The following is a 144,179-nucleotide window of genomic DNA, read 5'->3' as shown; positions in this document are numbered from 1 at the left end:
AGAGCATTTGGAATGCAACAGTCAGATTTAGTTTCAGAAAACATTTTCTACCCAAGGGCAGAGGATAAAGGAAAGTGACCAAATGCTTTAACTGTGAAAGAAGTCCTTTTAGACTATAGGTTCTTTTATGCAAGGACACAAATAGTTATTACAACAGTGGATGAAATCATCCATTTTATCATGTCCCTACATAGTTCATTATATTTTTATTCACTTTCAATAGGGGTTAAGGACTTTCCAAAATTATTTGGGGGTTAGTCCATCAAGATGTCTCAAAATGATTATGGTTCCTATTTTCTCTCATACAACCTAACTAGTCTAGTTTTAACTATCCCCAGATCATATTTTGCACTCTTTGCCCTCTATACATTTACTCAGACTATATCCATTGCCTAGAATATGGTCCATCCTCTTCTCCAACCATTGAAATCCTCCGTTTCTCATCTTCTATCAAGGATCAATTGAAAAAGGTTCATCTATAAAGTTTTCCTTGATCCCTCCAACTAAAAACAATTCTTGAATCTTCCTGGAGTACATTGCATAGATTCATCCTTCATCCTCTCCTACTCCATTTTCCTTACATTATACTTCACATAATTTCCTGGAATATAAAACTTTAAAACAGGGACTGTGTCTTTTTTCCCCCTATAAATAGCCATCACTTATTCTACACCTGCAGTGTCAAACTCAGGGTCATGTTGCCCTCAACACTCTTGAGTTCTTCCAGGAACCAAATTAAAATGTAACTGGGGAATAAATAAAAATACAATTAATATAAATGTAACATTTAAAATCCCAATCATTATGGGATAATCTTTTGACAAATTGGTAACCCCATTTTTATTCTAGTCTGACACTTTCTTATTGGAGAGAGAAAAAGAGAAAGGGGGACTACCATAGAGCCTTGGGTGACGATAGGTGATGATACAGCATAGGTATTAGACCAGTAAGGACTATCCCCAGAACCCAAAGAGAAAAATGTAAAAGGAAGGAGAGGGTTATCAACAAAGTTAAGAGAGGTCAAGAAAGAAGACTGATAAAAAAAAAATCCTTTGATTTGACAATCAGAAAATCATTGATAGCTTTGGAAGAGCAATTTCATTTGATTAGATTGAAGTCAGTTTGTAAGAGACTGAAAACTTAATGAGAAAATTAGAGGCTCAGGCAACAGGTAGACAATTACTATAGACTTCCTTCTGGACTTGAAAAGAAGAAGAGATTCAGGATAAAAGTTTGAAGGGATTAAAGGCAATTTAGCAAATGGTTTGCTAGAACTGGGGTCAGAGAACCCTTTTTCAGAATCATACTTCAGATAAGTTATTAGCTGTGTGGCTTTGACAAGTCATAGACCCAGATCTGAAAATGACCTTACAGGATGTCTAGTCCAAACCCCAGTCACTTTTAGTAGCTATAGTACTGTCCTTAGAGCCAGGAAGATCTGGATCCATCCAGCTACTGCTGAGATGCTTACTAGCATAGTCACACAGGGAAATCATTTAATTGCCCTGTACCTTAGTTTACTCAACTATAAAAGATAAGAGGATTGGATTCAATGACCTCTCAAATTCCCTTCCAAATCTAAATCTGAGATCCAATATTTTTAAAGTTGAGGAAACTGGTACCTAAGGACATTTAAAAACTTTGACCAATATCACACAGCTACTAAGTACTGGTCTTCACTTTTCTCATCTGTAAAATGAGTGTAATAAATATAGTACTTGTTTCCCAGATTTGTCTCTAGAGGATCAGATGAAATAATTATAAAAAGCTCATTGTCCTATATAAATGTGAATTATTTTTATTAGGGTCAAGGGAGGGTTTTTTATGGCTAGTAGATAACAGAGAAGTATGTGGATAGGGAAAGAATGAAGATTAGAGAAAGAATGGATGATTGTGGAGGAAATCTGCTTTTAGAAGAAAGTAGAGAGTAGAGGAAGCTTCACTAGGGATGGCTTCTATTTACCAAAGTCTAGAGGTGAGAGCCTGAGGGTAGGAGGTGGCATAGGAGACTTGAAGAAAAGTTTGAATTAGGCTAGGTGGGAAATGTGATAGTCAATTAGGGAGTAGTAAAAAAGGATTGCCTTCTGTAGTTAGAGCCCAAGGGAGATTAGATAACATAAAACTACAATGAACTCAAGAGAGTTGTGTTCAGAGTCAGCAATACTTATCAAGAACATAGGACACTTACTAGGTCTGTATCCCAAAGAGATCAGGAAAAAGGGCAAAAAAAAAAAAAAAAACCCCACATGTACAAAAATATTCATAGCAGTTCTTTTCATAGTGGCAAAGAATTGGAAATTAAGGAGATGTCCATCAATTGGGGAATGGCTGAAGAAATTCTAGTATATGAGTGTGATAGAACACTATTGTTCTATAAGAAATCATGAGGAACAGAACTTCAGAATAGCTTGGAAAGACTTGCATGAATTAACACTGAATGAAGTGAGTAAAAACCAAAATAACACTGCACATACTTAACAGCAACACTGTGCGATGACCAGTATGAAGGATTTGCTCATTTCACCAGTACAATAATCAAAAACTATTCTAAAAGACTTGTAATAGAAAATATCATCCATATTCAAGAGAAGGCATTATGGAGTTTAAATGCAGACCAAAACTTACTATCTTCAATTTTTAGAAGTTGTCTTATGTATTATCTCGTTTTCTCTCTCCATTTGGATTTGATTCTTCTTTCAAATATGACCAATATGGATCTATGTTTAGCATGGTTATACCTATAGAGCCTATATTAGATTGATTTCTGCCAAGGGGAGGGGGAAGGGAAGGGAGGGAGGGAGAAAAATGTAAAATTCAAAATCTTGCAAAAAAATGATTGTTGAAAAATACAGTTGGAAAAAGAAATAATTAAAATGTTTAAATAAAAAAACAGAACAGAGGACATATATGGCAGGGTTAATCTGGGATTGGAGTTTGACAAAACATGAAAATCAGTAGGGCAGGTGGGCCAGGGATTTGACAGTAGAGGATAATATAATAATATTGAGCTGATTAATTATAGGGTCAAGATTACAAAGAAGAAAAATGAAGTCAGTGCATAGGTAATCTGGAAGAACACTGAGGGTGGAGGGAAAGGAGGTCATCATGGTGATGAAGAATGGATATTACAAGAAAGAAGTCAAGTAGGGAGGGAGGCAGGGATTGAGTAATAGGACTGAAGATAAGAATTTCAGAATTCTTGATCCATGACTGTGTAGATGATGATGAAATCAAGGCTGAGAATAAGCCTCAGTGTGTGCCTGAGATGGAACCAAGGTGGAGGTCCTGATAATTGAGACTAATAAATTTGGAAATTGGAATGTTTGGAGAAAGAAAAACATATGTTAAAGTCCCCTCATATAAGTACAGGGGTTACCTGAAGGAGAATTAATCAAATTTGTTATTAATTTGTTTATTTAATTTTTTTAAAAAAGGAACCTACAACAATAGTACCTCAATCAGTTCTACTCTTCCTCTGCCCAAGCAGTCAGTACTCAAAGCTCCACATTTCTTAGATTTTCCATTCATTTCAATTAAAATGGATTCATTTTCAAACATAATACCTAACATGTCTAAAGTTTAAGTCTAAACTTAAAGTTTATTAAACTTTAAATTTGCCAAGATCTTTCCATATATTATTTCCTTTGAATTTCTGGACTACCCAAGATAAAGATTCTACAGTTATTATTATCCCCATTTTGCAGAGAAGGAAACTGAGGTTAATGGCATACATACGCTTAGTCAATACACCTCTTGATGTAAGAGGTGATATTTTAATTCAGCTCTTTTTGATTACGAGTCTAGGAACTAACTATATCTACTTTCCTAATGCTCCCTCTTTAGTCTCATCCGTTCTTGAATACCTCTCAGCCCCCAACACACACACACACACACACACACACACACACAAATGTTTATTAATGGATTCACTCATTTTGTTTTCCAAAAATGATAGAAATTAGAACTGGAAGTTGAACTGACTCTGTCTCCCCTTAAATCAGGACCTACTTTTTCACAAAAAAGGGGTCCTTTTTTTGACAAGGCAATGGGGTTAAGTGACTGTGCCCAAAGTCACACAGCTAGGTAATTATTAAATGTTTGAGGCTGGATTTGGACTCAGGTCCTCCTGACTCACTGAAAGGGGTCCTTTCAAGCCCATTCTATACCTGTCACTTTACAGAGAGGGAACTGAGGCTCAGGAATAGTATAGGCACACAGCAAGTTACAAGACTAAAACCGGACCCTTTCAAGTCTTCAATCTATTCGATGCCTCTCCACTTTACCGAGAGGAAACTGAGGCTCAGAAAAGTAACCGACTTGCATGATCACACCAAGGCTGAAACTGGAATCTAGGTCTCCCGACACCCAGTCTACCACTGTGCCTATCTCCCAAAGGCAAACTAAGACTCTACAATGATCTGCCTAGCTGGTCCCTGGGGTTCCTTCCCATCAAAGTGACATTCTTTACTTCTAGCTGGGAAGCTGCCTGCTTTTGCCTAATCCATCCTCCCCGGATCTTGGGCAAATCACTCCCCTTTTTATGGCTCTATCTGTAAAACCTGAAGGAGACAATACCCTGCCTTGGGAGGGAGGGGTGCCTATCATGAAGTAATTAGTGTCTGGCAATCACTTTGATCCTTTAAATCTCTAGATAAGTGCTGAGCAGCCTCCCAGCACCCAAGGACGATAAGGGAGAAAGTGGTTTACTTGGGAAGGTGGGAGGGAGGTGGAAGGGCATCCTCAGAGGCAGGGGCCGACGCATGCGCATCCCCCCCACCCTCCTCCAATTTCTCAGGTCGGCCTGAAAGAAGGTCCCACCAGGTATTCTCGGGAATGGTCCAGGATCACTCTCCGGGAAATCGGGGACCCGGGGACAACAAACTGCGGGGAAGCAAAGCTCCAAAGGAGCCCTAGTGCAAAACAATTACCAGCCAACACATGTTTTACATGAGCACGCAAGTGTTAAAACTGATTTAATTTTCTTCTGTAAATAAAGAATCCCATTGGAGCGTGCATGTTTATCTCCCTGGAAAAGATAAAAGTGTTTCATCTGCCAGTAGCCTCTGCCTGGAGAGAGGTGGGGGGTGGGGGAGGAGTGGGGGGGGCAGAAAGAGGGAGGGGAGGGAGGGGGCTATCTGGCCCCATGTGTTCCCTATCTTGCAATCAACAGTGATCTCGACCATGTGGAACTAGTTTGGCCCTATGGGGTCTTTTCTCTAAGCTTTATTTTTAGTTATCTCAAATGGTACTTACTCCCCCCGCCTTTCTTTCTTTTCTTCTTCTTTTTTAACATATTACTGATTCATAAACAGTAAAATTAGTCTGCCAGGGGGCTGGTGGAGGCAGTCATCGTGGTGGCGCCTGCTTTCCTGGACTTGGTGGTTTAAATAAATCGCGGCTGCCACAGTGGAATTTCGGACTCATAATCACCTGTGCGCCTCCCTGCCCCCTCCCGGCTCCGCCCAGGTCTCGGACCCGCTGCCACCCGGATCAAAGCGACCTTCTTTACCCTGACAGAGCTGGGGGAGGGGGCAGGAGGAGGAGGAGGAGGAGGAAGGCTGAAGAGGCGGGATGGGGGTGCGAAGGAGAGAGGAAGAGGGGGAGGAGGAGGGCTGAGCAGGCAGAATGGGGGTGCGGGGGTGGGGGAGCCCTGGAAGTCATAATAAGCCAGGAAATGAACGTCTATGCTATATTGTTTAAGCTGGAAGCCCTGAAGTATGAGAGCAATTTATGATATTAGTATTTCTGCAGAGAAATATGATTAACCACTTCATTATGTAAGTTGTGTTTTCACTTAACCTCTCTATCCTGGCACACATCTTGGGTATTTTTTTAACGGCAAATTTAATAAATTCCAACATCCCCGGACTTCCTGGCCTGCTCTGCCCACCGCTGTCCTTCCCCGCTGGTATGCTGGTATCTTTGGAAACTTCAAGAGTCAGAGATTACTCGCACAGTCTGTTTCCTACTACCTACCTACTTAGGGTCTAATCCGGTATAAAGTAAAAAAAGCTTTCATCTTCAGAGCACTTAAGTTAATTACAGTGAGGCCCAATTGCAATCCGGGGAACCCAGCTCTCCATCCAGGCCTCCTGAAGCCAAGCATCATCGGATCCAGATGCAGGCCCATGGCAACTTAAGCCGGACAAATTTTCTTTGTCATGAAGAACAACAACCAAGGAATGGGACGGAACAGTTATAGGCTACTTAAGTTGGATGGTCTTCCAACTCTCCGTTTGGGAGCTGGGAAGATCCAAGCGGGTCATTAGATGTGGGATCTGGTGAGGTCCAGCGATCTGCTTGATTTTTCTTCAAGGCTGATCTTTCTTTCCAATAAAACATTGATTTATGTGTCTTTTTTTACCTGATCAAAAATCTAGGCTAAATTTAAACAATAACTGGAGAAGCATCATTAACTCAGAGTGGGTTCACTATGAGCAGAGGGAGTTTTGGTCACAGTGGTCAGAATCTTGGACCTTAAGTCAAACCCGGCTCTGCTGATGATCTGTGTGTCTTTGTTCAATGACTTACCGTCTCTGGGTCTTAATCTCCTCATCTGTGAAATGAAGGGTTTGGACTCCATCAATCTTTAAGGTAGTGTGAAATTTTGTGAAAGAGGCATAGACTTGCTAAAAAGAGTACACAAGTTAAAGCCCTTTGTCTCCTGTTCATACTCTGATCCCTGTCAAGTCACTGTACTCTGTCTGAACCTCAGTTTCCTCATGTTTAAAATGAGAATATTGATTTTAAAAATACTTAGCTTATAGTTTTGCTTTGAAGAATGGGTTTTAATAATATATATGTATATATACATATATATAGGTCCCTCATTTTCTTTCTTTCTTTCTTTCTTTCTTTCTTTCTTTCTTTCTTTCTTTCTTTCTTTCTTTCTTTCTTTCTTTCTTTCACATTTCTAAGACAATGAGGTTAAGTGATTTAAGGTCACATAGCTAGGAAATTATTAATTAAGTGTCTGAGGTGGGAACTGAACTCAGATCCTCCTGACTCCAGAGCCGGGGCTCTATCCTGGTCCCTCATTTTCAAATCAGGAAGGTGATGCCATGACAAGACCTTGAACTGAATTTGAGTGAGGGAGGCACTGTGCTAAGTCACCAGCCTCACTTTCTCCTCCAGAACCATCTGGGTCAATTGACCAGATATGAATCAGGACAACTAGAGATGGCCCTGAATTTGAGGCAATCAGGATTAAGTGACTTGTCCAAGGTTACCCGGATATTAAGTGTCTGGGCTCAGATTTGAACTTGGGTCCTCCTGACTTCAGGTTGGACGTTTTTACCCATTGTACCATCTAGCTGCTCTGATAGAATGGTTTTACAAACTTTAAAATGACAGTATTTTCCCTTGCTGCCAAATGTCACTTACTACAAGAAGTCTTCCATAATCTTCCTTAATATTAGTGTCATTCTTATGAAACTCTCTCCCAGTTTATCCAGGTTATATATTATTTGTACACAGTTGTTCACATGTTACTTTGTGTTGTCAGGGGTTGTTATTATATTTTTTGCCTGAGTTTGTATCCCCAGAATTTAGTACAATGCCTTTTATGTTATAGAGCTGTAATAAATAACTCATTGCATAATTTGCCTTGATGAGAGCTATTACTATCCCAAACTTGTCCCAAAGTCTGTATTATCATTGGTCCTCATTTAGGAATAAAATATAAACCAATAAAATTTTAGCATAAAAGAACAACTTCTCCCTGTGTGAGAAAAAGTAATGTGATGTAACCTGGCTATTTATATTGGGCTTTAGATCTTGCAAAGCACCTTATATGGATTATTGAATTCATTATTGAAGCTTCTATTTACTTAAGTCCTTACTATATCCCAAGCACTTGGCTAGAAAATAGTTGAGAAAACCCAGATAAAAATGAAAGTTTCTGCCTTTGAGAAGCTAACATTCTAATATTATTTCATATGACCCTCACAAGAACCCAGTGAAATATAAACTATGGTTATTATTATTCCCATTTTACAATTGGGGAAACTGAGGTATTAAATGACTTACCCACAACTGGTAAATGTGAGAGGTGGGGGTGGGATTAAAACCCAGATCCTTCTGATCATGTCTGACACCCAACCACTGTACCAATTTTTGGATTTCCTTGACTCTGGGTTTTTAAGCTAGAGTCAAGCTAAATGTATGTGTGTTTGTGTGTGTGTGTGTGTGTGTGTGTGTGTGTGTGTGTGTGTGTGTGTGTATAATAAAATGATATTCAGTCTAGCTTAGGACATTTCCTCTCTTTATGGGTTTTTAAGCCCAACTTATCAGCAAGCATTTTAGACTGTTTGCTTTTTCAGGAGTGAATATTGTAGCTGGCAGGAACTGAGATACAATTAATTCCCTAAAGGCAATTAGAGGAGGAGGCCAGAAAGAGAAGTTGCTGGAGAAAGTAATAATATTGGTATTTGAAAAGTAAAGTTTCAAAGGCCCCTTAGCCTTTCATTTCTGGGAAGGGGCTGCCAAGCCCAGATAGAGAATCTCTTTCCAACAATAACCAGCAAAGCTGCTTTTTTCATAGCTTGCCACCTACCTAGATAGAAATAGGGATTCCCAATAGACTGTGTTGCTTTTGGGATAAGAAGCTCAGGGTCAAGGATTTTCTCTCTTCAACTCTGGGAAACTTTGCACTGGGTTGGGTCTGCCCGAGGCATAATAATAATCCCTTATGTTTGTGTTGGACTTAATAGCTTTCAAAATTGTTTCACATCCAATTTGTCGATCATCACCTTGTGAGGCAGGTAGGATTATCTCCATTTTTCAAAGGACAAAATGGAAATTCAGAAAGCTGAAGGAAGGTCAGGCTCAAATAGGGGTCTCCTGGCTCCAAGTTCAATATGTCATACTGTCTTTCTATGAATAGTTTAATCATATACATAGATTAATAACAGGCTCAGCAAAAAAAGATCTCAGCCCCCAAAGTAGTATCTTCATCTTCATTCTGAGCTCTGATACAACTTATTTCAGACTATACTTAATTAGTGTGTAAGTTGTTTTCCCTCTGTGGGATCTAAGCTCTTCCAGGGTAGAGAATGTTTCCTTTAAAAAAAATCCTAATTGTCTAGCAAGATCCCTGGAATACAGTATAAGTTTAATAAGGCCATGTTGAGTTGAACTGAGACAATATGGTACAATGGTATGCTGGGTTTTATCAGAAGACTTTGATTTGAGTCCTGCTTTAGACACTAACTAGTTATGTCACTTTAGGCTAATTCCTATAGCTCAGTTTTTGCAACTGGAAAAGAGGGATAAGTACTTCACAGTATTACTTCACAGGACTGTTGTGCAGAAAGTTCCTTGTAACTCTTAGCAAGCAGCAGAGAAATATTAGTTCTGCTACAAACAATATTGACAATTGCAATGGGAAGAAGATTTGGAGTTCAACAACCTAAATTCCAATCTCTACTAGGCTTATTATTACTTAGGTGATCTTGCTTAAATCCCTTTAACTCTTTCAGTCTTAATTTCCTCATTTCCGATGAGGAAGTTGTACTAAATGATCACTATGTTTCCTTAAAGGTTTAAATCTGATCTGAAAAACTCCTCAAAGCTTTTCCGGTGATACTATATCCAAACCATTCTAGAACCTGAGTTTTTACTGTTTGGGTTGGAATGATCAACCTATTCCATATGGTGCTTGATTATGATGAGGAAGGCTCCTTTTTCTAACTCCTTTCTTTAGCCTGCAATCTTTGTCCCACCCAAGTGGCACTTTATGCTTTAAAAAACAAATAGTAGGGTGAAGTAGAAGGAACACATCTTAGAATTAGAAGGACTTGGAGGCCCAAAGAGATAAAGGAAAAGGACCTATATGCATAAAAATATTTATACAGCTCTTTTTGTGGTAGTAAAGAATTGGAAACTCAGGGAGTATCTATCAACTTGAGAATGGGTGCATAAGGTATTTTAAATCTAATGGTAAACAGTTATACTATATGAAGAAATGAAGGGAATAGTTCGAGAGAACAAGTCTTGGGAAGATTTGTATGAGCAGATTAAGAGTGAAAATCAGCAGAACCCAGAGAACAATTTTACAACAACAATATTGTTGAGACAAATAACTCTGAAAGACTTAGGGACTCTGATCAATATAATAGCCAATAGGGAAGTAATAGACTCACAATGTAAACTGAGACATACTGGGGGGGGTATATGGCCAAAGCAGGAATTTGTTTTGCTTGATATATACATGCACACACATATATGTATATATGTATATATACATATATATATATATTTGTTACAAGGATTTTTGTTTTCCTTTTTCATTGGGGAAATAAAGGGGGTAATCTAAAAAGAAGGCATCATTAATTGGAAAAATAACATTTAATTTTTAAAAAGTCAAAAAAACCTAGGTCTGAATGTTGACTCCAGCACTTCTTTCAGCATTCCTCCCCTTGCTTCCCTTTCCCAGAGCCATGCCATATTTTTAATAATACTTTTAAAGACGTGGGGAAATAAAAAAGGAAAAAAATAAGCAAAAGATATTAATATATTTTTTAAATCTTTGGAAATATGTGCAATGCATCACACTGATAGACCTCTACTTCTGCAAAAGAGTGGGATGGGAGTATCTTCTTATCTCTTCGTCAGAGCCATTTTTGTTCTTTTGTAATTTTACAACATTCACTGCAGATTTTTTTTGGAAGCTGTTCTAGTTACATTGCTGGAGTAATATATATATATATATATATGTATATATATGTATATATACATATATATATTGTTTTCTCAGCTCTGCTTACTTTGTATCCTTTGATATAGATCTTTCTATGCTTCTCAGTATCAAACATAATTCATAGTTTCTTAGAGCATAGTAATATTCCATTACATTCATATACTATTTAAACATTCCCTAATTGATGGGAAATTTTGTTTTAAAATTCTTTGCTGTCACAAAAAAAGTGCTATTAAACATACATTCTGTTTATCAGTGTCTTCCTTGACATATAAGCTCAGTAATGGAATTTCTAGGTCAAAGAGCATGGATATTTTAGTCACTTTATTTGCATAATTCCAAAATGCTTTTTAGAATAGTTATATTAATCCACAACTCCACCAGCAATGCTCTAGTGTGTCTACTTTCCCACAACTCTTTCAACAATGATATTCCCATGTTTTGTCATCTTTGCTAATTTGTTGGTATGAGATAAAATCTTAAATGTGTTCTTTTATCTGTTTTTATAAGGTTGTTAAGAGTTTGCAATTCTTTTTAGAATGTTTGTTGTCTTATCTCTAGGGGAATGACTTTTGAGCTTAACTGTTAATTGCTTACCAATTGGATACCAAACTCTTACCAGGGAAATTTGATGCAAAGATTTTATTTTCTCATTTTACTGTTTCCTTCTAATTCTTATTCCCTTAAGGTTTTCAATTTTTTAATCAAAGTTATATAGATTATCTTTTGTAATTGCTTTCATTCCTTTTTGGTTCAGAATACATCTCCTTTCTCAGCTGTGAAAGAATGTGATCTGCTTCTCTTCTAATTTTTATTGAATGCTCTTTAATATTAGAGGGTGTTCTAAATCTATTTTTTGCCAAGCTTCTTTCCAGTTCCTTGAAGTTTTTATTAAAGAGAGAATTCTTTCCTAAGTATTTTATGTTTTCCAGTTTATCAAACACTGTTGTTGAATTCAATTATTATTATTATTATTATTATTATTATTATTATTATTATTATTATTATTATTATTATTTTAGGTTTTTGCAAGGCATTGGGGTTAAGTGGCTTGCCCAAGGCCACACAGCTAGGTAATTATTAAGTGCCTGAGGCCAGATTTGAACTCAGGTACTCCTGACTCCAGGGCTTGCACCCTAACCACTGTGCCACCTAGCAGCCCAAATTCAGGTTTTTTATGATTCTCTCTTGTCTAATCCATTCTGTTGATCTAACTATTTTTAATGTTTACCAATGATTTTGATAGCTACTACTTCATAATATAATTTGAAGACTTAATGTGCTATTCACTCATCATACTTGCCTCTTTTTTATTATCTCCCTTGAAATTCTAGATCTTTCATTTTTTGCATGTCAATTTTGTTATTATTTTGATGATTTCTGTAAAATATTTCTTTGATAATCTTTTTGGTATATCATTAATATTGTAAATTAATTTTGGAAGTACTGTCATTTATTATTTTGGCATAGCCCAACTATGAGCATTAATTATTCTGCCAACTATTTACATTGTTTTTTATTTCCTTGAGGAGCATGTTAAAAGTGAATATATACAAATGTATTGTGGACTGTGGTACACTGATCCACAAATATTTTATGCATTTTGTAGTTATTTGGAATGAGACTTTCCTTTCTATTAATATCACTTAGACTTTGTTGTCATTGTTTAGCCTCTCAATCTCAATTACCTCATCTGGAAGATGGGGATGGTTATAGTTGTCAGGAAACCTTGACATGTAGGGCCAGAAAAGGAATCAAACTTTATGGTACAACAAAGAAAATGAGAGACAGAGGGAAATAAAGGGGGTAATCTAAAAAGAAGGCATCATTAATTGGAAAAAATAACATTTAATTTTTAAAAAGTCAAAAAAACCTGGGTCTGAATATTGACTCCAGCACTTCTTTCAGCATTCCTCCCCTTGCTTCCCTTTCCCAGAGCCATGCTATATTTTTAACAATACTTTTAAAGACTGGATGGGGAAATAAAAGAGGAACAAAATCAGCAAAAGATATATATATTTTTTAGATTTTTCAAGGCAGTGGGGTTAAGTGGCTTGCCCAAGGCCACACGGCTAGGTAATTATTAAGTGTCTAAAGGCAGATTTGAACCCAGGTCCTCCTGACTCCAAGGCTGGTGCTCTATTCACTGCGCCACCTAGCCGCCCCAGCAAAAGATATTAATACTTTTTTAAATCTTTGAAAATATGTGCAGTGCATCACACTGATAGACTAATAATGAGAAAACTCTAAATGGTACTCTGGTGCTCTTAAAAGAACAGATCTCAGGCTAGATAGGTAGATTCTCTGTGGAGAATAAATGGGAAAACAGGGACAAGAATCAGATAAGATAAGAATCAGACAAGATAAAAAGATAAGGAGATATTGTGGACAGGCTCAAGGGAGAAACTACCCCAATGTCAGAAAAATCACAAATCATTAAAAAATTCAAAGTGAACACCCAATTAAATTCTTAAATAACATAATGTGGCTGAATGATCAAAGAAGGACAATCTAAGCAAATTTCCATGATTCCAGACCTTCAAGAGATCTGCTGGAGACAGTAGAACCCTCACTAGCACACCAAAGAGCTACTGGTAGAAAGAGAGCAAATTATTTTACAAATTATTTGGTCGCTCCTAATTTTAAATTGATATTTTCTTTTTTGTTTGTTTTTGGGTTTTTTTTTTTTGCAAGGCAATGGGGTTAAGTGGCTTGCCCAAGGCCACACAGCTAGGTAATTATTAAGTGTCTGAGGGCAGATTTGAACTCAGGTACTCCTAACTCCAGGGCCAGTGCTCTATCCACTGATATTTTCAATGAACAAAAATCTACGTTCTCTTCCTTCTATATCCCTTCCCCAGTTAAAAGCAACAAGAACTTGTCTAAATGAGGGAGAATGACTTTCTTTTCACTTTCACGATCCCAGTAGAAATACCTTCAAATTAAAAAAAAAAACTTTATACTTATTTCTCATATTTCAAGTACTTTATCTATTCTCAGTCCCTACTTCCTCTCTCCCTTTCTCAAAACTTAATCTGCTTCGTTATTCAATGACTATTATATATTCTCATTACCATCTTATTACCATCCTGCCTAACAATCACCAGTATTAAGAACACATCTGGACCTTCTTTTCTAACCTTAGAGAATAATTAGATTTCCAGTCAGTTAAGAGAAAGTTGTATCTTACCAGTTTAACTCTTCGTCCTCCTAGAATTCTAAATCTGAACACTTAGTATAATTTTGTTAGGGATGCCAAGAGCCTCCTAATAGCAATGGTTTAACCTACATTCTTCTTAATTATCCCCACCATGAAAAGTATAATGTACTTCAAGGACTATTGGGAAAATGTCCCATTCCTCTTAAGGAAGCCTTCATTCTAATGGAGGAAAGGAGAGCTGTAGCAACAGGTACCACCAAAACAGTAAGGAAAAGAGACTGTGAGATTTAGTAGAAAATGGTCTTGCTAGATTTGGAATCAGTATGCAGAGCTTTGAGTTCTGATTCTAATACTTAATAGTTGTGTGATCTTGGGCAATTCACTTGACACAGTAATTCAAGAGTTGTTTTGGGGGTTTTTTTTCTGGTGTAATTCAAGCATTGTTGAACTGAGATGGATTTGGGTTGGGGGTTTCGGAAGGGGGGAATACTGGAGTGGTTTTGCCATTTCCTTCTCCAGCAAATTTGATAGATGAGAAAACTGAGGCAAATAAGATCAAGTGACTTGCCCAGGGTCACACAGATAGTAAGCATCTGAAGCTAAGTTGAACTCACAGCCAGGAAGCATCTGAGGTTGGGTTTGAACTAAGGAGGATGGGTCTTTGTAACTTCAGGCCCAAGCACTCTATCCTCTGCAATGCCTAGCAAGGCCAAACTCCTTGTCAAAGTCTTATACAGCTGTGCTTCTTCTTTCCAACTGAATAAAAGGTAATAATGATGATGTTTTGTCCTTCATTCTCAAAGAAGACCATGACATCAGGGAGGTGATGCCATGATAAGCATGTGAATTGGATTGGGGCGGGGGGGGGGGGGGGGGGGGGGGGGGGGGGCTGTGCTAAGTCACCAGCCTCACTTTCTTCTCCAGAGCCACCTCAGGGGCCAAATATGGATCAGGATGACTGGAACTGTTCCTGGATGCCAGGAAGTCAGGGTTGTGACTTGCCTAAGGTCACACAACTAGTAAGTAATTGGAGCTCCTGCCCTCCTGATCCAAGGCCAGTGCTCTATCCAGTGATCTACCTAGTTGCCTTGATAAGGAAGGGGTGACTATATAAGGTGGCTCTCCTTTGAAAAAAAGATCTGAGGACCTCATGGCCTTCAAAAACAATAGTGTAAAGTGGCAGCCAAAAGGCTAATGCATTCTTGCAATTCATTCTTGGGAGCATAGGGCTCAGAGAATCATTGTCCTCTAGCAAGCTAAACTGGGTCTGAAGCACTGTGCTCAATTCAAATGCAAAATGTCAAATAGACATTTAAATTTTTAAAAAGAAATCTGAGCTCATTCATAGATAAATGACTACAATGGTTAGGGGGCTGGAAATCATGCCAACAAAAAAGATTGGTTAAAGGATCTAGAAACTGTAAAAGAGCAAACATCCAGATCATGATTGCTATTTGCATGATTTAGAAGGGGTATCGTGGCTGAGATGAAGCTTGTTCTGCTCAGTCAGAATTCAGGGTCAAAGTTCCAGAGGAAGAAATTTGGACCCTAAGGGGAAAAGAATTTTGCTAATAATGAGAGCTGTCCACAAAGGGATGGTCTGCCTTTGAATATCATTTGCCATCACTCAAAGCTTTAGGGAAGAGATTGGAGGTATAGCTACTTCTCAGAAATATCTATTCAGGTCCAAGTTGGGCTACATGACTTCTGAAGTCCCTTCCAAAGCTGAGAGTCTATGATTCTGCCTATGTTCATGGTGACCTGAAATCCCTTTCCCTCTCTGTCTTTGTTTCTTTATCTTTAAAAGAAGTTACACCAGATAGCCACTATTTCTTTCTAGTTCTGGAATTCCTTGTTCCCTCCTTACTTTGTTTCTATCCTAAATCTTACTCATCATCCAAGGATTATTGCAAGTCCTATCTTCTCCATGTAGGCATTTCTCACTATATATAGTAGTCCCTCCCTTCTTTGAATACTATCTGCACCCCCAATTTCCCTCATATTTCTGTTTTACAGCTTAAAAAGTACTAACCTGATACTAAAACTACCACTATGGGGTTGGTAGTTCAGGTATTATTATGGCAATGGGGGTGTGTGTCTGTGTCTGTGTGCCTGTATGTCTGTGTGAAGCTTGATTTCATTAATATAAAAACATTATAATGTGGGCACTCCCTCCACCAATGCTTCCAGAACATTCATTTTTACCTTCTAGACTCAGAGAACTGCTAGGCACACTGAAAAGTTAAGTAACTTCCCCTGAGTCATATAGCTAATTTTGTATTAGAGTAAGAATGTGAACCTAATTCCTTCTGACTTAAAGGTCAGCTTTCTATCCACTCAATCACACCCTCTCTCATTTTTATAGATGAGAAAACCAAGACCCAGAGACAGTGACTTTTCTAAGTCTACACCAACAGCAGAGGCAGGATTTGAATTCAGACCATGTGACTCCATGTTTGTTTCTATTTTTCACTATATATCCCATTGTCTCAGGATAGAATGATATTTTTGCATGTTGTTGACAGTTTTCATGAGTGTTTGTCTGGTTTCCCCAATGAGGGGCCTCTCTAAGAAAGAGCCTTCCTTTAGATTCTGAAAGAAACATAAATTTTAGTAATAAATAGTCCCTACTTTTATATACTTATATTCTCATGGAAAGGAAGGGGGTACTAGCAGATAAAACATAAGCACAAATACTGTTTTTTTAATACAACATTCTTTGGGAAATGCATCAGAGGGGTACAAAATAAAATATCATGTGAGGTCCCATAGAAAAAGTCCTTATCCTGGAGGATCAGGGAAGTCTCTATGGAGAAAGTAGAATTCTGAGTTTGGGTGTTACTTGTTATATGACTTTGGACAAGTCAACTCTTTGGGGCATAGTCGTCTCATGTAATAATGCAGCAAAGACAAGCCCAGATAATTCTAAAGTAGGCATAATTAGGGAAGAATGACTGCTAGTTTACTACAGGACACCAACATTTAGAAGGTCTAACAACTTCCATGGAAGTCACAATCCTGGTTTCAGTCCACACCGCCAACTCCCCTTCTTCTGCCCCATCAGAAGCAGCCAGACCTTCAGCAGTACAGGAATCCATCAGAGTCTTGGGGCCCCCATCACACCCCAAAGATTTCAAGTTATACCTCTGCCTCAAAGTTACTTTGAACTCTAACATTCTTCAAGAGTTCATAGCACTGGCCAGATGGTGTATAAAGATTTGAAAGAAATATCAGTTCTTTCTCAATGAACCAATGTGGCATAATTTCAGATAATTATCTACTTCATCCAGTCATGAAACTGACCCTGGTGAATAATAAGAGCAATAATTTGAATTGATATAGCACAAGGGTTCCTAATTTGGCATCCATTGACCCTCAAGGGGCCTATAGGTAGGGGGGCTGTCTGTGAAATTGGATGGGAAACAAATTGTATCTTTATTTTCACTGACTTAACTGAAATTTAGCATTCCCTTCAATTAATTAAAACATTTACTATAATATAATTAATATAATATGATTAATATAATAAATATAACCATTGTTTTCTTTGTTAAAAAAAAATTTGAAAGAGTCTGCCCACAGGTTTCGCTCACCTATCCAAAGGGCCCATGATACACAAAAATATTAAGAATCCCTGGCATAGCAAATTAAAATGAGCAAACTAACTTAAAAGCATTCTTATTTGGCCCTCACAACAATCCTATGAGATAAATACTAGTGTCAGCAATTTAGAAATTAAGAAAATGAGAACTTGCCTAGAATACACAGTGTCTCTTAGGCAAGATTTGAACCTAGGACTTCCTGACTCCAAGACCAGCTTTCTAGGCATTACACCATTATGTTTAAAGAGAAGATAACTAGGAAGAAATTGAAAAGTGTTGTTGCAAGAGACTGGCTTGGAATCAATGAAAGGAAACACTGAAGGGAAGTGGAAAGACCATTTTTTAAAACAACTGATTTGACCTTGAAGAATATAATAAAAAAAGACTATCCTTGCCACCATCTTCCTCTACCCCTCCTATACTTTTTGGGTATTCAGATATCATAGAATTGAAAATCAGCTGCCCATTGTATAATAAGAGAATGAAATTTTGGCCAAGGATCACACATACAACACCATCAGCTAATATTAACTTAGAGTGATTTAACTTAGCACAATACAAAAGAGCACACTCTATTCCCTAACACTGATTTTCCCCTTTAACAATTCTATGCTACAAAAAAAAAGACAAAAAGTAGAAGAAAAAAATCTTCAAAGTCAGTTTTTGGTTCTGTGAAATAATTTTCAAAGCCTCTGGCCTCCAAGACACACCACAAGGCCTATCTGTGATTGCTAAGTAATTGCTTTTCAACTACAAAAAGTAATAAAGAAATGGGACCAATTTCCCTTAATGTTATGTAATTAAATCTGCTGGCTTGGAAAATCATTTGAGAGAAACTTAAAAAGCAGAGACTGGAGAGGGATGCTTTAGGGAAGAATTTGCCATTGGAGCCTGTTTGGCCTTTAGTATTTCTTTTATGTTGGAAGGTCAGACATTTTAGTCTCTGTATCTGCCCAGAGGGGAGGAGGGGAGAGTGCCAAGGTTGAGGATTGAAAAAATCTGAGAAAGGAGAAAGGTGCCAGTTGGTAATTATGGTGTCAGTCACAACCATAGTGAAAGTGAAAACTTTTCAGGGCTTTCCCCCCCACCTCTTTCAATGTAGTTTAAAATATAATTTTCAAGACATAATAGAAGTAACAATGGATTTAGAGGCAAAAGTTCTAGGTCTGAATTCCAACTTTGTGGTATTAGCTGTGTAAATTTTATAAAGACTCTGAACCTGTCTGTACTTCAGGGTCCTCATCTATAAAATAAGGATCTGGACTGAATGATCTTTCAAATCGTTTCTGGTCCTAAAAGATATAATCAGTATCTATGAAATTCCTTAATTTTTGACTATCTCAACTCCCAAGATAGTGTGCTATGCCCTCTTAGACCTCACCTAATACTGTATTTTGTACCCATGTACTATATTTATATAACACTTTATAGTATTGTTAGGCCTAGCATTTATAACATATTTAATTGAATTAGGCTCCTTTTTTTTGGACAGTTATTAGATCTGAATTTTGACAAAGGCTTCAACAAAATCTCTCATGCTATCCTTGTGGATAAGATAGAGAGAGGTGGCCTAGATAAGAGTGAAGCTAGAGACATTAAGTACTGGTTGAATGACCAGTCCCTCTGAATAGTTATTAACAAATGGAAGCCTAAATTGAAAGGAGGGCTATAGAGGAGCCTTCCAGGGACCTCTGCTTCACTCACTTAATGAAGGTAGAGATGGCATGTTTAACAAATTTATAGATGACACAGATCTGGGAGGGACAGTTGAAACAATCAGAAATCTCAAAACTTTTAACAGTTAGAAACAATGGGCCAAATGTAAGTCAGATTAAATTTAATGAGGACAAATATAAAGTCCATCACTCTGCCTCTTTCAATCCTATGACTTTTTGATTCTATAATACAAAAGAACAAATAGAAGGCCCTTCCTTAGACATCAAAAGTAGGATTTGTGGTGATAGAAGTGACTAGCAGTCAAGGTTGTGAAGATTATGATAATAAGGTTATGATAAATAAGGTTCATTTACAATCTAGATATAGATAGGTAGAGTAAGAGAGAGAGAGAAACAGAGACAGAGAGACAGAGACAGAGAGAGTGAGGAGGGGGAGGGAAAGAGAGAGAGAAAGAAAGAAGAAAGGAAGGAAGGGAAGAAGAAGAAGGAATGATAATAGAGAAGACAAGCAAAGAAAGAGAGAAAGAAAGAAAAGGGGAGGGATAAAAGAAGGAGGAGAAGGAGGTAAGAAAAAACAAAGAAGCCAAAAAAGAGAACTAAGAAGAGAAAAAGAGAAGGGAGGAGGGATGAAGAAGGAAGGAAGGAAAATATTCATGGCAATAACTCCAACATTTGGTTTCTCCATATTGTTTAGTCTAGTGAGAGAGGAGGGGAAGAGAGTTCTGCAGTGAATATGTAGAATCTGGGCAGTCTACCGTTGTTCAAGCAGAGACATCTTTTTTTTTTTTTTTAGTTTTTTGCAAGGCAGTGGGGTTAAGTGGCTTGCCCAAGGCCACACAGCTAGGTAATTATTAAGTGTCTGAGGCTGGATTTGAACTCAGGTACTCCTGACTCCTGACTGTGCCACCTAGCCGCCCCTAGCAGAGACATCTTAACCAAAAATCCTTCCAAGGAGGAAACCTTAGATATTATCTAATTCATTCTGCTTTTCAAGAGGAAGGGTATTTTAGAAGAAAACATACGCAGTCAGAAGTTAGAAAATCTGCCTTCAATTTCATTTCTTGTTCTTGTTATTAGGACAAGTCACTTCCCATCTAATCCTCAATTTCCAATCCTTTAACACAAGGAGGTGGGAATAAATTAAACCAAAGCTCCCTTTCAGTTTGAAAGACTATGATCCCAAGTTAACTGTCTCCTAGAATAAAGTGAGGACCTTCCCAAAGAAGAAGTGATCTGCCTAATGTCAGATAACTGGTTGGTGCCATAGTTGAGCTTAAGACCCAACTTTCCTGCCTCTTCTTTAGTACTCTAGTACATGGGGTAAATAGTAAGGAAAAGGCTTGAAGCCAAAAACAGATTTACTTCTTAACTTGTTAATGACCTCAAGGCAGCTCAATCAATGGCTGGCAATCTGGGTTCCATACTCATCACTCTTCTCACTACCATGGGTTATCCTGGATAAATGTCAAAGTTGACTTCAAACCTGATTTCCAGCCTTGGTAAAAATCTTCTTAACTATGGAGGTATACACAAGACCCCATAACTAGTAACCATTTCTCAAGTAAATTTATCTTTTCTACATTGTGACTTTCCCCATCAAGGTTTTCATATATTGCAAGTCAGCATAAGAAATTAAATGGGAATTTTAGGGAGATTTTGCAGAAGCCACAGATGACACATTAGAAATTCAGAAATGTACAAAACATATGTATAGAATTTTATAATATCAACATATTTTATTTTTTAATAATATAACAATCCAAACTTCTCTGATTTGAAGAGAGAGCCAAAACATTTTATGTGAATTTTCTATATTGCAGAGGTACCAAGTCCCTAACCCCAAGGTGAAGTTTCCAAGGGCACATTGCTAGTCACTGCTAGTCAGAGTCTGATCTCTAACACAGCTCTTCTCCCTTCAGAGCTCTTTCTGTTGAGCCCTTCTAGATTCTAAGGTCTTGTGGCCAGATACAAAAGAAATACAAAGCCTATTCAGAACTTTGAAACACCTTTCAGTTTTGTTGGAATTCACAGCTGAGTAGAAGCAACTCCACTGTTTGCAAATGACCCGCTCCAAGGCTATTAAGGCCTGCCATCATTTTCTAGATACCAGTTGCTGTAGAAGACTTTCATTCAATTAGACAAGGCAAGTGAACTTCAGAGAAAGTCATTAACTGGAAGGGACCTTGGATATCATCCAGTCAAGTGAAGAAAATAAGACCCAGAATAGGAATTGACTTGTTTAAAATCACACAGCCGCTTACTGGCAGGGCCAGAATTGGAAAGTAGAATCCTGGATGTCAAGCCATCAAGCTTTCAAATATGCCATGCTACTTTGTCCTTGAAATTCTACTTTTGTAAATCCATCAAACATTTCTTCTTCTCCCTTTCCTGGTTCTAGACTGTTCTACCGAGACCCAGGAGGCTCCAGCCAGCATGTGCTCGACGATGGGGATTCTAGAAGCTGACATAGTTAGAACTTCAGGTTGGTTATAGGAGCTCAGGCCTGGCTGGTGATTCTGTGTCTGCTGGGGTTGGTTTTTAGTCAGAAACTTGTAAGGAAAGGAAGCTATGGTGTCATTTGTTGGTATAAGAAACCAGCTCAGAGAAAAAAACCATACTAAATAATAATAATAATAATAATAATACTAGCTTTTAAATAGCGCCTACTGTGGAGCAGGCACTAAGCTGAGCACTCTACAGATTTATCTTATTTGAGCCTCACAACAATCCTAGGAAGTAGGCATGACCATCACCCCCATTTTACAGATGAGGAAACTGTTACTGAACAGTAAGTTAAGAGGTGAGATAGAGCACCCCAGTGAGCCATAGACAAATGAAAAGATGGTGCTCAGAAGGATGCAGTTCCTTTCCATGTGTGTCTGACTGTTGTATTGGATAGCTGCCCACTTGAGGAAGGAAACCAAGAAAGCAAAGGGAATCTGGGTATCTTATCATCTGTGGCCAAGCTTGTTACCTTACCCAGGATCACAGTCACACACTAGAAAGAAAAATCTAATTAGTCAGTCTCTTATCCCCCTGGAGGACTTAACCTTGCCCTCTCTAGAATTTCCACTCTGGCCCCTACTGTCCTGCTTGGTGTCTAATGTTGTCCATCATATCACCCAGGACAGCTCCAACCATGCTCTGTTTTGTTTCCAGATCTTCTCTGGCGGACCCTTTGGGCTGCCTTTACCCCCTCCCCAGTCTAGTTCTGGAACCACAATTAAAGCAGAGCTGCTATTGCTATTGCAAAGCCCCTATGGCTCTCCATCCTCCTGACTCCAGGTCCAGTGATCTGGTCTATGGGCCAGCTAACATTTATATAATGCTTTAAAGCTTGAAGAATTGCTTTTACTTACATTTGACCTCTGAGATTCTCCTCCGTTTAGGTGAATACCAGATTGGGTCACTCACGTCTCCATCTTTGGGACTGGGTTAGAACTGTCCTGCTCTTCAAGGTTAGAGGATTGGAATATTCCCAGGGTACCTTTGCCACCCTTAGGAAACTATCAGACTCAAATTTTTGTCATTTAACTGTTTTTTTGTTTGTTCTACTCTCCCTCCCCCTTTTTAAAGGGCTATTCACTAGGCTTTTAAAAATGATTGCTGCCATCAATTATGGTTCTTTGAAGTTGGCTGTAATGGTTAGGATATCTTTTGGATTATGTTTCAACTTTCCTTTAAGAGCTCTAGCATGATATTCATTTAATGATATGGCCTGAAAGATCCACAGGACAGAGGGCAAAATACTGTATCTCTTTATACAAACTTCCCAGTCCTCAGAGGAAAGAAAGTGTTTAGTTTGAAAACAGAATAACTTTATCAACGACCAGTGACCTGAATGGAAAACCTTTTCCATTAAAGCTGAACAGACATCTTTCTTGCTATTGTAAGCTATTGGTCTTTGCTCTCTCTAACTCCCTGGCTTATCTAGGGACAGCTTTGATTTCAGCTCTCACCTTCTCAGGAAAACTTTCCCCCACTTGTACTCAGTGATCCTGCCTCCCTTTTTGAATTTTTGTATTATTTTATATCATTAGCTTATTTTTTATGTACATGTTTATTTACATTATGCATATCTAGCTAATCCTTTTTCATTGATGTCATTTCCTCAGTGTAAGGAACTCCAAGTGTGGAAATTCTTTCTACAGATGCAGAATGGCAACTCTTCAGGAACTGACTGTTTTAGACTCCCCTTACCTAGGGTACTGACAAATAAAGTGACTTTCCAGGGTCAGAACTTGGAGCCAGGTCTTCCTGACTCCTTCAGAGGCCAGCTATCTACTCTACTGCCATACTATCCACTGTATGAATGCTAATCATCCAAAGAGATTGTCAATGCCTGTGTCTATTATCCACTACACATAGCAAAAACTCAATCAACCGGTAGTTAATGGAACTGTTTTGCTGCTGCCAAACACAGTATAGGGTGGTGGAAAGAGCAGCAAGTTTTCAATAAGCAGTAATCCCTGACTCTAATACTTCATTTATGCCTCAGTTGTCTTTTCTGTAAAATAGAAATAATACTATAGGAGACAGCACCATGAGGAAATTGTCTTTAAGTCTTTCTAGTGCTAGAGAAATAATTATTCCTATTATTCTTCTACTGAGTATCATTAAGGGTTTTCATTTTAGCTGGCTGTAGGACTCTGACCCCCTGCTATCAATTTAGCCCTGTCTCCTTGCTCCTCTAGACCCCTGTTTCCTGATCTAGATGTAAGCCTGTGTCAGTAGCACCATGGAAATTCAAGACTTCATCCCCAAATCCACCAGCCAATGATGTTAGTCCCATGACCTCAATGGCTAGTGGAACTGAAAAAGTGTCTCCATCTCCATGGTGATTCTGATATGGGCCCAGGGTTGCTCATACAAGGGGAATCTAGGATATGTGACTTCTAAAATCTCCTCCTCCTCTAGCATTTCATAAGCCATGGTCTAAATTCCTGACAAGCTCTAATATGATTAGATATAAAAAGCAATTGGATAATATATTTTTCTGTACATTTTTCATTCATTCATTTATTTATTTATTTTGGTTTTTTGCAAGGCAAATGGGGTTAAGTGGCTTGCCCAAGGCCACACAGCTAGGTAATCATTAAGTGTCTAAGGCCGGATTGAACCCAGGTACTCCTGACTCCAGGGGCTGGTGCCTTATCCACTGCACCACCTAGCCGCCCCTCGTTCATTTATTTAAATGACTGTCATAGACCAAAACAAGACCTTCAGGACTAGACTGACAGGGGAAAACAATATATAGCATCTATTTTCCTCTCACCAGAAATTATTATTATTTTAATGTGGATAGATTAATTAGCTTTGGGGTAAGGAAAACTTTAGCCACTCTATTTCAGCCTGGGGTTCAGGGTCATTAAAATGTCATTTCTAAGCAGATGTCTGTGGAAAAATCTATTTTCTTCTTTTTTCTTTTTTCAGAAGATCAAAGAAGACATTTGGAGCTTTCAGATAACATTCATAGGGATGGAGTTGGCAATATATAAGATTAATGAAAATTAACATAATCCCTCAAAAATGAGAAGAGCTTTTGTGGAATTGTTTGTCCTTGGCTGTTGACTATGCATTAGGTAATGATAAATGTTTGAACTCCAACAATTCCTTGAAAATCACTTAAATGATTGTCACCTAATTAATTTAGTTTCCTGGTATTTAGCTGACTATATTAGGAAACTTTATCCAGGCCCTCTTCCCAGGCCAGATTTGATATTGAAGTAAGGAGCAAAATCAGTGAGACCTAAGTCAGGGCTTTGAACAAACCCTTCCATCCAAACAGAAAACTCTCTTCTTTATCTTTCTTTCTTTTTTTTTTTTGACTGAATGACTTTGCAGAGATCAAAAGGGAATTTATCAGTATCTGTCTCCCTTCAGATTCTGGTCAGGCTATGACAAGCCTGGATCAGCCTTAAAGTTGAGAAGGCACCAATACCAATAAAGAGGCAAAGAGAAAAAACCAAATAAAGCCCAGGTCCAGTGTACTTACTAAATGTGGGGGAGGAGGAATTGCCCCATGACAGCCAAGGCCCTTTGAAGGTAGGGTGGTAGGGTCTGGTGACCACAGGCTCTGTTGATTGTTGGTTTGACCAACTCCAAAGACCTGGGGGTCACAGGCTTTTAAAGACCCCTTTGCATCTCTAGCTCTGAAGTTGAAATCTCATCCACTTGTCTTAAAGAAGATGGTTAAAGGTGAACTGAGATGCTTTAGGGAAAGGGGAAAAAAAACATACCAAGAAACCAGTATCTGAGAATCCTAACTAAATACATGTGTGGACCTGCAAACTTCAGACACTGTAAGGGGGTATTTCAAAACCAAATGATTCCCTCCTCTGGTTACTTTCCAGGATTGGACTCAGAGTTTTCCTTGGGTGAACTATTGGGCAAAAAGACATGCTGAAAAGATATCCCAACTCTTCGTCAGCTCTCAATGTTCTCTCTTTCAAGAAAATAAGAAAATTAAAGATAACTCATTTGAAATGAATTAAATGGCAGCAAAATCCAACTTCTGCAAACTTACTGAGCTGACCTAAGAAACTTCATCTCTCATTTTCTTCCTCTACAAAATTAATTGGATGGGATAATCTTTTGAGATAAGAGGTTGATAGCTCTAAAATTATATGACTTTTCTCTCCTCCATCCTGATCTTTTTAATTCACAAAACCCCAACTCCAGTGTAGGTCTTAAAACTTTTTGAGTAATTATCTCACTAAATCATAACATAAATGGATTTAGTAGAAACTTGGAAGACTAATTTATAAAGGCGGTGTGTTTTTTTTTCCTGATGACAATACTATTACGTATCATTACTACTTTTTTGCAAATGGAAAAAATTGAGTTTCAGGGGGTTAAATGATTTGCTCATGATCATGTATCCAGAGGTGGCACATGAACCCAGGCTTCATGCCTCACAGCACCAATGCATGCTCTAACTGCCCTTCAAATAAGATAAATGTCCAAATAAGTGGATGTTTTTAGATCTCATGTATGATTCAAATAGTGCCCTGATCAAAAAACCTAAGCAGCTTTATCTCTGCACATTTAGTAGGTGATTTAGAAGGTTTTATTCCAGTATTTGCTAGCCAGTATTTGCCAGCGTACTGATTAGGCTCATGGAGCTAGAAGCATCTTAGAAGCCATTTATTCCTCTGTCTCTCCACCACCCCTAGTCATTTTACAGATGAGGAAAATGAATCTTAGAATTGGAGTGATTTGTCCAAGATCTCACAGGAAGTCAGTGGAATTTTGATTCTGGTCTCTGACATCTATCCCAGTCTGCCAGAATAAAAATTCTTTTTTTTTTTTAAAGACTGACTACTCAGCTCCTAGTATATTTAACAACTCTTAGGACAGTGACTCAGTGAATGGGAGTTCTTGAACATTTCAATCTTAGAATTCTAGTTTCTTAAAGGCTCATCTCAAAGTCACCACCTATCTGAAGCTTTTCTTGATCCTCAGATGTACTGGTGTCTTCTGGTAAAAACAAATAAATACATAAAACCCCAACCTTGTTTTATATGTTTATTTGCAAATGGATATTACATGCATGTATTTGTGCATATGGGCAGAGACATAGAAAGAAAAACAAAGAGACAAATGAGAGAAAGAGAGGGAGACAGGGAGAAGGAGGAGAGAGAGAAAGAAAGTCTCTAATAGAATGCAAGCTCCTTGATGGTAGGAACTGTTCCATCTTTGTTTTCATCCCCAATACCTAACACAGGATCAGGTCTATAGCAGGTACTTCATACATACTTGTTATTTAATTGGTTGCTCAGGAAAGATGTGTCATTGATGAATTTTTCAGCCTGGGTTTCTGAAGAGACTAGGGACAATCTTTTCTACCACTGGGGTTCAAAGACTGGGGTTGAAACAAAGGGAATCGATCAAAACCAAAATGAAAAGAAGAAATATTTATTTATGAGTGTGCTAAGGAAGGTGGATCTCCAGTACATCAAAACATGGTGCTTGGTTAGACAGAACCTCTCTATACTATGATATACAGCCAATAAGCCCTTCTACAGCATTTGATCAGACCAATTGGTTATTTTTCTGCCATGCAAGGAAAACAGATTCCCATTATGAAGGCTTAACAGGTTGGTATAATCACCTTATTGTTCAATGAAACTATGGAGTCCTGGTTAATGGTTTTTGCAGAGAGTCTACTGGAGAACCCCTCCTAGAGAAGAGAACAAGGTGGTCATTTTAGTCACACAATATTTCTAAAATGGCATATCTTTTACTCCTCTTTAACAGTGAGGATATCAGAGGTGGAAAGGCCTTAGAGTCCAAACACCTCATTTTGTCCAGAGACATGTGATTTGCCTGCAATCTCATAGCTTAGTATCAGAATATGCTAGCATATTAGTTTATATCTATTTATACTAGCATATGTAGTACCAGAACTCAGTTTCAAACCTAGGCTCTAAATTCAATTGTCCTTCTAGTGGTAGTAACAATAATGAATATCAATTACTTTTAGGCTTTAAAGCTCTTTCTATAGATTATCTCATTTGAGCCTCACAAGCACCTTGGAAGATAAAGTTGTGTTGTTCAGTTATTTTGATCATGTCTGACTCTTTGTGACCCCATTTTAGTTTTTCTTGGCAAAGAAACTAGAGTAGTTTGTCATTTCATTCTCCAGCTCATTTTATAGACGAAAACTGAGGTAAATGACTTGCCCAGGGTCACATAGCTACTAAGTATTGAGGCTAGATTTGAACTCAGAAAGATGAATTATCCTAATTCGAAACCCGGTGCTCTGGAAGGTAAGAACTACAGATATTATTGTCCTTATTTTGCAGATGAGAAAACTAAGCATCAGAGAATTGAAGTAATTTGCCTATGGTCTCATTGATGATAGTATCAGATACAGGCTGTGAGCCCAGGCCTTGTGACTCCAAGGCCATGGTTATTTAAGAAAAATCATGATGACCAGTCCACCAGTATGTTTTTGTCTCTCTCCATCTCCATCTCAAGTTCAAAAATGTTTTTTTTTTAAATTTTTAGGTTTTTTTTTTTTTTGCAAGGCAAATGGGGTTAAGTGGTTTGCCCAAGGTCACACAGCTAGGTAATTATTAAGTGTCTGAGACCACATTTGAACCCAGGTACTCCTGACTCCAGGGCTGGTGCTTTATCCACTACGCCACCTAGCTGTCCCTGTTTTTAAAAATTTTTTTTAAATTTCTTTTGCTTTTTTTTTTTGCTTCATTTTCAAAAAAGAAGTCCAAACCTTTGATGATTTTTTTATTTCATCCAAACCAATTCTTCACTCATTTATAGGGAGGAGGTTCCCAGAATCCCCTAAAGTTGCAATTCTTTGTACATTTTTGGAACATGTCTGTTAATGATTTGTGATCCTAAAGACTTATTTTAAATTAATTCTCTTTCTTTTTTTCAGGGCATTTTGGTTTCCCATTAAGGAAAAACACCACCTCACACAGCAGAGGCCACTTCAATACTAAATGAAGAGTTTAGAGGTTCCATATGGCGACTGGCACCAGACAAAAGGGAGCTGGCCAAGGAGGTTAATGAACTGGGACATGTCCCCACAAAGCTTCACACCATGTGATTACTGTCTCAATATTAGTTGGGAGGTAATCACACATCTCTTGAGGGGCATCTCAGAAATTCCTCTGAGATGGCATCATAAAGGCATGGTTGGCTCCATTTTGAAGTCTGTCATTTTTGATACTTTGGGGTTTTTTGACAAGAAAAATGTGAAAATGTTATTTGTTTAAGAAAAATTCAAAATCGATATGGAGAGAGACAGAGCAGTGGGGATCAAAGACATGAGAAACTACTAAGATCTAGCCTGATGAGTGTTTAAAGTATACTTGAGTTCATGAGATTTTAGAGCTAGGTCTAGAAGGGACCTTAGAGAATGTATCATCCAATGGTCATTTTACAGATGTGAAAACAGGTCCAGTCAAGTGACCTGAATAAGATCATTCAAGTAATAAATAACAGAGCTTGGATTTTAACCTCTAAATCCATGTCTCTCACTGATGCTGGAAAAATAGCCTGGGATGGGGGGAGGGGAGATAGGAGAGAAGGAAGTTAGGGGGCTTAAGGATCAACATGGGTTCTTTTTGGGTGATGAAGTCAATAGGCTCTCTGACTCACAAGGGTAAGAAAAGGCATAATTTTAATTCTTAGCTTGCTGCAAAAGTTCACAGATTACTGCGAAAAACTCACCAGTTACTATAAAAAATTTACAGGTCAAGTTCTTTAACAAGGTAAAAAAAGTGAGTTTAAGCAGAAAAGAGATAACAACAAGCTGAACTAGGGAATATATAGCAAAGACAGCTAAGAAAGGGAAACAGCCAGCAGACAGTGCAACTGAGCTTAGATATCATGGATCCAGCATGGAGAAGGGGGTGGGCCCAACTTTTATAGAGACCCTAGCCTGCCTCTTGTGCAGGGAGGAGTCAGGGGGAGAGGGCTCAAGGATTGACCCACCTGGATGTGACTGGAGTCAGGCATATACCTTGGAAGACTAAGAGTCAGACAGGTGGAGGAGGGGTATGGGGAAGGAACTGAATTTGCTTTCTATTATCTTAATGAATTTACATTTGGGAAGAGAGTTAAACTGAACTATGAGGAGGGAGTCAGAGGTTCACAGAAAATGTCAGATAAATACAGATAATGGTTCTTATTATCAAAGGAAAAATAGATGAATATTTCTCTAAGATTTCTCCATCAACATCATCACTCTGATGCTTTCTTTCCTCAAAATGATAATTTAGAGAAGGAAGGAGACTTTAGAGACCATCTAGTCTGATGCCTTTCTTGAACAAATAAGGATACCCAGGCCCAATAAAATTTAAATGACATGCCCAAGGTTAGACAACCCTGTCTGACAGATGAGGAAACTGAGTTAGATGGCTGAAATGATGAGTTGATCATAGTTACCCTGCTTGTCTGTGGGAGCAAAGATCCAGGTGCAGTGCTCAACAGGTGGCCCCAAAGCTTCCCAAAGCAGAGAATCCATTTATTTTTGTTAAACCTAATAAAAGCACAGCTCCAGATGTTCTCTGTTTGAAAGAAAATCCGAGAACTTTAACAGCTCTTTGGGTGGCTTAGAACATTACATCTCACTTTCATGGGTTTGTGTTTGTGGATTGGGGAAGGGGGTGCAAATCTCCTCCTCCAAATTTTGCTATTCTTGTTGATCATGATGCCAAACTTCCAACTACCCAGTTACCTGACCTCAGAGCCATCCTTGACGTAGCCCTCATAATCAATCATTTGCCAAATCTTGTTTCTACCACCACACAAACTGGGGCCTCTGTCTTCTTTTTACTCACAGAACCATTCAAGCCCTAAGCCTCTCTTTGCTTCCAGGTTCTACTTCAAAGCATCATTTACATAATTGTAAAAAATGAAAACAACCAATCAATAACCAAACATTTACTAAGAGCCCTCTTTTTGCCAGGCAATGTACTGGACACTGAAGATACCATCTTTAAAAGTACTTACAGTCACCTACAAAAAATAATTATCCTGAGGAATAGAATGGGATAAAAACTACGTTTAAAAATATCATCTTCTCTAGAAAGTTTTCTGTCACTTTTTCCCTTAGTAAAAATCTTTATTCCTCAGATCTCCCACAGCACTTTGACTTGTTCCTAAAATAAAGGTCAGGGAAGATTTCTTGGATCAGGGCTTCATGGACACCTGCCTTGGCATTTAAAAGAACAGACCATAATACTTTAAGGGGGTATATTTATCATATTCTAGTCTTGGATATGAGTTTCTAGACTTTCACTCCTTAATCCCACAGGAGAGAACCAGGGGCAGTGGGGTAAAAGTCACAAAGAAGGTTTGAGCCAAAGCAAAAATTTCTAACAATTAGAGATGACAAAAGTAGAAATGGACCTCCTTATGGGATAATGATTTCCAGAATAGCTGGAGTCAGTCCAGTTGGTTGGAGTAGAAGGGAGGAAGAGGAAAACCCTTCAAGACCCCTGGCTGTTGTGCATTACTACAATTACTCCAGATTCCTTCACTGATCTTGAATTGGGGGTGGGGGGCAGCCTGGACCAGAAGGCAGTTCAGGCAGCCCACACAGATATAATGGAGAATTCAAAGCAAGGCAAGAAGCATTTTTTGTTTTCTGAATATTGGGCACTATGATTCTGGGAACATAAATATATACATATAAGCAAAAAGTAAGCCAGTCTCTACCCTCAAGGAGCTTCTATTCTAATGGGGAAAGATAATTCATAAAAATGACTTTTAAATGGTGGAAGAGGGGAGGAGATACCTAGTGGCTAAGTTCAGAGAATCAGAAGTACAGCTGAGAGGGAAATGAAGTATATAATGAAGTCCATGTCCATCCCCCAAATAGAGACCCCTGAAGAATATTCCAAGGTGAAAGGCTGTAGGGCTAAGTGAAGATTGAGAAGTTAGGTCATGATAATAAGACTGATTTCTTCTCTGAGCCAGGGATAAATTCTGGAACCCAGTTGTGAATTCTGAGAATTGCAGTCCCAGAGAGACAGCATTGTCTTCCCACTCTGGAAATGCTGTCTGATACTATAATTCCCCAAGAATTCACAGTGGAGTTTTAGACCTTTTTCATTGAAACAGGTTAAACTGGTCAAAGTTATCCTGGTGTGTGTGTGTGTATGTGTGTGTGTGTGTGTGTGTGTGTGTTTCTGTGTATTTGTGTGTATGTGTGTTTGTCTGTGCATGTAATAAGGCAAGAAAGACCAAGCCCAGAAGGAGTACAATGGGTATATAAAAGGGGGCCAAGGTTGGCAAGAGGGTCACTTCCTCCCCATAGGGCACCAACATGAGGCTTCCTGCATTTCCTCCTCACAAAGGTCTTCCATTTCTCATGGCCTTCTTTTGGCTCTGTTCTCTTTGGCACAAATGCCATGAAGATCAAGCTCCTCTAGTGCCCTCCATGTAGATTCCCTAGGGAGAAGAAAACTTTTTATTAACCAATTTATTAATCAATATTATTAACTACTATTAGATAGGTAAGGTAGTAGGGTTGGAAGTACGTTCTGGATTTCAAGGTAGGCAGGCTCATTTTTCTTATGATCCAGGGAGAAAGTCTGAAATATAATTATGAATTCCAGTGTTCTAATTATCCACTGTTAAAGCTCTGAGAGCAAAGTTCTAGTTGCTTCATGTTTATTAGGGCTCAAATGGCTTCCCTGTCTTGGGGGGTCCTTTGTAAAGAGGATTATTAGTCAATATAGATGTCTGCTAAACTTCCTTCCAAGTCTTAGGTTCTGTGGTTCTGTCTAGGTTCTGCATGACGGATGCTAGAGGACCTGGGTTCAAATTCTATTTCAGATACTTATTAGCTGTGTGACCCTGGATAAGTCACTTAACCCTGTTTTTTAAATTTTTATTTATTTGAAGCAATGGGTTAAGAGTAACTTGCCCAAAGTCACACAGCTAGGCAATTATTATTGTGTCTGAGGTCAAATTTGAACTCAGATCCTCCTGACTCCAGGGCCAGTGCTCTATCCACTGGACCGCCCAGCTGCCGCAACCCCATTTATCTTGTCAGTGTCCAGTTTCTTTACCTGAAAGATAAGAAAAATAAGAGGCCTAGACTTGGTGACCACTAACTAGATCTGCTATCCTATGATAGGTAGGAGTACTAATGAGAGGTAGGAGTACTACTGAAACTAAGAACTTCTTCCTTCTTATCCAATACATTCTGCCATTTACTAGCCATAGATGTATATACACATTTATAAATATATGTATATATATATATATATATATATACCTATATATATATATATGAAATCATAACTTTATAAGTTTTAGACATGAAAAGCATCTTAAAGAAACTTTTGTATGTTTTAAGTCCAGAAGTTCTTAACCTAGAGTACATAAACTTGTTTGTCTGGTTTTGTGGGTTTTTTAATATTTTTGATAATTATATTTCAATATAATTGGTTTCATTTGTAATCTTACATATTTTATGCTATGCATTAAAAATCATATTCTAACAAGGGATCAGAGACTTCACGAGACCTCCAAAGGGTAACTAGGTAATGCAGTATATAGAACTCCAGGTCTATCTAGGGAGGATCTGAGTTCAGATTTGACTTCAGACATGAAACTGTGTGACCCTGAGTTAGTCATCCCCTTTGCCTCAGTTTCCTCATCTATAAAACAAACTAGAGAAGGAAATGCAGACCACTCCAATATATTTGCCAAACAACCCCAAGTAGAGTCATGAAGAATCAGACATGACTGAATCACGAGACTACTAAAAGGATTCATGACATAAAAAAGAATTATAAACCCCTTATTACAGCCCACCTCTCCTCATTTAACAGATGAAAAAACTGAGGTCCAGAGAAGCAAAATGATTAACTTCTGACCACATGGCTATTGAGGGAAGGTTAGGGTTCTGGATTAGCAGCCCCTTGATCTTTCCACTGGTTCTTTAGGTTTGTGATAATCAATTGTAAAATGCTCAGGAGAGAATTAGGGAGGTTGAGCCTACATCCCTCAGATGTTCAAACCAACCTGATAAGAAAAATCAAACTTCTTTTGAGCATCTCTCAATACAGACCAAGGAAAGTCACAGAGGAACAAATTACCTATCAGGAGGTTTCTCTGGATTAACATCAATGTTCTGCTCCTTTGAAGTAGATGAAATTCTGCTTTGCCTACTGCCCATGATGTTTGAGTTCATTGCAAGATCTACTCCAACATAAAGAATGAGAAGTGACATTGTGGATGGTACAGGGCTTCCTGTAGCAGAGCCAAGAGGAAAATCAGATTCTAAATACCAGAACCAATTACATATAGCTTTTCATATCTCACATTTCACTTTCAGAGATCATGTTTTCACTATTGGTCTTATAATAAATGATTTTTTAAATTATCTTATATGTTGAACAAACAGAAGGATTGCAAGGTTGCAAGAAAAAGACGATTTGGCTGCCTCCAATAGATGACATCATGTCTCAGGTTTCCACACCCACCTTCCCAAATCAAAGCAAGATTGATAAATCTAAGCTAAGGTTTGAGCTACTTGACAGCGACAATTTTTAAAAAATTAACTTAGCAATTCCATTCACTTCAATGGGTCTCAGTTTCCTCATCTGTAAAATGAGAGGATTGCATTAGATTAACTCTAAATTCTTTCTATTGTTTAAACACTTTTTCAGTTCCTGAATGAAGCCTTTCACTGCCACCAGTCACAAAGTTCACCATCAGACCTCAGAGAGAACTTTATTTTGCAACTCTCTATAGAGTTATTATCATGTTAATATTGTGTATTATTTGTGTTTGCATCTAATTTCTTATGACCATGGACTCCATAGAGGCAGGAACTAGGTCTTAGTCAATTTTTATATTCCAACCACTAGTCTTATTACTTGTACTCAATGACCACTAGTCACTTCATTGCCCCCCCCCAAAGCTCCAAGGGCTTCCCATTACCTCTAGAATAAAATTCATACTTCTCCTTTGGTATTAAAAGCTTTTCACTATTGAAAGAGTGTTTCTGACCTCCCTTTCTAGACTTATTTCATATCACTCCTCCTCTCATGCTCCATGTTCTAACCAAACTAGCTGATTTCTTGTCCCCTATCTATGCTGAATCTCTCCCCTTTACATGGGTTTATAAGTGTCCTCTTCCCTTAATTTATTGATTTGTATTTGGTTTTTTAAAATCTTATTAGTATTTTATTTTGTGTTTCTAGAAGACATATAAAAACAGTTTTCAACATTCATTTTTAAATAATTTTATTTTATTCTTCCAATTATAGACAAACGGAGTTTTCAATATTCATTCATTTGCATATTTATGAGTTCCACATTTTTCTGCCACCCTCCCTTCCCTACTCTTTCCCCATGGCAGTGAGCAAGCTGATAAAAGTTGTGCAGATACAATCATGTTCAACATATTTCTATATTAATTATGTTGTAAAAGAAGAATTAGAACAAAGGGGAGAAAAACCATGAGAAAAAAAGAAGAAAAAACATAAAAGTAGTTTTTAATATTATCAGCATTCATTTTAAAATTTTTTCTAATTTTATTTATTTAAGGCAATGTGGTTAAGTGACTTGCCCAAGGTCACACAGCTAGGTCACTATTAAGTATCTGAAGCTAGATTTGAACTCAGGTCCATCCTGACTCCAGGGCTGGGGCTTTAACCAGTGTGCCACTTAGCTGCCTCTCAGTATTCATTTTGGTAAAATTTTCTCCCTCTTCTTTTCTCTCCCCCCACTCAAGACAGTAAGAAATCTAATATACATTATATATATACGCAATCATGTTAAACATACTTCCATATTGGTCATACTGTGAAAGAAAAATCAGAATGAAAGAGGAAAATCATAAGTTCTATAAAATAACTTTTGGGTAGTTTGACTGACTTGACACTGAATAAGTAGATTAAATTAGGTAGAATTGTCATTTATTATATCCATGAGCAAATGATATTTTTCCAATTATTTAGACCTGATTTTATTTGTGTGAAAAGCATTTTGCAATTGTGTTCATATAATTTTGGAGTTTGTCTTGGTAGACAAATCTACCTTGGCAGATAGATTCCCAAATATTTTATATTTTCTTCAGTTATTTTGAATGGAATTTGTTTCTATCTTTTGCTGCTGAATATTGTTGACGTGTTTGTTTTTATTTACTTAACTTATTACACATTATTTCCTCTATTCAGGTCCTTAAGAGAACAGGACAGATTCTTTTATTTGGTATCTTTGGTGTCTCCATTTTATAGTAGGTCTTAAATCAACATTTATTAAAAGAATGGATTGAATGAAGTTGATAAATGAATCATCCATGTTATGAGACATATATATGTAAAATTCTTAGCATAGTGACAGGCAGGGTTCCTGTTCTGCTTATTCTCTTCTCTTTCCCTTATATGATATAACAATTTGTCAGTTCTAATATTCTACAAATCAGACACTCCAGGTAGTCAGAATTAGATTGGTTTCTTGCTCCTATGGAACTGGCAATATATCTATAGAAACAAAGGTTAAAGCTATCAGACAATTCTAAGCAGAATTGGAAATGTCTAGAGATCTGTGTAGACAGGTTGCTCAGTGGTTAGAGCACTGGTCTTGAAGCTAGGAGGATGGGACTTAGAATCCTGCCTCAGACAACTAGCCATTTAACTAGCTGTGTGACTTTGAGTAAGTCACTTAATCCTAATTGCCTTGCATCCAGAGTCATTTCCAGTTGTCCTGACTCACTGCTGGACCCAGATGCCTCTGGAGGAGAAAGTGAGGCTGATGACTTAGCATATCACCCTTTCACTCAAATCCAGTTCATTTCCTTGTCATGGCATCACCTCCCTGATGTTGTGGTCTTCTTCAAGAAAGAAGGACAGGCAGTTGCCGCCCAGGAGTTTCTCTTTCTTTCTCTCTCCAATCCCCCATAGCCTCTCAGAATCGCTACCTGGACACTGCCAGGGCCACTGCCAGTGCTGCTGCCATCTCTTGTAAGGAGACCAAGCCTGGGAATTGATGACCCGAATGATGTCAGGAGACAAAGGAATTACTGCCTTCCCAGAGTCAGACAATCTCTTCAAATAGGTTGGGACCATCCATGGAGTGGCTGGGACAATACATGAAGATCTAAGATACAAGCTCTCCCTGGAATTCCCATTGGCTAGCCATATAATGTTCCCACTGTGAAATTTGTCACATCTTGTTGCCATCCATATCTGTTTGGACAAGTGGTCAGTCCTGTATAATGTCAGGACAATCTATCCAGAATCTGCTGGGAGAACCCAATGTTGACAGCCCATTGAACACACATGCCGCTGAACTTTGGACAAACTCCACAGCCTTTAGAAAGCACCTGCTGGAAACCTACGTGAAGCAGGTGGCTAGCCAAGAGTCCTGATCCTGGCTGGTCAGCCTAGCTTCCCTTCATCTTATGTGCATGTCTTTGTGTGTTTGTGTATGTTGGTGTAACTTTTTCACTTCTTCCTAATCTGTCTTCTCCTCCTTCTCTGTATCATAGACTGTTTTCACTTTTTTTCTTAAACTCTAGTTCAGTCCTCAACATTAATGTATAAATAAAGTTTTAGTTTAAAAAAAATGGACAAACATGAAGGATGGAGTTCAGGGACAGAAAAATATTGTCATGGGATGAAGAAAATTAGACTTGAGCTGAACTGGGACTTGAAAGACTGATAGAGTCAAGTGTCCAGTGTTAAAACCCTGAAAGCAAAAGCTCTGGTTGCACCATGCTTACTAGGGTTTTAATGGGCTAAGGCAATTGGGTGGAGTGGTAAATAGAGTAAACAGCCTTAAGTCAGGAAAACTCATCTTCTTGAGTTCAAATCTAGACTCCTCTACTTACTAACTGTGCGATGCCATTTGCCTCAGTTTCCTCATCTGTAAAATGAGCTGGAGAAGGAAATGGAAAAGCACTCCGGTATCTCTACCAAGAAAATTCCAAATGGAGTCAGGAAGAGTCAAATATGACCAAAACAACTGAACAACAACAACAGGGTTAAGACAGATAAGAAAAAGAGAAAAGTCAAGAATTCAGGCAGTGGTTTAGCTGACTGGGTAAACCAATGAAAGAAAAACAGAGATTTGTATTGGGGAAGAGAGGGGAATAGAGGGAAATAGAGGAAATTAAAGTTGGAGTGAAGGTCCAGATTGAGAATACCATAGATGAAGTAATAGGGAATCTCTAGGTACAAGCACTAGTGTATTATGCTTACTGAGCTCCAGTTTTATTAGAAGTTTGGGGGTGGGTAGAAGGGCTGATCAGAGCAGAAAGAACATTGAATTTAAAGGCTTGTAAAGTTAAGAAAGCAAAGGAAATTTAGAGATCATGTAATCCAACCTCCTATGGGAATTTTAAATTGCATAATTATGTATTTTGGGACAAGTATAATCTCAAAGCTAACCAGGTCTGAGACCCCACAAAAGACTGTTAATTTGAGAAAAATCAGTCTAAGAACCCAAAGAATGGAGTCTAATAGAGACAAACAGAAAATAAATTAAGATGATAATAGTTTCAGAAAAGGATACAAAATAAATTCACAGAAATTATAAGTTTTCAATATATTACTAACAAAAACCCAGAAGAAAAAAACAGGATTCTCTAGATTCAAAATACCTACAAAAATGCACAGGATAATCTGGAAGTTAACCTACTAAGGCTCATGAAAGATTTCTATTTTTGCAAAAATAAATTGAGTCTTACATAATTGGAGATGTGTCTGAAGTTAACATTTTTGTGTCATGGATTGATTTCCCTTTGGCAGTCTGGTGAAGCATGTGGACCCATTTTAATTGAATAAAATAAAAGACATAAGAGCAATTGGATAACACCTTAGAGTGCCAAGCCCTGAGTCAGAAAGACTCCACTTGTTGAATTCAAATCGGGTCTCAGACACTTATCAGCTCCATGATGCTAGGCAAGTCAAGCAACCCTTTTTGCCTCAGTTCATCATCTGTAAAATGAACTAAATAAGGAAACAGCAACCCACTCCAGTGTCTTTGCCAAGAAAACCCCAAAACAGGTCATGAAGAGTCAGACAGGACTGAAAAATGATTAAATAAATAATCAAAATAGATATAGAATTACAAAGGAAACCATTTGTACTGAAATATAATTATCAAAATATTCTTTTAAAAAGTAAGTTTAAAAAAATCCTTTGAACATATTCATCATTTCTGGTGGACCATGCCAATATAATGAAAATGATTGTACTACCTAAATTAATTTACAGATTTAGTCTTATAACAAGTCAATTATACAGATGATATTTCCTAGAAGTATACAAAACAATAGCAAAATTCATTTGGAGGGGGGAGAAGTTTTAGAATGTCCAGGAAAATTATGAGGAATAAATATAATTAAAAGGAACAAAGGCTGGCCAAACCTAAAACTATATTATAAATCAATAGTCATCCAATTTTTTTCTGGCTGAAAAACAGTAAAAGTTGATCAGTAGATAATACTAGATAAGCAAAAAACAGAAGCGTAGATGCTGATTAACCTAAGGAGAGGAATGGCTTTACTTTTTTATAAGAACTGCCAAGAAAACTAGAAAGTAGTTTGACAGAACATGACCTTACCTTATATCCCATAACAAGCCCAGAATGGATAAACCTAACTTAAGAATGATGAAAATAAATGAAAAATATGTAAATGAAAAGAATTGTGAATGAATTAAATGAAAAAAATTTCACAAAAAAAAGAAAGAAAGAAGAATGCCAGAGAAGCTTTTTTCACAACTATGGTTAAGGAGAGAATTCTTAAACAACATTATGAATACAGGGAAGCAAAAGGACAGAACAGATCATTCAAATTATATGAAATTTAAGTTTTTACAGTCATTCATTCCTAAGTAGATATGTGATCAAGGATACAAGCAGTTCTCTTCAGAATTTCTCATTACTAACAACTACATAAAGAAATGCTCCAAATCACTACTAGTCACTTATAAAGGAGAAATGCAAATCCAAAGAACCTAGAGGTTTTGCCTAACACCATGCAAACTGGCAAAGAAGTCAAATGAGACTAGTCAACATTGGACAGGTTAAGGAAAAATGATCACACTAATGAATTGTTAATGAAAGTATGAATTGTACCAACTACTCTGGAAAGCAATTTGGAATCATGCAAAGAAAATGACTAAAATGTCCACATTTTTTGACCCAGAGATTTCATTGTAAGTCATATGGGGTGGGAATTGAAAGGAGGAAGTCAATGACTAAAATAAAGATATACCAAAAAGAATGCCAAAATATTTATAGCAAATCTTTTTTTATGATAGCAAAGAAATGAAAACAAAATGGAGACCCACTGATTGGGGAATGACTAAACAATTGTGGTATATGAATGTAATGGTATATTACTGACTGTAAGAAGCAATGAATACAGACAAGCATGGAAAGACTTGGGTGAACTGATGCAAAATGAATTAAGTGGAATCAGGATAACAATATATACAATGACTACAGCAATGTAAATGGAAAAAGAAACAACTGCAATAAAAAAATCAAAACAATTCTGCCAATATACAATGTCCAAGCTTGGTACCAAAGAAGAGAGAGATGAGAAGATACTTCCTCTACCTTCATTTCAGAGATAATATAATCAAACTTTGTTAATATGGAACATTCTTTTACTTTTCTTATTCTTTATCAAAAGGGATTGCTCTCTGAGACAGAGAGGTGGGAAATATAATTGAGAAAAAATTAAAAGATACAATTACAATTTTCTTGAAATCTGGACACAAACAAAAATTAACGAAAAGAGACTAAGAAAAACTGGCAAGTGGCAGTGATAAAATCTGTGGTTGAAGATATGTAGGAAATGCATTCTTTTAGAAATTTCTTTCAAGAACATGTTCAGTTTTCAAAAGAAAAATCACAAATTATAGCTGTCATTTCAAAATATGCTCAAGTTACTCACAGTAAGATAAATGTAAATGGAAACAATTCTGATATTCCACTTCACATCAAAGAAATTGAGAGACAAAAATGAATGATTAATGTTGGATGGGGCCATAGGAGATCAAGAACACTAATATACTGTTATGAAGTTATGAATTGATCCAGTTTGTTGGATTCTGCAAGAAAAGTGTTAAAAACTGTTTATATCCTCTGAACTACTGATTCCACTATTGAGTATCTAGCTTCAAGGCAAAAGACAGACTTGAAATTTATATATATGCCACAATATTCATACCAGTACTTTCTGTGGTAGCAAAGAACTGGAAACAAAGGTACCCATCAATCAGGGAGGAGGTGGGGGGGGGGGAACTGTGGTATAGGAGAGTCCTAAAAATTATGTTGGGAAAAAAACAGACATTTATTAAATATCTTTTTTTGGTGCCAGACACTTTACAAATATTATCTCAATTGATAGTTGATTCAATCCTGTGAGGTAGGTATTCCTGTTTTACATCTGAGGGAACTGAGGCAGTCAATGGTTAAGCAGCTTACTCAGCTATGCATCTAGTAAATGTCTGAGGCTGGATTTGAACTCAGATCTCCCTGACTTCAGGTTATATGCTCAAGAAATGACAAATAAGAAACATGGAATATTTTGTATCAGCTGATAAAGAATGAAATATGAACATCAAAAGAACAATGCATCCTCTTATAGAAAAGGTTGCTAGCAATGGAAAATTGGAAAAATTGAAAAATACTGATGGCCCTGGAAAATATATAATGCAACATATTTCTTTTCCTGTATCAGAAAGGGTAAATCTTGTTTATCTTGTCAGATTCAGTCATTGTATCATATACTTTTGCTTAATTACTCTACTTTCTTATAAAAGAAGATTCAATGAAGGGGAAGGAGGTTTCAGAAATGATTTTTGTGGTAAAAAGACAAAGGGCATCAATAACAGTTATTTTTTAAAAAATAAAACAAGGAGAAACATTCTTTAATCTATAAATTTTTTAGTATATTGCATAACTCTGAAGATGCAGCCTTCTATAGAAAAAAAATCTGTAGAAGTCTACTTGTTTCCTTCTTAATGTTTCCATTAAAAAATAGTGAATGCAGAGACCACTCTCATGAAGATTTTATGAAGATGAGAAAGTAGGCATATGATTCAATAGTTGTTAATGCCTTTTCAATTGTCATTGACAATCTGTGTAACTCTGGACAAGTCAGTTAACTTCTATATGCCTCAGTTTCATCAACTGTAACATGGTGATAATAATAATAATAATGCTTATGTCATAGTGTCAATCAAATGGGGTAATATTTGTCCAGTTTCAGATCTATTTTAGACTCTACATAAATGATAAGATAACCAGATCATTTTTCACATTTCAATGGCTCTGATACTGAGTCTTCTATATTTTGTTAAGTTGGTCTTCAGATAGAAGCCACTATCTGTTGTCATCTCCTAGACTGGCAAACAGAAACATTATTAACTCATAAATGAACTCTCTAATTTCTATAAATTTTTTTTCCCAATAATAGTTATTTGTGATCTTTTCCATTCTTTTGTAATCTTCCCCTTTTTTTGAGCTATCTCAAAAATTGATCCCTTGATCAACTGGTCCCAAGAGAGTCACTTTAAAGTGGCTACCTATAGGGTGGTTTCCATCGAATTTACTTGTTCTCATTTAGCCACTGTTCCTCATTTCTTTTCTTAAGGTCCATAACACATTAGGTTTTAAGATGGGAACCCAAATGTGGTAGTTCCACTATCATCAATGATAAAACTGGATCATTATAGGAGTGCTGGGAAATCTAATCCATTTATCATTCATCTGTTATTTTACGTTTAGCTTCATCTACAGATGCTAGCAAGATGAAGACTATGGCTTAGGACTTTCATAAAGGTTTCCACAGGCTTATTTCCCCTTTCACAATCTTTAATTCTGTTGTGAACTTAAGATTGTTAATCATTTTCTGTCTTAGGACCATGAGTTTGGAGCTGTAAGGGACCTCAAAGGTCATCTAATCAAATTCCACCATTTTTACAGATGAAGAAACTGAGGCTAAAGAAGATTGACTTGTCTATAGTTATACAATGAATAAGCATCACAATTGGGATTCAAACCCAGAGACTCCTAAACTAATGGTCTTTCCACTATATGAACTTGTCTGAATTGACATGTTATATAACTGCCATGGCTTTCTGATGGGCAAAATGATTAAGTATTTTTTCTAGCTGAAGATTTTATGATGACTTTAAAATCAATTTAGCTTCTCTTAGAAATGATTACAGAGTCAATGTCTTTACATTGATTCATATTCCACTTATTTTAGAGTCAGCTGCTTTTTTAAAGTAGGTTCAGTTGGAAGTGTTACAATTCCATCTTTTCATCATTATCCTTTATTCAAATGTGGGATTAATGTTGACGTTTGCTCTAACATGTCAGTGTCAAACCTAAAGGAACTTCTAGCTTATTAATCAGTCTGTTAAGATAAAGTCCATTTCTTGAAACCATCAACAAGCATTATATTCAATGGGGAGAGGCTAGAGGCATTCCCAATAAGATCAGGGGTGAAACAAGGGTGCCCATTATCACTACTACTATTCAATATTGTATTAGAAATGTTAGCTTCAGCAATTAGGGAAGAAAAAGAAATTGAAGGAATTAAAATTGGGATGGAAGAGACAAAACTCTCACTCTTTGCAGATGACATGATGGTCTACCTAGAAAATCCCAAGAAATCATCCAAAAAACTACTGGGAACAATTAGCAATTTTAGCAAAGTTGCAGGTTATAAAATAAACCCTCATAAATCCTCAACTTTTCTACATATGTCTAGCAAGATACAGCAGGAAGAGCTCTTAGAAAGAGAAATCCCATTCAAAGTACCCTCAGACAATATAAAGTACCTGGGGTCTGTTTGCAAAGACAGACTCAGAAACTTTTTGAAAACAATTATAAAACACTTCTCACACAAATTAAATCAGATTTAAATAACTGGGCAAATATCAACTGCTCATGGATAGGTAGAGCTAATATAATAAAAATGACAATTCTACCAAAACTAAGCTACCTGTTTAGTGCCCTACCAATCAAAATTCCAAAAAATTACTTTAATGAGTTAGAAAAAAAAGTAAGTAAATTCATATGGAGAAATAAAAAAGTCAAGAATTTCCGGGAATTTAATGAAAAAAAGTGCAAAAAAAGGGGGTTTAGCCCTAACTGTTCTAAAATTATATTATAAATCATCAGTCATCAAAACTGTTTGGTATTGGTTAAGAAACAGAGTGGTGGACCAGTGAAATAGACTAGGTGCTAAAGCAGGAGACAATTATAGTAATCTGCTGTTTGATAAACCCAGGGTCCAGCTATTGGGATAGAAACTCTCTCTTTGATAAAAACTACTGGGAAAATTGGAAGTTAGTATGGAAGAAACTTAGATTAGACCAACACCTAACACCCTTTACCAAGATAAGATCCAAATGGTTACAGGATTTAGACATAAAAAACAATACTATAAGCAAATTAGAAGATCAAGGATTAGTTTACCTGTCAGATCTATGGAAAGTGGAGCAGTTTATGACCAAGGAAGAGATGGAGAACATCACCAAAAAAAAACTAGATGATTTTGATTACATTAAATTGAAAAGCTTTTGCACAGATAAAACCGCTGTAACCAAGATCAAAAGAAATGTAGTAAATTGGGAAACAATCTTTACAACTAATGATTCTGACAAAGGACTCATTTCTAAAATATACAGAGAACTGAGTCATATTTTAAAAAAAAGCCATTCCCCAACTGACAAATGGTCAAACGATATGCAAAGGCAATTTACAGATGAGATCAAAGCAATCCATAGCCATATGAAAAATTGCTCTAAATCATTAATTATTAGAGAAATGCAAATCAAAGCTTCTCTGAGGTACCACCTCACACCTCTCAGACTGGCCAATATGACCAGTAAGGAAAATGATCAATGTTGGAAGGGATGTGGGAAATCTGAGACACTATTACACTGTTGGTGGAGCTGTGAACTCATCCAACCTTTCTGGAGAGAAATTTGGAACTACATCCAAAGGGCAACAAAAATGAGCATACCCTTTGATCCAGCAATACTACTACTGGGTCTATATATATATCCTGAAGAGATGATGAAAAAGGGTAAAAGCATCACTTGTACAAAAATATTCACAGCAACCCTGTTTGTGGTGGCAAAGAATTGGAAATCAAATAAATGTCCTTCAATTGGGGAATGGCTTAGCAAACTGTGATATATGTATGTCATGGAACACTGTTGTTCTATTAGAAAACAGGAGGGATGGGAATTCAGGGAAGCCTGGAGGGATTTGCATGAACTGATGCTGAGTGAGATGAGCAGAACCAGAAAAACACTCCCTAACAGTAACATAGGGGTGATGTTCAACCTTGATGGACACACTTATTTCTTCAGTGTAACAATCAGGGACAATTTTGGGCTGTCTGCAGTGGAGAATACCATCTGTATCCAGATAAAGAGCTGTGGAGTTTAAACAAATTTCAAGGACTATTCCCTTTAATTTAGAAAAAAAAAAACAGATATCTTATTGTCTGATCTTGCTATCTCTTATACTTTTTTTTAGGTCTTTGCAAGGCAAATGGGGTTAAGGGGTTTGCCCAAGGCCACACAGCTAGGTAATTATTAAGTGTCTAAGGTCACATTTGAACTCAGTACTCCTAACTCCAGGGCCGGTGCTCTATCTTATACTTTTTGTTTCTGCCTTAAGGATATGATTTCTCTCTCATCACACTCAATTTGGATCAATGTACAACATGGAAACAAAATAAAGGCTGACAGATTGCTTTCCATGGGGGAGGGGAGGGAAGTAAGATTGGGAGAAAAATTATAAAATTCAAAACTCAAATAAAATCTTTAAAAAAAAAGATAAAGTCCATTTCCTGTTTTTCTGATGTTCTTCAGCACTACGTTCCCCACCCTCCAACACTAGAAAGTTGAAAATACTTTTTCAACCTGAAGAATAGAATAGTATAAAAACTTGAAATTTTGGCTTTTTTTAATTTGTTGCTTCATAGCCTTATCTTCTAAAAATCTTTGCTTTCTTCCTCTGTGTCCTCTTTGAGTAAGTCATCAAATACTGAGATATATATTGGCACAGTTTGGGAGAATCAACCTAAGAATTGCTCCTACTCATTCTATATAACAGATGTCAGGGTATTAGCTACAATTGTCTTCATGGTGGTCTGCTTGCTTATTGGTAGTCATGAGCAATGCAAGGCTAGATGACCAAGTGTACCATGAAATTTTCTCTTGTTGCCTTTGGGCACACAATGAAACCACCTCCTCCAATTACTTTATTTACTTCTCTGAAAATAACTTGTAAGCTGTCCTATTTAACAACAACTAATTTATGTCTTCTGGTTTCATTTATACTGATAATGTCAATATGGATATGGTTCAGTGAATCCAATACTGTATCATCTTTTTAGCCATTGAACAAATATCCCATATTAAGAGAATAAGGTTTTTATTATTATTTGTAGACCATTTAAGAATTGTATGATTCTTAGCACTCCTGCCCTCTTTTCCCACTACTCTGTTGGTATTACTGTAGAAGTGAATGGGACTACAAAAATAGGGTCATTTTGTTTGGGGTGGGGGAGGGAGAGGTTTCTGTTTCATTCAGTAATCTATGCCAAAATATTTGGCACCCTTTGAAGTTCATTCTAGTGTTGAGATATACTCCAATTTGTTAAATTGTTCCTCCAAACCTTTGTAGATTATTTTTTTAAAAATTCTAGAACTTGTATTCCACTGATAACCTTTAAGAACCCAGGGTCATGTGCATGGCATGAGAAGGAATCAAGATAGGAATGTTTAAAACAATCGTAGACAATAATATTACCAGAAAATGTATCTATTTTCTCAATTCCATAAATAAAGAGAATGGGCATATATATATATATATATATCTTTATATATATATATATATATATATATATATATATATATATATATATGGTAAGGGTATCCTTGATGAAAGTATTAGAAGGAAACTGCCATGTTTTAATAGATGGGTTTCTACAGAATAATACATCTTCAAAGAATCATAGATTTAGAGCAGGAAAGGACCTATCTATCAACTCCAACCCTTTCACTTTGCAGGTGAGGAAACTGAGGTCACACATCTCTGGGATAAGAATTGAATTTTCCTAAAACCATATTCAGCACATCATCTACAATGATGCCTTGCTGCTTTTTCACAGATACACAAATGCCTGAAAGATGTTAAGAATAAGCTATCACAATTTCTATGGCATGTTGATGACAAAAATGCTTTAGAAGAGTAGCTAGGTAGTACGGTGAATAGATCACTGGCCCTGGAGTCAGAAGGACCTGAGTTCAAAACTGACCTCAGACACTTAAGAATTACCTAGCTGTGTGACCTTCAACAAGTCACTTAACCCATTGCCTTGTAAAAAAAACAAAAAATGCATTAGATCCTTGTAACAATAGTAGAGTTCTAACTCCTCCTCCAATATGAACCATTCCATTTTTTAGCCAATAACAAATTTTGATGATTATTGCTTTGTGGTCTGATAGACCTGAGGTACTGATAGACCTCCTTTTTTCTCATTCTTTCTATTATCCCCCTTATAGTTCTATTAAATAGGATATCTTTCATTCATTAATTAACTCCTCCTTAAATCTTATTTTAAACCACTTCTAAACCAATTACCTTTGCTAGGATCTAGAATGTATCTTTCTATTAATCTTGTCTTCAAAGATAGATCAAGTACCCTACTGAAATCACATGTCTATGGCATAGCATGCAAATATATTACCTGTTTCAGATTTTTAACAGAGGACAAATTCTTAAGTGAAAGGAACAAACATTAGTGGTGGAATTTCAGGCATCAGCCAGAAACAGGGGAGGAAAGAGTGGCTTGGACTAGAACCTTCCTAGTACTTTTCAAATCATCCCACAGCTAATTTCCCCAAATTTCCATTTGAATTTAACCACCTTGTTCTTTCTCAATTCCTCTGCTCCTGGAGGAAAATTCAATGACATTTTCCTCTCTATCATTCCAATATCTACTTGGTTGGTTCATAGTTTGTTTCTTGACTTTTTCTACTATTAGTCCAACTGTAGACCCATCTTTCTGTGACCATTATCTATCCCTTCGTCTAATTCAGAATAAACAATGCAGACCTCCACAGTTGAGACTTACTCATTCACCTAAAGCTGATATGGTACCTCTAGTACCATAAAATAATAAAATTTTTAAGGAATAATGAAAGTAGTAATTATAATAAAAGTGCTGATAGGGATAAATTAAAATATAATCCTTCCCAAAGGATCTTTCTCTGAAACCTGATTGTGGCATAGAAAGGCTGGGAAAGTAGAGACCAAGATGTATCTGGTCCCAGAAGGTGGGAAACCTGACCAAACACAAGTCTGGCAATAAACCACAGGTCTGTCTGGGGACTAAACTAGTGAAATTCAGACTAGCTCATTACCAATGTGATTAGCCCTGAGGTAAGGGATGTTTTGACCACAAGAATCCAAGAATACTATCTGAATCACATCACAGAGAGCATGAAACATATAAAAAGATTGGAAAGATCCACAAATTACAGCTAAATCGCTTCTCTTCAAGATGAAGAAAATTCAAAATATTGAAATATATTAATAGCTACCATTTACATTGAGCTGAAGATTTGTAGAATACAAATATTATCTTATTTGATCTCTATTACTTTGTGAGGTTGGTGCTGTTAAATCTATTTTACAAATGATTAAACTGAGGCTGAGAGTTTAAGGGAAATTCCCAAGATCCCACAGATAACAAACTTCCATCCTCCTGACTGCTCACCCTGCCATTCAGCTGACTCCAAATGTGTATTCAGCCCTTGGTGATTGGCATAAATTGGTGAAATTTAAGTAATGGGGTACTGTTGAATGAAAAAATACAGACTCAGAGAGGGCATGTGACCTGCTCCAGGTTACACAGCTAGCAAATGATGGAACTCAGATCTTTGAACACCAAGTCCATTAGCAAATAAACTGAATCATGCCAATCAAGCCAAGGATCCAGGGACTCTTATCTCTCCTTTGTCTCAAGAGAGCACTCTTGATGTGGGAACCTGGGGAGGACGTGGAGGGATGTCTACATTGGTGATGGGAGGAGTCAAAAGTGCCAGATGTGGGACCAGAGGGTAATGAAGGGAGGCTATCCGATCAGTTATTACACCAACATCACTCCATAATAATATCTGATATGTATAGCATGCTGAGTAATTTATCAAGCTCTTTACAAACACATGATCTCACTAGGTAATCAGAACTAGGTAAGGTATTATTATTCCTATCTTCCAGATGTTGAAAATGAGAGGGAAAAGAGTGAAGCAATTTATTCAAGGTCTCACTGCTAATAAATAGCAAAAACCATATTAGAACCAAAGTCTCCCAAAGGTCCACATCTAAGGATCTTTCTACCCTTCTCCAACTTGGCTGTGTTACTAAGACCCAACTTGACTAAGGGAACTTGCCTCATTCATGACTTTTCAAAGGACCTTCTCTTTGGACATACCCAATAAAGACTTTTCTATCACTATTCTGCCAAGCTGGAGCCCTTACCAATATATCTGGTACACATACACCCCCCCTCCTGCCTCTTGCTTATTCCCTGGGACTCTGCAAAGGATTCTAGACTTCTAAAGCTCAGCCACTTGTCACCTTCAATCAGACAGTTCACCATTAAAACTATTCCCTCAATCAAAGTGGATCCTAATAACCCCATGAGTCATGTTGCCCTTCATTCCTAAACCTTGACTATACTAGGGGCTTTAATTCCGGAAACCACCCCCAGGCTGTGTGCAGCTCTTCCAAATGTTTAGGCAGGAAGTAAAATTCAAATTAGATACAATCACAATGCAAATGTAGAATTATTTAATTCAAGCCGACTGGTGCTCTAAGGTCATAATTCCTGCCATAACTAGTTCTTACAATTGCCTTCTGTTAAGTGAATCAGAGGAGAAAAAAAATACCCCTAACTTGTTCATGCAGAACAAATTTGTCTCCTAAACAAATACCAATCAGCAGAAAAGCCCTAAGTTAAGCATACTGACCTCTATATAAACTTAAATAAATTGTTTTGTTTCATTCTATTTTATTTTGTTTAGATGGATGGTGCCACCCTCCCCCACAAACTCCATAGACACTCACATTCTCTCTCCCTTTTCACTCAGATTTGGACAAAGGATAAAGAAAGGCCATTAAGAAATCTCTGACTGGATCCCAGAGTGACCTGCCAATGGGCTGTTTTTCCAGAATAAAGCCAGTATTAATAGCAGCAGATTTTTCTCTAGCCCTTTACAAATCACTTACTTTCATAGAGGTCTTTTGAGGGAGGGAGTTAATGTTATTATCGTCTTCATGCTAAGGAGGGGGGAAAAAACAACTAAGGCTTAAATTGATTAAATCACATCATCAACTTAATAGGTAGAGGAGCCAGAACTCAGAGGTTATGGTAAGACAAGAGACTTCAGAGAACATCTAGTATAGTTTGCTCCTCATTTCATGAAAGGAGAAACTGAGGCTTAGAGAGGCAAGATGGTCTCAATGTCTCAAGGTCACGATGGTATTAACTAGCAAATCTTCTATTCCAGATTTCTCTCTCTGAGTTTGGTCATTTTTCCACTGAACAATTCTGACTTCTAAAATCCCCCAAAGCATCTCTTGTTGGCTACTGAGCAAGTCCTCACATCACAAAGATGTTGAGAGGCACTTAATTCTCTCCAGGTGACATGCAGGAATAAAAGAACCAAGGGATACCTGGAACTCTTCCCAGATAAGACTCAAGGTGGTCTAGCCTAGAGTCAAACCCAATAGACCAATTCTGATGAGACAAATTTTTCCAATGATCTGAGTTCCATTGCTAGCTAGCTGTGTAACCTGGAACAGATCACTTGCTTTTTCTGAGTCTGTGTTTTTTCTTTCAACAATATGTTAATACCTAACCTTACCAGTTTGTGCCAACTACCAAGGGCTGCATACATATTAGGAGTCAGCTGAATGGCATTGTGGACAGAGTTAGGAGGATGGAAGGTTGGATTTCGTAGAACCAAAATCTCCAAACTGGATGAGGGCTCAACCCATATGATCTTGCTAGCATTGTTGCTATGAAACATGTAATCTTTCTCTCACTAAAAACCTCTTCCCTGGCTCAGAGACAAGTGACCAAACTAGATCATGAGCATCAGTAAAGGTCTTCATAGAGTAGGAGATGTATTAGCTGAGGGGGTGCCAAGATGGCAAAAAAATGGGCAAATGTAATGCTACTTCTCCACCTCCATCCCAAATCTACATAGCTGTCTAAAATGCATACACCAACACCATCCTCTCCTTTGTGCTATTTGCCTTTAAAGTATTGGGTTTGTGTTTATTATCTGTCTAATAAATCCCCAGGCATCTGCCCCAAGGAAGAAAACAGCTATGAATTTGCTTGTATTGGGGAGGCAGGTTAGTTGACCTGGTACAAAAAGGCAGCTTTCCTTGAATCCTGTACTTTGTCTGTACTTTCGATTGCTTCTGGACATACCCCTTCTTTCTCATCACACTCTTCTTCCAGGGTTGGAAGACAAGGAGAGGCAGGTTTTTTCCTGAACTCCTCAGTCTTTGTAGTCTATATTATTGCACACTTAACTGCAATCTTATATTGTTTGTTATCTAACTATGGGCAAATAATTTCTACTCTTTTAGGGACTGGGTTTCTTCATCTGTAAACTGGGGATCCAGTGAATAGAGTACTGGTCCTGGAGTCAAGAGAAACTGAGTTCAAATCCAGCCTCAAACACTTGATACTTACTAGCTATGTGACCTTGGACAAGTCCCTTAACCTCATTGTCCCACAACCCCCCTCCCAAAAGAATATAGTTATAAAGAAAGTATGTCATAAATACAAAGTATTATAATTCTTGATTCTTTGAAAACTGAAGTCTATCAGTCAGTACCAGTTTCAGTCACTTTAAAAATCAAGTTTAGGGAAACACAAATGTGAAAAACATCTGTTCGTAGTTTTTGTTTCTGTGGACACAGCTACAGAAAAAACAGAGGAAATTCAGGGAAAAGTTATAAAATATAAGTGGTAGGTCCCTCAAAAGCATTTCTTTTTAGTGCCTTTATGTTCTTTAAGCTCCCCATACATATTATTGCCATCACAGATTTAGAGAATAACAGAGATTAAAGAGACTTAAGAGAACATCTTATCCATCTAGTATGTGAAGCCTGAGTCCTCATTACAACATCCCTGTTAAGTCATCATTCAATTCAATAAGCATTTTTTATTATTATATGGGCAAGACACTATATTCTGAATATGCAAAGACAAAATGAAATTGTTTCAGTACTTAAGGGAGCTTATATATTCTTGAGAAAGATAAAACACGTAGAAAAAAACAACTAAATAAAAAGTATGTGCAAAGTAAAATAAGGTCATTTCAAGGAGGAAGTCCTAAGAACCAGTGGTATAGGAAAGTAGAGGGGGTGGCACCTGAATTATGCTTCAAAAGAAAAGAGGGATAATAAAAATAATGATAACTAGCTTTTGTATGGGTCTTACTATGTTTCAGACACTATGTTAAGCACTTTATAGTTATTATCTCATTTAATCTTCACAAAAATCCTGGGGGGTAGATATTATCATCTCCATTTTGCAGAAGGGGAAACTGAGGCAAGCAGAAGTTTAAGTGACATACCAGTGCCACCTAGCCTGTAAGTGTCTGAGGCTAGAGTTTATTCAGAAGTGATGAAGATAGAGTGTGTTTTAGAACAAGGGAACCATTCGCACATCCAACTTCAGTCTAGAGGAAGAGCTCCAGTGATGAAGAATTCAATCTTTTATCAAAGAGCCCTTCTCAATTTTGTTCATCTTTAGGTGTTGAGAAGTGCAGCATGTTGTGATGGAAAGAGCACCAAATTTTCCTATGGAATTGGGCTTGAATGCCAGCTCCAAAATAAACTTGTGACCTTAGGCAAATCATTTTACTAAGCTTCAGTTCTTTATCTAAAAAAATGGAGATAATGATATTTACACAGACCACCTTACACAGTTGTTTTAAGGAAAGCACTTTTCCAATCTAAAAACTGCTAAATTTTTGTAATTTGTTATCGTTATTCCTTAATATTTGAACAAAGTAGATGATTTAGCATTTACATTTTGACCAAAATTAATTACCATATTTATATTAACTTTGCTAAGACTTTTTTTTTTTTTTGGCAAGGCGATGGGGTTAAATAATTTACCCAAGATCACACAGCTGCGTAATTATTAAGTGTCTGAGGTAGAATTTGAACTCAGGTCCTCCTGACACCAGGGCCAGTGCTCAACTCCTTGCCTTTTTAAGACTTTTATCTGTAATTCAGACATAAAAGTTTTTGTTTCCCATGGAAGGCATTTTAAGAATCATTATCGGGGTGGAAGTGGGAAGAAAAGCTAGGTGGCACAGTCGATAGAGCATTGACCCTCTTGACACTAGACTCTTGAAACTTGACAGTCTCAGACACTTGACATTAGCTGTGTGACCTTGGGCAAGATACTTAACCCTAATGGCCTCGCATCCAGGTCATCTCTAGTCATCCTGATTCCTATCTGACCACTGGATCCAATAAATCACTTCTCTGTTAAAAGGTATCTTTCATCATGGGTACTCTGGTATCTTGGTTGTTCAATGTGTTGATCACAGTTATTAAGTCTTTATGGTTGTTAATTTAATCTGTGATCCAGAAATCCAAACTCTCTTTTTTTTACACCATCATCTTAATCAACCACTGAATTTACAAATATATCTTTCATTTATGATGCTCTTATCTTTAATCAGCAGCAGGGATAAAGAAATAACCATGTTTCTAAAGTCTTCAGTTGCACACTCAAAACTTCATAATATCCAGTAATACTTTCTAGTTTTCTTCAGGTAGTGTCACTTGTTGCTTCATTGGACCTTTTTCATATCCTTTCAGATTGACAATGTTGACATAATGGGAAATAACAAATGTGGAAGAGGCTGTGGAAAAACATTTACTCTTGGTGGAGTTATGAAATGGTACACATATTCTGAAAGGTAATTTGGAACTATGCCAAAAATTTAATAAACAGATCATATCTTTTGATACAGTGATACTAGGCCTATATACCAAAGAAAGAAAAAATCATATATGTACAAAAATATTTATAATATCTCTTTTTCTTTTAGTGGCAAGGAACTGTATACTAAGGAGGTTCCCATCAATTGGGGAGAGGCTGAACAAATTATGCTCTCTGAATATTAAGAAACACTATTTTATTATAAGAAGCATGGAGTGGGGTGACTGGTGGCACAGTGGATAGAGCACCAGCCCTGGAGTCAGGAGGACCTGAGTTCAAAATTCTACCTCAGATACTTAATAATTACCTAGCTGTGTGGCCTTGGGCAAGCCACTTAACCCCATTGCCTTGCAAAAACCTACAAAAAACCCAACAAAACAAAACAAAACAACAAAAGAAATATAGAGACAGTTTCAGAGAGAGCTAGGAAGAATTCTGATGTTATGGTATACATTGTTTTTTCCATTTACTTATTTCATTATGAATTGATTCATATAAGCCTTCCCTTTTTTGTTCAGTAGGGGAAGTAAGGGAAGAAGGAGAAGAAAAAATGCCTGGTAATTGAAAAAAATTTTAAGATGAGATCAGTCTTAGGGCACTCTCTATGACATCCTAGCTTCCTAGCTAAGGAGATATCAGGCCTTTCTTTCATCTCATTATTCTTCAATATGGAATAATGAACCACAACTCCTTATTCCCTTTTTCCTTTAATTTTTATGATATTCATTCTTTCTTGATGCAATTTGTGGATCAATATTCCTTAAAAAACAAGGAGCTTTTCCTTCCAGAGAAGTACCCTCTTCATCTTCTAATAGAATGATACAAATTTAGAGATAATCATTCTATACATACTTTCATTTTATTAATCATTTTTCTGGATGTAGATAGCATCTTTCTTTAACTGATAAACAGGAGTATGCATAGAATGATTATAGCTTTACCCCTATCAATCTATCAACCTAACTCTCTCTCTCTCTCTCTCTCTCTCTCTATATATATATATATATATATATATATATATATATGTATATATATATGTGTATATATGTGTATATATATATATATTCATATACGCATCCATCCATCCATTCATACATACATATTTTTGTTTGTATCTAATGGTAGCCATTTCTAGGAGGAGAAGAAAAGAAAAAAAGAGAAAAAGGCACATGATAACTTTATTTTATATTTAAAACAAATAGCAAGTTGTACATAATAGATTTGCAGTTATCTGTAAAATCATCTTTTTTCATTCTACTATGTAATGGAAATGCTTGTGTTATTTCATAAAATAAAATTTTAAAAATGAAGACAAAATGGTTTTCAATCCACAGGATATCAGATCCAAGTTGGATATGATTTAGAGGAACAGGGTTCAAATATCACAAGGTCAAAACAATTTGGGGCTTGAGAGTATTTACAAACATCATTCACATCATAAGCCTTTCAGATCCACTTTATATGGTATATGCAAGCGGGTCCCCTTGAAATGGGAGTCTTGTCTAATTTGATGTGCCTTTAAGTGAAGGCTGTTTGAAATGTGCTGCTCATTTGGATTTTCATGTTTTGAGGGAAAAATGTGCTTAAAGCTTAATCCAATTTTCTAACACCCTGAAACAGACAGAACAGAATGAGGAAACAGACAATGATGACATAACAAGGAAAGAGATTTCCTTGCAATAACCCCTACTCTGTAGAGAGGTATTTCTTTTGAGAGACATCTATTGATCTGTTCCAGACTAATGCAAAATTTTCCTTTCGTGCTTGAAGGACAGTAGTATTTTTAGAGAGGTTTCTTCATTTTTATTTTCTAAGCTAAGAAATTATCAGAAAAAATTAAAAGAACAAAGGTTTTTCAAGTATGTTGAAATTACAGTTCACATATTCATCATGTGGAGAATTGAGAAAATCTCCCCTGAAATGCAGTCTCCCTAAAATCTCTACCTCTCTTTAATTGAAGCAGAATTATAAGACTGTATGATCAGACCACATCCAGAGCAGAAGGAAACCTGGTTGTTCTCCTTGTGTCTACTCTCTCATCATTCCAATCATCATCCTCTCAGCTGAGAACGATTTTTCTAAAGCTTAGGTCTTGCTTTGTCACATAGTTCTACCACTAACACCACCCTAATCTATGAATGCAATGAACTCCAATGAATCCCAATTTATTCAGAATGAAATATATGAAAACTTCTTAGTTTTCTATTTAAAGCTTTTAACATCCTGGCTCCTTCCTACCCTTCCAGTCTTCTTACATTCTTCTCCCCTCCTCCTCCTCCTCCTCCTCTTCTTCCTCCCAATCCTTCCAGTTGGAAGAGAACCACATCTACCAAACAAATGTTTGGAGGAGTGAGTTGCACAATTACATTTATTTTGTAAGGGATATGCTGTGCAAAGCATCCTTCTTATTTACCTTTACCAGAATCGTTCCACCCCATGATAAGATTGAAAGGAAACAGGATAATTGGACATGGTCTGGCTGATGCTTTCTGTTCCTAGAACACAGCACTTAGGTCCATTTTCCATGACTCTTCAATGACTATTCTATATACCCAAAACATCTTCCTCCCTCTAGCTGCTAATGTCATTCCCTTTATGGTTAGTTATTATCAAATGTGTTTTATCTTATATATTCTCATTTATATAGTTGCAATGTCACAAAGACTGTTTTGTGATCTTTCTTTTATATGCTCAATACTTAGTATAATCCTTGATTTGTAAGAGTTTAATAAATGCATGTTGATTGATGGATTAAAAGTAACATAATACCAAAAAGAGTCAATAAAATATTTTTTAAAATTTTAAATAGAATCAAACAATCATCCACACTCACTTTCTCACCTCTCACTCACTTCTCAAACCCTTGAAATTCATGCATCACTCTGATTAAACCGTTCTCTCAAAGATCACACACATAATTTTGTTATGGAAGCATGGATCATTGGCTCAAGAGTCGGAAGAATTGGGTTCCAATCTTGCCTCTGATGTTCATGCACTACCAGTGTCACTTTGGACCATGATTTAATCTCCTTGGGCCTCAGCTTCTTCACCTGTCACATGAGGGAGTGGTAGTAGATAGTCTGTAAGATCTGTTGAATCTTACAGATGTAAGTTCCAGATCTAAGAAACTATGATCTCTCAACTGCTAAATCTGATGACCTTTCCTCTTTTTTCTCATGGCAGAATTTGACACTATTCACCATCCCTCCTCTGCTACTATTGTCTCTCCTGGTTTTCTCCTCCCTGCTTGACTACTTCTCAGCTTCCTTTATCACTGCCTAAGTGCAGGCATTCCCTAAATCTTTCTTCTTAGTCTTCTTCTGACTCTGTACTCTCTCTGATGATGCTCTTAACCAAATCCATGATTTCAGTTCTCTCTGGGAAGGTGACTCCTGAATCTAAATATTTTTCCTATTTCTCTCCTGAACTCTAGTACCAGATTATAAGGTCAGGATACCCTTGACAAAAATAAGGAAGTTAGGAAAATGAATGGATTTGGAAATTGAGATAATGAAGTCAGTTCTGTACCTATTGAGTTTGAAACTGTTATTATTGAGACATCCGATGGGCAGTTGGTGATGTGAAACTAGAATTTAGAAGAAAATAAGATTAGAATGAGAGAAGACCTATGTTAGAATCTTGGTTCTTTCTCTTATCATCTGTCAGAGCAGGGATAAGTCACTTTATCCCTCTATGCCTACATTTTCTCATCCATAAAATGGGATAAGATAAGTAATGATACAAGTGACCTATTACGATTACTGTGGAACAAGTGTTCTCCCTTCACAGCAGTCCTTTAGGAGGCAAAATATCTATTCTTTTAAGGTTTCTATAAAAGCACATCTGTCATAGGTCAATGAGAAGATTGGAGATTTTTAAAACATGCCCAGTCTCCTTTTGGAGCTATGTCACATTCATGGTGCCAAAAGTTGTCTTTGAATACTTCACTCTACCAGAAATCTATGAGTTTTAAACATGGGTATAGCTTCTACATTCAGAACCAACAAATGGTTACCCTTCACACCATGGTGAATGGGCTGTCTGTACTGCTAAAGCAAAAAAAAAAAAAAACTATCATTTTGAAGACAATCTCCTAATGATGATAAGTTCCCCTGGGTGTAGCAAGGTCATCTGACGACTAATACACTGTCTGTCCCTGGCATAAAGCCTTTTCAACTTTTCAACAATCTGGTAGGTAGGAACCACCAGAACCTGTACTTCACTGGTAAAGTTGGTGAAATGGCATCATCACCTCTGCCCCCAAAGTGGGGCATAAGTGCAATGGTATAACCCAGAGGAAAGGGTTCTTCTCTTGTTCTTACTACCCCTATGACCTTGAAGAAGTCACTTCAACTCCTAGGCCCTTAGTTTTTTCATCTGGAAAATGAAGGGGTTGATTACATGACCTATGTGATCCCTTGAAGCTCTAAATCAATGGTATTTTTGTGTCCTTATCAATAATTAGGCATCATTTCATTTGTATAGCTCTTTTTGAACTACAAAGCTCTTTGACTACAATAATTCTAGGATGTAAGCAGAACACACATTATTATCCCTGGTGACCTGTTGGAGACAATTCATACCTGTATCTGCTTCTGAAAGCAAATTTATGGATTATTAAATTATTAGATTTATTCTATTTATTAGATCTGTAAATTATTAGAATTATCCAGGCTTATTAAATTTTCAAGGTGACCATTTACACTTCAGAAATTCACTTGATTTATTGCAGTGTTGATTTCTAGACTTTAAAAAGTGATAAATTGTTGAGATCGATTCAACTTAAAAATATACTAAAGTGTCTTAAGTCCGTTGTTAAACTTTTAGCAGCATATTCTTGAACTGCCCCACCCCACCCCCCCTTTTTAAAAACTACTTTTATGGAAACTAAGCCTCTGAAAGATTAAAATAATTTATCCAGGATCACCCAGGTAGTAAATGAAAGTAGATTTGAATTTCAAAAACCTCAAAAGTCAGTCAGAATCTGATTCATGATGAATTATCACACATTTAGTTTAAAAAAAAAGAAAAAAAGAATGATATTTAAAAGTCACCAGATCAATTTTCTTCAAACTTGCTTAAATATAATTTATCTTTTGTTGATTCTTTTTAAAACTATGGCAATCTTATAACTTTTTAGCCAAGGTTGCCAGGACACCCGTATTGTCCTATTGCTTGTGTTTATTCAGAAGTTACAATGCCTTGCTCTCCCCTGGGTGTCTGTGGGTGTGCAGAGTCTTCTAAGTAATTATGTTCAGGGCTGGGAAAAGAGCTACCTGAGGTTTGGAGAAACAGGAGCTAGAGAAGGAAAGGAGAGAGGTGCAGGGCAGGCTGTTCCCACTGGCTGGCTGCTTTGTCCAGGGGACAATGGGCAGCCCGAGGGGGCAGGGGCCTTCTAGCTGCTCTAGAGTTCAAAGAAGGGGTTGTTTTAGGGGCTGCCCTTTTGATTAGTGGGGCCTCTAATTCCGGCCTGGAAGAAAGGGGAGGGAACCATGAAAGTATTTGAAAAAAGAAGAAATTTCAGTTGAGATACAATGGTTAGGGCTGTTAAAGAAGAAACCTCTGAGAGAGCTCTGCACTCAAAAACAAAGGATCAGATCAGATTTTATATATATATATATATATATATATATATATATATATATACACATATATATATAAATGGATATATGTATTTATGAATATATTAATGTATATATGTAACATATACACACAGGTAAAATATTCTGCTAGTCTTAAAGTATTATATAAATGCTGTTATCCACTTGGCAATGGGGAGACAGCCAAACTTTTGACAAACTCTAATAATAATAGAAATAATAATTCATATTTCTGTATTCCTTTAAACCTTATATGGCACTTTTTCTGCAAGACCCAGGAAGAGGAAAACTCTTTAAAATTTGTTCAGGCTTGCCAGATTCCAATCCACACATCCCATTTGAGTCTCACAAACTTGGGTGGTTGAAAGAGGGAGGTAATTCAATTCAATTCCTCAAACATTTCTCTAACTCCTACTATGTACAAAGCACTGGAATAGATGCAAAGTTTGGGTAAGAACTAGCTAGCAGTCTAATGGGGAATATGACACAGGCATAGATAAATATATGGAACTGAGATCCTCTTATCTTCAGATTATTATTCATCTCAGGGTCCAAGGAGATAATAAATTTGGGGATTAGAGGAGTCACCAGTGGTCTTTTCCCTTTCAGTGAGTTGGGGGTAACAGACTTACGCTGATCAAGATTTCATTCAAGAAGATAGGGGGTTCCTTCTCCAAAAGGAAACTGCATAATAGGAAGAAGAGGAGGAGCAGAAAGAGAAGGAGGAGAAGGAGGAGGAGATCTCTCTCTGTTTCCTTTGCCCTAGAGAAAGATTTCCAATTAGGAGATTAAGTGTAAAAAGCTTAGTTAGTCTAAAACCAGAATGGGGCTTCCTGTCCACCATGCTGGCAAAAGGAAGCAGGTAGCCAGGCATTCTTGAAAGAGATTGTCATTCAACTGTTCTATTGTTCCCTTCACCATCCTTGGGACACCATCAGGCAAAACACCCTCTCCCTTGGTTTTGTTGCCTCTCCCTATTATAGTGTTAGTTCCTTGAAGACAAGAACCATCTCACATTTTTATTTGTATAACACAGTGGGGACAATCTTATTATTCAGGATTACAGATTACCAGGGTTCTAAAGTCTGTTCTGTCATAGACAAGCAACCATGGACAAATGAGGTTGCCTTTCTGGCCCCATTTTTCTCATCTGTAAGAAGTGAGGTATGACTATCATTTGCTTGCCCGAGATAACCTCTGAGATCCCTTTTGACTCTAAATCTAGGTCCCCACAATCTAGTCATGGACTCTTTAGTCCCATCCCCCTTCAAGTAATTCTTTGGGAGGGTTACAGATCCAACCCCCAAATGACTTGGGCTCCAAAATCTATCTCCTTGCAAAGATAATACCCAAGTCTGGTCAAAGATTATAGGTTATTCTAGGCAATGCTTATCTATGATTGCCCCAAGAGTCAATCTTTGTTTGTTATTCTTATCTTGTTCTTAGATTGTTTCACTGTTAAGGAGGCAAACAAGACTTCAATGAAAGCAGTTGTTTGGAAAGTAATTTGTTTTGTTGGGTTTTATTTGTTTTTCTTTCTTTTCTTTTTCTAGGGGCTGGGGGGTGGGGATACAGAGGAGGACTCAGTGAAATTGCCAAAAAACCGAAAATGAACACTAGTTAATGTGGGTGATATTAAAAGTAATATTCAACTCTATGTTCAATGGAAGTCATATATACTAGCAGTGGTCCTAGTTTGGAGAAATAGAATTATTTCCTTCTCTTCAACACCAACCAATAATGGAAGAGACCTCAGGACAGAAAATTTCAGAACTGAGTAGGTCCTTCAAAAATCTACTAGTTAATTGCTATCATTTTACAGATGAGGAACTAAACAGGAAAAAATGACTTATCCAAAGTTTTATGGATATTGTTAGCAGCTAGTGGCATAGTGGATAGAACACTGTGCTTGTGAACAGTAAATTCATCTCTATGAATTCAAATCTCACCTCAGACACTTATTAGCTGTGTGATGCCGAGCAAGTAGTTTAACCTTCTTTGCCTCAGTTTTCTCATTTGTAAAATGAGCTGGAGAAGGAAAAGAAAAACCACACCAGTACCTTGCTAAGGAAAACCCCAAATGGGGATCACAAAGAGTTGGACACAACTGAAAAAAAAAATGACTAAACCATAAGTTCAGAAATAGGAATTTCTCTTTCTTAGTTGTAAATACATTGAAGATAGGGGCCAGGGTTTATTATAAATTTTGTGCCTCTCCAAAAAAGCAATAACAATAATAGCAAAGAGAAGAAAAACTAAGTTCTCAAAGTCCAATGAATAATTTGATAAGATGTCAGGGGATACATAGAATTTTGAACTAAAAGTTACCTTAGAAGAAATTGGTTCAGTTTGCAAGAAACGTGAGATCCAGAACTACCCAGCAAGAAAAGGGAGATCAGACTCATCACTGGTGATCATGGTCGCAATTTCAGTGAGCATGAAAGCACTTCATGTGGATATAAAAGAGAAATATGTTCAAGAATGCATCTGAAATCTGCTCCAACCAATTCATTATCATTAGGAAATGGATACATAATGAATCTCTCCTGCTATTAAACTTGATTTACAACAGCAGTAATAGCCCGAAGGCAAACAAGCTTCACCAATTTAATGACTAATCTGTTCACTACAGGACTCTTCTATGTCCCTATACACATGAAATCTAAAAAACTGGATGTAAACCAGCCCAAACTCCTCTAGTCTTCTTTCTATCTCTAACAAATGGTGATTTTTTTAATGGAGAGAATCAAAGGAAACCCAAGTTTCTTTCATGTAAATGCAAAGAGGAAATCTCATTCAATCTTTTTCAACTCTCAAATTGTGAGAATTTTATTTTTTGTTTTGTTTTAGGTTTTTGCAAGACAAATGGGGTTGAGTGGCTTGCCCAAGGCCACACAGCTAGGTAATTATTAAGTGTCTGAGACCAGATTTGAACCCAGGTACTCCTGACTCCAAGGCGGGTGTTTTATCCACTACACCACCTAACCGCCCCCTAAATTGTGAGAATTTTAAATGATAATTTACCTATCTTGGTCTGGCCTAGGAATTCAGTTATCTACCAAGCTAAAAGATAGAGGAAAAGAAGGATATTGAAACAGTGGGAGTTAAGTGTAAATTAAATAGAAATAAAAAGGAAACAATCTGAACTAAAAATTTGAGTGAATACAATTTCATTTCCTTTTCTTTAGACTGATATTTAACAACCAGCTTTCTAAAACAAAGTATACACATGATACACTTTTCAGTTTCATCTGCCTTAATAACATTTTCTCCATCATTTTAAGTTGAAACAATCAGCAAAATACTAAAGTAAACTCTGATTCCATTCACTTCCCCTGTCTGTCAACCCCCAAGCAAGTGGGAATTGCTGATAGAGTAACAGATGCAACAGATTTGAAGTCAGCTTTTGGTCAGATTCTGACACTATTACTTAGGCAAGTTATTTCCTACCTTTCAGTTTCAGCTTCTTCTTCTGTAAAAAGATCATCATATTTGAACCATCCATGCATTATCCATCATGTTTTGATCTACATTCAGATTCCGCTGGTTCTTTCTCTGGAGGTGAATAGCATTTTTCATCATGAATCTTTTGGAATTGCCTTGGCTCATCGTCTTGCTAGGATTAACTGAGTCCTTCACAGTTGATCATCATACAATATTCCTGTGGACAATGTTCTCCTAATTCTTTTCACTTCACTTTGCATCAGCTCAGGTAAATCACCTTGTGCTCTTCAGACCTCCATTTTTGTTCAATCCTTTCACCTATCCAAATTTCATCTCTCAAAAACTAAGATCAAATTCCCTCCCCACCTTTTCCTTTAAGCCTCCTCTAAATAAAGATAGTATTTCCCCCCACTAATCCATGTTTCACTGGGACACTAATGCTTGTTGGTAGAGTTGTGAACTGGTCCAACCATTCTGGAGAGCAACTTGGAACTGTGCCCAAAGGGCTATAAAACTATGCATATCCTTTGAGCAATACCATCACTAGGGCTGTCTCTCAAAGAGATAATAAAAAAAGGAAAAGGACATATAATCAAAAATATTTATAGTGGCTCTTTCTGAAGTGGCAAAGAAATGGAAACTGAAGGCATGCCCATTAGTTGGGGGGAATGGTTGAACAAGATATACTATATGAATATAATGGAATACTATTGTTCTAGAAGAAATGTTGAGCAAGCAGATTTCAAAGGACCCTAGAAAGACTTCTATGAACTGATGCTGAGTGAAGTGAGCAGAACCAGAAGAACATTGTATACAGTAACAGCAACACTGTATGATGATCAACTATGATACTCTTTTTAGCAATATAGTGAACAAATACAATTCCAAAGAACTTGTCATGGAAACTGTCTTTTACATCCAGAGAAAGAACTGAGGAGTCTGAATGCAAATCAAAGTATATCATTTTCACTTTTTAAATTTATTTTTTGTTTTTTCTTTCTCCTAGTTTTTCCTAATATGACTAATATGGAAATATATTTAACAAGATTGTAAATATATAACCTATATCAGACTGCTTTGCTATGTTGGGAAGGAGGGGAGGGAAGGAGAGGAAAGGAGAGAGAAAAATGTGGAACTTAAAATCTTACAAAAATAAATGTTGAAAACTTTACATGTAATTGGGAAAAATAAAATACTATTAAATAAAAAGAAGTAAGCCATGCTTCTTCCCCACATTAGTGCTTCTCTGGCAGATACATACATAAATACATAGATACATATTTATGTGTGGATATATAAATATAAATATATATATATATATCCTCCAATTATAGATCTCATTCTGATTGAGAATTTATTCATAGGCTGCCTCTTAAGGTCACATTTTATTTTTAGACAATATAAGTCCTCTTTAATTAAACTGAAAACATCCTATTTCTATCAACCCTGACTTCTTTGGCCAAGATAAAATAGGTCTAATTCCTGTTCCACAATGCAGTCCTTTTGATATTTGATCATTCTTGCTTCTTCTCAACCCCAACTCTCTCTGATACCAGAGAAAGAAGGAACTAACTCTTTTGGATAGCCTGGGAGTTCAGATAAATATGATTTTACTAAGAAAACATAAAAATAAGAAAAGCTTTCCTCCATTTTACACAAAAATATATGTGATGACCTCCAACATATGTTACTTTAAAGCTTTATAACTTGGTCCTTCCTATCTTTGTTGACTTCTTCTACTGGACTCCCCTTCTCATACTCTTAAGGTTGAGCTATTGTGGCCAATTTGTAGTTCTAAAACACATTCCATCTCTCATTTCTATGTCTTTGTATGGTTTGCCATTCTTGAAATGATCTGCCTTCTCTTAGTCTCCCTGGTTTCTTGGAAGACTGTGCTCAAACCTTACTTTCTAGAGGAAGTCTTTGGTGCCCACTTCTAATGTCCTCCCCTTTAACATTACTATCATATACTTAGAATCAGGAAGACTCCTCTTCCTGTGTTCAAATCTGGCCTCAGACACTTACTAGCTGTGTGGGCAAGTCATATAATCTTGTTTGCCCCAGTTTTCTCATCTGTAAAATGAATTGGAGAAGGAAATAGCAAACCACTCTAGTATCTTTGCCAAGAAAATCCCAAATGGGGAGCACAAAAAAAGGACAGGAGAGAACAACTGAACACTACTTTGTATATAACCTGTATGTATATAGCATGTAATCTTCCCCATCAGAATATGTTCCTAACATTGTAGAATCATTCTTTGCATTCCCAGAGTTTAGTACAGGACCTAGAATTTAGCAAGCTCTTGATAAATTCTTGTTGACTGACTAGCTACATATAATTTTGCATACTCAACTAAAATGTAAGCTTCTTTTTAAATTTTTGCTTGTGGTTAGAAAAATAACTAAATTTCAATATTTATTTTTGTAAGATTTTGAGTTCCGTAAAATGTAAGCTTCTTAAAAGCAGAGATAGTGTTATATAGTTCATTATATTGCCTTATATCTAGCTTAAAGTTCTGAATATATATGGAATTCCAAAAATCTTAGGGCAGTTTTAAGATATTAAAGGTTTAATATTTAATTCCAATATATCCCCATGTATAAGACACACCTTAATTCTGAGGCCCAAAATTTGAAAAAAAAATGTATTACATAAAGTTATTGAACTCAAGTTTTATTCATCGTGAAATTCAAGGACCTTCTACTCATGGCTTTCAGGCACCTTTTGGGCAAGTCTGGTGCAATGGATGCATGTTTGGTTCGTTCTAGTTCATGAACCTGAAGCACCAGTTGTGTCCTCCTTTGAAATCAGTCACTTCTTTTTCATCAGCAATTCTTCTTGCCTCCTGCTGGACCATCTTTGTGGACACAGGAATCCCAGTGGCCCTTTGCTCTTCAATCCATCTCTTCAATTCTCTCTCTAACTCAGGCCATTTGGCTGACTTGCCTCTCATGACCTTCTTCTGCCAGGGTGTCTTCAGTCAGGTTTCTTCTTCCCGTAGACAGTTGTATTATTTTTTTCAGTTGGAGGACCAAAATGGTCAGTTCAGCCACACAATTTCCATCCACTTTTGCAAACTGGATCACTTTGAACTTAAATTCAGCACTGTACAAAAATCTTTTTTGAGCCATTCCTGGGCAGAATGTAGCAAAATGTAACCTAATACACCAATAACAAACACAAAACAATAAACTCAAAGATAAGCATGAATAATCGAGAAATGCAAGTAAAAAAAAAATCTACAGCCATTGTATAAGATGCTCCTAATTTTTAGACCCCAAATTTTCCCCCAAAAGTGTGTCTGTCTTATACATGGGGAAATATGGTAATAAAATAAATTGAAGTAAAAATTAATTAATATTAAATATTAAAATTAAATTAAAATTAAATATTAAATAAATATTAAATAAAATTAAATATTAAAAAAGGTTTAATAGCTTTAAACTGCACTAAGAATTTAGGGACACCCTGAAAAAGTAGAAAGAGCACTGGAATTGGAATCAAGAACCCTGAGTTCAAATCCAAATTCTGACACAAGTTGTATGACTTTGGATTAGTATAACTTTACCATTTTGTTTTATATTCTGTAAAGTGGGGATGATTTCATATGGTATATGATATTATATACATATTATACATTATAATGCTGTGGTATGAAAAAATTACACATGAGACATACTTTCTTAAGTCTAGTTAACTAAAAAAACACTATCAAACCATGGTTTAGAAGTCTTTTCCAATTCCAGGGTGTAAATAAATGTTCACACTAAACATTTAACAATTAGCTCTCTCAAATAGTTGTGAGGAAAGCATGTTGTAACAAACAATCAAAGAAGAATAAACATTTCAGAAAGATAACTTACTTTATACCTGTCAACTTAGCAATGATCATCACTGGTCATCCTGTTCTCAGAGAATTGGCGACATTAGTCCTTGCTGTGTGACCATGGTTCTTACTAAGTCTCTGTCTCTTCTTTGATGATACTTTTACCTCTGAGCCCTATATCACAGGCTTGTTGTGAGACTTAAGTGAGATGATATGCATATATACATATATATATAGAGATATATACATGTGTATACACACACATGTATAATTTTCAAGGCTATGTAAAGACTAGCAATTGTTACTCATTTGGGGGGGGTTCAAGATGATATGAATTTTTTAAAAAAGGAAAAAGAAAGAACAAAAAATACATGAAGATCCTTCAGTTGAAATTTACCACAGAATAGAAGTGGGGCATTGCCTGGCATTCAGTGAGACTTGCTCCAGTCCCATTATGCTTTGCTTTTAAGAATGAATATCCCTTTCCAAATGCTGAACATTCTTTATTATAATGGTGGCAATACCATTAATTAGGAAGTAGCACTGTTTCATTAGAAATCTTTATTTTCAGAGTTTTATAACTAAGCCACAAAAATTCACTCCAGGCAAAAAACTCACTTTTGTGTGGAAAAAAGTGGCTCTCTCATACATTTTTAATATATTTTCCACACATACACAAATATCTAGATGAACTATTCTATTCTAAGACTTGCAAAGGAAAGAAAGGAGGAAAATTTAACATTCTTGAAAGAGGGGGCAGAAAGAAAACAAAAAGAAAATGTCAGTTTGTAAGGGTGCAAGGATTCACGAACCATAGGGGAAAGAACACTAACTTTGCATTAGTTTTTGAATTTGGGTTCAAATTCTACTTTTATATCCATTAACTGTGTATCCCTTGAGGCTTTGTTCTGGGTCCTTTTCCCCTTTCCCTCTGTGCTTTCTCCTTTGGTGACCTCATCATCTCTCATGGTGTCAATTATCATCTCCATGGACTTGACTCCAAGATCTGTATATCCAGCCCCAATTTCTCTTTAAACTTTCAATCCCACATCAACCAGCCCTTCCTGTTACCCTCCAGTTGCACTCCTGGTGTTTCATATTCAACCATTCACTCAAATTCATTCCATATATTCATTCATCTTGCACTACTTAAAGCACCCAAGCTGCTAAGTGGTAGAGTGGTTCCACTGCTTTGCTCAGAATCTGACACATATAGTAGGTGGTTTGACTGACTGGCTAACAATAGATAGATGGGTATCTGGAGTTAGGAAGATGAGTTCAAATCCAGCCTCAGACATTTACTAACTGTCAATTTTTCTCTGCCTCTGTTTCTTCTTCTGTAAAACTGGAGATAATAACACCTGCTTTCCACTACTGTTATGAGAATAAATGATAAAATATTTGCAAAACTCTTTGCAAACCTTAAAGTTTCATATAAATTCTATTTATGATTTTTATCTGTCTCCAGAATATCTCTCATTTGTTGCCTTCTCTGGACTCACAAAACCATCACTCTAATTCAAATCCTTATTATTTCTCATTTAGACTATTGAATAAACTCCTAGTTTTACTGCCTCAAATCTTTTTCCACTACATTTTATCCTCCCACTGTTACCAAAGTGATTTTCCTAAGATAGAGCCCTGACCATGTCACCATCCTACTCATTAAATTTCAGCAGCTCTCTATTTCTTCTAGAATAAAATATCTTTAAATGAACTTTAAATACTTCACAATCTGACACCTTTCCACCTCTCCAGTCTTATACGTCACTCTCTTCCATGTACTCTAAGGTCCACACATACCAGCCTATTTGATATTTCTCTTTCATAATGCTCCATTACCCTTGCCTTTTTAGTAGCCATCTCCCACATCTGAAATGTTTTCTTTCCTGAGCTTTACTTTGAAAAATCTTTGGTTTCCTTCAAGCTCAAGTGTGGAACTTTCTGCATTAGACTTTTCCTGCTCATCCACGATTATCTTGTGTCTACTTTCTTCATTTGTATCTACACATACATGTAGATGTTATGTAACCTATTAGAAAGTAAACTCCTCTAGGACAGGGACTATTTTTCTTTTATCTTTGTATCCCTAGAGCTCATGACAATTATTAGTACATAATAATATGCCTAGTAATGTTTTAATAAATACTTGTTAATTAAAGACAACTTCTGTGATCTTGAGTAGCTCACCAACCACTATGGGCTTCAATTTTCTCATTGGTAATGGGGAATTTGAACTAGATGGCCTCTGAGTTTCTGGTTCCATGATTCTATGATCCTACAATCTTATTATAATTAGTACTTGGGGTGATCATTCACACTGTAATACCTCATACCTCTCACTGAGAAAGTGTCAACACAATTCATTGTCTGGTTCACTCCAACTTTCTCTAGATTGATGGGTCTAGCTTCTCTGAGAAGGACTGCCATGATACATTTATATGGAAACTCTTTTAGGGGGAAAAGGAGCAACTTTGTTGTGGGAGAATATACTTCCCATACTCACCACTTTAACTCTTGAGTCACTGTTAATGTGATTTCACTTATAAAAAACAACCACTCATAATGATGACACTTTAAGGTCTTAAATATAACCATTTTATTTAGCAATAAAACAAAATAATAATATTATAGGTACTCATACATTAAAGCAAATGCATGAATAATAGCTATATCATAATAAAAAATAAGTTATATTCTCCCATCATTTCACTCAATATTTTTGGGAGAGAATGCCTCTAGAAAACCCCAAACTCATGAGCTCAATGAAATTCAATCTGCATTATGAGTTCATTACTTTGCAGTTTAGAGGTGGATTGATTGTTTGCTCATGAATGCCCTGGAATTGTGGTTGGTCATTGTGCTGACCAGATATACTAAGATTTTCAAAGTTGATTATATTTTCAATATTGTTGTTGTATAAATTATATTGTTATTATATAAATTGGAAAATTTTTTAAAATTAAAAACATAAAAACTATCAAGACAGATTCTCTCTGTGTCTCTCTCCATATATACATATATGTAAATATAATATACATATATATATATATATACACATTGGGCAGAAACTGTAATAAACTAGGTCCAGAATTGAGTTGGAGATGGAGATGCATTTTTTTTAGGTTTTTGCAAGGCAAATGGGGTTAAGTGGCTTGCCCAAGGCCACACAGATAGGGAATTATTAAGTATCTGAGACCAGATTTGAACCCAGGTACTCCTGACTCCAAAGCTGGTGTTTTATCCACTAGGCCAAAGATAGAGCCCTGACCATGTTACCATCCTACTAATTAAATTTCAGCAGCTCTCTGGAGATGCATTTCTAATGCAGGAGGCTATACTCTGGCAATCAACATTAAAAATAATCCAAAGGGGGGCAGCTAGGTGGTGCAGTGAATGGAGCACCGGCCCTGGAGTCAGAAGTACCTGAGTTCAAATCCAGCCTCAGACACTTAATAATTACGTAGCTGTGTGGTCTTGGGTAAGCCACTTAACCCCCATTGCCTTGCAAAAAAATGCCTAAAAAATAATAATCCAAAGGACAATAAAAAGAGTTGATGAGAAAAGATTAAAGAATGTTACCAGGATAATTTATGGGAAAAGAAAAAACTGAACATTTAGTAGATACCTAATATGTGCCAGTCACTGTGCTATTTTTTAAAATGCTATTTCATTTGATCCTCACAACCCTAAGGGGTAAATGTTATTATTCTTATTTTATAGTTGAGAAAACTAAGGCAGGCAGAAATTAAGTGACTTGCCTAAAATTACATAGCTGGTAAATATCTGAAGTCAAATTTGAACTTAGGCCTTTCTGACTTCAGGCTCAGAGCTTTGTCCACCAAGCTACCATTACCTTTATGCTCAAGATGTGAAACTTTGAGAAGGATATGAAGTCTGGAGAAAGGACCCATGTGAATGAGAAACATGAACTAACAATATATGTATGAGACATCACATTGTAACACAGTGTTACACTGTACAATCAAAATATTAAAAGAATGAAAAGCCTCTAGTATAGTGGGATGTTCCTTTATAGAAGATTTATCAAAAGACATAGAACTGCAGAGGAAGAGGATTAATGGGTCATAAGCCCCCGATGAAGTTGATTCAAGGATAAATCATCAAAATTTACAAAGAGAAGGCACTAATATTTTGGCATCAAGTTTAGGGGTTTTGGTAGGCCCAGATCTATGATATCCTTAAAACAAGTATTTCCAGTGGGTAAATTCCCTATTAAACATCCTCAATTGCTGCATAAATTAAAGTCTTGGAGAATTATTGAGGAACTGGATCATTTAAGGTCCTATAGCTAATAAATCTGAGAGAAAAAAGGCCAACTTGAATCCAAGTCTTCTTCAAAGGATGTCTCTCTGTTCTCTATCTTTTTTGGCATATAATAAAAAGAGATATGAATATATATATATATATATATTTATGTCTACATATGGATTTTGCTCTCTAATGTTATCTGAGAAATAAGATAAAATATTGTACTCTGATATTATGATAAATTGAAATATAATGAAAGAATAATGATCAATTTCTATCTAGATTATTTTGAAATTTCCAGAATTCTTTTCTTATAACAACCTTTGAGGTAGATGATACAAGTATCATTATAATTCTCATTATATAAAGGAAGAAACAAATTCTCTTCAATATAGTGACTAGCTCAAATTACATAGCTAGTAAGTGTCAGACCCAGAACTCAAACACAGGTCATCAGAATCTTAAATCTAAAACTCTTCTATTATATTATGTCAGCAAATATTCTTAAATTTCAGGAAAGTTGCATTCCAGAGAAATTTAATTGGATGATTTAAAAAAGGAACTGGTTAAGACACATCCTGTATTTTATTTCTGCTTATTTTATAACAAACTGGATCAAATGTCACAAGAAACAATCCTTTCTGTAATATTGTGTACTTTTTCTCTCTAACTTCGAATATTCTACTCTATAACTCCATCTTCCGCAATTGCTCAATTCCAACCCTTCACTCCAACTAAAATGGTCTGTTCCCTGTCTTTCAAATACATCTTTCTCATTTCTACCTTTCTGCCGTTAATTATGCTATACCTTGTACTTTAGGGTAACTGGGGAGGGTACAAAGTATCTCAAACCAATCCTAGAGTCAAGAGGATCTGAGTTCAAATGTGGCTGACCACAGTACTTACTAGTTGTATGATTTGCCTCAGTTTCCTTATCTATCAATGAGAAGAAAATGGCAAACCACTCCAGTATCTTTGCCAAGAAAATCCCCCCAAAATGTCAGACATGACTGAAACAACTCAACAATATTTTGTATATAATAGCCACAAAATAAATGTATATAGAATGAATGAATATGCTAAATGAAATATTGTCTACAGGACAAAAGAGAAGTGTGGAGGATTATTACCAAATTGAGCATAGAGTGAAATCTATTTTGGACACAACTATTTTCAAAGACTAATATTTCCAAAAAAATTAATATGCATTGCATACTGTATTTATCATCTCAACACAACATAGATGCTTAAACTATACATGCATGTATATGTAAATTACATATATTTTAAAATATTACATTAAATGCACTTAAATATATGTAAATAATTGAATATATGTATGATACAGAGATTTTATAGCTATCTCTTTTTTAGTTTTAAAATTTTTATATTTTATTTTTAATTCTTTTAAATTTTATTAAGTTTATACAAGTTAATGCAATATAATAAAAAGATAAAACAATAATAAGATCATTTATTTTTACATAATGATAATAACTGATGACACTAAACTAGCTAACATGTTGGAGTCAGGAGCCAGAAAGAACTTGACAAACTAAATGCAATCATTGAGTTGAGTCTAATAAGATGGAACAATAGGGATAAATGTCTTACATGTATTCAAAAAAATCAACTTCAGAAGCACAAAATGGGGGAGGCTTGGTTAGATAGCAATTCATCTGGAAAAGATCAGGAGAGTTTAGTAGACTGCAAACACAATAAAAGTTAACGGTGTGATGTGACAATCAAAAATCTCTCAAAATCTTCAGCTGTGGGAGGGAGAAAAGTAGACCAACAGAATTTTTAGAACCCTAAAATTTCTGTCAAGGACAGAACAAGATTTCTATTAAGGAAAAACTGAACAAGATCAATCTCAATGATACTTTCCAGCATCAGCATCCCATAATTCTGTTGTTTATTGTCATGAACAGCTGCTATTCATGGATCTCCCAAACTCTAGAATGGGGGCTCTTTAACTTGGTCCATGAATGGGAGTCTATGCATAGATTCAAGGGATATGTGTATTTGAATGGGGAAAAAATGTTTATTTTTATTAATCTCTGATTGAAATTTATATTTCTTTCGATTACTAAAGCACATTATTCTAGAAAGAGGTTCATAGTTTCCTCAAACTACCAAAGGGATCCATAATACAGAAAGGGTCAAAAACTCCTTCCCTATTAACTTACTACTTCAATATTTCTAATGCAAATCATAATCCATTCTTGCTTTCTTGATCTCTATGATTCTTGTTCATATTTTGCTATAAATTCTCCTTAAATGACTGGCTCAATGCATCAGAAGCCATCTTGTGGTTCTTTTAATAGAACAAAGCTATCAGTGTCCTGAGAAATCCAGGTTGTTCCTCTGTTATCTGTAACTCTCATGATATGAAGGTCCTATTTTTTCATTTTCTCATTAGACATGTCCATGATACTATCTCCCATCATTCCCCCTCACCTTTTTTCATGCATTTTAACTTTTATTGATGTGTTATATTTTTACATTAAGGATACTTTTACAGATTGAATAGTTTCTTGTCATAAAGTAAAGCAACTGAGTAATAATAATATAGCAAACTCATCTGAAAATACATGAAATATTTTTACATCTGCATCATATCTCCACCTCTCTATTTTTTAATTGAACAGAAATCTATTTTCTGTCCTTTCCACCCCAAACCCATTAAAACAAATAAAAATAAAAATATCAAATTTCTTTTTCTTTTTTTGATTTTTGCAAGCAATGAGGTTAAGTGACTTGCCCAAGGTCACACAGCTAAGTAATTATTAGTGTCTGAGGCCACATTTGACCTCAAGTTCTCCTGACTCCAGGGCTGGTGCTCTATCTACTGCATCATCTAATTGCCTCAAATTGCAAATTTCTTGTGACGAATATGCAGAGTTGAACAAAACAATTTTTCTCATGACTGCCTATAAATGTGTGTTGACATATATAGATATATGTTCATCTATCTATCTATCTATCTGTCTGTCTGTCTGTCTGTCTGTCTGTCTGTCTATCTATCTGTCTATCATCTATCTATCTTCTAAATCTATTACCTCTCTAATGAGTAACAGTAACATGTTTCAAGGGGAGCATTGGGAGAAAGGAAAGTCTGGGAAGTGTACTAGGGAGTCAGTAAACTATGGGAGATTTTCTTTGGAGATATAACTATAAAAATGATTTGTTTGCTCAGTAGTTAAAATATATTCTCTAGAAATAATTTGATTGCTGGCAGGCTCTCTTTAAAAGGTAAAAGATCAATTAAACAAGCATATTAAGCAAACCCTATGCCAAGCCTAGTCCCCTAGGTTTGGGGGATAATATAAAGTTTAGAAAAGACACAATTCCTGCTCTCGGAGAACTTGAAAGTCTTAAGGAGGAATACAACCCAGATGACTATTATAAACAATATTACATAAGTGCTTCACAGAGATACCAAACAAAATGAATATGAGTTCTGATGAAGAACAGTATAGAAGTGTTTCTAATGAAAGATGGGGAGGTCACTTTCCCTTTCTGTGCCTCAGTTTCCTCCTTTGAAAAATTAATGAGTTGCACTAAATCAGCAGTTCTTATTTTGTGTGTCATGAACCCTTTTGGCAGTCTGGTGAAGCCTATGAGCCCCTTCTCAGAATACTATTTTTATATGCATAAAATAGAATCCATGGGATTAGGAAGGCAACAAAGGAATTATATTAAAATGATTTTTTAAAATACTAAAATATTAAATGCTGAAAAACCAAATCACAGACTGGAGCTCTAAAATCCCATGACGCCAGAGTTTTTACAGAAATTTCAATAAATGCTATATATACTGAACTATAAAAAATGATTAACCCATTTACCCCCTCACTGGAAAATCAGCCTTACACAAACAAATATTTAGGTAATTATTATTCTTTCTGTTTGTAACGATTCTCATTGTTCTGGTGAAGAATTCCTTTGGCCTCATAAAAACCCAAGGGAGCCTGTTTTTTTGTGTGTGTTTTTTAAACTGTCAGATAATTACACAGTTGGCTTTGGAGTTTAAATTGTCAAAAGGGTTCCATTCCTTTGTTCCTTTGGGGGCAGCTTCCCCTATTGTACTCGGGAAACACTAAACAGAACCTATATTAACTGTCAGTTAATTACACACCGTTTTTCTTCAGTATTTACCAGTCAAAGGGGGCAGGTAGGCCGCAATCCTATCATCTCAATCACCCTCCCGCCTCACAAAAGAATCAATAAAGATGAGTCACTTAGTGTCACCCAGAGTCTGCTGCTCAAAGCCGCCCATTCCTAATTGCCTTTAGAGATGGATGAGAATACAAACTTTGAAGTGAAAATCACCCTAATGAGTGGCTTGCTGAGAGGAGAGCTCAAGTGTCAGCCCAGTCCGCAGATGCTGAGAGGCAAACAAAGCGGCCTTTCCTCTTACGGCGGGGAGGACCCCGCTGAGTCTGGTACCCAGAGCCCCGGACAATGGCCGAGACTGACGCGCAGCGGGATGCTGCAGCCTGCCGGGCCGCGCTGACTCACTCCATCCATCTCGCTGGCTCCCGGCTGGCCTTTAATGAGCCCCGGCAGAGCCAGAGCCAGGCTGCCATGGGTCTCCCCCCACCCCCCCAGCTTTTTCCCTTCCCCCCTTCCCACTCTCTCCTGGTTCCTCGGCCCGTTCTCGCCTCACATCCATCCATAAAGCGGTCCCAGGGGCACCAGGATTCTGCCCTGGTATGGCACTATTAGAAAGCGCCCATATCAGTGGGGTTGGTGTCAGAGACCCGGCAGAGCCAGAGCCAGGCTGCCATGGGTCTCCCCCCACCCCCCCCAGCTTTTTCCCCTCCCCCCCTTCCCACCCTCTCCTGGTTCCTCGGCCCGTTCTCGCCTCACATCCATCCATAAAGTGGTCTCAGGGGCACCAGACCTCTGGCCTGGGATGGCACTATCAGAAAGCGCCCATATCAGTGGGGTTGGTGTCAGATCCAGAGAGGAGCCAGAGCCAGGCTACCATGGTTCCCCCCCCCCGCCCCCCAGCTTTTTGCCCTCCTCCCTTCCCCCTCTCTCCTGGTTCAGTGGCCGGTTCTAACCTCACTTACATACATACATACTTGTATACATACAGTGTTCCTAGGGGCACCAGGCTTTGGCCTGGGATGGCACTAACCAGGAAGCGCCCATATCAGTTTAGGTTGGTGTCAGAGCCCCGGCAAAGCCTGAGTCAGGCTGCCATGGGTCTCCCCGCTCCCGCTTTTTCCCCTCCCTCCTTGCCCACCCTCTCCTGGTTCCTTGGCCTGTTCTAGCCTCACATCCATCCATAAAGTGGTCCCAGTGGCCCCACATCCATCCATCCATCTATCCATCCATCCATCCATCCATCCATCCATCCATCCATCCATCCAGGGGTCTTAAGAGAACCAGGCTCTGGCTTGGGGTGGCACTAACCAGGAAGCGCCCATATCAGTTGGGTTGGGGTAAGTAAAAGCAATCTGCAGTCGCCATCTACGGGAGGCCAGGGGACCATAAAAAGGTCATTGGGATAGAAATAAAAACAATCCCCGCTGGCAACCCAAACAAAAACAAATGTTTGGTTTGCTAACAAGGGACGCTTTTGAAAAGCTCCGCCAGAGGCGGAGAATGAAATGACCGCAGCTTTCCGAAGACTTTTCCTGGGACTCTGGGGGAAGAGATGCAGGTTCACTGAAGGCTTGTTTCCTGGCAAGTTTGGCTAAAGAGAGGATCTGACGGGTGGGAGTGGAGAAGGGAGCGGGGAAGTCGGGGAATGGGTAGTGAACTGAGGGAGAGAGAGACCTGGGATTTGACTTGCACGGTCAACAAATTTGTAGTGTGTACAAATTTCGTGATCTCTGGGTTCCTTCTAGCTCCAAACCAAATGGGTGATGGGTAGTTATCTGAAGAAAGTGTGGGAAAAATAGGCAAAGAAATGGAATGGGTTTATATTTGAAATGACAAAAGTTTATGCAAAAGCAATTTTGGATTTAATCTTCAGCTCCTTTCAATCCTAAATCCTATGATTCTAGGAGTTTGGATAGATTTTTTTTCACCTCCGAGGCCTCAGTTTCCTCATCTGTAGAGAATTAATTCTTGCTCTACCTATTTCACAAGGACTCTTGTAAGTAAAACCAGTCATAATAATTTAAATATTCATAAAAATCACAAAAGTTATTATTGTCCAAACTTCCTAAGATTTATAATATCTTCTCTCAGATGCTCTTCCTAGGTCTGCTTGGTATAAAGTCAATGCTTTAAAAAGGTGGTTGTTCGTCCTTCATTCTGGAAGAGAACCAATGACATCACAAGGCTGATGTCTTGAATTGAAAGTAATTTTAAATGAGGCCAAATCAATCTGACTTAATAAATGCTGATTAATCTGTCTCAAACAGTTTCCATGTTGTAAACTCCTGGATTGATGAAATAACAAGTCTTCAGAACCAAAAAGCTAACCATTTATTGCATTCATGGACTGTTTTAAACTTTTCGTACTTTTATATTGTTTTCTGCTTTCATGGCGTACCTGTCTTTTAGATCATCGTGACTTAAACCAAACAACCCACATCTCATTGTAATACTATTATTTGTCAGAAAGGAAAGGTTTTGTATACCATGATTATGACCAGTTATTGTTATTGCTGTTGTTTGTGTATCTGTTTTAGAAAGGCAGTGGAAAGACCTCTGAACTCAGAGACTGAAATAGTACTTTGAATATTGGTTCTTCCATGTTTTCATTGATGTCATCTTGGATAATCAATTGACTTTGCTGAGGGTCAATTTTTCTCATCAATAAAATAATGAAACCAGACTAGAGGGCCCTTCTAGTTCTCGATCTTATGAAGTCAGCTAAATGCTCCTCATTTCTGACCAACTTCTTTACTAGGTCCTAAGAAATTCATTACTGTCATAATCTTATCATCCAAGGTACTCCACTCTGTTCTTCTGGTTGGGGTCCATGAACTCCAGATTCCATTTAAAGAGGGTTCCAATTTACATTTCTCACCGATTATCTTGTTTTAGGATTTCTCAGATTTCTCCCCCTCCTCCAACTTCCTCTTGTGTATTGTCATTCTCCATTAGATTACAAATTTCTTAGGGAAGGCATCATCTTCATTTTTATTTGCACTCTACATAGTATGTACCAAATGTTTATTGACTGATCAATTGAACTACATAGGTAGGTCCTGGATGACTACAATACCACTTCATGCTTTCTCACAGTAGCTTCTACATGTTAATATTAGCTTAAAATTGTATAACACCATGCAAGAATTTTCAACTACATTATTTCATTTGAGGGTGGCTAGGGTAGGCATTATTATCCTCTTTTCATAAGGTAAGGAAACTAAGGAATTAAAAATTATTTGTCCATGTTCAGACAAGTTTAGTAATTGATATGGTTGGAACTCACACCTAGATATCTTGCCTTCAATTTTGCTGCCCCTTTCACTATATCAGATTGCCTTTCACTTTGTAATCATGCTACATTTTCATACTGTGGGTGTTTAGTATTTGTCAGAGGAATCAATATTCTTATAAAGATGCACTGTTAATATATCCATATTGTAGATGAGAAATAAGGGGCACAGAAAAATTGTATGATGAGAATATAGAAAACTACTAGCTATATTTATATTGTGTGTGTGTGTGCATGTATTCACATGGAGAAAGAAGAATATCCAGTAGCTTAAATATATCAGGGAATCAGATGCATTTTAGTTTTTGTAATTTTAGCTGCAATGCATCACCATTTCACATCAGATAAGTCTTCAGGAAATAAGGTAGACAACATCTACTCTTGTTTGAGATATATAAAAAGAAAGTCTAGTAGACTTCGGAAAAAGGATATTGGTCAATAAACCCAGGCCTTAAGAACCTATACAGGGTTCATCATTATATTTACCTAATGTAATGCCCACCTAGAAGAAGTTGGGAAGCTTGTTTCTAGGAAAATCATGATGATATGTAGTAGTAGTAGTAGTAGTAGTAGTAGTAGTAGTACCTGCTTGAGACTTCAGAACATATATAGAAACAGCCATAACATTCTATAATTGGTTTGGGGCTAATGATCATAGGGTGAATTGGAAGCCTCTTTGATTAACTGCAGGCATGCAGCCAGAACTGGAGGCTTCTCCATAATACTTTCATTGGTCTTGATGTCTCTCTTGGTTGGACCTCTTCTCTGGTTTTGAATCTGCTGATGAAATCTGGTGAGAGATAGTGTTGTAAGGAAAGAGGCTGAGAGATCTCTCCCCTCCAAAGGCTCTTTCCTTTGTGGCTCTGGGAAAACCTGCCTCTATCCTTTGTCTCAGTTTATGCTCTTTCATTTTAAGTAAGGGAAATTTCTGGGTTGAAGGTCATACATGTCAAAATGGTAGGAAGAAAGTGACAGGTAATGTGTAGATAGAACACTGAGTCCAGAATCAAGAAGACCTGAATTCAAATCGTTTAATGTACTAGTTGTGTGACCCTGGGTAAGTCATTTAACCTCTTTTTAATCTTCAACTGTAAAATGAAAATCACAATTACACCTACTTCACAAATTTGTTGTGAGGATCAAATGAGATATTTATATAAACTATTTGACACAATAGTAGTAGATACTACACAAAAACTTATTCCCTTCCTTTCTCTACCTGGGAGTCCATTTCATGTCAAGTTTTTCAGGGAAGTCAGTATAAATGCCCTGAAAAGTGACTTCAGGACTCATCCTTTGTATAGTTAAGAGGAGTGCCATCCAGCAGCAATGCTATGATTGTTTTTGGATGATACAATGGGTAGAGTATCAACCCTGAATTCAGGACAACCTGAATTTAAATATGGCCTCAGACACTTACTAGCTGTATGACCTTGGGTAAGTCACTTAACCTAGATTGCCTCAAATCCAGAGTCATTTCTGGTGGTCCTGATTCATATCTGGTCATTTGACCCAGATAACTCCAGAGGAGAGAGAGGCTGGTGACTTAGTACAGTGCCCCCCCTCACTCAAATCCAATTCACATACATGTTATGGCACCACTTCCCTGATGTCAAGGTCTTCTTCAAGAATGAAGAACAAACATCATTATCATCATCACATTCGGATATGAACTTGGATTAATGCTGTGTAGAAATTGAAAGCTCTCCCCAGAGACAGAATGTACACCTGAGGTGTTGGAGGAGAAATGTATATACTTCTCTTCTTATAATATGATCAAAATAAATATCCCTTTATGAAAGCTAATTGATGTTAAGTGGTCATATGGAGCAGGGGGGGCTAGTCACTTAGCTGCCAGTGGAGAGAACTTTTACAACCATATTTAAACTATACCAAATCATGACTAATTAATTCACTGCTACTAATCCTACTTCAGTAGTTTTATTTATGACACATGCCTCCTAATGAATTCAAAGAGAGAAAGAAATTTCCATATATGATAACAGCCAGCACTATACTATCCATATGTAGAACCAAGAGTTACAGCAAATGTTGAAGTTCTGAATATTGTGGATAAGTTTACCTACCTTGATAGAGTACTTTCCAGGGAAGTACACATTGATAATGAGGTTAACACACACACATTGAAGGTCTCTTACATAGTGATGTTGTCTTCTTTGATAACAAAGATCAAGAACCAACTAATTTAAGGATAGATTTAAAAAATGAGGCAAGAATGGCCACTTTTACTTAATCCAAAAACAAAACAAAACAAACAAAAACCAAAACCTAATCTGGGAGGAGAAGATCCTTAGACCTTCTGGTCAAAACAGAAACAATTGCTATTTATATAGTTTGATCCCTATACTAAAGGAATCCCCATTATTCCAAATCTGACTATTGGGACTGGATGTCCAACAGTGGATACTCTGTTTTTTCTTGTCACACTTTCAGGTAGAGACTGGACTATATATAATTTCTGAGACCCCCTTCAAATTCTAGAACTTCTGTGATTTTGAAATGACATCTCCATGATTTCAATTTCAGTATCATAGATACCAAGAAATAGAAGGTACATAGGGCAGCTAGCTAGTTAGTGCAATTGCTGGGCTTGGAATCAGGAAGACCTGTTACTAGGCTGAATTACTCTGGGCAAGTCATTTAACCCTTTTGTCTCAGTTTCCTCATCTGTAAAATGAACTGGAGAAGAAATGGCAAACCACTCCAGTATCTTTGCCAAGAAAATCACAAATAGGGTCATCAAGAGTCACCCATGACTGAAAACAACTAAACAAGAGAGCTATGTTACAGTCAGAATAGGGATTCTGAGGCCTCTTCTTGAACCCTGGGTGTTCTTTGTGGAGGAACTATCTGATTGGAGAAAGCATTTGAACCTTAAACTCAGACCTCCCTATATTCACAATAGGTCTCCCAAGTTATTGTTCAGAAGCAGCTCTTTGATCTTTTTGTAGCTCCTATGAAGCTTCTTTGGCAGTCTCAGACCTCTCCCCACCTCCACTTCTTAACCTAGAGTCAGAGGATGAACAAACCCTCCACCCCCATATTTCCCATAGTTGGCTTCCTTCTCTGCAAGTCAGACATAGCCGGTGAGACAGAATGGGTTGGCATCATAATTCTAGCTACTCTAGATCCTGAGAGCCATTGCCCTAATCAAAGTGAGAAAGTTATCCTGCAGTCAAGGCTGGGGTAAGAGGAGTGTTGGGTAGAAAAAATTATCCTAGGTAGGAGGAAAAGATTCAGAGCTTTCAGTCATTAGTATTCCTATTACCTTGAAAGAAAGCATTAAATTGAGTGCTAGCTTAATTTATTTTTTCAAATTAATTTTATTGATACCTTTTGTTTTAAATCACTTAAGATTTTCTCAGTATCTCCTCTCTTTCCATCCTCAAAGACCTTTTCACATAACAAATTATATATTTAAAGAAAAAAGGAAGAATAAATCAAAAAGGTCTTAAAATATTTGTAGTGTTTGGTACTTGTGGACCTCTCATTTATGCAAAAGAGCAGAAAGAAGTATATTGTCATTGACTTCTTTGGGACCTTGCTTTTCTGTAGTACCTAATTTATCTTCATACAAATGAAGCCCAACTTGAATTTTTCTTGAATGTAGTAAAATAAAAAAAGGGATCTGAAGAAAATTTGGTCTGAGGCCAGACTAAGCTAGAGAATATCTGTCAATAAAACTGGAAGGAAGACCACAAATAGATATTCAATGGAATCATTCTACTGGGGTTCCCACGACCACCTATTTTCATTTGCCATGAGAGTATAACCATTTGCCATGATAGTATAACCACCACATTTGTACTATACAGATTGGGATATAGTATGTGAAAAGAATGCCAATGGGTTTTAGATACTTTAGTTACTTTATTTGCATAATTCCAAATTGCTTTCCAAAATTGTGCTGATTTAGAGCTCCATCAACAGTTCATTAGTACTGTAGTCAGGGAAGGAGACATGAGGGAATATATTGAGCAAGACAACCTAATAGTCCCCAGCAGGTTCCTAAAAATATCAAGACTAGGTAAGAGGCTTCAACTTGGCCCAAGGGGCTAGTACAAAACTCTAGGAAGTAGATAATACAGTTCAAAATGATTCCCTACTGGGATCAAGTGAATGTGTCCTTTTCCTATTATAAGGAAGGGGGTAGATTCAATGAAAAGACTTAGATTATAACCTCCCTGGAGTCAATAAAAAGATTTGCCCCAATAGTATAAGGGGGGGAAGGAATGACTTAATACTTAAGAGGGTCAGAAAAGATGTCCTTTAAAGCTTTCCAGTTCTAAATCTGTGATACTATTGATTCCTTTCATTTTTGTACTGCTTTCATATTTTAATTAATAATAGCTAATGTTACTATGTGTCATCCACTGTGATTAACACATTGTCTCATTTGACACTCATAACCATATAAAATCAGTACCTTTATTTACCCATTTTACAGATGAGGAAGCTGAGGCAGAGGTTAAATGACTTGCCCAGTGTCACACAATGAGGAAATTTCTGAGATCAATTTTGGAGTCAGAGCCCCAACACTTTATTAACTACATCTGAATGCTAATTAGATGGCTTTGCTTCTGCATTAGTGATGGGTCTTCTGCATTGGCAATGGGTGATTCTGCATCAGAGATGGAGGTACAAGACTTAATTTGTATAAATTAGTATCTTAAATGATTATACTGCCCCTAAAAAAAGTAGAAAGGGGCTGCAGATTTGTAGTTCTCAGAGATTCCAGGAGTCCCATGTTACAGTGAGTACTTATAAAGGGCGTTTATAAATTGATTAAAATGTCTTATGGAATATTGAATGAAGTTGTTCTACCTTCTCTTACATTGCAGGGATCCATTGCAGTGGAGAGGGTGGGCCCTACCTTGATATTTCAAAATATAAACTGCTTACATCAGCAGCCTCACCTGCTGGCAAAATTGTTTAAATGAATAGTATATGCTCTAAAGTTTGGGGTTTTTTTCTTTTTTGGATTTTTTAAGTCTAGGCTATAATTTGACAGCAGGTTTGGGTCCCTCCCTCCCCCTGTACAATTGAAAGCTTATTGCAGGCCACACAAATTCATTCAAGTAACCATTTGTTAAATGTCTTGCTTTTTTTCTTCATCATTGAAGTGCTGCAGAATGATATCCTGAAGCACCTCACAGCTGTGTAAAATGGCTCTAGATAGTCATGAGTATCAAGATGGCATTATTTGTAGAAAGATCATCTCTTGCCTGCTATTATAATGGACTGAATCATCAACAATTTGGTGATAAGAAAATTAGTATACTGTAGCAGAACTTGACCCTAATTAAGGATTGTTTGTTTTGGTGGTCCCCATTAATTGATAGTGATGATCTGTAATACTATGAACATTTTGGGGAAATGCCTAGGGACCACCAAAGAATGCCAGAAAGAAGAGGAAGCAATAATTGTAATATGTGAACTATAGGAAAGTCATGCAAAACGAGAGGTTTGTACTAGACCAGAGACATATCAGTTTAAAATGTAGCTGGGAAATGTTTAACAAAATAAAAATACAGCACAACATAGACAATGTGAATTTGTGGTTTTCTAAATCAATATGTTGCCCACAGGGACCTGTTTCTATCTTTGATGCCACAGGACTAGATAGTTTCTAGTTTGCCAAGAAAATCACAAATAGGGTCACCAAGAGTCTCCCATGACTGAAAACAACTAAACAAGAGAGCTGTGTACAGTGTAGGAAGCCCTTTATAATCTAACCCTTCCTATCTTTCCAGCCTCTTTCTGGCTTATTCCCCTTCTGAGTGTTGGTCAGTCTAGAACAGCCCAACTCCCTGGTAGTTCAACAAATACACTCAATCTCTCAACTCCAAGAATTTTCACTAGTTGAACTAGGTCTGAACTCTTTCATCTCTCCTCTACCTCTTGGCTTTCTTTATGTCTCAGCTAAAGCCTCCCCTTCTGCTGCTTTGCCTCTGAGATTACATTCAGTATATTCTGCTTATACCTTGTTTATCCATAGTTATTTTCATGTTGTCTTTCCTTTTAATTCTAATTCCACCAGAGAACAGAGAGACTGGTCCCCCCATATTTCTTATATCCCCAATGATTTGCCAGGACCTAGTACATAGTAACTGCTTTTAAAAATGCTTTTTGATTTCTGTTTCTAAAAATCTATAATTTATGATAAATTATAATCTGTAGTACAAGAAAAAAGTTTACTGAGTAGCACCCTATGATCCAAAATAGGATTTCAAATGAGAGTTTAGAGTGGAGAAGCAAGTAGAAGAGAAAGAAAAGGTTGGATTTTATTTCTTTTTTCAAAGCTTTCTGTTTATCACTGTTCTATATTAATAAAGCATAAACCTCTGGCTTTTAAGATGCTCTATAATCTCATTCTAGTCTACCTTTCCTGCCTTCTCATACTGTTCCTTGGCTTCACTTGTCCTCCCTATCATTTAGACTACTCTTCCATCCCATTGTCATCCTTTTTTGTCTCTGACTTTGCTCAAGAGATTGGATTGCCTCCAATCTTTATATATTGAAGTGAGATTTTCTCCTTTCAATTCAGTAGACACCTGAACCACCAAAGCTTTCTCTAGTCACTCTTCCCTGACCAGTGACTCTTCATCTTTTCATTTCTCAGTAATATTTTGCCAGGTGGCTCCCGAGGCACTTAAAATCATTCTCCTCCCAGTACCATTCTTTAAGTTCACATCTTAGAGTGCAGATGCCTCTAGGGTAGAGCCTGTATAGGGTTATAACTAGTCTGTATGACGATCATCTAGTCCCCTTCTCATAAAGGGAACTTGTTAAATGTTGGTTGAATTGACACTTCAAACCCCTTCCCCCTCCCAAAGCAGCAGAACCCGATTTAGAGGAGCTTGGATAAAAAGCTCCTAGAGGTAGTGTTCATTACATATACAGTTCAAAGGAATTTTTAATTAGTACAGTGCCAATTTATACTTCAATTAATAGCCCTAAAGAACAAAAATAGCATGTGGGGAGAAGGTCCTTTTGAAAATCCCTCGAAGTGAACCCGCCCGCCTCCAAGCAGCACCATAGGCTGGGCCCTATTCACTGGACTCTCCAGGCCTTTCAAGATGCACTTTGCTGCCCCTTTCTCTTTTCACCAAAGGGAAGGCAGGACTAAGTGGATGAAGGCAGTGAGACAGCCCGTCATTTCCTCTTGCAGGATATTTGTATTTAAAACTGTATGAAGCTAAAGGAAGAAATCAAAGCCATGTGTGGCGTGTGCTAATAACATTTTAAAACAGTTGGATTTGGGAGTGAAAACTAGAATTGCCAGGCAGAACAAGACAAGGGCAGGTCTGATGTGTTTGGCATGCCCATCCCCCATCCTGGCCCTTTTTTCTTTCTTAAGAAAAAGTGATAAAACTGGAAGGAGCCTCTTTAGCTACTGCTAACTCACAGCTCCAGATCTCAACAAGGGAAAACATCTTTCATATGCCCTTTTTTTAATTAAAGGAAACCATTCTATCCAGTAGAAAGGATGAGGAGGTTGGAGAGAGAGAGAAACAGACAGAGATGAAGAGAGAAGAACAGAGGCACAGAGACAGAATGGGGAGAGACAGACAAAGACAGACATACAGAGAACAGAGAGAGACAGAGACAGAGAGACAGGGACACAGAGAGAAAGACAGAGAGAGATAAAGAGACAGAGAGACAGAGTGGGGGGAGACAGAGACAGAGACTTAGACAAAAATAGAAATCGAGACAGAGACAGGGAGAGAAGAGACTTTACTTCTCTGATCATTTTAATTACTGCACTGAACTCATTTAAGATCCTCCAGCAGCTCCCAATTTATTACTTTTTAAAGTTCAAGCATCTCAACTCTGTCCTCTGGAACATTGCCTGTCCTCTAACACCTCTGCCTTGACTCGGACTGTTCTCTCTGCCTATCATACTTTCTCTCCTCCTTACTATCAAATTCCTACCTATCCTTTGGAGTCCAGTTCACCTGCAGTGCTCTCCAAGGAGCCTGCCCCGGCTCACCCTCCTGGTGAGCTAAAATCTTCTTCTCAGATCTCAACAATCACTTTATTTTAGGCCTCTTTAATCCACTTGATATATAATATGTATTATAGTTATATGTGTTTATGTCACTGGCCACTAGCCTGTGAGCTCCTTGAGGTCAGGGATTGTGTTTTATCTGAATTTTATAACTTCCCCAGAATCTAGCTCAGGGCTTTCCACACACCTGCTCTGTTCAGGATACCTTTCTAGGATGAATGACCTACAGGAGAATAAAGATCTATCTCTTGTCTTATGCCTCTAGCACAGTACCTAGTAAATATAGCAAGCACTTAATAAACGCTTGTGGATGGTACACTGGAAAGAACCCTGGAGTCAGAGGACAAGGTTTCAAATTCTGATTCTCTCACTGTCTGTGTGACATTAGGTAAGACACAGAACCTCTCCGAGCTTCAGTTTCCTCATCTGTAAAAGGAGGTCATTGGACTTGAAGACTTCTAAGATCTCTTTCTCTCTAAATCTGATTCCTGCCTTGTACTTCCTGGCAAACAAGACTTTTCTCCACTGTCCCTTTTCAGTTTTCCTTTTTCTCATTCTGCTTTTGCCCAGTTATCTCCCAGATCTGAAAATGGAGATTACTGTTATTCTTTTGCTGTTGAAGTTCCTTCAAAATACAGTCACTTTCTCCATTAAACCTTTTTCCTTTCCTCTCACTACCAGCGATTTTACTCAAATTGATTCTCTCAGAATATTTTGCTTAGAGCTCTCTTTGCACATTGCATATTTTGTTTTGTATGAGGCAGTTAGGTGATGCAATAAATAGAGTTCTAGGCCTGGAGTCAGAAAGATCTGAGTTCAAATTCAGCCTCACTTACCTTGATCTTGAGCTAGTTATTTAAGCTCTGTCTGACTCAATTTCCTCAAATGTGAAATCAGGATACTAATAGTTTCTACCTCTTGATGTTGTAATATCAAATCAGACCATATTTATAAAGGGTGTAGAAGAGTATCTGGCATCTATTAAACACTTGTTTCCTTCCTTCCCTGTTGTTGTTTGTCCTTCATTCTCAAAGCGAACCGTGACATCAAGGGCAGTGATTCCATGACAAGCACATGAATTGGATTTGAGTGAGGGGGGCTGTGCAAAGTCCCCAGCCTCACTTTCTCCTCCATAGCCATCTGGATCTAAGTGGCCAGATATAGTTCAGGACAACTGGAGATGGCCCTGGTTGCAGTGAAAGATCTTTGCCTTTTAAAACTAAGGTCTTTAAAAGGTTGAAGTTTGATGGAGACAATGCCCATTCAGCAACTTCATGAAGCCTTTAATTACTGAGATGATATATTGTCTCCTTCCTTATAGGACTGAAGTGTGGTGGCACCCAAGGTAAAAATACAAAGTGTCCTGACTCTAGAGTCTGAACTCAGGTTCAAATCCCACTTCTGATTCTTGACTTTTCTGGGCCTCAGTTTCCCCATCTGGAGAGTGAAAGACTGCACTAGTTGGCCTCTGAATACCCTTCCAGTTCTGTATCTATGGTCCAGGACAGGGGCCAACAAACTATGGCCCAGGTTCAAAGTCTGCCCCTTCCTGTCTTTTTTTTTATGGGGGGTTCTTGAGCTGAGAAGCATTTTTCATAAAGTGGTCTTTACATATATAGTTTGCCACCACAATGAATCAGGAAGACCCAGCAATCATGGTCCACTTCTAATTGTGGGATCCTGGGCAAATCAAACAAATTCTCTGTTCTGGTCCTATTGTGCACAAACAGATCTAAGTTTCAGACTAAAAAAGGAAAAAAAAACAAATTTTTTGTCTTTGTATGCCCAACACCTTGGACAAAATCTGCTACTTATTAATTTCTTAGTAAATGTTAAATGAATTATTATCTCATTGCACCTAATATCTATTTAAAGTACCTCTAGTGTCTGTGCTTCAAGTTTCAGTCTTTTAAATAACAGATGTTTAATAAATGCTTACTGAATATAATTGAATTAACTCTGAAACCTTTGAAAAGAAAACAAATTTTAATAACAGTTGATTAGACAAGAATTCAACAATTTAATTCTACAAAAATTGTGATAAAGTAGTAGAAAGTAGGGCAGCTAGGTGGTGGCCCTGCCAGATCTAGAGTCAGGAAGACTCCTTTGTCTGAGTTCAAATGTGACCTCAGAGAGCACCAGCCCTAGAGTCAGGAGTACCTGAGTTCAAATCTAGCTTCAGATACTTAACAATTACCTAACTGTGTGGCCTTGGGCAAGCCACTTAACCCCATTGCCTTTCAAAAACCTTAAAAATAAAGTGACCTCAGATACTGACTGTGTGACTTTGGGTAAGTCACTTAATCCTGTTTGCCTCAGTTTCCTCATTTATAAAATGAACTGAAGGAGATGCCAAACTATTCTAGTATCTTTGCCAAGAAAACCCCAATGGGAGCATAAAGAGTCAGATGTCACTGAAACAAATGAGTAACAACAAAAATAGAAAATAACTGTCTTGGAAGTTAAGAGACCTGATCTTCTCTGCCTCCAACTAACTGGGTGACTTTGGGCAAATCACTTCCCAATTTGAACCTCAGTTTCCTTCTCAGGAAATTGAGGACATTGGCCTAGGTCCTCTCTGGAGTAATATGATTCTGTGAGTTTATGAATTTATGTGTTTACCTCCTGAAGCTATTGATGTTTTTGCCCCTGGCTAGTAGGAAATTCCCGACTCACTCCTCCTGTCAGGAGATCGGTGTTAGTTAGGCTGATGGGATTAATCATCTCAAGTTAACATGCTGATGATCATGAAATCAAGAAGAATATTTCAGTCTGTGAAAGCAAAGTAAAATCATTCAGACTTTTACACAGGTCATGGTTGAATTATCACAGAACTCCCTTTACTCAAAGCAGATGTTTATTAAGATTAATTTAGTGTGAAAAGTGAACCAGAATTAATATAAAAGACATTGTCTCCTCCACAGTGTAACAGGACACCTCCTCATTGTATTTTGTTCACTGAAGATGATTGGTTTTTTCCTAGGGGATGGTTCACTCCAGTTTGCCAAAGTCTTCCCCACAACTCCTCCTCTCTGTACTTGCAATGAAATATCAGACTATAGAATAAGACCCAATGAGGGAAAAAAACAGAAATCAAGGAACCATCAATTTGCAGGGAGGGGAAAAAAGCCAAGGGAGGAAAAGAATCTTTTTACTTAATAAAAAAATATACACATTGTGCTATTTCCAAAAAGAGATCATATAGCCATGAGTTCTCAGAGATCAAGTCCAACTGCAGATAGGATGTGCCTGAGCAAAGAGGAGAGAGGGAAAAAAATTAACATTTTTAACTTTGATCTTTGTTTAAATTCCACAGTTCTTTCTCAGGATACAGATGATATTCTCCATCACAGATCCCCTAAAATTGTCCCTGTTTATTGAACTAATGTAGTGAGCAAGTCCATCAAGGTTAATCATCACCCCATGTTGTTGTTAGCATGAACAATGTTCTTCTGGTTCTGCTCAACTCACTCAGCATCAATTCATGCCATTCTTTCCAGATTTTTCTGAAATCCCATCCCTCTTGATTCCTTATAGAACAACAGTGTTCCATCACATTCATATACTAGAATTTGTTCAGCCATTCCCCAATTGATGGGCATTCCCTCAATTTCCATTTCTTTGTCTTGCAAAAAGAGTTGTTATAAATATTTTTGCACTTGTGCACCTTTCCCCCTTTTATGATCTCTTTGGGATAGAGTAGTGGAATTGCTGAATCAAAGGGTATGCACAGTTTTATTGCCCTTTGGGAATAAATCCAAATTACTCCCCAAAATATTTGGATCAGTTCACAACAATGCGTCAGTGTCCTAGTTTTCCTATGTCATCTCCAACATTGAGCATTTTCCTGGGTGTGTGAGATGGTGCCTCAAAGTTGTTTTAATTTGTATTTCTCTAGTCAATATTGATTTGGACCATTTTTTCCTATGACTATATGTAACTTTAATTTCTTAATCTGAAAACTTCATTATTATCCTTTGACCATTTATCAGTTGAAGAATGATTTTTATACTTATAGATTTGACCCAGTTCTCTATATATTTTATAAATGAGTTATCAGAAACATTAGCTGTTTAATTTAATGTAGTCAAAATTAAACATTTTGCAGTTTATAATGTTCTATATATCTTGCTTGTTCATCCCCTCTCCATAGGTCTGACAGATAAACTATTCATTGTTCTCCTAATTGCCTTATGGTTTCATCCTTTATGTCTACACCCTGTACCCATTTTGACCTTATCTTGGAACAGGGTGTAAGATCTATGCTCAGTTGTTGCCATACCATTTTCCAGTTTTCCCAGAAGTTTTTGTCAAATAGTTCTTCTCCCAGAAGCTGTCAAATAGTAGCTTACTAATCTTTTGCTACTATTTCTTTTTTTACTTAATCTAATCCACTGAAGCATTTCTCTATTTCTTAGCCATTACCAGACAATTATGTTGACTGCCACTTTATAATATAGTTTTGGATACAGTATGGCTAGGCTACTTTCCTTTGCATTGTTTTCATTAATTCCCTTGATATTCTTGACCTTTTGTTGCTCCAGATGAATTTTGTTTCTATTTTTTTCTAGCTCTTTAAAATAGCTTTTTTTTGGTAGTTCGATTGGTATGGCACTGAATAAGTAATTTAATTTAGACAGAGTTGTCATTTTTATTATATTAGTTCAGCCTATCCATGAACAATTGAAATTTTTCCACCTATTTAAAGCTGACTTTATATGTGTGAAAAATGTTTTGTAATTGTATCCATATAGTTTCCGGGTTTGGGGAAAGTTAGAAGGTATTTTAAAAAACAATTTTATATTGACTATTGTCCCAAGGGAGTACAACGTCCTCAGATTGTTAGTTCAACTCATCCTGGCCCAAAATCTCATATAAGCATGGATGACACTAGATGGCTCTTGATTTCCATCCAGTTCTAAAGTTCTGTGTACTCTATCATAATTGGCTAAATACGCAAAATAAAATTTCATAAGAACTGTTTAAGACTTATGGGAGTTATATAGAGAGGAGAGGTGATGCAGAATAATAATTAGCATGTAGACTATGGAATCTGGGGACTTCAGTCAGACTTGTGCCTCTGACATTAACTAGTTATACGATCTTGGACAATTCACTTAATTTCTCCAAGTCTCAGTTTCCTCATTTGTAAAATTATAAAATTTGTAAAGCAATTTTAAAATCTTAATAGCTATAGTACCTAGCTACCTCATTTAATATGTACTTAATCTAAAGGCTGTTACTAGGTGCCTAGAACTGAGAGCAAAAAATGTTATTCTAGGTGCTTGAAGATGAATGGGAGGGTAAAATGAAGAAGCATACAAAAATTATAAGTGTTTTCAGAACAGTCCAGCTTCCAATTTCATTAGATAATAACTACTTATATTACCAATATCTTTTCATTATTAAAGCAGATGGCCTTTTCATAGCTTTCATCCTTCTTAACTATTCTATACCATTTAATCTTCTTAATTCATTCTCCAGATATTCCCTCCTCCCTGAATTTTTGGTGAAACTGTTCTCTCCTTGTACATTTCTGTCTTCCTTCTCAGTCTTCTTTGCTAGGTCATCATTCCCATCCCAGCCCCTGATCACAGATACCACTTAATGACTGTTCTTTATACTTTTTTTCTGATAGATTCAACTTTTATCTCTATGCAGATAACTCCTAGATTCAGGTAGTGCTTACAAACTAAAATTTTCAGTATGAGCATTTATGACTTAGACATGAGAAAATTCTATAAATCAGGACTTGATTTGTTGTTTTGCTGACTCAAGAAGTGATGGGAAAAAAAATGTCAGTGATACTAATTAAACCTCTATGGGACTTTCCTTTTGGAGGACTAGTTGGTTAGCACAACCCTACTCAGACTTTTACCTACAATCCTCTCTAAGTTCTAGTACCGCATCACCAGATGCCTTATAGATGAACTGTACACATCTCACACTCAACATTTCCAAAACGAATTCATTATCTTCCCTCTCCCCAACAACCTAATTCTTCCTTAATAATATCTTCTCTCTCTGACTTTCCATCACACACACCCTGCTCCCAATATCAACAGTTTTCAAATCTTGTTGATTCAGGATGTTGTCAAGGATGTTGACTCTGCAACATCCTTGCATTCATCCTATTCTCATCTTTCACAAGACCATTACTGTCCTTTAGGCTTCCATCCCTTCTCAAATGCCCATTTACAAAAGCCTCCTAATTTTTCTTCAGGTTACGAGTCTCTTTTCTCTCCAATCTAGTCTCTACACAGCTGCCTAATCTTCCTAAAGCCAAATTCCAACTGTTATTCTCCTACCCAAGAGCCTTCAAAGGCTCCCTATTGCCTCTAGGATAAAATACAAACTTCATCTTACTTCATTACTTCTCTTCATACTCTCTAGTTCCTCAAACTCAGAATTTCAACTCTGTCTTTAGTTTATAATCTGGTATACAGTAGGTGTTTAATAAATGTTTGTTGACTTGCTTTTTCCTCTGAATCATTGCTTAGAATGTTCTCCCTTCTTACTGATATCTCTTAGAAACCTAACTTCCTTCATGGTTCAGATCATGTGTGTGTTATCTCCTATGTAAAGTTATTCCTGATCCTCCCAGATTTTTATGCTTTCTTTGTTCTCAAATGATCATGAGTAAACATGTATGTCTACATGTAGCATTCTCCTCCAAATAGAATGGAAGTTCCTTGAGGGCTAGAAATTTTCAGATTTTTATCAAATCCTGAATCCCAGTAACTTACAGAGTAGTCATTTAAAAATATTTCTTGGATTGTTCTAAATCTATTTAGGAAAACATCATACATGATTATAGAAAAATGGAAGTTGATTTCAGGTGTTATGTAATTTAATCCTTCTGGACAATGTCTTATAGATGCTGTGGTTCTCAGATGATTACTGAAGTCTTTAAGTTGTAATACACTGTGATTCTGTGAATTCAGAAGTTTCATGGAACAAGATGAATTTGAACTGGATGTTCAAGGATGGGGCAGAATTTCTATAAGTGGAGATGAGGAAGAGTATTTTAGGAGAAGTAAAAGGTGTGACTAAAGAATGGAGAATATCCAAGAGTTTAGGAGTAAATAAGTAAATTAGGTTGAGGCAAGAGGAGTGAGTTGTTCTTAGGAGCACAATGGGAGACAGAGGATAAAAGACCAGGTAAGAAGACTGAAGTCTGAAGTTCAGTGTCCTCTGGTATGAAAGTAACCTGGCTTCTAGTGCCTAGAAGCCTATTATATATTTAACTGCCTCATCTTTCTAGACCATTCATCAGGATTTAAGCAATTGGTTTTTTAAGACATATTATTACTGCATACTAAATAGACTATAATATAGCATGAACATAATTTTTATAGGCACTAGGAATCCAAAAAATTTGTGTGACTTTCTTTGTTACAATATTTGCTGTATTATAATGGTCTGGAACTGAACCCACAATCTCTGAAGCGTGCCTATGTAAGTGCCCTCTCGTGAAGGCTGGTCCTGAGGTGTGGAAAAGCTCATCTCTTTCTCCCCTCTAATCTGTTAAATCCATTTCCTAAGGAACTTGACTCCTTCCCACCTTTGCCAACTCCCACTGGGGAATCTTCTACAAGGAAAATTCTCAGGTATACACAACTCCATCCACATGTATTCTTTTTTTTTTAAGGTTTTTGCTAGGCAATGGGGTTAAGTGGCTTGCCCAAGGCCACACAGCTAGGTCATTATTAAGTGTTTGAGACCGGATTTGAACCCAGGTACTCCTGACTCCAGGGCTGGTGCTTAATCCACTGCACCACCTAGCTGCCCCCACCACATGTATTCTTCCATATGTATCCTTTATCCCATATTCTCTGTCTCTGTCTCTGTCTCTCTCTCTCTCCTCTTTCTCTCTACTTGTTCCTTCCATGACACCTACAAAAGTGTTCAAATCTCCTTCATCCTAAAAAAGCCCCACTAAAATCATACCATCCCAATTAGCTATTGTTCCCTGTTTTGATTTACCTTTTCAGGTAAATCTCTTCTAAACCTTCCTCAGTATGTGTTCTGATCTCATCATTCAACTCAAACTGCTCTCTCCAAAGTTACCAATGATTTCTTAACTGTCAAATCTAATGGCCTTTACTCAGTTTTCATCCTTCTTGACCTCTGCAACTTTTGACACAATAAATCACCCCTGGATGCTCTCTCCTCTCTAGATTTTTGTGGCACTGTTCTCTTAAGATTCTCCTACCTGTCGAAATGCTCTTTCTCAGTTTTCTTTCTTGGATCTTCATACAATTCATATACACTGTGGGTGTCCTCCAAATCACTTTCCAAGGACCATTTCTTTTTTCCCTCCATATTTGTTCACTTAGTGACTTCATCAGGTTCTGTGGATTCAATTATCATATTCCAGATCTATATTTCTAGACTCATTCTACCTCTGCCTTTTGGACATCCTAAACTGAATGTCCAATAACCATCTCAAACTCAACAAGTTCAAAATAGAATTCATTGGTCTTCCTCCAAAATAATCTTCTCTTCCTCATTTTCTTCTCTCAACTTCCAATTTTCAGGACTTTACCACATGCCTCACCTGCAGCTCTACCCCGGAACATCTATTTACCATGCCAGCTCCCTTTTCTCACTGGTGAATTCCTTTCAGGGTGTTCATTTTGAAGGGAGACTCACTCTGGCAAACCTTTATTCCCTTCCTAGCTGTTTTTTTCAGCTATTTCAATATTGTGCTATATCCTCCACATCACTTTTTGTGTGTCATCTTCTTCCATTAGAAAGTTAGCTCCTGGGGCGGCTAGGTGGCGCAGTGGATAGAGCACTGACTCTGGAGTCATGAGTACCTGAGTTCAAATCCAGCCTCAGACACTAAATAATTACCTAGCTGTGTGGCCTTGGGCAAGCCACTTAATCCCATTGCCTAGCAAAAACTAAAAAACTAAACAAAAAAAAAAGTTAGCTCCTTGAGGGCACAAATTGCTTCCTTTTTACTTGTCATTGTACCCCCATTGGGGGTCCACAGCATTTAATAAATACTTATTGTCTCTCACCTGTCCACTATCATTGAGAGCACAGATATCATTCCAGTGACCCAGGCTTGCTATCTCAGCATCATTCTCAACCCTTTACTCTCCCTTATGGGATGTCCAATCTCATTTCTATCTTTACTTTATCTCTCAAATACTCCCCGACTTCTTGACATACAACCACAACCCTGGCTCAGCATTTCTCACCTAACATTTTTTTAATTGAAATTTTGTATTATTTTTCCAATTACAAGCAAAGGTAGTTTTCAGCATTCATACATTTGCAAATTTATGAGTTACATATTTTTCTACCACCCTCCCTCCCCTCCCCCTTTCCCAAGGCAACAATCTGGTAAAAGTTGTACATGAATAATCATGTTTAACATATTTCTGTATTAATTATTGTAAAAAGATGAATTAGAACTAAGGGGAAAGAAGAAAATGAGAAAGGAAAAATATAAAAGAAGTTGTTTGGGTTTTTTTGGCAAGGCAAATGGGGTTAAGTGACTTGCCCAAAGCCACACAGCTAAGTAATTATTAAGTGTCTGAGGCTGGATTTGAACTCAGGTACTCCTGACTCCAAGGCCAGTGCTCTATCTACTGTGCAACCTAGCCACCCCTAAAAGAAGTTTTTTTAAAAAAAAAGTTTCCTTTATTAAAGATTATTAAAGATTTATTAAAGATTTTATTTATTTTGAGTTTTACAATTTTTCCCCTAATCTTACTTCCCTCCCCCAGTCCCCCACAGAGGCAATTTTTTGTTCTTTACATTGTTTCCATGGTATACATTGATCCAAATTGAGTGTGATGAGAGAGAAATCATATCCTTAAGGAAGAAACATAAAGTATAAGAGATAGCAGGATCAGATAATAAGATATCTTTTTTTTTCTAAATTTAAGGTAATAGTCCTTGGTCTTTGTCCAAATTCCACAGTTGTTTCTCTGGATACAGATGGTATTTTCCATTGCAGGGAACCCCAAATTGTCCCTGACTGTTGTACTGATGGAATGAGTAAGTCCATCAAGGTTGATGATCACTACCATGTTGCTGTTAGGGTATACAGTGTTTTTCTGATTCTGTTCATCTCACTCAGCATCAGTTCATGCAAATCCCTCCAGGATTCCCTGAATTCCCATCCCTCCTGGTTTCTAATAGAACAATAGTGTTCCATGACATACATATACCACGGTTTGCTAAGCCATTCCCTAACTGAAGGACATTTACTTGATTTCCAATTCTTTGCCACCACAAACAGGGCTGCTATGAATATTTTTGTACAAGTGATGTTTTTACTCTTTTTTCATCATCTCTTCAGGGTATAGACCCAGTTAATGGTATTGCTGAATCAAAGGGTATGTACATTTTTGTTGCTCTTTGGGCGTAGTTCCAAATTTCTTTCCAGAAAGGTTGGATGAGTTCACAGCTCCACCAACAGTGTAATAGTGTCCTAGATTTCCCACAACCCTTCCAACAATGATCATTATCCTTTCTGGTCATATTGGCCAGTCTGAGAGATGTGAGGTGGTACTTCAGAGAAGCTTTAATTTGCATTTCTCTAATAACTAATGATTTAGAGCAATTTTTTCATATGACCATGGATTGCTTTGATCTCCTCATCTGTAAATTGTCTTTGCATATCCTTTGACCATTTGCCAATCAGGAATGGCTTTTTGACTAAAAGAAGTTTTTAAAAAATGAACTTAGGACGTTTTGCTCTGAATTCAGATTCCATAGTTTTTTCTCTGGATGTGGATGGCATTGTCCACAGTAGTTCTCTCAGGATTGTCCTTGATCTCTGAACTGCTGAGAGGAGCTACATTCATTATATACATTAATCATACATAGCTTTCTAATTAGTCAACTTGTCTGGGAATGCCTCCCATATCCAATCTGTCCTGTATGTAGCTCCCTCAGTGATTTTCCTAATGTATAGATCTGACAGTATCAAACCCTTACTCAATAAACTACAGTGATTCCTTGAAACCTAATATAAAATTCCCTTTACTACTGGTCCTTTACTATTTTTTTTTAGTCTCCTTACATGTTACTACTCTTTATACAATCTATAAACAATTCATTCTGGTCTTTTTGATAATCCTCCCACTTAAATATTCTAATTCCCAATGCCAGAATGATCTACATCCTCACTTCTGACTCCTGGCTTTCTTTGAAGCCTCAGATCAAATTCTACCATCTATAGCAAAATTTTTGGCAGGTGATGTAGTGGGCCTGGAGTCAAGAACACATACCTTCTAGTTATGTGACCCTGGGCAAGTCATTTAACCCTGTTTGTCTCAATTTCCTCAACTGTAAAATTAACTGGAGAAGGAAATGGCAAACCATTCCAGTATCTTTGCCATGAAACTCCAAAATGGCATTAAAAAAAAAAGCAGACATGACTGAACAGCAGCAATAGATAGTTTTTGTGGTCCCAGGCTTTGCTTCTTTTCCCACTCTACTTCTCTAGTGCCTTTCCTCTGAGATTATTTTCTATTTGTTCTGTATATATCTTGTACATAAAAGGTTTTTAGCACATTTCACCACTATAATATTAAATCCTTTAATTTAGAACTATGCACAAAGGGCAATCAAACTGCATTTTATTTGATCCAGCAATACCATTAGTAGGTCTGTATCACAAAAAGATTTAAAAAAAAAGGAAAATGGATTCACATGTACAAAAATATTTATAGTAGTTCTTTTTTGGGGTAGCAAAGAATTGGAAATTAAGGGGATGCCTATCAACTGGGGAATGACTGAACTAGTTGTATAAATATAATGGAATACTGTTGTTCGGTAAGAAATGATGAGCAGGTGAATTTCAGAAAAACCTGGAAAGACTTACACAAACTGATGCAAAGTGAATGTGAATTGAGCAGAATCAGGAGAACATTGTACACAGTAACAGCAACATTACATGATGATCAAACATGAATGAGTAATCCAAGACAATTCCAAAGGAATCATATTGGAAAATGCTATCCATATTCAGAGGAAGAACTAATGGAGTCTGAATGCAAATTGAAGCATACTATTTACGTTTTATTTTTTCATAGTTTTCCCCCTTTGGGGCTGTTTCTTCTTTCACAAAATGACAAATATAAAAAGATATTGTTACATGATTGTACATATATAACCTATATCACCTATATCAATTTGCTTACCATGTGAGGAGAGGGGAAAATGATTACAGGAAAGAGGGAGAAAATTTGGAAGTCAAGTTTTTTTAAATGTTAAAAAAAATCTCTTTATATGTAATTGGAAGAATTAAATAGTATTTTTAAAAAGAATGATTAGGGGTGGCTAGATGGCACAGTGGATAGAGCACTGGTCCTGGAGTCAGGAGTACCTGAGTTCAAATCCAGCCTCAGATACTTAATAATTACCTAGCTATGTGATCTTGGGCAAGCCACTTAACCCCATTTGCCTTGCAAAAAAAAAAAAAAAAAAAAGAATGATTACTTCCTTGAAAATAAGTACCATGTTCTTGCCTTTCTTTGTACCTCCAATATTAAGCACAGTGACTAGAACATAAGTGTTTGTTAACTGGCTGACAGAGAACTGTCTTCATCTGGGATTTCTAACTGATTTAACTGGCTCTATAAAAATAAGTCTTCCTGAAAATGCTTTCCACATCCAGAGAAAGAACTATCGAGTCTGAATGCAGATCAAAACTTACACTTTCATTTTTTTCCTTCTCATGATTTTTTCCCTTTTGTTCTGTAACTTCCTTCATAACATGACTAATATAGACATGTGTTTAACGTGATTTTGCATGTATAAAATATTTCAGATTGTTTGCTATCTTGGGGAGGGGAAGATAAGGAAAGGAGGGAGAAAATTTTACAAAGATGAATGTTGAAAACTATCTTTCCATGTAACTGGGAAAAGAAAATATAATTTGCTAAAAATAAAAAAGTCTATAAACTATTAGAACTCTGCTGCACAGAGATTCTCTGAATTGGTTCCAATGGATTGTGCCCCTCCCAGCAGTAATGGTTCTTTTCAGATCTCTGTTTAAATTTTTCTCATAACCTCTCTTTCCTTGGTAAAAGCCATCCATCCTCTGCTCCCTCTGTGAAATAAATGACACTGGGAAGGCAGGACAGGGAGAGGGAAGGCAGTAATAGAATTTCCAAAACTCATTCTTCTCATTCCTGTTTTTATTTCTTGATCTCATTCGATGCTGTATAGATGTGTATGTGTGTGTGTATTTATTTATACACATAAATATGTATATATATATATATAAAACTTGTTATTAATAAGCTTTCTCTTTTGTGTGAATAAGAATTGTTCTTGAAGAATGATCAATTAAATGTTAGTATATTTGGCGTAATGTAATATAATAATGCTATTAAGATCAAGTATGAGCAACATGAAAATATAGAAAGAACATTGTGAAATATTGCAAGGCAATAAAAAAGTAGAATTTGAAGAATGGAATACATGCACACTAACTATGAACATGTGAGGAAATGAGAATAATGAACAAGAATCCTGAGAGGGCTTACAAGGAGTAACTAAAAATACATTATGATATTTTATGTATTAAAATTTTTTGTAATTATACTTTAAGCACTAAGCAAGACTTGTTACATTGATGTTCACTGTTAAATTTTCAGTGTCTTTTTAAATTAGTAAAGATTTATAAAAAAAATAACTCCTGTATCTTGATATTATATGCCTCCAACTCATTTCTAGAATTCAACACTTGAACAATTCCGTTATTTCTTTTGCTAAATATTAATTAAATAATGGCAGATTTCCCTAGTGTCATTGTACAAACATGAATTCCCATTGGGGCATTCCTTAAAGTTATCAACAAATTCATTTAAAAGTCTTGTGCTATTTTGCTGATTCATCCGGTTTGAACCTATGCAAAAAACCCACATTGGAACCCAAGTCCCTGGGTCTTCAAGGTGGACAGCAATTCAACACCTGTGTCTAGCAACCTTCTATATGATGAATGTTCCTATGGCTTCTCTTCTGCCACCTTTGCCAAAATTCAGGAATCCTAAGATCCAGAAGTCATCATGTGGTAGATGTTACACCTTCTATCAAATAAACAGCTTGATCCAATAGACTTGTGTTGAATTTGTTCCTCTTGGCTCCAGCTTCAGTAATGAAATAGGTTGTCTAAATGGCCACAGTATGGTACTGCTGTAAGAAGAATTTGAGCAAAAAAAATTCTGCAGGAAGAAATATGGCAAAAATGTTAAAACAGTCTGTTAGGAGCAGGGGTTTGAGGAAGGAATGGCTTTTCCATTCCATGGTACAGAAATAACTACTGCCAGATTCAGAGATTCCCATCATGACTCTGTAAGATTGAGAGAATTGTTTCACGATGAGAAAGGGGAAGTTTAAGCAGTGGACACAAAAAGCAGTTTGGAGGATAGTCAGAGTTAAAGGACAGCGAGGTAGTCCATTAGCTAGGCTAGCCAAAGAAAAGACAAAAGGTAGAGACAGAAGCTGAGCAGGCTAAGGGGGAAAAAATGAGATTGCTAAGGCAGTTTTAAGGATGTTGTTGAGAAGTAGCTCTAGTGCTTGGAATAGAATGTAAACATAGAGATTATTCAAAGTCCTATCAATAAATCAATCAACAAACCTTTATTAAATAGCTACAGTGTCTAGCATTGTTCTAGGTTCTGGGGATGATTCAAGTTCATGTTCTCATAAGGAAGGAAAGGTACTCCAACCCATGGAATAGAATTTTCTGCATAGATGGTTAACAGCACCAGATTCTTTCAAGCCTTCTCCTATGGAAACTCCCTTCATTGTCCACCTCCCTCACATTAACTGTGTCAAACTCACTCAATAGTTAGGAATAGATTATGTCAACAACTCTGGAGAGACCTAGGGCAAATAAGGGACAAGGAAAACTAGATTCAAAATGATTCGGCTAAATGATTTTTTTATGAACAGGCAAAATATTGAGGTTTGGTTCCTCAGTGGTATAGAGAGCTTCTTTAACTTGATTAGGCTGAAATAATCATTTCAGGAACTTTCCCTGGAGATATTGCCTTCAATATCATTCTTTTTTCCCCATTATATTGATCACTTTTTCAGTTATCAGACATGTATTTTTTTTTCTCCCCCCACTCATTCCCAACTGGAAAATCAAACTAAACCAAACCCTTGTAACAAATAGGAATAATCAAGCAAAACAAATTCCCCATATCTTTGATGCCATCCTGAGTTCTGAGCCTGAGTGTTGACTGAATACTATTTTTTTCAGGGAAGCTAGCATACCAAGGACCTTGATAGATAATGGAAACTTAATGGAATCCTAGCTACCTCTCTTTTAGCAAAGAGGAATGTCCTGAGAACAGTCAATATGGGGGTTAAATAAAATGCTGCTCACCACCTCTGTCAATTATAAAATTGCCTCCAGGCTTCCAGTGCTGACCCACAGTAGACAATAAATGTTGTTGTTTTTTTCCATTCTAGTCTATATATTTAGGAAAGTGGAAAAATGTGTTTGAGCAGAGAGATATATGTAAAAGTTCTTGTCTGTTAGAATGGGAGTGGAGGATGCACTGGAATGTACAGAAGAGACTTCTTTGACTATTGAACCATGGCATGTTAAAGGAAACATAGATGGTTATCTTTAGGGACTTCTATTTGTATTTCTGTATGGACTTCTATCTGTATTTCTAATCATTTCTAACACTTTAAAACTTGAGCATTGTAAACAAGTCTTTAACTTTTAATGATACTAAAATCAATGAAAACCAGAGAATCATTTCCCAATTGTTCTAAGTTGTTCATCATTCTTAATGCAGCTTTAAAAAAAAGAACATTTGCCAATAAATGTTTGAGATGTACGTCAAACAAGGCTTCAAAGGCCACTGCAGTAGGTTCTTTGGGTATAATAGTTCTTCACTGTGAAACGCGGAGATCTATAAGAACTCATTTTATTTGTAATGTGGCTAAGAGCATAACACATTTCCTGTAATACTCTTATGTACAATGTTGTTGATTTCTCCCTCGGTATCTATCTGCATAGCTAGATTCACTTTATATTTGAAAAAAAGTTGATTTTCAAATCAATTTCTCTGGCAAAGAGAAAACTTAAGCATTCTTAAATACAAATGTAATTTTTAGAAAGACTTTAATATTATTCAACTATTCTCAAAAATGTTCATCAAAGAAATATTCCTATTAAAATATATAACATGTGCTTCTACAATGACATCTAACTACTGTAGGGAACAGATGAGGATCTCTCAAAGTCCTCACAGGAGAAATAGATCATTGAGATACCAATGGAGAATAACTCTGTATGGGAGTATATACTCCAAAGTTTCTCTTTGCTATTTTGCTGCCCTTGGGAGAACTTCCAATCCACTATTTGATACAGGCACCAAAGAAGGGAAGGAGGAAAGTAGAGAGAGCACAGAAGCAAAGCCTTATGAAGATACCCTATAATTTGGAGAGGTATTTCATTTTATATCCTTAGATCACTGTGGGCAGCTAGATGGAACAGTGAATAGCATTAGACCTTGAGTCAGGAAGACAGAAGTCAAATCTGGTTTCAGATACCCATTAACTGTGTGATCCTAGGTAAGTCATGTCTACTTATCTCAGTTTTCTCAACTGTAATATGGAGATAGTAATAGTCTTCTATAAGTGTTGGGAGGATCAAATGACATCTTTATAAAGCACTTTAGAATACTTAACTGCTATATCAATATTAGTTACTAGCTATGATGATGATGATGATGATGATGATGATGATGATAGTGGAGGTGATGGTGGTGGTGATGATGATGATGATGATGATGTTGAATTTGAAGCCAGTGCCACCATGTCATGAGTGACCCATGAAGTTCAGACTGTGGGAGGCAAGTAGTTTTAAGAGTTTTCAGGTTGAGCATGCTGGTGAATAGTGAAGATACTTCACCCTTTAGACTAGATGTCCAGTACAGAAGGCATCATGCGCCATTGGTGAAGTCATTTGGCTGGGGCTTGAGTATAGTGCCACCCAGTGGAAGAATTATATATTATTATTCCCTTGCTGGTTAATTATTTAGTGACAACCTATTTTCATTAGAATTGTGGAAGGTAAGACAGGAACTGTACATAACACTGTCATACTTCAACTATAGCCTGGGAAACACAACAAATAGACATATATGCTGCACTACTGGAATATAAAAAATATAATTGTTTCTCAAATCATGAAAAAAGAAAGTTGAAAAATTATCATTTATTTTCATTATATACAGCAGAATTACTTCCCCTAGATCAACAGCTGGCATAAAAGAATAATATTTGTAGATTGTCATTTTAGTCCTTTATATATTGATTGTGTGAGGATGATCATTATGTACATATTAACCTATTCTTGTGATAAAAAATGAAGCATTTTTATCACACATTCCTATCAATGAAAAAAATGGCACATGAATGCTTCTATGTAAATTTACTTATTTACAAATTATAAGTATGTGCAGTAGAAATGTTAAAAGGAGAAACCAATTTAAAGGTTATGTCAGTAATTCAAGCAAAGTGTAATGAGTATCTTCAGTCTTAATTGACTTGCTCATTCCAATGGGGCAACAATCAGGGACAATTTTGGGGTATCTGTGATGGAGAATACCATCTGTATCCAAAGAAAGAATTCTGGAGTTTGAACAATGACCAAAGACCTTAAATTTAAAAAACAAACTGTTAGATCTTATTATGTAATTTTGTATCTCTTATATTTTATTTTTTTCCTTAAGGATATGATTTCTCTTTCAACACATTCAACTTAGATCAATGTATAGCATGGAAACAATTGAAAGACTAACAGACTGCCTTCTGTGGGGGGGTGGGAGGTGGGGAGTGAGATTAGGGGGAAAATTATACAATTCAAAAATAAATTAATTAATTAAAGATGAAAAATGTAATGAGGATCTAGCCTGTGGTGCCTGTGTGAGTAGAGGAAATATGGAGATAGAAACAAGATGACTAGTAACTAGATTTGTGGGATAAGAGAAAATGAGAAGTGAAGGATAATATCAAGTTCGCAAACTTGTATGACCAAAAGGATAGTGGTACTCTTAGCACATATAGGTATATTCATAAGAAGATGAGTTTCAAGGGAAAAGGTATTGAGTTCTGTATTAAACATATTGAGTTTGACTTGCCTTTAAGGCATCAGGTTCAAAATATGTAATTGATAATGTAGAACTAGATAGAGGTAATAGACTGGGGGAGACAATGAATTCACCATGTAAAAGGACAGAGAGAGAGAAAAGAATGCCTATGACAGAATCTTGAGGAATATTCACTAGAGATGAGATATGGATGATAATCCATCAAAGGAAGCTAAGAAGGAATGTTCAGAGGGAATTTTTTTCCCCCACTTAAAACACATTATTTATTAGTCACAGAGCTGAAATTCTAGTTTCCCCTAAATTCACACAAAGGAAATCTTCAATTCCATTAAAGGAAGCCAAGAAGGAATAAGAAGGAGAACCAAGTGGGAACAAATCAACCATGAAAGAAGAGAGTAAATATCCAAGAAGATAGAGTGGTAAATAATGTCAAATACCATCAAAAACTCAAAAAGAAAGAAGATAAAGAAAAGGTCATCAGTTTTGGTTATTAAGATATCTCTGGAAACTTTGGAGGGAGCAGTCTAGTGAATAGCCAAAGATAACAAGGAGGATGGGAATCTAAGACACTGGATGAAAGAAGGAACATCAGGAGAAGAATGGATTGGTGGTGGGTGGGAAAGATAATGAATTCTCTGCTTATCTACTATTGTTTGCTCTTTCCTACTGAAAAATGCAATATCTGTTGTTATTCACCAGGTACTTCCTCAAGCAAGGATTCTGCTCACTGGGAGGAACCTATGGCAGGCACAAGGTGATAAGGAGCTGGGGGTACCTAGGTTGGATTAGGTTCTATTGTTTTTTAAATTTTTATATTATATAAATATTTTATTTTTCCAATTATATACAATAATAGTTTCTACCTATTATTTTTTGGTAATTTTACACTTTTTTCCCCTGCTGGTCCCTCTCCCCCCCAGAAGGCAATCTGAAATCTATTGGTTTTTTTAGGGCCCATGCTCAGGGTAGTCACATGGGAAGCCAGGGCAAGGTAGGAACAATGAAGGGGAACAATAAAGGAGGTACAGTATTTATGTGAGAGATAAACCCATAGATGACTGCAGGAAGTACTCCAATTCTTAATTGAAGTTTGAGATATAATTCACTTTTCTACCTTCTAATTCCTTAATCATGCAAATGATGGGCCCCTTGGAGTCATTCCTTGACCTTTAATGGGGCTGAAGTCTCTACTTTGGAACCCACCTAACACCAATGGCATCCAGGATACATTCACTAGATGTATACTGATGAGAGGGATCCTATTGCTTGATGGAAGTGATCTATACAAATCTGATGGTAATTACATCCTGGCATAGTCCGGATACTGGATGAACTGAACAGAATGCTGATGGTCATTCCTATACAGCATTTTTAATTACTCTCATTCTTCAGTTTTGGGTGCTGCAAAAATAGGCCAGGACTTCAGTTTGTTAATTTACATGAAGCTAGGAACAAAGGATTTACACAGAAACATGTATAGAGTAAAATTACTCTTAGTTGTTTATGAAAGTTGAAAGTGGTAGGCTTAAAGACCTCCAGTATCATACAAAGCAGCAGTCTAAATGATTTTCCCAAAGTGATGCAGGAAGTAAGTGACAGAGTTGAGATTTGAATCCAACACCAGTGACTCCAAATTTAGCATTCTGTTTATTGCATCAAGCTTTCTCTCTCAAAAAAACAGCTCATGGTAAGAATAACAAAAATAAAATCTTTTTTAGCAGCATTATTTGTAATTGAGAAAACTAGTAGCAACCCAAGAAGCTAACAATATAGGTTAGATAAATTTTGGTATATTAAGGTATTCAGATGTAATAATTTAATTAAAATTGATAAGAATTTAATTGTATAGTACTGGTTATATAGGGAAGCATCATAAAATAAGGATGATTTCATTATAGCCTCTTTTATCTGCTGAAAACTTTATCAATTATCAGTTTCCACGTGGGACCTTAAGCATATGTAATTGGTTCAACTAAGTTCATTTTTGAATCAACGTCATAAACTGTGAATAAAGATGTTAGATGCTGTGAAGGAGACAACTTGCAAAATATAAGAGCAAATGGAACTTATTGAAAGGAAAAAAGCAATGGTCTTAGAATACAGAAACCGGTACAATAATTTCTCAGTCAAAGAGTTTGAAAGGATCATGATAAAGTTGGAAAAAGTCTTGGCTTCATTTCTGATCCAACTCTGCCACTAAATTACTGTACAACCTTGAGCAAGATACTTAATCTCTATAAACTTCATTTGAAACAAACTCTGTTAACAACAGAAAGGACAGTTGATGGGCTCTGTATGAAATTATCTCAATTTCATGCTGGAAGCTGGCCTAAATTATCATAGAGGTGGTACTGTGCAGTGGAAAACAGACTAGATTTAGAGATGGAAAACTTGGTTTCAAAACCTAGATTTGTCACTTACTACTTGGCCAACCTTGAAAAAGTCACTTAACCCCAATGGGCCTCAATTTCCTAATTTGCAAAATGAGGAGATTGGGTTAGACGATCTCTAAAGGCCCCTTTCAACTCTCAATTCATGATCCTATGGTCTCAAAAATGCTTTTCTCCTCTAAAATTCTGGTACTAGGCTTAATTTAAGTTCTTTGAATGGAAATAAAGTCAAACTGACAAACATTTATTAAATTCTTTCTTATATGCCAATCACTGTGCTAATCACTGAGGGGAAAAAAGAAAGATAAAAACAAGTCTCTTCCCTCAAAGAGTATACATATGATCAAAGAAGGAGGGAGAATATGCAAAGAACTATGACAAACAAGACAACTTGGGGTACATCTCAGAGGATAAACACCAATATGAAGGGGGAAACAGAAAAGATTTCTGGCAGAAGGAGAATTTCAATTGAGACTTGAAGGAAGCCACAAAGCAGAGATGAGGAGGGAGAGCATTCATTGCAGGATAGGAAAATTCATTGAACTGAGAGATGGTAAGACTGAATCACAGAGGACATGGAGGAGAGAGGTGTAAGAAGACTAGAAAAGTGGGAAGGGGTCAGATTTTAAAGTTTTGAAATCCAAATAGAGGAGTTTATTTTGGATCCTAAAAATAATAGAGATCCACTAGAATTTGTTGAATAGGGGAAGGTAGTGGCATGATCAGACCTCCACTTCAGGAAAATCACTTTGATAATTGAGTGGAAGATGAACTGGAGTGAGGGGAAACTTGAAGAGAGGTAAGCAAAAAGTTATTGGAAGGGTAGTTGGTGGTGCAATGAATAGAGTACTGGCCCTGCAGTTAGAAGGACCTGAGTTCAAATATGACCTTGGACTGACTTACTAGCTGTTTGACCTTGGACAAGTCACTTAACTCCATTGCCACACACCCCCAAAATAGTTTTTTTTTACAGGACTACTGGAGATGAGTCAGAAAGGTTAATGCCTAGTCTAGACATGAAGTCAGGGGGATCTGCACCAGGTGGTGACTGTGTCAGAGGAGAGAAGGGGAGGAAGTATATGAGAGGTATCTCAGGAATAATATCAACAGACTTCAGACACTGATTACATATAGTGGCTGAGAGTAAAGAGTTCAGAATGACACCTGGGTTGAGAGTCATCTGATTGGAAGAATGGTGATTGTAGCAACGGTTAGGAAGCAAGGAGGCAGAAAATGTTGAGTTCAATGTTGAATAAGTTAATAAGAGACAACATTCCTTATGTCTAATAGGCAACAGGAGATGAAGTGAGAAAAAAAGGTTAAGAATATTGAAAAGGAAAGAAGATGAGAAAAAGGAAATAAGCAATGATTAAGCACCTACTAAGTTCTACACAAATATGATCTCATTTGATCTAGATGAATACCCTGTGAAGTAAGTCCTGCTGTGATTTTCATTTCAGAAAAGAGGAATCTGAGGCAGACAAGTTAAGAAATCATTAAGGCTGGATTTAAACTTCGATCTCCCCGGGCGCTCTAACTACACCTAGCTTTCTCACTGCAAAATGATGAGAATTGAATCCATGGAGATGATTAGATCACCAAAGTGAGTGTGCAAGGGAGAATAATCCCTCAGTTTGTGGGGAAATGTTTTGTACCAACTGTTCTAAGCATAACTTTAAGCAAGTATGGATAACTCGTTGTTAATAAGGAGCATACTCAAGGCAAGCCTAGGCAAGAAGCATTAATTATGTGTCAGTCATTGTGGGGATAAAATACAGGCAAAGATAAAGTCTGTCCCTGACCTCTAGGTGTTTACAATTCAACTGGAGAAAACAGAAAAAGGGATCTGGAAAGCTGCATTAGGGTTAGGAGGTGAAAGAACCCTCACCTTTCTTTTTCTAAAGGGTCCCCTGGAAATTTTCTGTAGGTATGGTACTAATGACTGATGAATCACTGAACTAGCCCAGCTCCAGGGCATAGTGTTGAAGTCCAAAAAGTTGAAGCATAGCCTGGAAGAGAATGAAAGCTGGCATGCCTGGGTCCCTCCTCAAAGTATATACCCCGTGAGGAACTCACAAATGGGAGAAGGGAAAAAGAGGGCAGCATTACAGAGGGATGCTCTGGAGGATGCATAATATTGAAGTTCTGAAAGTCAGAAAAGCAGTCTGGAGTGGCCCATAGTGTCAGATCAGGAACAACAGTACTTGGAATCCCAGTGCCTCAGCATTAGCTCCTAGAAAACAAAGGGGGAGAAATTATCAAAGTATCTTTTGTAGAGAGTGAATCTCACTCAAATTGGCACAAATTGGTTGGGTTCTATCTATGGGATGTGTACAAGAGAGATTATCATATCATATTGTATTATATTATAGTGTATAAAATGTGTTGCACCTTCTCTGGGACATATTTGTGTAAGTGATGGGTTTTGCCCTTTATTCTTTTTAAATATTAATTTAATTTAATTCACTTTTTCCAATTACACGCAATTGGGTAATTTTTGGATACAATTACATACAAAGGTAGTTTTCAATATTCATCCATTGCAAGTTTATGACTTCCACAATTTTCTGCCATCTTCCTTTCCTTCTACCTCCCCATAATGATAAACAATCTAAAAGTTGTATACATAGAATCTTTTTTTGTTTTTATTTTTGTTTTTGCAAGATAAATGGGGTTAAGTGGCTTGCCCAAGGCCACACAGCTAGGTAATTATTAAGTGTCTGAAACAGGATTTGAACTCAGGTACTCCTGACTCTAGGGCGGATGCTTTGTCCACTACGCCACCACTACATATTAGTCATGTAGTGAAGGAGGAATTAGATCTAAAGGGGAAAAACCAAGAGAAAGAAAGAAAAAACATAAAAGAAGTGTTAAAAAGTGAACATAGTATGCTGTACTCTGCATTCAGACTCCATAGTTTTCCCTCTGGACTTTGCCCTTCCTTCTTGAAGAAGACCATGACTTCAGAGAGGTGAGGCCATCACAAGCAAGTGAACTGGATTTGAGGGGGTGCTGTGTTAAGTTGCCAGCCTTACTTTCTCCTCTGGGTCCAGTGGTCAAATATGAATCAGAATGACTGGAATTGCCCCTTGATGTTAGGTAATACAGTGAGTGTCAAACATCTGAGGTCAAATTTGAACTCAGGGCTTCCTAACTCCAGGACAGATACTCTATCCATGACATCATACATAAATATTCTATTCTTTAAGATAGGTTCAAAACTTGAACATTTCAATTACACATAAAGAGATCTTCTAAGACAATTAACTGACCTCTATGGAACAGATCACAATTGTCTTTATTTTAGCCATCCATCTGCTTAAGATCCCAATAAGAATCTAGGGAATAAAACTGTCTAAATTGGGATTTTATTACTATAAGCTAAGGGGAAGTCCATGACTGAAGGAACAGGTCCTGATTCAGGAAGGATTGTTGAATAGAAGAACAGAATCTTCTAATCTTTCGTTCAGGGAAGTGAGAGTCCTAAGAGTAAGGTTTCTTTGACTTCAAAGAAACAAAGAGGAGAGTCTTAAGCTAAGGACTTTGGTTAATTGAAAGAGCATAGTGGTATTATAGCTAAAAAGAGCATAGTAACTCCAATTGAAGGAAAGAGCCCCTCACAGTCAAGATTGCAGATAAATTTGGAGCTTCCCAAAGAAGAGTGAGCCCACAGAGAACAGCAGATGGGCCCTTCTGGCAGATTCACTAGACCTTGAGAATAGTCCAGAGACTAAGTAACTTGCATGGTCCAGCCTGACAGCATCCAGGTCTATTAAGAAGCCAACTCAACAGCTGAACAAACTGCTTGCCTCAGCACAGCGATGGATTGACTGGTTCAGCCAAGCTTCAATGTCCTTCAAAGAGCAAACCCATTTGAGCTAACTCTGCCACAAGAAAAACTGTGCTCTGCCAATAGTGACTCACCAGTAACCGATGCCATGCCCTACAGCAAACTTCCAAGAGGACCCTTGGTAAATGAAAGGACATTGAGGTTGGGTGGTCCAAAGTTAGTTGTTGCTTGGGCAACTTGCATTCACTACTGAAGTGTCTCATAATTATTGTACTTTAAATTTGTGCCCACTCTCCATCCCTCATCTTCAATGGATTCTGTATATATCAAGGGGAGAATATACTCCTAAATGAGGGGGAAATGCTTTGAAATGGCTATTCCTGTTCTGCCATTTGGATAAATGCCTTTGCCAAAGAACCAAGTCTATTGGCTTGATTATAAAGGAAAAGGGAAATCTTAGGGACTGGAGTGGTTTTAGGAGCCTAGCCACTAATGGGATTATCTCTAGAACGAGAACTGTGTTGGAACGAGATTGCTCTGGCTTGGTAAAACTGACCTTTAAATTTTCAATGTGAGTATTTATACCTCAGAAATTGGCACATACTAAAAGATCAGAGATAGTTTATTGTTTTGTTGATCGTCTAGACTTAAGAAAATGATGGAGGAAATGTAAAATAATACAAATTAAACTTTAAAGTATGTTTTGCTTTTCAGAGAACCAGCTGTTAGACTTTTACCAGTACAACCCTGCCTAGAACCCTAAGAGTAGCAGCAACTAACATGTAGGGACTCCATCTACTAGCACTAGAGCTAGGTCAGAGAATGAAAGCAATAAAAATATAGTAAAACATTGATAAAGCAAAAAACAGATTCAGATAATGTACTTAAAAATTAGGGAGAGAGATATAATTGTCATAATAATAATAATAAATAATGTTTGTCCATCATTTTTGAAGAAGCCCACAATATCAGAGAGGTGATGCCATGACAAGCATGTGAATTGGATTTGAGTGAGGCTATATTAAACCACCAGTCTCACTTTCTCCTCCAGAGTCATCTGGGTCCATTGGCCAGGTATAAATCAGGATGACTGGAGATGACCTTGGTTAAGTGATTTACCCAAGGTCACACAGCTAGGAAATGGCAAGTTTCTGAGGTTGGATTCAAACTCCCATTCTCCTGAATCCAAGGCCAGTGTTCTATTCATTGCTCCTACTTTGATAAATGACTAATGCCTCTGATTTTCAAAGAGGAACCAGCATAATTATGGTATATATATACATATATATTATAATTATGGTATAAGATCACTGTGCTAAGAAACAAGAAACAAATTCATTACAGATGAATAGAATACATCATTCTATTCATCTGCAAAATGGGGCACTAATATTTTACCTGTAGAAAGGAAAGGGTATGGATCAATCCCAGTTCTGGTCAACTCTGAAATTTCCAATCCTATGATTAGAGAGGCATCTGCTCTGATGTTCACTGCATGGTCATAAATTGGTTGTTGGATCTCTCAGAATCTTAGTTTTCTTATCTGTATATTGGAGAAAACATCACCTCTGACTCACAAGAGTGGGGAAAGTACTTTATAAACCTTAAAACACTCCAGTAACGTAAATTATCATTATTATTTTGGGCAGAATTGTTGTGTAGTAGCAGTAAGCAAAGATCTGATTGTATTTCCTGGTTGGTTTTAATTGCAGGACTAGCAGGCAGCAAGGCTCTAGATGTTAAAAATCAATCCCATGCTACAAAGGAAAGAAGTCATGACATCGTCGGGGAGACCTGATTTGTGGTTCTCCATTGTCCAGGGCTAACTGCATTCAGCACAGTCCTCTTATCACAGAATAGTTGACATTAATGATACTCCCTTGGTGGCTGTAGTCTAGAGCCCCATGTGGCAAGGTTCCCAGGAAACCTTGTGCCTCTCCTTTGGAATGGTGACATATGTGAGGCAGGAAGCCGATCAATCAGAGCCCCGGGGATGCCCACTTATCTTTACCCTAAGATGAAAAAGAATAAGGAAAAAAATAAAAAAAAACACTCCAGTTCATTCCACTTTCCAATTTAAAAGGTCGAACTGAAATAAGGAGGAATATTTCTTCATTCAGAAGAAATTTTTCTTTTATTTAGGCAACTAGAAGAAATAAGAAATTAAGTGGAGAGAAGCTTCAGAAAGTCTCTGCAAAATGATTTTTATCTAGAAGTAGGTAATAATAATAATAATAATACCTGTCAAGATGCTTAAAATCAAAGCCCAACCTAATGGCTTGTTTTGAAAGTCCCTTTGACGGCCAATCCTAGGGTTTTGTGACTCCCCCCAAATAATTGACAGATATTTTCATTAAATCTGCCTTCAACTCTACTCTATGATCCTCAGATTGGAACACATTCCATTCAGACGACCTTCAGAGCTGTTAGCGTTCTCCCCATCTTCCAGGCGCCACCACCCAGCAGCTGTTTGACGTTCTTCAGCATTGGTCTCCCAGCTCATTAAAAGATCTTTGAGGCTGAGCCGGAGGGAGAAACAGGGACAGGTTCCAAGAAGGCAAAGAGGCGAGTCTAGCCTGCTGCTTGTGTACCAGGGCTGCCCCCAACAAACAGCTGGTTGGGATGCCACAGCTCTGCTCCACTTCCTTTAGGATCCTCTGTGTCAGGGTCCCATGGCCTCTGACCACAAGGGTCCTGTGACCTTTGACACAAGCACATTGGAGAGAGTAGGGGAAAGTTTAGAAAAGGCTGTCAAGGTTGCAGCTGTCATGGACCTGACAACATGAGTTTAAAAATGGTCCAAAGCTTTTTAAATATATTTTTCCTCACTCAGGAAAGTTAGCCTAACCAGTGCCAGGCTCCAAATTCTACTCTCCTTTTTTTGCACTTAATAGTACAGTAATTACAAGTAAAGATAGTTTTTAACATTCATTTTTGTAAGATTTTTGAGTTCCAATTTTTTTCTCCCTCCCTCCTTCTCCTCTCTCTTCCCCAATGTAGCAAGCAACCTAATATAGATTATACATGTGTAATCATATTCAACCTATTTCTATATTAATTATGTCACAAAGAAGAATCAGAACAAATGGGGAAAACCCTGAGAAAGAAAAAAAGTGAAAATAGTATGCTTTGATCTGCATTTATTCGAACTTCACTCTTCTTTCTCTAGAGGTAGATAGTATTTTCCATCATGAGTCTTTTAATACTGATTGAATCATTGTAGTTCTGAGAAAAGCAATGTCATTCATAATTGATCATATACAATTTTGTTTCTATGTTTGATGTTCCCCTTCTTCTGTTCACTTTGGATCAGTTTATGTAAATCTTTCCAGGTTTTTCTGTAATCTGCCTGCTCATCATTTCTTATAGTATAATAGCATCCATCAATTTCATAAACCACAATTTGTTCAGCTATTCCCCAACTAATGGACATCCTCTCAATTTACAGTTCTTTGACACCACAAAAAAGAGCTACTATTTTTGTACATATGGATCCTTTTCACTTTTCTTTTATCTTTTTTGGGATATAGATCTAAAGTGGTATTTCTAGATCAAAGGGTATGTGCAGTTGTATTACCCTTTGGATACAGTTCCAAATTGCCTTCCAGAATGGTTGGATCAGTTTACAATTTCACCAACAGTGCATTAATGTTCCAATTTTCCCACATCTTCTCCAACATTTACCTTTTCATTTTCTCTGACTCCTTGTGCCTTTATGGGCTCCATGAATGCAGCTTCAAAGTCAGGAAGAAACTGGTAAGGTCCTCAGGGCTCTGCTGCCTTCCTAAACCCCATCAATCCAACACTTGGGCTCACTCAGTGTGGTAACACTCTCAGTGTCCTGATTATCTGATTAAGAAACATTTCATCAAAAACTGCAGTATAAAAATATCTGCTTATAAGCTGAATGCTAATATGGTTTGTGACTTATTAGTCATGAGCTTTGCAGTTAAATCACTGAACTTTTTGTGAAGTGCAGCTAGATGGTCTAATAGAGAACCAAACTAGATTCAGTAAGATCTGAGTTCAAATCCTTCCTCAGACACTTATTAGCTGTCTGATTTTGGATAACTCACTGAATCACCATCTGCTTCAGTTTCCTCATTTGTAAAATGAGTGGCACAGTGGATAGAGTGCCAGGGCAGGGGTCAGTAAGACATAAGTTCAAATCTGGCCTCAAACACTATCTGTGTGACCTGTTTGCCTCAGTTTCCTTACTTGTAAAATGACCTCGAGAAGGAAATGGCAAATTACTCCATAGTTTGTCAAGAAAATTCCAAATGGGTTCGTGAAGAGTCATACATAACTGAAATGTCAAAACAACAACAAAATGGGGTGTATTGTAGGAAAGCATATCATTTGAGATAACTTTTATAAAATACTTTTAAAATCTTAAAACACTAAACAAATATTAGCTATTATTGTTGTTTCTTAAAGCCTTTCATGAAGTTCTCTGTATTCCTCCTACTACACTACTAATAATAGTTTTTATATAGAACTTTAAGACTTGCAAAACACTTCCCTTAATTTATTCAATCTTCATAGTAACCCTGTAAGGTAGATGCTATTATCCCCCACTTTATAAATGAAGAAACTGAGGCACAAAAGTTAAGGGACTTACCTGCTTAGGCTCATGCAATAAGTAGGATTCAAACTCAGGTCTTTCTGAACCCAAGGCTTGCATTCTGTTCACTAAATACTCTACTGTGTATCATCCTTTCTGGTGTTTGCATCTAAGAGTATTTTCAAATCCTAATGAAGAGCAAATTCCAGCAGATTCTACTGCACTGCAAAGTCTTTGAGTAGGGGCTCAGTGTATTGTGTGTCCATCATCTGAAGACCAGACAAGGTAGTTTAGAGAGGTTAACCCTGCATATTGGGTCACCACAATATGATTTTTTTTAGCATAGCAATCCATTAAAATATTTGCTAAGGTGTAGAGGGGTTGTACTCCATACTGATAGGAGTGCTAAAGTGCCCACGCAGATGAATAATAAGAAAAGAAACTTTTCAGATGTGTGTAACCCTTCTCCCCAAAGATCTCAGCAATGAGGGAAGGGACTATATAAGTCTTCATATTAAAAAACTATCCTTTCAAAGACATATGAACTGATGTTGAATGAAGTGAGCAGAAGCAGAAGATTGTTCACGGCAACAGCAACACTGTGAAATGAGCAACTATGGTGGACTCAACACCTCTCAACAGTTCGGTGATGGAGGACAGTTCTGAGAAACCTGTTATGGAAAATGTCATTCACATTCAAAGAAAAATCTATGAATTCTGAATGCAGAGCAAAGCATTCTCAGTTCACATTGCAAAAACTTTTTATGTTTTTTTCTGTACTCTTTTTTTTAGGTGTTTTTTTTTGTATTCTAAACACAATTTTACATATACAACCTATATCAGATTGTTTGCTGCCATGGGGAGGGGGTGTAAATAGAGGGGGATGGAATTTAAAAACTTGCAGAAAGATAAATGTTGATAGCTATATTTGCATGTAATTGGAAAATAAACAAACAAAATAACTATCCCTTCACTATACCTAGTAAAGTGTTCTGTATGTGGTAGGAATTTCATTCAATGAACCAATTCACTTAATAAGCATTTATTATATATTTATTATTTACATGCATTTTGTTAGGTGCTGATTATGGTCTAATAAAAGGGGTGTAAAATAAATATTTTCTGTATATTTATTACATATATATATATGTACACCCATATATGTAAAGTAAATATAAAAGTAATATAGAGGGCAGAGCAGGCAATATCTGGAGACACAATATGGAAAGTCCTCCAAATGAGCTTTAGAGGAAGCCAGCCATTCAAAGAGGTCAAAAGGAGGGGGTATATTTCAAGGACTGGAGACAACCTTAGAAAAGGGATGAAGGTGAACTGTTTAATATATATATGAGAAGGAGTGTATGAAGTCAGTCAGTTAGCTAGCATTTATCAAGCATCTAATATGTGTCTGGCACCACATGTTGTTCTGGGGATACTGAAAAAAGGCAAAAAACTAAGTTCCTGCTCTGATTGAGTTCACAGTCTAAAGGGGAAGGAAATTCAAACAATTATATACAAATGAGAGAGAGACAGAAAAATAGACAAAGAGAGATATAGAGACACAGACAGAGACTGAGACAGATACAGAGAGACAAAGAGAAACGTATATACATATGTATATATATATATATAGAGAGAGAGAGCGAGAGAGACAGAGACAGAGACAGAGACAGAGACAGAGACAGAGACAGAGACAGAGACAGAAAGACAAAGACAGAGACAGAGTCTTTGAGTAGGGGCAGTAGAGACAGAGAAAGCTTTTTTACATAGCTATATAGGGAGATATGATTAATTGAAGGTAATCTCAAAGTTAAGGAACTAAAACTAAGTAGTTCTGAAACTAGTTGGAGAAGGCAAAGCTTTATCTGAGACTTGGAAGAAAATCAGGGCCAAGGGAAGTCAGGAGGTGGAAATGAGGAGGAATATTTCAGACATGGACAACAGCCAGAAGAAAAGTCTTGTGCAAAGACTTGCAAAAATATCAGTGTAACTGGATTATGGAGTAGGGAGAAGACAATAAGGTGGAAGAAGAGTGGAAAGGAAGGAACTTGTTTATGAAAGGCTTTCAAAGTCTAACAGAGGATTTTATATAGGATCCTAGAGGTAATAGGGAGCCACTGGAGTTTAGTGAGTAGAATGGTTGATATGGTCAGACTTTAGGAAAAGGAAAGGTAAGCTAGTCAAATTGTGAAGGGCTTTAATTGTCAGAGAAATATGCATTTGTTCTTAAAGACAATACAGAGCTAGAGTTCCATGAGGCAAAATGATCTATACTTTAGCAATATTAATTTGGCAGCTGTGTGGGGAATAGTTTGGAAAAGGGAGAAATTGAAAGCAAGAATGATTGGGAGCCTAGTGCAACAAGTTCTGATGAATTCTTGAACTAGAGTGCTAGAGATGCCAGTGGAAGGAGTGGAAGGGAATGCATGAGAGAAATGATATCACAGTAGAATCAAGAATTTGTTCCCTAAAAAGGGAGAGACTAAAATGATTCTGAGCTTATGAAGCTGGTTGACTGGGAGGATGATGGTATTCGCAGCAGAAATAGGGAATATATGCAGAAAGATGAGTTCTGTTTTGGACATGTTAAATTAGAAATATCTGAGGGCTGTCTAATTTGAAATAGCTAATAAGAAAATAGGAATGTACTGGATCTCAAAAGAAATCTAATATAATAAAAATGAAAGCACACAGTGCTTTAGGATTCATAAACTGTATTCTCATTTGCTAAAGTATTATTTCACTCAATCCTTAGGACAACCCTGTGATTATGCCTATTTTATGAAAAAGGAAATTGAGACTAAAGTGACTTGCTCAGTCACACAACCAGAACATATATGAGATGGGATACAAACCAAGGGATTCGTGAATCCAAATCCAGTTCTTCATTCATTCTATGGCACTATCCTGCTCCTTTGGGAAATAACTGTTCCTTGAATAAATCATTGTGTATGTATCCTGAATACTTCAATTCTCCAATGTATCTCATCGGCATGGGTACTCCCTCCACTGGTGCAGATGCCTAAAACAGTTTGTTAAATTGTTTTCCCAAACTCAGGCACCAGATGTCACACAACATGAAAGATTAAAAAAAGAAAGAAAACATCATCTCAGTTGGAAGATTTTTTTTTCCGAAGAGGGGGGAATGGTGGTCTAGATTCAAAGAGAAAAATAGAACCTTGATGTTCCTGCCAATCACGTGGGTTGTTTGCGATCTCAATTTTCCCCACAACACCCTCACAGCTATGCTAATGGAGTATTGTCCTTTCCAGCCACAAAACTGTATATATTGAGCATACCTTCCCATAAATGTTTCCTTCACATTGCTCTTACTTCTCTAGTTCAAATGTGGAGAAGAAAACCCAACTTCTACAACACAAAGTTACTGATTTCACTTTGAATAGGGGCCAATCAACTTGCACGCTGTTGGCTCAACGTCTTGAAAGGCAAAACAATCTTTACAGAGGACTTTTTCCAGTTCTGATTTTGGTTGTTTACAAATGTATATATTGTAAGCAAAATATAATCTTTTTTTGTTTTTTTCTTCCTTTTACATTTGATTAGCTCTAGAACATTAACATCAACACAAGGAAGAAACTGCTTTTCTAAAGCCAGAAAGCAATTGAAAACATTGGATGTCCTTTTAGCTATCAAAAAGTGAGCCTTTACAAAATAATTACCTGTCAAGCCTTATGACAGAATGTAGCTCTTTGTGGCAGCTTGCAAAACTTAATTCCACTTGAAGATCATAGATGAAACAGATACTTAAAAAAAAAACACCGAATCAATTATAGGAAACAACAGTGGGATGATGAACTTTATGTCTGGAAAACAAAATTTGTAATTTAGAAAACATTGTGGCCTACAGGAGAGACAGTGATGATTTTATCAATATAACTAGTATAGGTAACAAGGAAAGCGAAAGTGGTATTGTGGAAATAATGAAGTCTTTGAAGTCAGGAGACATGCTTTCAAATGCATGGTCCCATATGTATTAGATGTGTGATCTTGGCAAGGTCAGTTTAGCCCTTTGAGTCCAGTTTCTTTCTCTATGAAATGGGGATAATAACATTAGTATTGCCTCCCTTGTAGGTTTGCTAGGAGGAAGGCACTTCAGAAATCTCAAATCAATATAGAAATGGGAGGTAGGGGGAGTGAGGTTCAATTTTAAAGAAAATAACTGGGAATCAGATCCCAATGTTGTTGTTGTTCAGTCATGATTGACTCTCCATCCCCAGCAGTCTCAAGAGTTGTAAATGCTGGAAATTAAAGGACATGATGAAGTCTAGCTTCCTCACATGTCTGCAGCTCTGAGCATTCCCGTTAATACACTCCAAACCTTTACGCTAGTCTCTAAGCATATTTCCTCAAGTGTTTTTCTTTGGTATCCTCCAACAGTCTTCTTTATGCATGTATACAGTTTTGTGCTTAACCGTCTCAGTAATCAGTAATCATATCTCCCTTACATATTCAGCACAAGAATGCACCCCCCTCTGAAAAACTGGCTAAATGCTTTCTTCTTAAGATTGGTCTACTATGGCATTGTGGGAACAGCTCTGTTTATAGCAAAATATAATTTATGGATGGAAATATATTTTATAGATGGATTGTGATGCTTGCTTAGGTTTCAAATCTTTATTACATGCTACTCTTTATTCTAGGGAAAGGGGGCTCCCAAGCTGGTTTTTATCTACTATCAGTCATTTAGTCAGTCAATAAACATTAAACAGTATTACTGGAATTGTGCTAATTCCTAGAATCATCATCATTATTATTATCTTCTTCTCCTTCTTCACTACCACTCTTCATTATTTTTGCTTTGGAATACTGTAAATGAGAACTGAGGTAGTATATAATCCTGTATATAATTTGATCTTCTCAAGGGAAAGTCTCCTTAAGTCCTGTATAGGTTTAGAACTTATTCATAACATTTAGAAGGTGAAAAAGGTTATTTCTTAGTATGACACTTTCCTTAAATACTGTACAATATGTTCTCTAGATAATATATGTAGACTATATCTAATCACTCATCTTGGAAAGTTGACTTATGATTTGTAAGAGGATTTTGGGAGAAAAAAAGAGGACAATCATCTTTGGCTAGGTACAGGTTGGACAAGTGGACCTTGCAGAGTCCTTTCAAACCCTTTGATTCTGGGACTTTGTGACAACTTTTAACTGCTTAGTTTCAAAATGGTGGTATCTCCTTTAAAAATACAAGGGAGGACATGATCAAGCCTCAGCTCTCTGTTTATGGAAGCTGGGAGGGAGAGCTGGCTCCTTGTGATACCACAATCTGTCTCCATCATCAAACTACTGAAGCTTGTGTTAGTCTCCTTTATGGTAGAATGGTTTTGACAATAACAAAGCTAATTAAGGTCTTCTACTGATGAACCCCTTAATCATTCTTGTGTACCCTTCTAAGTAGACATAAATAATAAATGAATTGGTAAGACCTAAAGACAAACTTGATATAGTAGTGGACCTGCTTCCAAGCAACAAATTCTTGGGGCTTCGAGGAAAGGTTAGACTTAAAGTTGTCATTATTGTGGAAGGATACTCTCCAAACATAACCTGAGGTCAGGCTCTCACCATACAATAAACTGATGAAGCAAGGACTTGAGTCAAAGTCAACTGAGGAATTACAGCTCAACCCTTAAGACAAGAAGGAATAGGGCTCCAAGTTATTCTTGAGGAGGAAGCAGAAGGACCATTAGCATTGAGATGGGGAAAGTTCCAAGTCCTTTTAAAACTCTAGATATTTAAACTGATAGAAGATAGGTATAAAACCTTTCTGTTTCTCTAGCAAGGGGCATACACAGTTTGGGGGGGGGGGGGTTGTCCCAAGACCTCCATCCTATAGATCTGCTACAACCTTTCCTTATAATAGATGTTAGAAATTACAATAGGGCAGACATTGGGCAAACACCCTTCTACTTTAAATGTTACTTTCTAATTCATTGACACCCTCCTCCCCCAAAATCAATTTGGAATATTCAATTATTTGACTTTTTCAGTAATAGGAACCAGAGGCATTCACAGCTGATACAATTCAGATAGATAATATTAACCTGGATCTGATGTTTCAGTATTCCCTGCACTGATATATTTTGTATATATTGTGCAGAAAGGAATGTTGGACTAGATCCGATTGGTACGAACATTACAAAATCCACATTTGCTTCAACCATTCAAGGGAAGGCGATGCAGCCCTTGTCTTCTGATCTCTCTCCAACAAATAACTATTCTCTCCATCTTCACCCATTTTCTTCTTGTTATTTTTAATTCATTCTTGCTCTAATGTCCTGTAAGTAGTGATCCTGAACCATCAAGAATCATCAGGGAAATCACTGAGAAATCAATGTGTCTAGTGAACGTGAATCCTGGGGGACTGAGATCTTTGACTGACCCCTAGTGGTTAGTTCCTTGCTCTTCCAGGTAGCTAGGTGGCAACAGTGGACCATTATTACACTTCCAATCGGGAAGTCCCGAGTTCAAATTCTGATTCAATTATTAGCTTTTAGTCACTGGGTGAGTCACTCAATTTCTATCTGCCTCAGTTTCTTCCTTAGTTATAAAATGGAGATATAGTGCTTACCTCATGGAAAATAAAGATATGACCCTATAAGCAGGCCTCCTCAGAGGTCTGTACAGATTCAGTCAAGTAAATAAATAAATAAATAAAGCTTCCAACAGGCTTTGCTTCTAATGTAGCTCCTAAGAACATCTTCTACTGGGGCTCCCATAGTTGACACTTTAAAAAAAAATATATTTTTTATAGTTCTTATTTTTTTAATTTATTTTTAATTTATAGAACAAAACAAACATTTCCATAATATAGCATAAATTTTAAAAGATTGTTGTACATGAAACTGCAAATCTATTATGTACAACTCACTATTTCTTTTAAATATATAATAGTTAGGCAAATTTTTAGTTACACATAGTTACACAAATTTTTTCTTTTTCTCTTCTTCCCCTACCCCTACCCCCTCCATTCTCCTCTGTAGCACTTCAGAACATCTAGATGGTGCAACTGATCTGCAGTTCCTGTCGTGTTCAGAAAATGGTGGGTCATCACTTGTCATTTCTGCTTTCCAACACAGTTTTCTCACTGACCTGTGCAATATTATTCAGTCTGTAGTCATCCAACAGGTAGTATCATTCCTCTTTGGCCACCTTCAATAGGAAGTCATTTGGAGGCCAATCTCACAGAAATGGATAATAATGTTAGATCTCCCTCTTCTTGGAGTAGAAGCTTGACTTTTCCTATATCTACTTCTCAATAAACTGTTCTGTATTTCTCCCTTGTACTGCATTTCTGTTTACCTCCTGTCTGATAGGACCACACCCAATGTTCAGGAATACACTTCTCTTGGAAGTTTCCAAATGGGACTCCATCCCAAATATTAGTTTCTCTGAATGACTCCATAGTCTGATAAAATTTCCTCTTAACAGCCAGATGGCATATTCTCATCCAAAGCAGCACTTCCTACAATAGTAGTAGCTCAAACAGAGGTCTTGTTTCACTCTCCCTCAAGATTCCCTTCGATCCCTGTGAATCTCTTTAAAGGTTAATTGACTGGATTATTCAAATTAGCCTGAGCTGCTTCCCAAACCATTCAAGGTAGAGGAATGGGATCAGACTCTTCCCCAGAGTTATTATAAAGAAAACACTTTGTAAATCTTAAAAAAACATGAAAGTGAGCTATAATCATTATTATTATTATTATTAGTAGTAGTAGTATTAGTATTATTAATATTATTAGTATTATTATTATTACTTTGGGTTTGAATCCTAACATGTAATACCTGTGATCACGCTTAACTTAATCTTTAGTGTCCAATTGGTTGTGTGCTAACAAACATGAATCTTTGCTCATTACTAATAGGTGTTCAAGCTAACCTATGTGTATAGTACTGTAAATTCTTCTACTTGTAACTGCTTCATCCATGACCACCAGGATTCCCTTAACCTTTTCCCCTCAGTCCATCTGGGGAGCTGATGATTCCCTTGTTTCCTTTTCTTTCATGACAGTGCAGCTTTGAAGCCCACCTGGATTCTCCTTATTACTCATTTACACACTGCTGTGTTTAGCTCATCTTCCTTCCTCTTGTCTCTGGTAGTTCCCAGGTGTCTACCACCTTTCTAATGCAGCTGCCTCTGATTCAGGAAGCAGCAAAGGTGAATCCACAGCTGTAGCTCATCTGGAGAACAAAAAAAAATTGAGTATGCCTCAGTTAAAAACCAAAACTGCCAGAGTGCTCAGCTCACTAAGAGTGACAGATTTGATCAGATACTGACTCTTTTATTTGCTCTGTCTGCTGTCCAGCTTTTATTGACCCTTGCCTGGCTGTGGAGCCTATCTTTGGGATTAAACTGACTAGTTGTGGCTGATTATTGCAGTATTATACACAAGTACAAACACAGCTCTTTTATAGAAAAGGCTAATTCAAAAAGTGCTGAGGTCCCATAATAGGCAGCTTAAATTGTCTATTTCAATCATGCCAACATTCTGATCCAATCTGTCTTACCCAACCCTGCTGCACCCTACTCCCTCCATTTCCCCAGTAGTAGGATTTCTCTGGTATCTCAACTAGGGAGGGGACAGCGTTCTTGCTTATTCACACACTGGATATACACAAGCTGGAAACCATTTATTTTGACTTCCTTTACTATCAATGAGTCCTCTGTTCCTGAACTAAATCTTTTATTATATCTTTGAGAGGGACTTTTGGTCATCTGTCAATTCTCCTCTTGTCAACTGAAAATATACTATTCTGATACCTCTATGATACAGACTAGATTGACAGCTACTTTGCCCGCCTATGTAGTCAGCACTGAATAGAAAGCATATAGGACTTGAGTTAAGATTATAAAACTTCATGCCTTATCTGTTATGTTTCACTCAAATTCTAAGCCTTTTTATGAGCTAAAGGGACATCCTCCCCACTCCATTCATGTTATAGAACCATTGTCCAATCAATCCTGCCCTTATTCATCTAAAGTGTAACATTGATTAATTTTTCATTCATTCATTCACTTAACTTTTACAAGTCTGTTTCTTCAAACATAAAAAGGTATAACAATATGTATACTTCTTACCACAAAAGATTGTTGTAACAAAACTGCATAAATGAGTTATTATTTACTTTGCAAGGAAGGCTTAAAGATATTGATTATCTTCTCCTAAGAGTCATAAATTCCTAAATTATACAGACATGCTCTTTGCTTCTGGTCATTTTCCCTGTTTTGGTAATCTGGGTACCTATCTCTTCAAGCTCATTCAATCTATTCTCCTTTCTGGTTCTTCATAGACTAGACTACTATGCCCATTGCATCCAAGTCGACCCTTAGATGCTATGGTGCTGAGCCTAACCAGATCTCAGATGGCACCATGAAAGACTTTTTTTTTGTCATTCAATAAAACTTTTATTTTTTTTAATTACATACAAAAATAGTTTTCAACATTTATCCTTTTGAGTTTCATCCTCCCTTTTCTACCATCCTCCCTTTCTTCCCCCTCCCCATAGAAACAAGTGATCCAATATAGGTTGTATATATACAATCAAGTTGAACATATTTCCATATTATTCATGTTATGAAAAAAGAATTAGGGAGATCATGAGAAAGAAAGAAACACCATAAAAGAAGTTTTAAAAGTGAACATAGTATGTTTTACTCTGCATTAAGACTTAGTTTTTTTTTCCCTCTGGATGTGGATGGCATTATACCATGAAAGACTCTTAACCAAACCACATCCTGGTATCAGTCCATCGGCTGGGAAATATACTCCAATTGATTGCCCAAGCAATTATGCTCAATACTGGAACCTGAAGAACCTGAAGTTTACTTCAACACTAAGTATTACCATGACAAATTTTAATTGGGAAATAAAATGGCTGCATGAGTTTAATATCTCTCTACTTTTAAAAACAAGGATAATGTTTTCTATTTGAGCTATCTGCATGAAAAGGCATTTTAAGGGGTATTTAAAGTATTACCAATCTATCATGATGTTTGTTAATTAATTAATTTGTCATGATACTCTTTACTCTCAATTTGAGTTTATCGCCTTTGCTCTTTTCCTTCAGGTTTTGTTAGTTATCCCTAATATGTGGAGCAGATGTTTTCTTCACAGGCCTATATCACCTCACCACAATATTCAAGTCCATTGTGTATATATTATCCCATGGGGAAGAAAATGAAGGAGTGAGAAGCAAAATGAGACTGGTTAGGAGAGTAAAACAACCCATTTATGGGTTTCCAAAAATGTCTGTAATGCTATGCCTGAAGCTGCAACATTAACACAGTATTTTTTTTAACATAAGCAATAATTTTTTTTCTGAAAAACTCTTTTTTGATTAATTTATTCTCCATGTGTATCTCATGTATTGTTGGGAACATATGAGAAACAACATGGTGTGATGAATAGAAAACTGGAATTCAAATCATAAATGCCTGGATTCAAATCCTACTTTTGATACATATGAACTAAAGTTTGACCACGGACAAATCTCTTAATCTCTTTCTATCTCAGGCAATTCTCTATGTTATGAGGTGGTGATTTGCATTAGTGGGAAGGACATTCTGGAGAGGGAGAACCCTCTGATTCAATCACAGGTCTGGACCAAAAAAAAATGTATAACCACTTGTCTTTGAAGTCTACATCTTTACACCAGATCCTCTTTATAATCAAATCCTCCAACAAGCTCCAAATTTGGTAAAATGTGGTTTCATCTTAAATCCCATCCAAAAGTCTTAGATCACTATAAGGATTTCATTATAAAATAAAATTTCAATTAACTTTAAGCCAGGCAGTCAGAACCCTCAATTAGCCAAAATTTTTCTGAATCCTATTTTTAGAAGAGGAAAATCACAGAGGGTGGGAGTAGCTCATATCAAAGAGTTACTTAAAAAGCAAACAAACAATTTTGAGGTTAAGTCTAGAGCCTGCAGACACAATATTCTAATTTCCTACATATTCCACATCTACATCTCCATACTCTATAGTAAGAGTTGATGGCCAATACAATCCAATTTAATTTAAGCCCAAACAATTAAATTCAATTCAACAAGCATTTATTAAATAGCTACTATATGAATAGCACTATGAAGGTACTAGGGATGCCAAACAAATACCCAGTATCCCCTGCTATCAAAAGTGCTCACAAATATTAGGCAGATACAGAACATTCAGAGACAAATAAAAACTATATTAAAAGTAAATTAGGGACAGGGACTTGGCCTATGCTTTCGTTGGTATATTGACCTTCCGGATGAGGAAATTCCCTTTACCAAGGCAGGTCAGGATCTTCTTTTCTAGAGCATGAGAAGATTGAATTGTCCAAGGTCATATTGATGTATATTTGGTAGGTAGAATTTACATTCAAATTTCCCTGGTTCTAAGGCCAGACTATACAATACTGCCTTTCACAAAAAAAAAAAAAAATTCTTTGTGATTTTTTTTTTTGAGGAAGGTGATCATAAATAACTGGGCACATTAGGAAAGTCTTCCACTGTGATATGGTTAGAACCTTCAAGAAATCTAGGGATATTAAGAAATGGCAGTAGAGAAATTGAATATTCCAGTAATTAGGAATCTCCCAAGCAAAAAATTGGAGGCAGGAGATGGAATATCATGTATGGACTAGTTGACTGAATTATAGTGTGTGCAAGAGTGAAATAATGTGATATTTGGCTTTAAAGGTGTGCATTGTTTTATAATTGAGGCAATAGAAAGCCCTTGAGGATTCTTGAACAGAGATTCTGTCAGACCTTGTGATTTTAGGAAGATTATTTTGATAGCTCTGTGGAGGTGAGGATGAAGAGTCCAGGATCAGGTGCAATAACTATGAGGCTGTTATAATAGCCTCGAGAGAAGATATGAAGATCTAAATTAGGATGATGGCTATATGAATGGAAAGGGGGATGAATGCAAAGAGATACTGTGGCATTAGTCAGCAAGACTTGGTGATGGCTTGATTATGGTAATCAAGAGGGGGTAGAGAGTCAAGTTTGACTCTGAAGTGGCAAAACTGAATAACTGGGTGACCAGTGTTCTTGAAATAGGGATGTTGAGAGGAGAAATGGACTTAAGTGGGAATATGATGAATTACGTTTTGGACATATCCACATCCATCCAATTTTCTCAATTCTTGGTTCAACAGTTCCTTCTAGCTGAGTAACTCATTTCTCATGTATGGTCTTATCTATTATGCCAAAAGCAACTTTTGGGGGAATTATCTGATACGCTTCATAATTAAATGTCAGAATGTCAGGGTATTTCCATATTTGTTTCCAGGAAGTTACTTCTTCTGTCAGCACCTAAGAGAGCTCCCTATGTTGGAATTAGCATTTATCTCTTTTCCTTGTTTCTCCATCTTAGTAGTGAGCCACCAACACTACCAAACTCACCCAGCTGTTTAGAACAAAAGAAACTATTGCAAAATGGTGAAAGGAATTTCAGGGTACAAACTTTCACTGTGTGACCTTGAGCAGGTCACTTAAAACTCTCAGTGCCCCAGGTAACTCTTTAAGGCTATAATGGCAGGCAAGTTGCTGATTTGCATTGAAAAGGAAAGTTTCCTCTCCCTGAGTTCCCAGGACTAATGAAATCTATAATTGGAAACAAAGATAGATTACCTAGAGAGAGAAACAGAAGAGACAGAGATGGGGGGGGGGGGGGAGAGAGACAGAAGAGACAGACAGAGACAGAGATAGAGAGATAGACAGAGAGTCAGAGATAGACAGAAAAAGAGAGAGACAGAGGAAGAGAGGGAAGGAAAGAGAGAAATAGAGTAGAGAGGGAGACATGTATGTATGTATATGTATATACACACATATCTGTTTTGACTCTTCTTCACTCAGCTTAATTTATTGTCTCATATTTCTCAGAATTTTTCATATTTGTCATTCCTCACAAAATAGTATATTATTCCATTATATCATATAACTCTTTCTCCAAACACAGGATACAAATTTTGTTTCCATTTTTTTGAAGACCACAAATAAGGCTCTTAGAAATATTTTTGTACATTATTGCTGCCAATAGTCTCCTTCTGTTATACTTCCAGTATTAGAACTTTTGGGTCAAAAAGTATAAACCACCCTATAGTAATGTACACAATTTCAAATTGTTTTACAAAATGGCTGAAGCAATTGACAGCTCCAATATTAGTAAATTAGCATTCTAGTCTTCACATTGCCCCCTTCAGTAATGAATTTCACAATCATTTAGCTAGCTGTAGGTAACATCATCTCCTGGTGATGGATTCAGGTTATTGTAATGTACATTTTTCTGATTATTAGTGATTTAAATATTTTCATATTATTGTACATTTGGTTTTCTTTTGAAAATTATATATGTATATGTCTATTGACCATTTGCCTATTGTAGAATTACTTCTAATTTTAGAGACTCACATATATTTCTTACAGATTTTGGATGTCAAATTTTTATCAGAGATATTTGATATAAAGATTTTTCTCAATCTGTATCTTTTTTTACTGATTCTAACTGCATTGATTTTACTTTTGAAATTCTCTTAAATTTTATATAATTGAGACTGTTGTTTAATTATTCTATCCCATGTTCTATTGTGAATTTTCTCCATCCATAATTTTAGAAGAGAAATTCTTTCACCTTTTCTGTTCAGTTAACAAATATGTTTGGAATTTATTGTCCTAGAAGATATAATATGCTTTTTAAAATCAGATTGCTATTCAATTTTTTAAAATTTCTATCCAAATTTTAAAAATTTCTAAATTTTAGATTAAGAATATTTTCCCTATGTTTATATCTCTGATTCATTGTGAAATTGTTTCTCCTCTACTTTAGGAAGTCTTTGTATCTTCTTGTCACTCACTTCACACGTTCTTTGGACCCTATCTGCTTAAACTATTGCACATCTGATCTTTTCTGGCTCAGCCTCTAACCTGCCTATACCTATGGTTACTTCTTGACCTTTTCTGTCTTGGTTGTTTCTTCTGAAAGCTAACTTGTGGACTGTGTAATTTATAGGACCTCTAATCCACATCCACCCCACTTCCCCAACTCCCCAGGTCACCTAGATGAATTCCTAGACCTAGCCCCTTCTGTTCATCTTTCCCCATGTCTTGGTGTGACAGGATGCCCTGAAGCTTTGAAGCTGGATACTTATTCAGGCTACAATTTTTTCCAAACCTCATTCATATAGGAAGATGATACTTCAGTCCATGACTAGGCCATGATATTGAAAGAATGCCGGAACTCCTTAATTGTGGGTTTCCTTTTACCCTCTTTCCTTAATGAATTTGGCAAATATTTCATGTAAATCATATGCCTTGAATGACATGATCACGTTCTTCCTGATCCATGAGCTGGAGCAATGATACTGTGGTGAAAACTTCCCTTCTCAATTATATGTGTATTGTAACTGTACCCCACTTTTTGGCTGTGGAGAAAAGTTATCTTATGGAAGTTCTATGTAACTGTGGGCTTTAGGGATGGTAATGTTATAATGAGCCAGATGTTGGCCCATGAGCAATGGAACAATAGTGAGGCAGACAGCTCGGCACCGGAGATAGCTCCAGGACAGGAAATGTGAACCAATCATGGAAGCTGGAGGGGGAGGGGAAGGTGGCTGGAGGTGAGGAAACAGAACAGAGTAAGAAGATTGGATTGACAAAAATAGATAGAACAGAGAAAATGAGTAGAGAAAAGGATATTGATTCAGACAGGGAAGTAAAGAACAACAGTTGAACTTGACCTAGGCAGGTAGAGTCAAGTAGCAATTTAAGAGATTAGACCATGGGTCCAGGGAGGAATAATCATCCAGCTTGTCTATCCGGTAGCTGACTGATGCCATCTAGTCATACTGTTTCTTCTCCTTCAAAGGGAGGAAGGGACAGGTAGACAGAAATAGATAAAATGATTGATCAAGGTCTGGTGGTGGGAAAAGAAGGACTTTGTAATTCTAAAAGATCTCTACCCACTCCTGTGTGCATGCTTACTTATTTAACTTGCTCATAACTTACATACTCAAAATGTGCCTGACTTTTCTTGGTCCATTTGAAAACAGTTTTGATTTCCTTTGCCCAACTAAATGTAGTAAGACAGTATTATTCCCAGGGCCTGATGTCTCTTCAACCTAGTCTGAAATTCTAAATAGGACTCAAATCAAATCAATAAGAAATTATTAAGAACCTACTCTGAGCCAAATACTATTATGTGTTGGAGATATCCCCCCCCCAAAAAAAAGGGGGAAAACAGTCTTCCTCTCAAGGAGCTCAGTCAAACAGGGGAGATAAGATGTAAACAACTATGTGCATATTATATGTAAACATATGGGTATTAATTTGGACATAATCCCAGAGGAAAGGCACTAGTATTAAAAGCCTAATATTGTCTAATATAATGACTGGCACTCCTTTATTTTTTAGGAATAACCATAGACAGGTGAGAAATTGGGTGGCAAGTTGACACCTGTTTTTTTTTTGTATTAAAAAAAGGTTTATGGGGCGGCTAGGTGGTGCAGTGGATAAAGCACTGGCCCTGGAGTCAGGAGTACCTGAGTTCAAATCCGGCCTCAGACACTTAATAATTACCTAGCTGTGTGACCTTGGGCAAGCCACTTAACCCCATTGCCTTGCAAAAACCTAAAAAAAAAAAGGTTTATATAGATTGTATATTAAGCAATAAACCCTATAGATAGATTTAAGAACTGTGGGGCTGTATTTCTATTTTTTATTTTGAAGTTTAGCCCTGGGCTAATTTAATAGCTAGAAATCTAGAATTTAATTCAGATTTTTATCTATCCATCAATAAATTAAGAAGCATTTATTAAGGATTCATTATGTTCCTGATCCTATGCTAGGTAGACTCTGGGAATACACAAATGAAAGTGAAATCTTTCTCTGCAATCCCCTGCCAATATCTCCTGCCTGATCCTTGAATATTCCTACCTATATCCCCAGGCCTCTATCCTAGACCCTCTTCTCTTATCCTTTTATACTGTTTTGCTTGATTACCTCATAAACCCCAATGGATTGTGATCTTCTCTTTGCAGATGATTTTCAAATATATTTATCCAGTCCTAACTTTATCCAATTCCTAAACAATCTTGCAACCCCAACTGTCTATTGGATATATAGACATCTTAAACTCAATCTGTCTTTCTCTTCAAACCATCCTCTCTTCCTAACTTCTCAATTACTTCTGAAGTCATCACCATCCTCCCAGTCACCCAGCCTCACAATCTACGGATTATCTTTGACATTTCATTCTCTCTCATATTCCATCTCCAGTTAGTTGCCAGAACTTGTCAAATCTAATTTTATAACACCTCTCATATTTATCCCTTATCTCATGACACTGCTACTGCCCTAATAGCTCATTATCTCATGCCTGGACTATTGTCATTGCTTTCTGGGTGGTCATGTCACCCTTATTAAAAAAAAAAAAGACAATAACCTCCATGTACTCTGTGATCCAGTGAAAATAGCTTCCTTATCATTTCTCACACAAGACTCTCTCTCATGACTCTGTATTTTCATTGGCTATCCACTATGCCTGAAATCTCTTCCTTCCCACCTCCATTTCCTAGAGTTTCTGGCTTCCTTAAGGAACTAAAATTAGCTAGAGCAAAAATCTATTATGCTTCAAAAAACAAGTAAAACAATCATCTCAGAAAAAACAATAGTAAGAACTGACTTGATTTAAAAAGATAAATATTATTTACATTATGCTTAGAAACCACATTATGCTTGAAGAAACTGTGGGCTACCAATTAATATCAATGTTTAATTTATATGTTCAAAATGGCACATCATTTAATTACTGAAAGGAAATATTAATCAATTTGTATTAAGAATTTAAAAAACAAAACTATTAAGAGTTGGGAACATCAATGTGTTCCTTTTTGGTTGGAGACAAATCTAAAAGAAACATAATAAGAAAGAAGTTAAGAACATGAGTAGAATTTTAGAAAGTTAGATATGATGTATCACTGATGAGTATGAAATGAAAATAGAAATCAGCATACATATTTCTAAGGTGTGATGGCATCTTCAACAAAAAGTTTGGTGTAAAAAACAGATAAAAATAAAGAAAAGCAGAAACACAACAAACTTTTCCTGACTAAAATTTAATAAAAATTATGTTTAATAAAATGGTGCTAAAGAAAAGATAAAAATTGGAGACAAAATAATTTGATATTAAAGAATTAGTGAAACAAAGAAAACATCTTATAAATATTAGATCATTTAGTTGAAGATAATGCAATAAGACAACATACCAGAATTTATGAGATGCAGGCAAAATATTTCTTGGGGTAAAATGTATATCTCTAAATAATTTCATCACCACTCATTACACTAAATAGGTAGAAAAGCAATAAAATTAAAATTCCAAATTATGTACCAAAATAAAAATTCTGAAAATCAAATTACAGATTAACTGAATTGAAATCAGAAATCTCAATGAATTGATAATAGACTTAGGAGTTAGTTTAAAAAACAGTAAAATTGATTAGCCAATCTTATTTTAAAAGAGAGAAAAAACATCAAATTGCCATATTAAAAACAAAAAGAAGGGAGAATTCACAACAGAGGAAAGAGAAATAAAAGAAATTAGTAGAAATTGTTTTGTCTAGTTATATGCCAATAAAACAAACAGTTTAAATGAAATGGATGGAAAATTGCAAAAATGTAAAATACTCAGATTGACAAAACGAAAGAGAATTTAAATAACTTAGTCTCAGAAAAATAAATTAAACAAATCAAAATATACTCACAAAGGAAAAAAACCCAGGACCAGATAAATTTATAAGTGAATTAGATAAAATATTCAAATAATAATTCCAACACATGTGCAAATATAGGATTTGATGCAATTCCTTTTTTGATTCAAATATGTCCATGATTCCTAACCCGAAGAGAGATAAAACAGAAAAAGAAAAAAGTATAAACAAAATCTATAGTGACTATTAATAAAAATTTTAAATAAAATATTAGTAAGGAAGCTATAAAACATAACAAAAAGATTGTAAACTATTAGATTTAAGACAGTGATATAAGAATGATTTAGGAAAATCATATAGAAAATAGTTCTTATTAATAACAAAAATAATCAAGATCACATAATTATATTAATGCTTAAAAATTTTTGACAAAATTTTTAAAAATTTATTTAAAAAAGCCATAGGACTTAAATGGTTATTTCCCTAATTTGATAATTACTATCTATCTAAAACTAGGATCTAGCATTATATATAATCAAGGATAAACTAGGAATCTTTCCTATAGGAAAAGGGATAAAACAAGTATACTTATGTTTATGTTCTAGTTTTAGTAATAAGAAATTTAGTGTATAAGCATGGGCAAAGAAAACATTCAATTACTACTTTTTTGTGGGTGATATGATTCTCTATCTAGAGAAACCTAGTGTGTCAGCTAAAAAATTAAATGAAACAATAACCATAGTAAAGTAGCAGGATATAAAATGAACCCACATAAATTTCCAATCCTTCTATATATTACCAACAAATTCTAACATAGGATTAAGAGATAGAAAGACTGCATTCAAAATAATAAATATTTAGAAGTTCACCTACCAAGGCACACATATGAAAGTTATAAAAGCAACTTAAAGCAAATTTTACAGAAATAAAGATCCACATAGTTGGAGATATTAATTGCCTATATTTGCCAGTATAATAAAAAAAAGACAGTACTACATAAATCTAAACTTATGCATCACTGTGCCATCTCCATTACTTTAAAGATTTAGGAAAAAATAATGATAAAATTTATCTAGTAGAATTTCAGAATATCAAGAATCTCATAGGATACAATGAAAATAAGTGGCAAGGAGTGGGATCTACCAGTATAAGATTTCAAATTTTACTAGGAAGTAGTAATCCTCAAAACTATTTGATACTTTTTTTTTACTTCAAGTAAAATTGATTAGTAGAACACATTGGATATACATATAGAAGCATATGAACATAGAGGCATGTTGTTTAATAAATCGATAGATTTCACAAGAAATGATGGAAAAACTGGAAAAGTTTTACAGAAATCAGTTTTAGATCAACACTTCACAATATTAAGTTCCAAATAGATACATGACTGTCATAAAGGGTCACATAGACAAAATAGGGAAGTAAGAAAGTTAATATTCTTCATAATCATAGGAGAAGGATAAATGTTCAGATAGGAAGATAAATTATTAGACAAGTGATAGCCTCATAGAAGATAAAATGGACAATTTGAATTTCATAAAATTAAAATGTTTTTATATAAATGAAACCAATCCAATTAAAATGAAAATGAAAATAGTTCATTGGGAAAAATTTCTCTGGCAAAGAATTAATATCCAAGAAATTTAAGAAAGTGATTCAAATACATAAAAACAAGAATTATTCCTCCAATTAATAAATGGACATGATAGGCAATTCTCCAAGGAAGAAATCCAAATGGACAACATATTTTTTAAAATGCTCTAAATCACTGGTAATTGAAGAAATGCTAATTTAAACACTTCTAGGGTTTTACCTATTATTACCCACATCAGACTGGGAAAGATGACAAATAGGAAATTGAAAATTGATGGAGGGAATATGGGAAGATAGGCACATTAATGCACTATTGGTAGAATTACTCTGGGAAATAGTTTAGAACTTTCTTCCAAAAGTTCCTGAATTGTGACTTAACAATAAACCCATACTCCAAAGAGTTAAAAGAGAGAGAAAAGGAGCTCTTTTTTGTTGTAGTAAACAACTAGAAACAAAAGGAATGTCTATCAAATGGGTAATGACTGAAAAAGGATATATAAATATAATCAAATATTAGTATGTTTAAGAAATGATAGGACAGCTAAGGGGCACAGTGGGTAGAGCATAAGGTCTGGAGTCAGAAGGATCTTAGTTCAAATCTGGTCACAGACACTAGGTATAAGACTCTGGCAAGTCACTTAACCTTATTTGCCTCAGTTCCTGATATGTAAAATGAACTGGAGAAGAAAATGGCAAACTACTCCTATTTCTTTGCTAAGAAACTCCAAATGGGGTCATGGAAAGTTAGACATGACTGAAAAGCCTCAACAAGAAATAATGAAAGAGACAATTTCAGAGAAACCTGTTAAAACTAGTCTCAGGAAGTGAGAACCGGAAAGATAGTTGGTATAACAACAATATCATAAATTTAAAAACAACAACTTTGAAATATTTAATAACTATATTAAGTGCAGTGACCAATTAAAATTCCAAGGGAATCATGATAGTATAGAATACCTCCCTTCTGACAAAAAAGTGATGGATTCATTGTCTAAGAATGGGATAGGCTTTTGAATATAGCCAATATGGGAATTTGTTTTGCTTTATTTTTATATTTTTATAAGAGTTTTTCTTTTCTTTTTTTCCCATGGAAAGTAATGGTTGGGAGAGTAGAGTTAGTGAGTGTTGAGAAATAAAAGAAAAAAGATAAAGAAAAGATGTTCAATGGAGCATTTTTTAAAAAATAAACATAAAAGAACATAAGGAAATACAGACAAGAAAGAAAACTTTGAAAGTTATATGCAGAATTTATTACACACTTGAAGGAAAGGCAAAGTGCACAAAAGATTAGAAGTTTATATACCATCCTTTTTACCTGTTCTTCCAAATGTATATATGGAAGTGCTAATTTTATTTCACATTTACCAAATCCAGAATAAAAGCAATTCTAAACATTCAAAAAATTTGATAAAAGAGTTAATGGAGTGATTGTAAGTGATCTGATTAAATGGGAAACACACTGGAAGAGCTTAAAAGTTATGATCACAAGTATTTCATCATACCAAAGTTACCCCAGGAACCTAAGAGTAAGTTGGAGCTTTGTAGTAGCCACGGATACCTCTCTGGGGATCTATCCTCATCTATAGGTGTGTGTGCAGGTTAACAGTTAGCAAGTCAGCTCTAGACCAGGAAAAAAGAATTTCAGGGGTTGGTTCCATGTCTTTCACTGATACGTGCAAAACAATATCTAAATGTCAGCTAATAGTATCTCCTGGATGGCATACATTTCTAGTAAAGGATAGCTAATCTTACCAATTTTGAATAATTACTTGGTAGAATCAATACCATCTTCTATATTTTAAAGTACTTGAATTCTTTTGCTATTTTGATGTTTTGTTATTAGGTGACACTATTGCCACAATTCCCTGCTATACACATTTTGTTGGAAACTTAGAGTTTTAGAGCTGAAAGTGAACAAAGAACACATCTCAAAAATGAAAGGGACTAGGGGCAACTTGGAGGCACAGTGAATGGAGCACCACCCCTGGAGTCAATAGGACCTGAGTTTGAATGCAGCCTTAGACACTTGATATTTACTAGCTATATGGTCTTGGGTAAGTCATTGCCTCACAAACGCCCCCCCCCCCAAAAGACCAGACCAAAGATGAAAGGAGCATTAGAATTTCTAATAGAAGGGAACTTAAGATGTAACAACATTAAAAGGAACTTAACATGTAAAATACCAGAGCTGAAGATCTTAGAAGTCATTTAATCCTCTCCTTTCCTTTTATCATAGGAAGATAATGAAAATCTAGAGTGGTTAAGTAATTTGCCCAAAGTCAATCACAACTAGTTAGTGACAAAGCTGGAAATAGCTCCCATCTTTCTTGACTTCTAATTGAGGATTTTCCTTTTTAAGGGTCTGAGTTTCTAGATAAACTTTGCCTATCAATTCTTGTCTGCATTTTTCTAGTAAAATGTATTAAGATCAGGGTATAGGACAATTAGCCTAACTCCTCCAACTTAAGTGAAGATGAGGTTCAAGAGATCTTGGAGGAATAACCCTGGACATAAACAAGTAATTGACTAAATAGATGTAGCTTGGGGGACAAACCTGAGAGTGAAAGAAAATTTCCATACCTTATGGCTAGTCTTTAGGTTCCAGTAGCAGCTCCCCTAAGAATCTTTGCACAGTTGGAGAAGGAAAATAAGAAATGGAGAGATCATGGAGAAGGTGAAAATGTCAGAAAAATGGAGAAAAAGCACAACCTGAAAATTTTGATAACTGTTGCTAAAAGTAGAAGTAATAAAGTAGATGGTGTAATAAAACGTGTGATTTGGCATATTCTGTCCCATATTTTGTCACTGCAGAAAGGCACATACAGGGTGAAGGTACATTTAAAAATTTTCTATCTTGCTAGCAAAAAATCATTACCTATTGGCCAAACTTTTGTTGAGGAGCATGCTTTGTTCTTTCTCTCTGTCTCCAGACAGATAATCCACTGTTGAGACAATAATTGTAGCCTTTCCAGACAGGTGAAAAATGACAGAGATTGTCCTCCATTTGGATTATCCTTCAAGATCCCAGGGTCACCTTCATTTCATCCTGAGATGATAGAATAGATTTTAGTAGAAGTATAATAATTATACTCAATTAGATGTCTGCTTTTATTGAGTTCCTTTCAACAATTTAAATCATAACTCATCTATGTTTGCCCACCTTGAGCAACTCATCCATTTTTTTTCCCTCAAAAGTTTGTCACAAGGGATCTAGTCTCACTGTGATGTAATCTTTCTTTACTTTGTCCCAACATTCAAAACATACTAGTTGAGTAGACTGGTTGTCAATCTGTCATCCCGCACTCTTGCCATTTCAACAGTCTATCTTCTTTAGTCATTCAATTCCTTAATGATATTCTTTACTCTTTTTCTTCCCTGGAATTCCTCTTTGGTCATATGTTGCAGCTTCCTTACACCTACTGTGAGCCTCTCTGTTGCTCTTTGTGTGATATTCATCTATAATTCTTCAGAGACTGTGATATACCAAATCTCACTGCTAAATAGCAATAGGAATATAGTATTAGGATTAAAATGATTTGCCTTTGGAAATTAGAGATCAGCAAATGATATTTGCAATTTCTGAGAGCAGTCTAGCTCTCTTCCTCAATTCTGAGTCCAGCTTATTAAGCATTTATACTGTATGTCCAACACATATATATTATTGGAAAAGTTCTATAGGATATTCACCCTAAATGCATGTTAAAATCTGGGCAATAGACATTTTTCATCCACTTGCTCTATGTGGTATGGATGAATAAACTACACACCTCTGAATGTTCACAGATCTCTTTCAGGAGGCTCTGCAATTCTTTGGATATCATCAAACAGAAGTATCTGAAGGAACAAAATACAGCTGACAAAAATGTGACAATCAGAATAAGAAATTAATACAAATTTTCAAGATAAATATTTGTTACCCAATGGATAGATGGTTAAAAGATATAAATAATTTTCAAATAAATAATAACAATTTGAAAAACTAAACAATTTAATAATCAGATCAGTTAAAATCAAGAGAATTTTTAAAAATCTTTTAATTCTCATAGTATTGAGAGAAATAGTTGTAAATAACAAAAGTAGACACTGATTTGTTGTAAGAAAAAAACACATGATTGGTAAAACAAAAATTGATCTACTATCTACTATCTTTACTTCTAAATTGAAAGTTAATGTTTTGACCAAAAAAGGGACAATAGTAAGAACAGTAAGAAAAAAATATGGCATTACACTAGATTAAAAAAACAGACCAAATATTGTTCCACTGATTATACTATCAGACTATATTATCAGATATTTTTAAGGATTTAAAAAGCATTCTCTTTGCAAAAAAAAAATTATAACACTTTAGTAGCAAAACCTGAGACCAATATAAATTTTTAATAATTGAGTAAATATAATGGTTAAATAGATCTTAATGTATTAAGGTCTTAGAATATCATAAAATCATAATATATGAAGAAGTTAAAGAAATATGAAAAAATACATGATGTGATGCAGAACAAAGAAAACACAATAAAAAGCAAAATAGTTTGTGGCTATAAAAAACGACAATAAACTTTTTAAGTAAAAAATAAGAGATAAGAACGAATGTTATTACCTTATTTTTGTTAAATTTATTTCTTTTTATCAAACAGCAAATAATTTAATTTTTTCTTGCACTGTTACTAATTTATAATGGAATGCAATTCAATAGAAAAATATTTATTGAGTAAGTATTAAATGCTACATATATAAGTCCTAATTTCTACTCTCAAGCTTATATTCTGATAGAGGAAGACAACTCAAACAGAGCAGTAGTTTTTTGGTAGTAGCAACTTAATTACTGTTTTCAGAGCTAGAGTAAGACAGTTATAAGCAATTTAAGCCAGGAATTATAACACTTTCTAAATAAACTGAACTTGATAGCTTTTTGGGGGGAGGGGGCGGTATAAGGCAATGGGGTTGAGTGACTTACCCAAGGTACCCAGCTAAGTAAGTATTAAGTGTCTGAGATTGGATTTGAACTCATCTCCTGACTCCAGAGCCACCCAGTTGCCCCACTGTTTTTATTTTTTAATTTTAAAAAATGATTACAGAATTGGTCAGTGTTAATTTTTCACAGAAAGATGTGAATTGGATAGGCAATGTGCTTATCTCTTGAAGGATAATTGTACTGCTAAGCCATGATCTCAAAAGGTTGCCAAAAAAAAAAAGTCCTAGATATAGTCATCTCAACTGCAAAAATCAGTTCTCTGAGTATTCTGAAAGGATGATCAAAGATTAATAATTTTAGAATTCTACTGTGCTTATTTTCCTTATTCTTGAGAAAAATGGTGAAAACAAAGAATTTAAATATCTATTAAAATGCATTTACCATGAGTGAATTGTCAGTTTTATTAAAATAAATTTGTGACTGACAAATCCCTAAAGAGAAATTCTTAATAAATTTCAGAGGGGAAAGTTTTTGGCATTCATGGAATTCAAAACTACAATTCTTCAAGGTGGCCACTTAGCTAATTTTATGTTTTCTATTTATTCTAATTATAAACCCAAAATGTAATTTTAGCTAGGCAATTATTTGTCCATGTTAAAACAATCTATTAAAATCACAAAACCCCAGAACTGAAAGGAACTTGAGAGCCCACCTAGACTAGCCCATTGCCTTTAGGCAGTGTGCCTGCTTAAACTATTGAAATGCCTCTGGTGAGTGCCCCCACAGAAACCATTCCAGATGAATGAGAAAGTCTCCTGTTTTTAAACACCTCCACATAAAATGATTCCATAATCACCCTTGGTAACCAATTCCAGTATCTAACCACACCCACATTCAGGAAATTCTTCTTAATGTTTAGCCTAAATCCCTCATGCTTCAGAGTAAGCTCATTTCCTCTTGTTCTGTCCAAAAAAGCAATGGGGAACAGCTGGTCTTCAGCGTTTGGATAGGGACCCTTAATATATTTGAAGATCATTATTATATTCATCCCTTAAATCGTCTCTTCTCCAGAGTAAATATTTCCAGTTCCTAGAAGCATCTTCTAAGAAATAAAACCAAACCATTGTGGCCTATTAATATATAAATATTTCCTTTATTTTCAAATATTGATTCAAAGTAAAAATAAAACAAAACAAAAAATTGCAAAGTTAGATTCTGCTTTTATATTTAAATAATGTACATTCATTCATTGACTGATGTGGCAGCAGGAAAAAAATTGTCTCTTTTCAACTTTAAAAGGAGGAGAAGGAGGAGAAGGAGGAGGAGGAAAGGAAGAGGAGGAGGAAAGGAGGAGGGGAGGAGGGGGAGTGGGGAGAGGGAGGAAGAAAGAGGGGGAGGGGAAGAATAACCAAAGGGCAGCTCATGTACTCTTATTAGCTCTCTCTCAGGAGGAGGAAGAGGAGGAGGAGGAGGAGGGGGAGGGGGAGGAAAGGAGGGGGAGAAGCGGGAAAGGAAGAGGGGGAGGAGGAAAGAAGGGGAGAAGGAGAAAGGAAGAGGAGGAAGAAGGGAAGGGAAGGAAGGAGGGGAGGGGGAAGGAAGAAGAAGAAGAAGAAGGAGGAGGAGGAGGAGGAGAAGAAAGAAGAAGGAGAAGAAAGGAGAAAGAAGAAAGAAGAAGAAAGAAGAAGAAGGAAGAAGAAGAAGAAAAAGAAGAAGGAGGAGGAGGAGGAGGAGGAGGAGGAAGAAGAAGAAGAAGAAGAACAAGAAGAAGAAGAAGAAGAAGAAGAAGAAGAAAGGAACTTGAGGAAAGACATAAACAGGAAATACCCAGGATGAACATGTCTGGATAGGTTGAGTTCTACATCATTAGAAGGAAATGGATTAGAACAAATTCATTGAATGATTAAATATTTTTTTTGTCTGGGTGGTTAAGTAGCCCGGATTTGCCAAATTGTTGACATTATGATTATTGAACTAGATTCTTCCAAAAGAACTTATGAACTTGGGCATTTGGGCTCTGCCTATGTTGGACAGGATGGAGGATGGAGAGCTCACTGAAATTGTGGGGATGGATGTGGAAGTTCTCATGTTGTCAAGATTGCACAATACTTCTCTCACACCATGGTTGGTGCCTGAAGACATCTCATATGATTCTGTACCTCTCCAGTAATTGAAGTGTGGTTATTTAAGTATTTTCTCTCCCCCATTTTCCTGTAAAATCCTAGAGGTCTTTTTTCCTACTTTATCTCTGATGATTATATTTATCCTTCATTTTCCAAGAAGACCATAACAATATCAGGGATATTATGTTATGACAAACACATGAATCGGATTTAAGTGAGAGGGTACTGTAATACGTCACCAGCTTCACTTTCTCCTCCAGAGTCACCTGGGTCCAGTGGCCAGATATGAATCAGAATGACTGAAGACAGCCCTGGATGTGAGGAGTTAAGTGACTTGCCCAAGGTCACACAGATAGTAATATTTAGTGTTTAAGGTGACTCCCTACCACCTAACTGAGCCCCTTTGATGGTAAGTAGTTGATTAATGTTTGCTGAATAAAATTTGTAGAATTGTAATATTATATATGAGTTTTAAACTTTAAAGCTTTGACCAGAAGATTAAAGGTTAATTCTTTAAACATCCTTCCCCACAAAGATCCCACATAAGAGAACCTAATATACAGAAAGATGGTTATCATTTCTCCCACTACTCTGACTTAAAGATACTGCTAGAAGATGGTTAAGTAATCCCTTGAATCATTATCCCTCTCCTGCCTTTTCCTTCCCAAATGGAACATAATTAATCCTCGGATCAGTTTTATGATCAGAATGACTCTATTTTACTATGAAAGTGGATTAAATAAGGAGTTAAGAGATTCCTTAGACTAACATTTTGTGGAATTGTGCAATTTCACAAAATTCATTGGCCCTCAGTTTCCTCATCTGTAAAAGGAGGTTGGACTAGATGTTCTGGAATGCCCTTTCAAATTCTGTGATTCTATGACTATTTACCTTGATTGAATTAATCCAGATAATTACAAATTCTCCACTTTGTGCTTGGGGAGACACAGTCATAACAAACTAAGCAAAACCAAATGCCCTTCAATATCCTGTTGTGAACTATAAAATGTCCTCTAAAAATCACATTTTCCCCTCGAAACAGGATGTAGGAAAAGTATTTTCCTATTAAATCCTCTAAAAGTTCAAGTTAAAGTATTTTCTTCAGTTCCTTGACGTCCAACTCAATACAAAATAAATTTTTTAATTATAGAAGACACTGTCAAAAGCAAAAAAGGTGGAAACTTGCATTGAAAACTAAAATATTATGCCAAAAACCAATGCAGAAGTTTTCTAGGGGGAATTTCCACTCTGTATCAGTCAGTTGGTTTCTGCCATTTTGATGGGCACGACCAGTACATGATTTTTTTTTATAAGGTGACTTATGAAACTCCTGGGGTAGATTATTAGGAAGAAATTGCATGAAAATTCCAAAGGGAATGAGGGATGAGGGGGGAAAATGAACTTTTAACTTTTAAGTCATTCATTCCAGGACCATAAATGGATGCCTGTCTGATGGAATAACAGATATTCCCAGAGTTTTTGCTTATCCTGGTTAACTTAAATTAAAACTATTATTTACAAAGTTTTATTTTTTAGTGGAATGAGTTATCATAATTTAAAAGGAAGATCTAGAAATTGGCAGGGTAATATAGATGATCATGGAAAAGACCAAGTGTGCTGCAGTTTTTGGATCTAGGGGAAGAAACATGTGCTGTGGTTCAGTGCTGAAGTCATATGATTTGAGTTCATCACTGCTCTTTATATGTGTCTGTGATGAGAGACTGTGACAAAAAGAATTGACAACTGATGCAGAAATAGTTGTTCTCTCTAGGAGTGAGAAGATAATGCATCAAACTCTTGTGAAGCAAGGAAAACCAGAGGTCATATCTAACCTCTGAGAGATACTAGCTGTGTGACCTTGGGCAAGTCATTTATCAGCTGTTTCCTCAGTTTCCTCATCTGTAAAATGAGGATAATAAGAGCACCTACCTTTCAGGGTTGTTGTAAGGAACAAATGAGTAGTAATTGTAAATCTGGCATCTGAGAATTGCTATCTAAATATTATGATTTTTATTAATAATTATAGTGACTTCTATTAATAAATGTTATTATTAATATTTAATTTAATTTATTATCACTTAATAGATATAATTTTATACAATGTTTTAAGGTTGCCTGATCTCTATAAATGTAGGACATCTTGTTTATGTGATCCAGAAGCTTAGGAAGAATAAAGTCTACATTTAGTAACCTTCTCCATGATCTCTGGGTAACAAGTGGTAACAATTGCCAAATAACCATTCTTTTTTTTTTAAAGCATATTTGCTGTCGAATATTGGTGAAAATGAAATGTCAACATCTAAAATTAGTTTCTCAAGAAGATGTCCCAGGTATTTGTCTCTGATTTCTTTCCTGATATGAAATGCCTATCTGCCAATATTCAGCTAAGACAAGGAGAATATGGGATGATATAGACTTCCTAAGGAATCAGGTAAAAGGTATTGTAGATAAAATATAGACTGACTTTTGGGGAACAAAAAGAAATTAAGATAAATGGAACATAGTAAGAACTGGTACTTTCATGAAATCCTCACTATCTCTAATTATTAATGACTTTATCCCTTCAAATCCATATAGCACTTTGTCAGTCTCCAATGTACTTATCAGATAGTGTATGGAATTATAATTATAGTGTTTATGCCTTATCCCTCTATTCCACAATGACAAATAACCTATATTTTCTATAGGAAGGAAGGAAACAAGCATTTATCAAGCT

General features: G+C 36.6%; 2 long non-coding RNA genes and 1 pseudogene across 3 annotated transcripts; 2 read left to right on the top strand and 1 right to left on the bottom strand.

Moving 5' to 3' along the window:
- Positions 1-36,621: 36,621 nt before the first annotated feature.
- LOC141516408 (ubiquitin-conjugating enzyme E2 C pseudogene) lies at positions 36,622-37,003 on the top strand (annotated as a pseudogene).
- A 38,905-nt stretch (positions 37,004-75,908) lies between these two features.
- On the top strand, positions 75,909-108,304 carry LOC141516407 (uncharacterized). The gene is made up of 3 exons (XR_012476693.1): positions 75,909-76,273; positions 105,073-105,127; positions 108,224-108,304. It is a non-coding gene; the product is annotated as an uncharacterized LOC141516407 (long non-coding RNA).
- A 50-nt stretch (positions 108,305-108,354) lies between these two features.
- Positions 108,355-121,523, bottom strand: LOC141516406 (uncharacterized). 2 transcript variants are annotated; one of them, XR_012476692.1, is made up of 6 exons: positions 121,186-121,523; positions 118,798-118,941; positions 117,973-118,139; positions 114,238-114,402; positions 111,952-112,565; positions 108,355-108,996 (listed from the first exon to the last, which is right to left on the bottom strand). It is a non-coding gene; the product is annotated as an uncharacterized LOC141516406 (long non-coding RNA). The 2 variants fall into 2 exon arrangements; XR_012476691.1 differs by lacking the exon at positions 117,973-118,139 and having other exon boundaries at positions 108,357-108,996.
- Positions 121,524-144,179: the final 22,656 nt, after the last annotated feature.

This window comes from Macrotis lagotis, chromosome 3, assembly GCF_037893015.1.
Source record: "Macrotis lagotis isolate mMagLag1 chromosome 3, bilby.v1.9.chrom.fasta, whole genome shotgun sequence".
NCBI lineage: Eukaryota > Metazoa > Chordata > Mammalia > Peramelemorphia > Peramelidae > Macrotis > Macrotis lagotis.
The sequence above is the reverse complement of the archived record's forward strand: the minus strand, read 5'-3'. Positions and strand labels throughout refer to the sequence as shown.